This window comes from Onychostruthus taczanowskii, unplaced genomic scaffold, assembly GCF_017590055.1.
Source record: "Onychostruthus taczanowskii isolate IOZ18803 unplaced genomic scaffold, ASM1759005v1 scaffold42, whole genome shotgun sequence".
Taxonomy (NCBI): domain Eukaryota; kingdom Metazoa; phylum Chordata; class Aves; order Passeriformes; family Passeridae; genus Onychostruthus; species Onychostruthus taczanowskii.
In genome coordinates, this window is record NW_024501682.1 from 415,750 (window position 1) to 534,575 (window position 118,826).

Genomic DNA, 118,826 nt, shown 5'->3' on the forward strand with positions numbered 1-118,826 from the left:
TTTCCATGAATCCAGGCACCTGCAAGGTATCAAAGCCAAAGGCATCATGTTTTTGAAAAATTAGACTGAGGTTGTCAAGCAAGGAGCCAGCAGTATGAGCTGTTTAATTCATGCTGGTTTCCCCAGAACTGTGTCCAAGAGGATGTCACACTTTTCTGTTCTCAAGGTCAGCCTTATCTCTGAGAGCATCAGCAAGTTTCACCTCTTCTGAAAGAGCACTCTCCTGTGATTTATTTATAGTCTCCTGCTGCTTCTTGTAAGTAGAGTTTCACTCCCCTTCCTTTTCTCTGCCTCACATCATTATATTGCACTGGTACGCTGCTGCTTCACATATGAACCTTTTAGCAGCCTGTTTTCTTCCAGCTGCAAGACGTGCTAAGCTCAAAGGAGACCACTCAGAGGAATGGGAAGGAATTTAGGGACAATAATAATATTTAATATGTCGAATCAGAGAGTCTCAGCACACACCAAACATCCCTGCTAAGCTCATGTTCCTAAAATCCTTTCAAGTTCACTGAAATTGATAGATTGGTCTTTACACACATTAATACTGAGAGTTTTTCAGCTATCTCTACAAGCTCATTTCTGCCTATCATTTTTGTTGTGTCAGGGTTATTTGTGACTTGGTCAGTTTAAGAAATATATGGAATATAACATGTTTTAAAAGACTGTAAGACTGCTGCCACCTTTGTCCAAATTGCTGGGTCTGTCTGTTGTGTACCTCAGGTGCACATGTATGTTTGTCTCTGTGTAACATGAAAATACTTCAGAAATGCCTTGAAAGTCCTACTGCCCTATTCTTAAAAAGTCTTGCATCTATTTCAAAATACAGAGCATGGTGAAACAATAAATAAGGGAAAATCTTTGAAATGCCTGAGACACTTCCAAGACATGTTACCTAAGAATATAATCTCAATTTAAACAGGTAATTCCCTTGATTACCACTTTTGCCTTAAGTGTACTTAGGTGTGCTGCACAGTTCGGAATGAACACTTTGCTTTTTTGTGGAATGATATTTATTCTTATTAGTAAAGTTTTTAGGAGTTTTGCTCAAACTTAAAAATTAATAAATGGATAAATGTAATTAATAATTTTGAGTTTACCTGGACTTTTATCTGCAGTGTAAAATAAAGGCTATGGATCCACAGCCCCCAATGAGGCAAATAACCTTCCTGGGATACTCCTGATCTGGCCTGGCTACTTTGAACCAGTTATCAGTTTAATCTATAAAGTTACCCTCCAGGCAGTGAACTGCTTGGTAACTAGTTCTGTGTATCCAACACAAATGATTTTAGAATCCCTGCACAGCAGCACAGAGCAAGGCAGCACGAGGAAGTTCTCAGACACCATCTAATTCTGTCTGCCCAAACTGGCTGAAACAAGTGTTACCTTCAAGGATTTTTTTTCCATTCAAAGCTCTTGTTGTCTACAAAAGAAGGGTGAAAGCTCTAAGTTTCAGCTCTGCCTTCAGATACTCCTAATAGCTTAGGCCTGGCTTGATTCAGTTCATGTGTTTGACACTTTGTACGCCACTATCTGAGTTGTTGTAATCTTTAAAGCCTCAGGAGAAGTGGATTAAATTTTTCACAATGCAAGGGTTTAGATTCAAGTCTTTTTCAAGGCTTTATCTGCTGCCTTTGCACAGTATGGGAAAACTTTCAGCAAAGGAAGTGAAAGAAGCAAAATCTGGAAGGTAAAATATAGACCCTGGGATAGTGATTTCTTTTCCTTTTTCAGAAAGCTTTCTTTAAGTAGAGGGAAAATTAGGTCATATTTTGATTTCTCTTGGCTGGCTTGTCTCCAAGATGGCCTGCACCCAGTTTCTTCTAAACTTTTCACTTCTCAGAAGGATAATATCTCATGTCAGAATGATAAAGACTCTTGTCAAGAAGTACTGCAGAACATGGTAAGCTGAACATTCATCAACAGTACAAAATTTCTGATGGCAACAGCTACAAATAACTTACAGGAAATATTCAAAGAAATTGTTTATTCAAGAGTACTTCCTGTGGCTCTGCAGTTCATCCAGGTGCACAAGCTGTATTTTTCACAGAACATTCATCTCTGTTTCTTTTAGTTTGGATTTCTCATCAACAGATTAACCAAGCCAAGATTTAAGTGTAAGTTTTGTAAACAAGTAAATCAGGACTCATACTTTCTACTGAACAGAAAGAAAAATGCTAAACCAGAAGGTGTTATGTAAAGCCCAAGAGATGGATAAGGGTGCAAGTTTACATTGTTCTCATTGGCCATATTTGACAGAAGCAAAAATAGGAAGCACTGCTATCAGATCTGCTCTGCCAGATCTACCAGTATAAATTGTCCCAGTAGCACACTAAGATAAATTCTCATTTCCCACCTATTTTTTTCTGCATTAGGGTTATTTTGGACATGCCAAGGTCAAAATCATGCCTGTTAGAGTACTTCTAGCAGTGATGCCCACCTATCATACACCCAGGTCTTTGACACTCTGACTGACTACAGAGGGGGAAAAATCACCTTTTGATATAGCACTGAGTTTTCTACCAAAGCAGACAACTACACTGAACATTGTAATTGTCTGAACTGGGACTCACAGAGAGACCTCTGAGTGAAGTGCTACAAATTTAAAAGTTTAGTGATTTTTTGTTTGTTTCAAAGCATTCACAGACAAGTACTAGTTTGTTTGAAAACTGCCATTCTGTATACCATGTAAATAGCTTTCAGGTTATAGATTCATGTGCATTTATATGAGTATTACTTATGGGGCACAGATTTGTCATATAAATTGCATGGTTTGTCTATTTTTTCCTGTATGGAGAGGAAAACATTAGGAATAAGTGGATGATGGGTAACAAAGTGTGTGATTGTCATTGCTTACATCAGGTCTGGGATTTCAAGACATCCAGTGTTCATCTGAAAATATGCAAACACTAATCAGAGCTGCTCAGCACATCTTCCTGATGTGCAGCTGAATCCTTCTGAATGGCAGCTTTTTCACTCACTGTAGTAGGCAGATGGGGTTTTTTCACTTTTTTTTTCCTTTCAGTTCAACCAGATTTGCTAAAAAATTAGCATTGGGCTTCCTAAGTGGATCTTTCCACATCTCTTCCATTTTCTCTTGAGCAAATGCAAATTACATTGAGCCCATTTCAGATAAATATATTCATCTAAAAGGGACAGAATACATATGTGAAAGTCATCTAAACCATTTTGTCTTGTTCTACAGGTTCTTGGGATTCTTACAAGGGAAGACTACAGCAATTTAATACCTTTCCAAACTATCATTTGTTGAATGTATTACCTGATAGTGGTTTTGAAACAACAGTAAAAGGAGGTGATTTACAAACTGTTTTGAGGCTTCTTCCATTCCAAAGCACCATCCTTAAACAGATAAGCATCCTCTTTTGATTTTTACTGAAACATGGAAGTCTGGCAGGTCTGACAAGTGCAGTCTGAACTGTGATCCCACTGTGATTCCTACACTGATGTGAATTCATAGCCAGTGGTATCAGCAGACCACAGGGTCAGTAGTCTAAGCTGCAATTTTCAAAGGATCACAAGACCTTCTCTGCAGAAGAAAACTAATAAAAAACCTGATTTAAGTCAATGAAAGACTCATAGTTTGGCAAAGGGCTAAAAAAAAAAAAAAAAAAACTGGTTTGGCAAAGGGCTAAAAAAAAACCCCAAAACTGGTGTCTATATACATATTATGGTTAGAACTTCATCCTAAGGTCTTATCCTAAATTCTTGGAAAAATCTCAGCTGCTCTGTCTGCAAATTCCGAGCCCCTCCATTCCAGCAGGTGGTCTTAGTTATATTAGGATGCAATAACTAATAACATGTTCTTAGGAGGATTTCTCTTCACTGCACTCTCTACAACTACAAAAAATAAGAAGGATACTTTGATTTGCATTTCATAAACCCTTTACTGAGTTTTATTGCTTACACTTGCAGTCCTAATGCTTCAATTGTTAATAAGAGAAGTCCTTCTTGAAGCAGGGAGATAGAATTTATCCTGTCACAAATGTGTTAGGGTCAAAGTGAGGGACTATTGAAAAGAATGCCACCTGGGAAACACCAACTCAGATTATGCATCATCTAGGTAAGTGAGCCCATCCGATAATTCTTGACATTCTGAAGAGTAAACTATAATTAAATACTAAAGGAAGGCAATTCTTGGTGCAGCAATTCAGTAAAACTTCAGACTTCAATTAGCAAGATGGATGTTGGAAGCACACAGCAAAAATAATGACATTTGCAATGCTATCTGGAAGCCCCAAGCAAATTGAAAAGAAATTCTAGACTCTCCAAAGGAGGTGTGGAGTAGGAGGGCTACAACAGAGCTCTGCACAGCTTGCTTGTTTTGGATGCAATTTGTAGATCATGAGGGCACCTGTTTTACTGGAATAATACAGAGGTCAGGGAAATGCAGCTGCCTGAACAAAGCAGCCATAGCTGACAGTTCGCTTTTAAGCAAAATCAATTTCAGGCCATTGGCAAGTAAAACAACCTTAGACATAAAATAGTGTTGTTGAGTTAACACTAAAAGAAATACTGTGGTACTCTGAATGCATTTTTTTAAAAGTCAGTGAAAATGTGTTAAGGATGTGTCCACTTAAAGCCTTATTGTTGTAACACTTCTACTGAGTGGAAACCCCAAGTGAAATAGCCTAAGAAGTGACTAAATGTGAAACCTTCCATTTCCAAGTGGAAATAAAACCAAAAAGTTCTAATAAATAAATAAATAAATAAATTTTAATAATAAATAAATAAAACCAATAAAAGCTAAAATGCACTCAGTTGTGATAACCTTGTCTTTAATAACAGAAAGGAAGAACTAATGCATCTCCCTCACAGACAAGGGTGAGAGCAGGTTGAATTTGTGAGGATCTTACAATACAAGAGGGGGTTTTATATCACCATTTCCTGTTGCAACAGGAGCACTTCCTCATTGAAAAGAACCTGAAATTTAGTACAAGCAGAAGCTGAGTTACCTGCTTTGACACCAGCAAAGGTGATTTCATAGAGAGAACAGGAAAAGTAGGGAGAGAAGAGGAACACTGAGCCACTCAGTGGTGATGAGTGCAATTGAGCTACAAGGGTTTTTTTTGAAATGCAGCTGGATATCATGATGCCAGATGAAGCAAGGACTTCTACAGTAATCACAGCAGCACAACTACTGAAGCTGCCCCATCAGGAAGCATGCAAGGTAAGGAGGAGAAGGGCAAAAAAACTGGTAGGCACTGAAAAATTATTTGTGAAATGTTGACAATCAACCAACCACCATAACCACCCAACCCACATGCATTCCCACAAAGGCAACAGGTATCATCAAGGAGCAAACTCCCAGCTGCTGTTGGTCTCTAATCAAAAGGGCAGCAGTAATGGTAGTAGTAAATAGTGACACAAAATAATAATGAATAATCTGAAGCAATAGTAATTTCTTAGATGCTGATTTATTTTTTTCTACTCAGAGCACCATCCAACAGTGGGAGGGCCCATGGAGTCCCTCCTGCAAATGAGGTGGTCTAATGGTGAGAAACAAATCTAGAATAAAATCTGTAACATTGTGAAAGAATGGGCAAATACATAGAAACAGCTTTTCTAGTTATTCAACTGACAGGCAGCTGTCCCCTGCAAACTAGAAGATGGAGAATCATCTAATAAAAACTTCCCTTCCTAGAAAGTTACCAAAATGCTTAAGAAATAGAAGAACCATACAGAATCATATTTTTATTATATCTGTATTATTAATACAGAATTGGGAGCAGCTGCTTAGTCTTCCCCATATCAATCAAAATGGTGACAACCATGAGAAATAATGACACATAAATCCACATATGGGACAATTCACATTCTACTTACGTGAGTGAAAGTCAGGGGTTAGCAGCAATTTATACAGCTCAGGCTTTTACAGTCCTCTGTTGCTGCTGGAAGGCTGCCAGGGAAATGCCATCAAGGGGGTTTGCTTTCACACTGCAGGATCTGCAGTTTTGTATCAGGTTAAGAGGAAGAGGAACATGGCACTGCACACTTCATTAAAACAGCAGTGATGAAGCCAGGATAAGAACAAAGGAAAACTAAGAGACATAAAAAAATGAGAGCTGAAATTGTTAATATAAAAATACTAACAATGTTCATAGGACACTAAGCTGCTATAATAAACCTGTGCTGTAAGAGTAAGTGGCAAGCAGTGGGCTATAATTTCCTCTTTTTGTCAGAGAAAGATAGAAGGAAATCATCATAATCTAATATAGATGACAACTTTGATAATTATTTTTAATAAGTAATTATTTTAATATCCAAACCTAACGTAACAGTCTTATTTAACGTGTCACAGTAGTCCTCATGGGGGAAAAAATATTTATTTTTCTCAGTTCACAGCTGTAGGCTTTGCAGAAATACTCCACAGTAACTGCATTTGAGGAGACTGAGTGGCTTTATATCCAGTATTCTCAAACCCATCAAATATTAAACTCCATAATGCTTTTGAAAATGTAAGCCTGTATATAATGCATTGCACCTGTCTGTACTTGTGATACCTACATTCAAATGAAGCACAGAGAATTGATGTTAGCTTGTCCAAATAATTCTTTTACACTTTTCCAAGGAGTGGGAAACAACTTGGGATTTACAAAAAGAGCAGTCATATTTCAATTATTAAAATTCTTTCTTCTAAGGAATGTAATTTTACATTATACACTTCTTAACAAAGAAATCCTGGCAGAAAGAACTTGCAGGTTAAATACTTCCTGTAATTCTCAGCAAACAGCCCAGGTGTATGACACTACTACAGATCTGTTTGTTTCCTCTGTGCTATGTGTGTACACACACACACTTATTTTCTGAGCAGAGACTTATTTTCTGAGTAGTAATTGTAGTAATGAACTCCACAACACAGGGAATTAATTTAATATTCTGCTGTGCCTCTGCCCAGGTGTTCTCTGGGTACAAAAATGTTCCTCAAAACTCATCTTTAATGCTGAAATGTGGCTGATCTTCAGGTTTAAAGTCCAGATTGGGGCTGCCATCCTCATTCAGAATTCGCCGAGAAGTATAGCCAACAATTGGATATTTGGCTTTATAAACATTATTGAAGATGTCATCCAGGGACTTCAGTTCCTCCTCTGTGAGTCCTGTCTAAAGGAAACATGGAAATGAAAGTCCTGTCTCAAAGAAATAAAAATAGAGATATTTACATGACGTTTTTTTTAATGATTACTGTAAACCTTAGGCTCAGTTTTTGGGCTTACACTGCAGAGCATGATGAACAAAACTGATAGTACAGCTTGTAATTGTATTCTTTCCATTCAAATTCAGCCTTGACAAAACTTTAAGGTATTCAGGTCAAACAAGCAACAACCTACCACCAGAGCTAGCATTCACTGCCACGTCAGGATACACCAAACCAAAAGAAAGGGATTTACTGTCTTTGTGAGCATCTTTGTAACAGCGGGCAATTTCCCTTTTACGTGTTTACAGAAGTTGCATTGATTTCATAAATGAAAATCTTTCCTCTTGAAGGCTGTTAGCACCTTTCATGACCAGTAAATATACTTTATGTATCTGAAGAGAACTAATGCATTTTGATTTTAAATATGTGTCAACTTATATAAATACAAACAATTTAAAATAATCATTTATCATCTTGCATGACAATATAAATTTACAAAGTGCAATTAAACTGGTAGCCTATTTTCTTACTGTATCATGTGTAAGATCTGCGGGATCCAGAGACATCTTTGCAACTCCTCTTGTTGAGTCTTTTCCCACCAAAGCATTGTATGGAGCTCCTTTTCCATAAAATTCTGTCAGATTAAAAAAAAAATAAATCCAGTGATGATCTGACAATGTACAGGGTATGTTCAGCCTCTGCCCTTCACCAGACTGTGAACTGAATGACAGTGAACTGAAAGCAACAACTCAAGCCTAGGACTTCTTTCCAGAACTGACTTTGGATTTCCCACTTTTTGGGGTTATACAGCTGTTGAACTTCCTATACTGCATTCTTAAAATTTACCTATTATTTCCGGAGTTGTGCTTTACATTCTCATGAGATGTTTGTAGACCCCAGAATTTGCAAGCTTTGTGTCATTTAGGATTTGAAGATTGCCCAACCCAATGTGTATGCCCAGACAACGTTAGTACAAACACAGTAACAAGCCATTCATTTACTTATGATAAACGAATCATAAGGCAAGTGTCTAAAACCCTCATGGTCCCTTCAAACTTTTTATAGCAAATCTGGATTAAGTAGCAGGAGCTCCAATTAAAACATTTGTAGTTCTCAGGGAAGGCAAAACCAGCAAGGGGTGTGAACACCAGCACAGAAGGAAAAGATGCAGCTGCAGCAGTGTTGATATTGTACAGTGGGTATGTCCACATTAGGTTTGATCTGCTCAGCTCATATAACCAGGGCAGTAAAATGCTGTAGCTTCCATGTGGCTTGACCCCACGTCTGGCAAGGACTCAGGTATCTGGGATCTTCCAGTTTTCATCAGCAGTGCCCAAGCTAGCTGACAGTGCTGGCTTGTCTGTCTACATGTTGTGATCTCAGACCAGTCTAAGTTCTAGACAAAACCTTAGTAGGGGGAGCTGTCAGAGGAGGAAAATCAAATTTTTTAGAAGAGGAAAAAGTGTATATTTTTGTTGCAATTGAACTGCAGGCTTCCAATACCCTGGGAATATTTAAAACCAAATGTCTGAATAATATAATGAAAGCAAAGTAGACAGCAGAGGAGAAGCACACTAACCTTTTCCAGAGGTGACATCAAACACTACTCCCTTCACCGCCAAGTAGATGGGCTGTCCTTCCTGGAGGGAAAGCCATCAATACATCCTCAGCACTTAAGCACAGGCAAAAAGCAGTTCGTTTTAGCTGTGAAATCCACAAGCTCTTAGGACACAAATTCTTTGTTGTATGTTTACTCTTGTTATACCACCATACTACCTTCCTTCTCTTGACATTTCTTGCTTGTTCTTTAAACTGCCCCTAATATTCTTTGAGGGTTTAGCCATAAGCAATGAGAATCTTTTTAATCTAAACAGCACAACCATAGAAGACATGTCCCTTTTGCAAGTCACCTCTTGTCTGCACACTAGTCTGCTCAAAGATTGTCAACAGCATCTTTCTATTCCTAATGCAGATGGATATTGCCCAAAATAAAAGGGTGTGTGGCCAACAGCATTATTTAAGAAACAAAGATAAATACATAAACACACGTAAATCTGATCTGGTGACATCTGTTTTACTTAATAAGCCAGTGCTTCTGCTTTGTGTTTTATACCTAAGATGTAATTTTAGTCAGACATTGGTTAGTCTCTTCAAAGTATCTAGAGAAGACCCCGAGAAGGTCAGACAGCAAGTGTTTCCAAAGAGAAGCAGATGTGTATCAATACAGGACCATATCATTTTGAGTCTGGCGTTATGCTGAGGCTTCTGAATCACAGCAAGCTAAACACTCCTAAGTTAAAACTGTCTTGTTATTTTGATAATCTTGGTGGGGTTTTGTTGTTGTGTTTTTTGGGTTTTTTAAAAATTATTATTTTGTATTGTTTTTTTAAAGTCTAAGTACACGGTTTAATGAATTAGCAGTAGAAAATTAACTTTGGCTCCAACTCAGGGTAATCTGGAATTCTCTGGCAGGAGCACCTTGCGAGCAGGGAGCGAGTAAAATGGGCACATGGCACCCAATTATCAAACGGTGTGTGTGCAGCATCAGCCCGGGCAGCTGCCAGCCGGACCGCGGCGCAGAGGCTGGAGCACACGGCTGCCTGCAAGCCTCCCGCAAGCTGCTGCCCGAGAAGCGAGAGATGCCCCAAAGGGCAGGGCGCGGGGGATGGCGGGGCGGCACCGCAGCAGAGCACGAGAAACCCGAGCTTGGCGGCGACTCCAGGGCTCGGAGCGCCAGCGAAGGCGGCAGCGCCGGGCTGTGCGGGCCCGGCCCGGCCTCGGCGCAGAGCGGCGGCCCGGCCCTACCTGGTGCCCGTCGTATCTGGCCAGCTCGGGCTCGGTGAAGAGCCGCACGGGGGCCTCGGCCGGCGGCCTGAAGCGCAGCTCGGGCTCGGCGCTGGCGGCCGGCAGCGGCAGGAGCGGCAGGAGTAGCAGGCAGGGCAGCGGGAGCGGGCCGCGGGCCGCAGCGCCCGCCATGCCGCGGAGCGCGCACCGCCCCCGGCCTGCGGCACGGGCAGGGAGCGGGGCGGGACCGGAGTTAAAGGAGCGCCGTGGAGAGAGCCGCAGGAACAGCCGCGGACGCCTGCCCAGAGCTGAGGGGCACGGCAGGGCTTCGGCTGGGCAAAAGGAAGCTTGGGGAGAGCTTGCTGTGCTGCACGACCGCCTGAAGGGCGGCTGCAGCCGAGTGCGGGTCTGCCGCTTCTCGAGGGTAACAGTCGATAGGACAAAGGGAAGTAGCCTCAGGTTTAGATTGGGTACTAGGGAAAACTTCTCCACAGAAAGGGTTGTCAGGCACTACAACAGGCTGCCCCGGGCAGCGGTGGAGATGCTATGGCTGGAAGTATTAAAAAGAAACATGGATGTGGCACCTAAGGATGTGGTTTACAGACTTGGCAGCGCCAGAACAGACACCTAAAAACAAAAGATTTCTCAATTTTCCTCCTTCTTCCCCTCTTGAAGTTTCTCTGCTAGCTGCTTTCAATGTTTATTCACAAAACCAGTGCACACAGTGCAGGCTTCATCTTTGTGACAAAAAACCCAGACATTTTTAGCCTAGGAGCAGACTGAATAAATAGGAAATTTTCAGATTACAGTTTTCCCTGTGCTATAAGTACTGCACGGAGGAACATTCAGGACTGGCAGAAGAATAAGCTTGGTGTTTATAATTCTATATAGAATTAAGAAAATTAGAAACTTTTTGCAGTTCAGATACATATATCAAATCCATCTCTGCAGTGTTGACAAGTGAGGATCTGAAGGATTTAAAGCCTGAATGTTTGATCCTGCAGAATCCACTCTTCCTGAATACAGTGCTGTAATTCAAATGTATAGTAGGATTGTTACTGTCAAAGGACTTCAAATCTTGGTTATTAACTTACTAGGCATGGGCCTTAGGCACAGGGAAATGATCTACTCAGCAGGGACTCCCTTACCGTGTTGCATCTTGTGAAAAACGCCAATCACTTCTTTTAAAAATTTAAAAGTTTAATAGTAACAAAATAGTTATAAAATTAGTAATAAAAATCAGAGCAATAAGAATTTGGACAATCAGAGTTAGGACAATAAAGGACAGTAAAAAGCAAAGAATTACGGACCTTGGGCACTAAGCCCCAAAAAGCATGGCTCACTAACAAAGGATTAACCCTTAAAAGCAATAGCCTGTTGCATATTCACATATCTCATACATGATTCAAACATTCTTTTCAAAGAAAAGGTGTCTTCTGCTTAACTTGTGCTTCCCCCCTCATTTTATAAATCAATTCCTTTGGCTCCCAGGAGTCTGGAAGAAGTCTGGTTCTTCCCGATAAGGAGCCAATAATTCTTCTCTTGGGATGTTGTGTCTTGTTGCTGTTATCTCTATGCAAATAATTTCTTGATTATCTTATCCATTCCTTGAGCTGGTTACAAAAAGTATCTTACATCACATAGTGTCTATTTTAATATTATGCTGTAGCCTAAAAACTATATTTACCACACCACTTAGAAGAGATTAATACAGCATAACTTTCCAACATAACACATATAGTATTCATTTTAATATTTGCAAAGAGCCAATCATATAATACACATTTTTCACACATCTCAATGCAAAAAAAGTTGCACATGCTTTTTCTTGATGATGCAACATTAACAATTACTTCCACGCTGGGGAAGGAAAAAAAATAAATAGCTCTGTAGGTATTTGTGGCCACGTGGTTTTGATTTTATTTTCCTGCAGTGCCCCATTGCTCCGAGCAGGGTGGGTGGGTCACCCCAGGAGTCCTGCAGGAGTTCTATCTGCTGGTCAAGCACATCTGGTGTTCTGATAACAGCCTTGAGCAACAGAAAATTAAAATTTAAAAAAAAAAAAAAAAGATAGTATTTTGTGCAGCTTGGGGGGAGCCGGTTTTCCAAGCCTGGCTCATGCTTGTGTCAGCAGAGTTTGACTTGTGAAGCAGAAGAGTCTCATCTCCCCGTCAGGAGTCTCGGGAGGAGCGATGTTCCTACAGGGCTGCCCAGGAGCCCTCAGGCGTGCGCCGAGCAGCCGGCCCGCAGCGCCGTGCCCGGACTACGCCTCCCGGCAGCCCCGGCAAGGGGCGGGCACCGCCCGGGGACGGGAAGGGCCGGCCGGGCGGCTCGGGGGTCCCGGCGGCGCCTGCTGGCTGCCCCGCCCCGTGCGGTGCCGGCGGGCTCTGCCCGGCCCCGCGGCGCCGTTCCCGCCGATGCTATGCCAAAGCCAGAGGTGTCCGCATCCTACCAGGAGGTACGGGGGGCCGGCAGGGCTGCGGGCGCTCGGCGGGCAGGGACAGCGGCGTGTCGCCGTGAGCTCGGCTCGGCGCTGGCTGCCGGGGCGTGCGGCGGCAGCTGCGCCCTGCGGACAGCGCCGGGTGGCTCGGGTGCGCTCGGCTCCGCGCTTTATCTTTGAACGGGGTTACAACAGTGGGCAGCGGCGCTTTCAGGTGTGTGAGGTGCACACGGCTGGACTCTGTAGCAGGGGTTTGGTGACAAGGGGATAGTCTGTAGGGTGTGAGCAGCGACTTGGGTAGCAGAGCTCCCGCACCCGAAACTGAAGGACGCTTTATCACGCTGCCAAAAGCCCGAGGCAGCTCCTGGTTTGCATATCAATGTACAGGCTCAGCAGCCGGCTTCCTTGCTCGTTCCTATCTCTCCTAATAGACACACAATCAATTTGTGCCAAGTTCAGCAGCGGTGGAGAGTTACAGCAGAGCACTTTTGTTTGTATCTTACGGGCAGAAGGAATGTAGGTATCTTCCTTCCTCTACATGTGACGGGTAGTTTGAGGTTCAGTCTTAATACATTCTAATTTAGTGTGGTACAGTCTGTTTAGTTTCAGCTTCTGGTTTTCTTGCCAGGCTAGAAGGCATTGGAAGGTGATGAATCAGCAGATCAGCAAAAGGCCTGTATGAACAAGTTCTCCTTTTATTTAAGGGAGTTTTATCCAGTAAGAAGGTTTTAGCCTGTGACTATCAATATGGAGTTGACTTGTGTGCTTGTACCTAGGGGAGGTACTTGTGAGAGTTAATGAACCTACACTGATGCCTGAATTTTGGACATGGGTGATGCATGTCATGTTTTGACCTTAAGTATCATCCACCACTGACACTGCCCTCCATGTCTTTGGGTTCATCCCAAACAGTGGCAGGAGTCAAGATAGGGTGTGTGTGTAAGTGTAGCACCTGTGTGTCCATTCCTTCTCCAGCACCTGCAGCAGTCTTTGTTGCTTCTGCCCCTGGCAGGAATGCTCAAATGTCTGCCTTTTCTGAGCTTCTTTTTGTCTAGTGCTTTTCTGTGTACAGGACTGAAAAAGAGCTGCTGGGACATGGGCAGGTTCCTGCGGTTGTTTCTCCCTCAGCTGTATGTGCTGAACCCAGAGGAATGCTGAGTGAAGTTCTGCTTCATGCCCTTCCTGCCCTTGACATCCTGTGCTGTCTCTGCATCCTACTGCAAACTCAACCACCCTGCAATCTGTGTTCCTTCTGATTGGCACCTCACTTCATCCTTTTATCAAAAACACACCACATGGGAAGGGCTGGCCTGTGAGGGTGAACCTGGTTGGCATGCTCCAGGTTTGCTGTTGGCAGAATCCCTGAATCCAAGGGGAGTGGCAAGTGTGAACTGTCCACTACAAAGCTGTCCTGCAGTAGTGCTGTGCTGGCTTCCCAATCCCTGGGAGGCTGTAGGAGGGTGTGTGCATGTGAGGTGTTTGGTTTGTAGGTCTGTGTGCTGCTCAGAACACAGTGGCTGAGCCATGCACAGCGCTGGGATCTTGGTGACCTCAGTTCAGATGCTCAGGATCTGCAGTAAAATAGCTGTTTTTAGGGAGTGGGTCTTACACATCAGCTCAACACTGCTTACTGCATCTGAAGCAGTGTCAGTAGTCCCGCTCTTGCCTGGCTGTCCTTCTCTGGCTTTGTCTGTGAAAAGCTTGTAAAGCATTGTGAACAGAGATAAGAAAACATAGTTGCATATTGTTTGAGATTTTTTGGTTTCTGAGGAGTGCTAAAGGTTTTGTTTTTTGAGTTTACTGCAGAATCGTTTAGATTGTGAATTGCCTCTAAGATGATTTTTCTTCCACTTGTTGAAAAAAATTGCTGTAGGTCCTCTTGAGAGGATAGGAAATACTGCTTATTTTGTTCTTTTTTAAACTTACATTGAGATCTCCTTGCCATCAGGAATAGAATTCACTTACCCTCCCAGTAATCTCAGTCAATGAGGTGCCTGTAGCTGGGGAATCAGAGAGGTGTGGGAGTCAGCTGAGGAACTGCAGTGACTTTGTAACTTTGCTGGTCCTTTGTTGGACCAGCTCTGGTATCAGCAATTTGCATGAGTATGATTTGAACTGTTTTCTTAGCTGATGTAGTGTAACTAGTACAAGAGGTTCAGTGGGTCAGAGTAGCGTATTTTGGGTCAGATAAACAGAACCAGCATGTTTCTACAAAAAGGAGCAGAGTTTTAATTTTCCCTTCTTTTATGGTGGTAATTGAAAAAGGTATCTTCAGTTGGACCCCAGTAAGAGTCTTGCATGTGAGCTGAGTTTTTAGCCTACGGGTTACCTCTTCACTTCTTGCCTCATGCTATGGGAAATCATGCTTTATTTATGTATTAAGCATTTAAAAACAGCTGGGTAACTGCTTTCATCTTGCTTTTCGTGATGAATACAGAAATACAGCAGGAGGTAAAGGAGACTTTACGTCAGATTTTGAACCCATAAAGTGAGTGGACTCTTTCCTACTAGGTGCTAATGATGATCTGGTAATGGCATAATGATGATTTCAGTACTGAATTGGTGAAATAAAAGCACTCCCTGATGGATACATTCACATTTCTGTTGTGTAAGTTAGGGGTGTAGTGTTTAATAGCATTCAGTGCAGCTGCAGCATTAACTGCGCCCCTGTTTTCCTTGAAACAGGAACAAGGCTAATGTGATGTGCTGCAGGCTCATGCCTTGGATAGTGTTGTAATAATCTCTGTGTCAGTTCCCCCATGAAAGAACGCTTGGAAAACATACAAGAGATACTTTCTAGTTATAATGTATTAAATATGTAGTGCTTCACAGTGTCGTGTGATGCTTATCTGCTGTGACGAGCTTCTGACTCTGACAGAAGTGGCTGGGCAGTTTAAACCCAGAACTCTGAACAGCAAAACAAGAAAACATCTGGTCTCTGTTGGTGTTTCAGAAACACTGGAAGACTAATTCATTGCATAACCACTAATATATAATAATCTGCACAGTGAGATCAAATAAGGACCAGAAATGTAGAGATGCTTGACTGTTGTCTCATAATGACCCAGCCACCTCTGGCTGAGACTGTATTTCAGTGCCTTGCATTAACACCTGTCAAAATGTGTCTCGTGCTTTTTGTACCTCTTTATTAACAAGTGCTAATGCTCTGTTTGCTGCTATGTGCTGTGGTTTCTTTATGCCTAAAAATATATTCTTCAGTGACAGAATGAAGTTCCTGCTTGTCAGAGAATGCTGTCCTAATTGCGGGGTTAAAGTGTGTTGGAGCTGTTGGGGAAATAATTACTTTGAACTTGAATGGAAAGGTGATATTATTGTTGAAGCAGCAGGGTAGAAGTAGGTTAAATTTGTAGCATGCAAGTCACTTAATATGTGGCTCTAAGTCTACAGAGCTGTGGCTTTTGTCTTGTGAACAAATGGAACAGAGGTTGGGTGCTCTTGGACAGGGGTTGTGTTTTTGTGCGTTAGGTTAGTTGGAGCCTCTTTTATTTGTACCATAGAAATTCCAACAATTGCAAGTTGAGAACATGTTTGGAAATTGAACCACTGTTTTAACTACACAGCTGAGTGAAGATGTGGAGCGAGTATCTGAAAATCCAGCAGAGGAAAGAGAAGGAGATATGGAAGTTCATGAAGATTCCAGCTCTGTTATTTTACCAGGTGAGAATTATTGACCCCAAATGTACTGATTTTTAGGGCCTGTTAGCTACTGCAGTGCGTGGCTTTGGTTGTTTTGATTTTGCTATTTTATTACACTTCTGAAAGTAAACAAAACACTAATTTCACTACTAATTTCATTTACTTATTTTTTGTGAATCAGTACTGATGGAAAGCCAAGTGGGTTTTCCAAGGACAAGTAGGAGAATGTTTCTTTGTCAGGAGCTGTGCTCAATCAAAACAGGTTCAGCACATCTGACTCTGACATAGCTTAGGATGTCATCTTCCTTGATGTTGTGTCTCACCTGAGTGGCAGTGGGTTGCAGGCAGAGTCTGTGCCAGATTTACATGAGCAAGATGCAATATTGAATAGATGCTTTAAAATAGATTCTTAGAATAGATCCTTGTTCAGGCTGCTTTTGGAGGGCATGGAGCAGTGTTGAATGGGCTTTTTGCAGCTCAGGTGTGGGCTCTGAGGTTAGCCAGCCTGAAAGGAGCATGGCCTTGCAGCTGTTCAAGACATATTTGTTTCAGCAGTGCAATTTTATGCATATTAATGCATAATTGTGCACAATATAATGTCCTAATTGCCTTGGCTGCCATTGCCTGGCATGTAACTTGCCCGCAGACATTTGTGAGTGGTTATGTGTGCAGTAGGGTTCGCTAAAAGGCTCCTGTTTGCTGTGGGAAGGCACAAACACCAAACTGTAGAGTTGGAGAGCAGAGGGTGGCGTGGCCTGAGAGGGCCTGACTCATTACATGACACACACAGAACGGTCAGCAGGAAGCATGGCTGCTTATCTTCTTTCTTATGTTGAGTTTTGATACAAAATTTTGTGTGTTCAGCTGTATATCACTCATGGCAAAACATGATGTGTAACTCAAGAGTACAGGAACCATTTCCTTCGAAGTATTGCCAAAAGACAGGGCAAATGCAAGGGGTATGGGTAAAGCAGTGTCTGTGTGTGGGTGAGACTACTGTGAAGATCTAAAGAGAACAAGATTTGAAGGAAAGGAGACTCTGGGAGAGTTGGGTCAGTCTCTTTCTAGCTGTAATTGAAAGAATCCTTCTATGAAAGTTTTTAACATGCACAAGGAATTATGAACTAGAGGGTAACAAATATCGAGTGACTTCTACCATGGTAGAGATGCAATGCATACAGTTGGCCATGAGCATTGGAATATTGAATAACTCCACTGATGTCTATGCTGCGTGTGTAAGAATCACTTCAGACTGGAAAAGGGCGGAAATGAGTTGGGTTTTTTTTTCCAGAAGCAAAGATTAACCATCAACAGACTTTCTTGTGAACTTCAAACTTTGTTTCTCAGTTGTCCTTGAATACAAACCTTGTTTCCTGCCTGCAGTGGCCTTAAGCAGAAGTTCACAGCCAAATTCTGGCATGCGAAAAGGAGGCACAATCTTAGGTTGATTACACCTCGTACTTGAGAAGGAAGTATCTGCCTGGCTGATCATCAAAACTAGAATTAGCTGTGGTTTTTTTAATCAAGCTGAGTTTGAGGCTTACTTTCCTCTCACATGATTGATCTTTAAATGAAAATTCAGCAAAAATATCTGTATGTTGAAGTCCCAATCCATGTTCTGTTTGTTTCCAGATGGTGAGCTGGGTACCACTACCCCTTCTTTGCGTTTCAGCAAGACCTGCCTAAAGAATGTTTTTTCAGTAATACTCCTGTTTATTTATCTACTGCTCATGGCTGTAGCTGTATTCCTTGTCTACCAAACCATCAGTGACTTCAGGGAGAAGCTCAAGCACCCAGTGATGTCTGTCACTTACAAGGAAGTGTCCTTGTATGATGCACCTGGTAAGAGTGGTAACAAGTAAAATGGGTTAAATTCTTGTTCATGTTTTTCTTGGATTGTTTTAAATTTTTGGTGTTCATTCTTCAGAGCCCAGAGTGTATATAATACTTAATCCTGGTCTTTAATTTCCTCACTTTAGATTAAAAAGTTGTATTGGCTTTGCACAGAAATGTTAACATTGTACGGGAGATTTTTGGGAGCTTTCATGCCAATAAAATGAATGGCAGAAGCTGTGGAGAGTTATGCAACATTTCATAGATAAGAAGAGTTTTCAGACTCTAAAATAAGTCCTCTTTTAGGGGAGAAAGTTAATTCCTTTTGGAAACATTCCCCAAACTGTATCATTCAAACAGAGTAACACATAGGATGTGTATCAGGAGCTCAGTGCTGCGCTGGGCAATGAGATGCCATTCACAGTAAAGAAGGTGAATTTCTGAAACCAACCACAAAATAACCACAATGCCACTTTCTACTTCCACCCTGCCTTGTTTACAGCATGGCATTACGTCAGTAGGCAAGGCAATGAAAATATGATGTGACTGCAGGGAACAATGTTGGCACAAAAATGCAGCATGGCAGCAGAAACTTGCAGTTTGCAGGAGGAGTTGCTCCACAGGGGCATTTTTGAATAGTGAGTTCTGTTGTTATTTTTTTTAATTGTCCAGTAGCCATTCATAACTAGAACCATGGTAGCAAATGCAGCTCAGTCAGTGAGTTTCCAGTTTAACAATAATACTTCTATTAGAAGTGTCACCACATTTTCCAAATACCCACTTCAGTAGTTGTGGCTGAAAGGTGTTTTGAGTTGTTGCCATATTACTGTAGTTGTTTTTCTCTATGGCCAGTTAGCCCAGCTCTGGAAGTAGTGCTTTATGTTTGGACCATATGAATCTGACTTTAAGAGTAAGCAAACCCAAGCTTTTCCCCCCTTTTTTATTTTTCCTTTTTTTTTTTTTTTTTTTTTTTCCCCCCATGTAAGCTTTTCATCCAGTTTCAGGAAGAAAATAAGCAGATTTTAAATAAGCAGAGCAGCATACATATAAATCCAAAAGTATTATTGGAAATCCCTGCAGATCAGAGAACCTAAATCAATGTAGTCTTTTAGTTTATTGCTCTATTAAAATGATGAGATGGCAAGTTGCAAGCATGGAGCTCTGAAGAAAGGAATAAAGCATTTAATATATGCTGAGTGCTTTGACATCTCACATTTTGGTGGGCAGGTCATCTCAGTTGTGAGTTAATTATATCTAATCAATCATACACTTTTTTTTGTTTGTTTTTTTTGGGTTTTTTTTAAGTTGGAATAGGTTATCTTCCAGCAAACTTGTTTCCAGTAATAATTATGGCAGTAATAAATAAATAAATTTTGAGGTTTGGCTCTTGTATTTTGCTAGCTTTCCAAAGCTGAGGTGGCTGAGTTTGCTTGAATGTGCTGTTGGGCTGAAACAGGAGGTTTATGGCATGTGTGGGTTTCCATCCAGGTGGAGTAGTTGCCTGCCCTACCCAGTGCTGTAAATAATAAGAGATGGTAGCAGTTAGTGCATGTTTGATGGCTTTGATTTTTATGATGATGTCACATTCGGTTAACAGAAGATGCTGTATTCTGAAGAGCATCTTTTCACTTCTATTTGCTCAGCCAGTGATCTTTGATCTGTCATGTATGGTATGTGCATTATTTCCAATTAACACTTGGTGTGTTAAATGCTAATATCTGAAAACTAAAGCACTACGTGTCCCATTTGATGCTCCCTAACATATTTTACAGGTTATCTGGGATTGAGAGGGACTGATGGATTAGCTGCTGGCTTCTGGGAAACTCAGTAGCTTCTATGAACCTTGAACTGTTGTAACAGAATATAAGCCCTTATTTTTTTCAGTGCATTGTGGGGGTTCTGTCCTGATGCAGTTGGTCTTTTTGTCCTGCTCCAGAAAAATGTGGAAGTGCATGGTTTAATTTGATTGTTTGGTAGCATCTTAAAGATAGCTCAGTATCCTGTGGGATTACATTCCAGAATGAAATTCTATGTCCTCAGGAAGGAAATCAGTGCTCTCCAATGTTTTTTCTCCCCAAACAGGTATTGCCTTTTACCCAGGCAAGGCTCGGCTGCTTAGCTGCAAACATCATTACTACGATCACATTCCACCTCTGATAAATCCAGGTCAGCCAGGAGACATTGAATGCACCACTCAGAGGATCAACTACACAGATCCTTTTACTAATCTAACTATGGTAATAACAATATCATAGAACACAGCTTGTTCAGTGTGGGGTTTCTGGTCATAATCGCGCTGGAAAGTAAATGTATGTACTACATGCTGTAAAAAAATCCTTGCTTTTGGATGGTTTGGATTTTTTGTAAGCCATCTGTCATTTTGTTTTCAGAAATGTAAAAGATCACAGACAGTGTATATATGTGTTATGGAAGATCAGCTCTCCTGTGGGTGTGTGCAGCACAAAACCCTTAATGGCATAAAATAAGTCATTTTTCACAGTGACCCTCTCACTTCATTCTTCTCCTAAATGAACTGGGAAGCATTTACCTTGATATGGTAAACCTAGCTTTGATTGAAGGCAGTATCAGTATCCATTGAAGGAGGATAGCTAATCTCTTTTTTTATGTTTGCTGGGAATTCATACATGAGTTCCTGCTGGGAATTATATACCATGTTTGTCACACTTCGAAGAATCTTAAATGGGCACCAAGTGCTTCATTACACTGAAATGCTTTGAGCCAGCAAGATGGGTACAGTGAGGAGTGATAGTCTGTCTTAAATTGCCCTTAGAAGTGCAAGGACTCTTGCTTCTTGATAAACAAATGTCCAAAACCCACAAATTACCATATTTAATACTTAAATATTAATATTTAAACACTGAATCTTGATGTAAAGATCTCCTTTTTAAACTAAAAGGAGGGACTGAAGTGGCATTCTTGTTAGCTATTTTAATAGATGTGCACTTAGTGGCAGCCAAGAAACTCTGTGTGTGTTAGATTTCTAGAGTATTAGTGCCAGATGGCAAATTAATGAACAGGAAATGAGGATTCCTTTGCTCCTCTCACCATCTCTGTTTGCTTACAGAAGTATGCTTTGGTTGTTCAAGGCCCTCGTGATGTGAAGAAAAGGGAGCTGGTGTTTTTGCAGTTCCATTTAAATGAGACAGACCAAGATTTTAGTGCCATTGACTACCTGCTGTTTTCTTCTTTCCAAGAGTTTGTCAGCAGGTATGTAAAGGGGGGATGAGCCTGTGGCTGCATTGAACTTGCTGTCACAATACTTGTGGAAGCAGGGCTTTTTCAGTGAAAATCAGGCAGGCTTTTATGATTTTTTAAAATGTTTGTAGTATGTTGGTGTTCTTTCACGTCTTTATTTACTAATCTGACCTTTAAAGAATGTCTTGAGGGCTTTTTCAGTGACAAAAACTGTTCTTAAACCGTTTTTTGCTGCACTTTCTCAAAGCCTGGGGTTTGTGCTGGCTTCCTGCTGTCTGCTGCTGTGGGTGATCAGGAAGTGTGCTGTCCTGGGTAGTGTGTCAGGAAGTGCACCAAGAACACAAACATTTCTGTACCATTTGGGGGTTTTAAAAGCAATTGCTGTAAAGGTCAGATCCCTAGATTGCTTTGTTGTGATTTCATTGAAAGATTAACTCTGTTTCTTTGTATTGCTGGCTTTATTTAAGATTCTACAGAATTATGTAAATTCATATATGGGGTTTTCAAAATTGTATTTTTGTATTAGTTTGGCATTTCATGCTTGATGGTTTAATTTTTCTTTAATTTAAATTCAAGTTCCGTTCTTTTCTCTGAGATCCAGATTAAAAGTTAATCAAGAAATATTAGTCATAGTGACACCTGATAGAAATCCTTAATTTGATAATCGATGCTCAGTGAAAAAGGGACAGGGGATAGAGGACCTGTGCAGAAGAAAATTAGGTGAGGGAGGGAAGAGAACAGATTTTATTGTAGCAAGGCCTTCTCAGAGGCTTTGACATGGTCATACTGATGCTTTTCAGGTGGATCAAAGACTGGAAGTGTTCAGACATGATATCTCTGGGTGGCCAAAGACCAGTTAGTTGGATTTTCCTTTTGTAAAGCATTTCTGCTTCAGTGAAGACATCCTAAGTCTTTAACTGTTTTCTGTAACTGTACTGAAACACCTCATAAAATGCTAATGTTCTGGGTGTTTTAGGCATTGATATTTTAGGGTGGGAGAACACCAGTTAAGAGCAGTGGTGTAGAAGGTGCTGCTTGTTCCTTATGGTTTTTTTCCTGGTTTTATGGCTTGTGCTCTGGTTAGAAATGCTTACAGTGGGACCCCTTGCGGCAAAGTGCTCAGCTCTTTCTGCACTGCCAGGCACCAGCACTGCCTGAGACCACTGCAGTGCCCTGGTGCAGCTGGCTGGGGACAGCATGAACAGCTCAGTCTGGGCATCCTCAGGCCTTGGAAGCCACATGGGAAAGGGGGATGTTTGTTTGGGGATGCATCCTTTGTGCTTGCTTGAGGCAGGTAGTAGGAATAGGAGTTAAAACTGGTTTTGAACTAACCCAGGTGAATGGTAACATTGGCAAGGGAAAGAAGGCCTTAGTGGTAAATGATCTGCATGTCTAGATGGAATACAGGAAAAGAACCAGCTGTGGGCAAGAGGCCAGTGGTGTCTTTTCTGCAGCATCCTCCCAAACTTGATGCAAATGGTGTGGCTTGTCTTGCTCGGTGCTGTGTTTGCTGTCCTGGCCTGAACTGGCTGGGCTCAGGGCAGGTTGGAAGTTTACATTTCTCCTGACTATGAAAAGTGCATGTGAACCTGCACTGTGTATGTGGAGAGCACTCATTCTGTTCAGCTTCCAGCAGAAGAGAAAATAGATTTCTTGTTCATCAGCAGATGCTAAATTTAGCTGATGGGAAGTCTGGCTTAAGATATCTGTAGAAACTGTTATGTGTCCCTCCATACAGCCTCTGAAATCTTCCATTACTGGCCTCTGTTAACTACTTTTCCTGACAAAGTGTCTCACTGGTTATGAGAGCCCAGAATAACACTGTGCCCAGCAGTTCATGTACAGTGTTATCAGAGGTGCACAAGCAAGAAAAAAATGGCATCCAAAGACTTGTAGCTTTAAGAGATTTTTTGTGGTGTAGTAAGTGCTGAGGACTCGAGCAAGTTCCAGTTGTTTCTGTCAAGGGCTTTATTCTCTGCAGCCCTTCTGTTAAAATTGGATCAGACTCCATGAAACTGGCACTGCTCACTGGTTTTGTTCTGGTCTCCACAGAACACTGCTGCACTGTGTGCTGTTGTTGGCCTCTGAGCTGGAGGGAGATGCTGCTGGCTTCTTTTTCTTTTTCTTTTTTAAGGTAGTGTTTGCTGCTGTGTGTACCGTATTAATTGGAGGGAGGGAAATAATGAAACCCTTGCAAATTACCCAATATGTGTGGCTAAAAATGCAAGTTCCTCTCCTGAACTCTCATTAGGATAATACGTGGGGTTTAGAAGAAAATCCTGAATGTATTCCTGACAAAACTGTTAGTGTAGCATGTCAAATAACTTATGGTCCTGTGAAGTGATGGATGCCAGTATGAACAAATCAGAGATGATTTCAGGGTCTAAACAGAGCCCCATGTTCATGTCTCTAGTCTGGATTGCTGCATGCAGAGAAATACAACATAGAAGGATTGAGACTTTTGGTACCAACACCAGCCTTTATTAGATGCCATGGCTGTTTGAGTTTCCTGCTCTGGGGAAACACAAAAGCAATAAACACATTGGACTTGAACCATCAGTGGGTTTGGCTCTTGCTGTTGCATTGGAATCTGCTGGTGGGATGTCCTGAAGTTCTCTGGCTCTCATGGGGTGGTCCATAGACACTGGTGGTAAGGGATCCACTGCAGCACTACAGCCCAATCCAGAAATAGGTTAGTGACTCCCACACATAAATGAGAAAAAAAAACCCCAAACAGCAACAAAAAGAAGAGGTGTAGCCTGTGTGGGTTGTCTGTCTTTGGTGGGAAGAGGGAATTAAAAGAAACTCCGTGGAGAACTGTTTTTCAGCTTAAAATCCCTTTCCTGTCTTGTGTTCACTTGGTTGTGTGTGGTTTTAAAGCTGTGTTATTTGCCCTCTGCTATAATTTGTGCAAAGCTTGTGCCTCTCTGCTGTGCTCCTCCTGTCCACCCCCCTTTTTTTCCCCTCACTCTGTGGCAGTGGTCTGGATTATGGAGATGCCTCTCAGATCACTTCTCCACAGTTTCTCCTAAGATATTATTAATCCTTCTTTTTCCAGCCTGCAATTACTGTCGAAGGCAAAGCATACTGCTGCTGTCTGCCTACCATAGAAGTTGTGGCTGTAACGTTCAGCTCTGTCTCATAACTTCCTGCCTCATTTTTCCATGTTGGCTTGGAAAGCTTTTCTGTGTTGCTGTATTTAGCCAGCCATTAGGCATATGACTGGCTGGCAGATGCTAATTATGTATGTTCCTCTTCAGTGGCAAAGCACTCCAGGGCTCCCCTGTGCCGTCCCCTCAGCTGCTGCTCTGCCACATCCCAGGAGGGGAAGCAGTTGTTGGATTAGGTGTTCCTGTGTCGCTGGTTTGCTCTGGTGAGGGGCAGGCAGGCCATGGGCTTTGTCCTTAGGCTCTGCCCACATCTTTCCTGTGGGAGGCAGAGAGGTGCCATCCTGTTGGGGTCACTAAACAAGCACCTTATGTCAAAATAAAGATATTCCTAACTTCCTAGGACATCCTGGGAACAGCATGTCCCTTGATAGGTAGCAAAGCGTGTTAGTTTTTCTTTCCAGAAACCCCTTCTCTTTTCTATGCATGTGCACAGTGGAATTCTGAGTCCATTGCCTGAAGCCCTGACTTGAGAGAAGGGCTTTGCTGGGTTTTGCCCTCCCATGGACATGTGTGCATTCATCTATTAAGCCTGAGCAGGTGCTGTGGTACAGAGTAGCCATCAATTTGATATTTAATCAGTGCAGTCCCTGTGGTCCTTGTAGACAAGGCACCTTGGTTTGTAGAAAGAAAAGAAGCCCTGAGTTTAAAAACTAAGAAAAAAATACAGGAAAAGTGCAAATCCGGTCAGTACTGGACAAATCTTCCTGACTGGCCTGTTCTGGAACAAGAGCTTGCTTCCTCACCTCTGCTTTCCTCCTTTACTTCTTTGCATTTTTCTCCTGGAAGACAAAAGGAAAGATGAAGGAAAAGATGAAGGAAAACACCTTCATCTCCTAAAAGACCTGGTTATGCACACCCTCTGCCACAAAAGCAAAGAACACTCTTTCCCTTCTCCTATGTAGATGGATTTAATCTGCATCAAAACCCTCTCCCTTCTTTTAAGGACCAACATACCCTGGCATAGCTCTACAACCTGAAATCTGTCTTAGTAAAAATAGCCTTTAATGATTCCTGACTTCTCAGAGTGGTTTACCCCTTCTTCTCAAATGAAACCTTATTGGAGAAGCAGCTGCAGGGCTGGGCTTATTTCACAGGGATGACATGAAAATGGCTAAAATCACAGTACTGAAGAGCTCCAAGTAAATAGCATGGTTAATTCGCTATGTCCTGTGCAGCTGGTAGAGAAGAAATGGAGACCAGAAATGCCTTCAAGCTATCCCTTTACTACTTGCAGCATGAGGAGTGTTGGAAGCCTTAAAGATTTACAGTTGCAGTATTAAAAAGCAAAACCCCAACCAAAACACACAAAGCAATCCTGCTGTTCTGGGGGCTGCAGATAGCTGTGATTGCCCATTGGGATAACAGTTATTGTCCATTGGGATAATAAGAGTTATTGCATATTGGGATAACAGTTATAGCAGGTGGGAGCCTCACACCAAAGCTAAAGTTCTTCCAAAATAATAGGATTATACTGAATGTCAATTTCAAGGCATTTTAAACATGTATGCATTGTAACTGGTTTATTTGGCAACCAGAAATGAGGTGAAGTATCCTGTCCTTCCTCTTGGCTCTTCCTGCTGTCTCTTGCTTCCTAACATGGTGATGAGTTGTTTCCTGAGGTCCTGGCTCTGCTCCTTTCTGTCCCAGAGGTGGCTGGTGAGCAGAGCTAAACTCCCTGTGGGGCAGAACAATCCCTACAGGCAGGCAGAGCTCCAGGGTTGTGGGGCACCACGTAAGTCCTCTGCAGTTAAGGATGCACCAGTGAAGTGCTACTATTAATGAAAGCATCACTACACACAATGTTTTAAATATGTTGAGTTCAGCAGATGGAGAATAAAAGGAATTGTGAACATAGCTTGAAGATGAAGAGCCTAGGTCTGACCTTCTCCTGACTACAGTGCTACATTGATTTGGTCAATAAAGTAATGCTTTTTTTTTTTCCTTTAGTTCAGAAAAAGCAAAATTCATGAAGGACTGTGAAAGCTCATACTCCAGCTGGAAGTTTTCTGGAGGCTTCCGAACTTGGGTCAAGATGTCCTTGGTCAAAACAAAAGAAGAAGATGGTAGTGAGACTGTTGAATTCAAACAAGAGGTAAAAAAAAAAAAAAAAAAAAAAAAAAAAAGTAGTACTCATGTTTTGGGAGTCTGGTTTTTGTTTCATTGCATCCATGATGCCACTCTGCACTGAGCAATTTTGGCTCTAGTTGCTCCCACTGTTTCTCAAGAAGGAGGGATTCTGTAGAAGTGTAAATGTCTTGATGTGCTCAGCTGTTGGTGTGGCCTCGTGACAGAGCTCAGGAAGATATCTCCTAACAGGGAGGCCAGAAATCCAGGCCTCACTTGGGTTATGACAGCTGTAGTCTGAGGTAAGGGTTCCAAGAGACTGACATAGAAATACTAGCACAGCTACCTACAGTTCAAGGTGGAGAGCAGTTGCCAAAGGAATTGTCTAAGTAACAGCTACTGTTGGAAAGAGGTATTGTTTAGGTTGCCACTGATGTTACAATGAAGAAGTAAATGTAAGCCTTGTATCCTTTGTAGCATTCTTATGTCTGTTTTTTGTGTTTGGGTTTGGAATTTTAGCTGTTGAGTGTCTTTAGAAACATGGAGTAACTTATTGCATCACTTAAAACTAGAAAATATGCAGGTGGAAGATGCAAGCTTATCTAGAGAGGAAATGAGCCTGACTTGCATTCCTGTTCTGTTCACATTAATGCATGGGAAAATAATTATGTTTTGAGTTTGTTTTGTTTCCAGTGTTGGTTGGAAAGGAAGTGTCTCACTAGTGGTGAGAAATGAAAATTTTAAGAGCTGTCTTTTCCAGAGGGTGTCTCTTTCAGAGATTTTACTTTCTCTTGGTCCTTGGTACTCTTGGAAGGAGTGTTCTGGGGAGAGCAAAATGAAGCAGAATCTTCAGTTCTATCCTTAGTTCTAACTCTTAGGTGTTACATGGCACAGCCTTAAGGAAAGCCCCGACTGTGATGGGGGGTACACTCCTACTCCACTAGAGAAGGACAGGAGGCAAATCCCAGAGTCAGGCAAGTCCCATGTTAATACCTTGGTCTGGAGGAGAGGAAAGAATGCATCAGTCTGCTGCTGCCATGTAAGCACTGACAGGAGCTGCCTGTCTGTCCCTCAGCACCTACAGCTCTGTATCATTTGCCATTTGGTGCTTACCATTTTTGAAAGTCTTCCTTTGTGTGCCCAAGTCTAATGTGTCTCAAAGTGGAAACAAAAGGCTGGCTCAAATTCAGGGAAAAAAGAGCTTTTTGTGACCATAAACGTCTGTTTAGTTCAGCAGTTATGGACTGATCATCTGAGTAAGTGAGCACTGTTGCTGGTTTGGGTTTTCTGTTTGTTTTGTGGGTTTGTTTGTTGGTTTGTTTTTAATAAAACCTAGGAACCAGGAATCAGATCCATATTAATAATACAGCAGAAATTGAAACAGCTCAGACATAATTTGTACTTGCTTTGTTTGACAGTACAACATCTGCTCAAATTGCACCAGGAAGTCCATTAGGCTTTCAAATCCAAACCTGGGAGCTGTCATACTGGAAAGATGAACACAATTACTAGGTCAAACAGAACAGTCACTCACTCTGCTAACTAGCCCAGCAGTCATTCATTTGTATTTTCTTCCTTTCCCATTGCCTTTGTTTTGCCTTGTTTGTTTCCTGGTGTGCAGTTTTCTTGGATGAGTGTGGTTGGGGCACTGGTACTCTGCAATAAGGAAATCAGCTGTGGAAGTGTGGGGCAAGTGTTGGAATCCAAAATACAGGGAATTCTCAAAACTTTGGGCCTGTAAGCCAAAGCTTAAATTAAACACTGGATTTGATCAGAGACCTTGGAAAAGGCTTCCAAACTTAAATGCTAGAAGCAAGAATGTGGATTTATAGTTTAGAGCAGACACATGTTAAGCGAAGTAGAGGAAGGTTTAGAGTTTTAGGGTACAGTACTTTAGGTTTGTATGTCATAACATGATTGGCTAAGAAAGCTTACACTGTAGTATGAGTCCATAAGACAAAATATTTAAGGATTGGGTGTAAAACAATCCTTGTTGGCAGTGTTTTATTGGTTAATAAAGGTCTTGCAACAAGAGGTCTTGTGACCTTCTGAACCATGGGGTAAAGATGTGAGCTGAACTCACCCTTCCTGCCTGTAGAAGATAAGGAAAATAAATTGCATCATCTAAAGCAGCTCACAGGTCCTGTCTCTGGTTCATTCAAAACTCCTCACAAATCCTCACAGGCAAGTCTGCAGCAAAGGTGTTTGACCAGAAACCACAAGCTGGGGAAGCTCCCTATGCTCTGAGTAGCCATGAACAGTGTTCTGTCTCCTGTTTCGTCTTGCCTGCAGCTTAAAATCTCTTCAGGGCTGGGGCTGTGGAGAAGACTGAAAGAAACCCTGAGGTATTTGTAAAGAGACTGCACCATGGCAGATTGCAGGCTTTTGTGGCAGGTCATCCCTCATGCCATGGGAAGGGTTGTAAGGAGATGAAAAGAGTGGTCTGCTTAGAGACTTCCAACTCTGCCTGGAAAACTGGGCTCACAAAACGTAGAAAAGGCATGCTCTTCCATCATCTCTCCCATCTTCGTGTCACAACTCTGATGCAAAGTCACAGTGCTGCTGGATTCATTGCTCCCAGTACAGAATTAAACAGGACGAGCAGCAGTACTCCCCTCTGCACGCACCAAGATGTAAACACTCCTTTGAGGCTTGGAGAAGGGAGATGTCCTTCCACCACTGTGCTTCCCTGAGGTCCCTGTGTGGCTCTTGGGCAGTTTGTGTTGTGTCCTAGGAGCAGGGGGCAGTTCCAGCTGTGTTGGTTACTGCCTGTGTACAAAGCCTGTGTAGTTCCCCCCTAGGCTGGGGGCAGGTGGTACAATACGAGTGTTTTCCTGGGCCTGATGTCTTCATGTTTTCCTGGTTGTGGTTTTTGAGACTCTGGCTTCATGTGGCTGTAACACAGTCTGGTATCCTAACCCAGTTCCCTGTTGGAATTGTGTTACAGCTCTCTGCTGGGCAGCATTAGTTCCAAGTGGTGACCTAGTTAATGGGCAGTACTGGGAAGTATGGGTTTGGTTGTTAATACCTGGGCTTCTTTCCGTCCATGTTAATTCTGCACTTGCTGGAATGTTCTAGTTTATTCTACAATCCATTTTTCAAAAAGAAGGAATCTTCCTGCCACCATTATGTGGTTCTCTGGCAAATAAATTTAACATTCATTCATGAGAACTTTCCAAATGTTTTATTGCTGTAAGTAAATTAATTTTGGAAATAAATTGTCCCCTCTTGAGAGGCAATGTAGAAATGGTATTGTAGTGTGATACTGAGTGAGAAATAGGGAAATAATGAGACAGAGGGAGGACGTATTTTGGCAGCCCATTGCTCTAGGTAGAGAAAGGCTGCAGTGGAAGTCCCTAAATAGTCTGGTATTTTCACCTTCTTACAGGCCTTTTCTGTTGCACAAAAGACTCATTGTACTGCTGAAGAAAGTAACCTGCACTTTTCTCTCCCTCTCCCTAGACCAGTGTGGTTAACTACATTGACCAGAGAACTAAACCAAGGAGTGACCAGCTGTTCTTTGTGGTGTTTGAATGGAAAGATCCTTTCATACAGACTGTTCAGGACGTGAGTAACCCGCCTGTCCCCTCTTCAGTCACTGTCTGACTGTGCGTGCTCGTGCTGGGTGTGTGCGTACACTTGCCTCTGTCACCTCACCCCAAGAAGAAATGCGGAGAAGAGTGAGGATACTTCTGAAATTTCAGTGTAGACTCTTCCTTATGTCCAGTAATGCATTCTGTGTGGAGGTTCCTTGGGCTGGTGACACTCAGCATTCTGCTTGCAGCTAGAGGTACCATGAAGCTAAGAAAAGCGCCTGTCCCTCTGTTCAAGCAAAGGGTAGCTTCAGGGCAGGGCTAAAATTTGTGCTTTAGTAAGTCTGCTGCATAATTTGATTTAATGGCTTCTTTTTTTTTAGTTGACAAGAAACCTAGGCTGAAATAAGAATAATAAAAATAGCCTAGTATATTTTTTTAATCCATTATTATAATAAATTCATTAGAATAAAATCAGCAGCAAAATCTAAAGTGTTGGTGTTTTCTTGCCCAAAACCAGAGTGTGAATGCAGACTGTGTGGGACAGGAGTTGGTCCTTTGCACTCCTGCTATCCCAGCCCAGGCACCTCCTTGGCCTTTAGAGCCCAGTCCTATTCCCACAGCTCTCACTCCTCTCTACCTATGTGGAATCGGATGAGGGGACTAATATTTGTCATCTCTTTCAGATTATCACAGCAAATCCCTGGAACATGATTGCTCTTCTTTGTGGTATCTTCCTGGCCCTGTTTAAGGCAGCAGACTTTGCTAAGTTAAGCGTTAAGTGGATGATCAAAATCCGAAGAAGGCATCTGAAGAGGACTCGTCAAGTAACAAACCACATAAGCTGAGACTAAGACTGCCTTTTAACTGTTCATAGCAGGAGAGATAGAAAATAACTGGAATAAACTGCAATCAGCAATTAAAGCTGAAAACCAGGTATGCTTTCTTCCAGAGAGATGCTGGCTGGAGGAACAGCCTAGTGAACTGGCCTTGGAAGTGCAGAAAGAGCTAACTCTAGCACAGGTCTAACAAACTCACACTTTTCTAGTCCAAGTTTAACAAGTTTACCTCTGTGTATGGGGGAACCAGGGGGAAAGGTGGGAACTCGCTGATGTCCAGAAAGTCATAACTGTAGTAAATTGTGAAAAAGTGGACAGTATTTGAATGTTTCTCCAACAGATTCTTTAGTTTCTGCATCAGCTGTGAGCTGCTCCCATAGCACAGTCACTGCCTTGATGGTGCTTAGTGGAAGGTAAAGTGCTCTGAAAACACCCTGGCCTCCCTTCTCCAAAGTATATTTTAAAACAAAATACACTGGAATTCTATTACATGTCATCTTTAAATCAAAGTACAATGACTTTAATATTAAAAAATACTTCAAATAATCTATGGTGTGCCTTCATTGAAACTACCTGCTCTCAGGTTGGGAAGGAGCTTTACAGGAGACAGGAGTGCTGTGGCATGAGGATAAGGTGTAAATCACAGATCAGTCCATCTCAAAGGAAACTCAAGCAACAGGACAGCGTGGGGGGCTGAGCTGGTGGCTGATCTCAAAGTCTGTCTCAGGCTATTGTTCATCCCTCTTTCTGGCAGTCTTTCCTAAGGAAGTGAAAAATAGTCTTTCAGCAGCAGGGCATGGAACTGTGATTCTGTTCTATGGGGAATGCCTGCTCACCAGCTGTGCTGGGGTGCTGGTGTCTTTTTCTTCCTTATAAGTCCCTTGTTAGTTGAGATGCCTGACTTGGACGTGTGGAGTCTACAGGGAGCAGGGCACCACTGTGTGTTTGCTCTGAAGGCTTTGCTGCAAGGACACCAACTCAGAGTTTGCTTCTTCCTTCCTCTTCCAGCAGGGTACTCAGAGGAGTAAGTGTATCAAAAATACCCCCTCACCGTCCTTCCTTGTTTTTGGCATCTGAGGAAGCCTTTTGGGACAAAATTTCCTACTTTCAGCTGGCTTCCAGAGCAAATTAAGGCACTGCATTGACCAGACAGCCTCAAACAGGGGAGCAACAACTCATTGCATTAAGATAAATAGCAGCACTGGCTGTTTGGGGGAAAATGTTTACTCAGGGGACAAAGGGGTTTGTATGAGAGAAAGGTGGTGTCCAGTCCCCACCTTGTCTTCAGTATCTCACAAGGATGGCTCCTGAGCAGCTCAGCCTAGTGCACAGCAAGGGATTCAGATTAAACTGAACAAAACCAGCAAAGGGCAAACACTGCATGGTTGAAGCAAAGAAGGCTACTCCATCTCTGGGTGGTGGGGAACAGGACAGAAACCAGGCAGGGGGTGGAGGAAGAAACGATTGTAATAGGTTCTGATGGATCCTACTGCATTTTTTCTTTTTTATTTGCTAATAAGGTCAGAGAAGGTAAGCTGGAAGACAACGTAGCTGCAGCTGTGGGGTGAGTAGAAAGCACAGTTAAATAAAGGACAAAACTCCTTTTTGCAGTATGTACTATTTTTTCCCCTCAATAAACTCCCACAGCAGTCCACTTCAGTCACTACATCTCAGCTGTCAAGATGTTTTGTTTTATAAGGAAATGTTACAAGAGCAGACCAGCGATCCCAGCCAAGAAACCTTTCTTTTGCATACCTATTTATAGGAGCGATCCTGACAGCAAGTGTTGCACAATTTGGAAGGCTATCTTACGGCTCCTGCGTTGTTTTTTTTCTATTACTTAAGCCTGATGTCCCTATTTGTAACCTTGGGAGAAACTCGTAAACAATTACAAATGGCAGTGATTTATTCCTTGAACCCCTGCAAGGTGTTTGAGTCCCCATTTGTGTAAGTTATTTTCATTTAGGCTCTAGGACAGATGAACAAATTTTGTCGCACACTGGGAACTTTATTTTTCTAAGGGCAACAAGGCACTAAAGCACTAAACCAAGGTGAGCTGTGCTTGTGTGACTGTCCTTTCCCTTCAGGCAGTGCTAGTCCCATACCCTCTGTGAAACAACTACTTGGACACAAAAATGAAGCAACAAATTAAGTGTAATACAGTTGACTCAAACAGCATGGCAGGGACTTCCCCACTTTTGCCACTCAGTGGAAAGCCACACTGGACAGCTAAAAAGTTGTTTGTAACAGCCCTTCTAATTCTACTGGTCTTCAGAAACACAAAGATGTGAGGTACAGCACTAAATACAAACATAAAGACTTTATTGAATGCTGCTCAATTCCCCAAAGATCTTTCATTACAAAATTTTTCCACACAACTGCAATTGAAGAGATTGGAATGGTACTCTGATAAAAGATGTGAAAAAAAAAATACTTGATCAAGTAAACAGACAAGACTTCTATTGTCAACTTTCCACCTTTAGAAAACAGACTGCATTTTCTTTAAAGAAAACAAGGAATAATTTCTTGACATTCTTCCCACCTTACTAAAAAAAAAAATAGTAATGCCAATTTTGGTCTCATTCTTCAGTCCATGAAATGCTAAAACTAATGCAGAAACATCCAAGATGGGTCTCTCTTGGAGACTGCACCACTCTGGAGGGTCCTTGGGCTGATGAGGAGCATCATTGATGGGCTCTCCCGAGGAAGCTCCATCCTCAGCTGTAGCAGGAGGAAACCCCTACCTAGCCCAGGACCCAAGAGGCAGCAGAAAAGGGGTTATGGGCCCTGGCCACCCCAACCTGTTGCAGGTGATTCTTTCCCTACCCTGCCTCCTTTCTAATGTGAGCATTGTATAAATCTAAATCTGAATCCAATCAGGAATTCAAGGAAAGCTCTGTATCCGAGTTCCTTTCAATGCTGTAAGGGGCATATACTGAATATCTCAAGTTACTGGTAACGTACCTTGGTTTTATTTGAGAAAATACAGCACAACTAGAAGCCTTTTCTATCATCTTAACCAAAGTATGCAGCAATGTGAAAAGCACATATAAAACAAGGAAAAATGTGTACGTAGCAAACTATACCACCTATGTGCAACACAATCAAAAATTCAAGTCATAATTCTCACCACTCCCGTAATTATTTCACTCATTAAGGATGATAACTCAGTTCTATGAAACACTGGAAGTGACAGTATATCAATAATTAGACAAATTTACAATATGTTGTGGTAATGACATCACTTAACTGCTGTATTTAAATTCAAATCTTTACACTTGCCAGAGAAAAAATTTGGCTGTTTCTATTATACTGAGGTTTCTTTTGCAAATCCTTATATATTTCAAAAGGGTACAAAAAAAGAATGTCTGCCGAGTAGAGGTGGTCATTTCTTTTATTTGGCACTTGTATTGTGTGCATTGAGCACGTTGTGAGTGGCGTTCTGCTTTTCTGCCATCGCCTTCTTAAGCTTTAACTCCTCCAACCTTCTCCACAACTCTTCACGTTCCAATTCTTTCTTTTTCTCTCTGAAGGAAAGAGTGAAAGATCAATTTCAGATGTGTTTTAAGCATGGTCTGGAGACACAGTAACGTAACTGTGACTAGCATCTACTAATTCCACTTCAAAGTTTTTCTCCAAAGCTATTTTTAGAAGCAATTACAGTTTCCTCAATTAAAAAGAGAGCATAACAAGTCATGGTGAGTGCTGAAACTGTACCTTGCTCCAGCAAATGCAGACAATTGCTGTAGGGTGGCTTTGCACAGCTGGCTGCTGTTTTAAGGAGGCTTCTTGTCACATGTACGCAAATTAAGGGACTGAGAATCTTAGAGGGAAGAACACAGCTGCCACAAGGAGGCTTGGCAGTGGTCTCAGCTGTCCAAGGGTCCCCTGTGCCCTGCCTCCCTGACTCCAGCAGTGCTGATTAGTAGGTTATTAGGGTAAGCGCTGGTTCTGCTGGGCTATGAAGAGTTCTCCAGCTCCATTCTCTTCAGACACCTGAGGCAGCACAGCCAGCAGCAGCTGAGACCCACCCAGGAGGGAGCACATCCCCTGCCCAGGCAGGAGGGGAGCTGGGGTCCTCCTGTCCCTTCCCTGGGCTCAGCTCTCCCATGGCACTGCCAGGCACTGCCTCACTCATGGGACACCCAGCACCAAACAGCTCCACTACAGAGCCCCACAACAGCAAAGCACCAGCCAAAATTACAGCTTGGACATACTCCTCGGTGGGAACTTGGAAAAAGGCTCAGTACCTTTGCCTTTCTGCTTTGTACGAGCTTGTGAGTTCATCAAAGAGCTTGCCATTCATTTCCATCAGGGTTTTCAGCACATTGTACACCAGTGCCACAATGGTTCTGAAACAGAAGGAGCACAGCCATAAGATTTACTAAGTGACAAAACTAACTTCAGAAAACAAGCATTTTATTTCTTTTTTGGATTCCAAGCTTCTTATTCAGGTTACTACTCTAAGGCCAGGGAGTTTTCTGAAACAAAATCCTCTCCATTTTATTAATTTACAGAGGAAATTATAGTATAGTTAAACATTTTTTGAAATGGCTATTTAATCTTAAATTCCTGACTTCTGTAATTGCACAGGATATAATTATTCATGCTGTGGCTGTACTTTAAAGCCATTCAATTATGTGAACCTTTAATAAACCAAGTTTTAACAACAACTCTGTAATATTTGAGCAATGAAACATGAGAGTCTAGAAAAATAAAACTTCTGGCTTGTAGCTTCAAGAAGGCAGCAGACAAACCACAGGCTTAGTGTGGTTTAGCACAGCAAAGCTCTCCTAGCAGTGTTTCTGGGCAGCAGGAGTCTTGCTAAAGAACTAGAACCAAGAACATCAGATAATGGATTTGGGTACCTCAGTTTCCTTAAGAAACTCACCAGTTTGAGCAATGCTGGCTGTGTGTTACATGGCTGCCTGTATTCCTGCACTACCCTTCTTTATGTGAAAGTATTCATATTTCAACAAACCATCTTAAACATTGTGTTATCTCCTTTAAACCTACTCATCTTTATACAAATAAATAAAAAACCCATGAAAACAAACAATAAAATGCCTATCATTAAGCTTAATCAATAAGCAAAAAGCAGGTAAACTGTCTTTTCTGTCTTCTCCCTCGCTAGCAGCTCCCCACTGACTGCAAAGCTGTGACCTTGAAAAAGGAGTCAAAAAAAACCCTAAGGAAATAACCAAAGAACCAGTTTTGCCTTTTGAGTGCACTCTGTCCACCATGGCACTAAGGAATCTCCCAGCTGTTCCTGAGAACCTTGTGCTCATTCCATTCAAAATGCACAGCATCCTTTGCCTGTTTATACACTTATTTTTTTTAAAATTTGATTTTTTTTTTACACCCTGGCTTTCATGTGGTTTGAGGTCAAAACCTTATTTAAGGTTTTGGTTTTCAGAGAGGAAAAGTTGGATTCTGAGCAAGAAGTTGAGTCCGTATCAGACAACCAGATGGATAAAAGCATGTTTTACTGCCCTCCAAAACAGATTAGAATCAAAGGATTAGACTTTCTTCTCCAAACTTCCTTGTCCTCAAGTAGGCAATTATCCTGTGTCTTTTACTTCCTTCATAAAGAGCAACTTCTGCCTGCACAGAGGAAAGAGGGACATCCTCCAAATTTGCTGAGGTCTCAAATACAGTGATGGTCCAAGGACTATTCCCCAAAGTTTATATCCTGTCTTGGCTGCTACATTTGCAACTAGACACACCATCTACATAAACCCAGAATAATTGCAAAGCCTCCAAAGGCTTAAAACAGGACATCTCGTTTACTGCAGGGTTATGAGGCTCCTGCTCACCCTGGCTTTTGCCTGTACAAGCTTTATATTCTGCATACTAACTTGCAATTTAATTCAGAGTACTGGCACCAGCAAGCTTTGCTTTTCAGTATTTAAATACCATTACTGCTTTTTCAAACACAGGAATACCAGTATTTCACTTGTGGCACTAAATAGAAAGTGAAGTAGTCACTCATTTCTCAGTCCTACCATCCTTTATAAGGGTTGCTATTCTCTGACAGGATCTTTTCCTCTTCTTATCTCACTGATCAGCAATAAACACTTATGAAGGCACAGACAGCTGTATTCATCTCAAGTATTAAAGGACAGCAAAGCATAAACAGAACCTTGGAAATGGTTTTGGCCTAAGTAGCATTAATTTCCATTTTGAACTAACACAAAGGATCAGATGTGATTACAATACAAAGATCATCATCCAATTTCCTCACACTTTTTCAATAAATTTCAGGTCTCCATCGTAACAGTGCAGAACAGTGAAAGGACAACACAGCTGAAAGCGACACTTGATTTCCAGAATGTCATGGATTTCATCTGATTTAAGTAAAAATGAAGTCACATTTATAAGCCCCTAATCCAAGCCTGAAACAGTGGACAGTTTATTTATGGTGCTACAGATAAAGTGAAGCATTACATACGGATTCCAGTGTTCTTTGGAGATCTTGTACAAACTGCCAAACATAATTGGCAGAATTTTATCAATGTTCTCCTCAATCAGGCTAAGAATGTATTCGTTATTCCAGAAGTACAAAGCTCTTTCTGCAACCTGAAACACAAAGTTAAGGGTTTATAACATCCTTAAAATAAGTTACCACAAGGTTTGCTTGGGGTTTTTTGATACTTATTTTATTTACCTGAAAATGTGAACTTGACACACTCTTGGATATTTGCTTAAATAAAGGCTCTTCTATTTTTTTGAACTGTGTTGGTTCTATAACATCTAAGATTTCTTCAATTTCACCTAAAAACATGACCTGTTTGTTTAGAAAGGAAAAAATGAATGAGAGTGTTTCATATCACCACCGTAAACAGAAGCAAACGAAATACAGCTAATACATTAGTCATGAATCCTGCAAAGAACACTGTTTGTCATTACAAAGCATTTAGACATACACAGGGCTTTTGCAGCCTAAAAGAAGTCAATCATCACCCTCAGCTAACAGGTTACAGCTCTCCTCTTGGACTTCTTTTGTGTGAATACTGAATACTTCATCAAACTGTTTCTCCAGAAAATGGGGTTTTACAGTTAAAAAGAAAAATAGGGCATCTTATTTCAAGAATGGTTGCAGAGATTATCAGATATCACCAAAGTAGCTTTTGAAGTGATAAGTAGTTAATTCCCATATAAAATTGCAACCAGCAGAACTCTGTGCAGTGAAAAATTTATCACCACTTGCAGAAAAAGAGACAACGGTGTTAAGGGACCCACTTTTAAAGAGCTACTGGGGATGGAATCTGGTGGGATAAATCAAACTCCTGGTTTTCAAACTAATTTTTAACCACATAGAAGAAACCAGACTGCATCACATGACAAAGGTGAGTGCCTCAAGAAGCTTCAAGAACTGCAAGTTTTCTGCAAGATCTCTTTAACAGCACAGCAGAGAGAAGGTTTGTGAATCTGCCCCACGAGATTTTACATCACAGCAGACACCAGAAATGAGACACAAAACCAACCTCTTTCTGACTGCATGTTTTTGGCCAAAATTTGAGCAGTCCTCTGATTACCTGTGTGAAAAATACAAACAAGTTAAAACAAGACAAGTTTCTATTAAACACTTGATATAAAAAAAAAAAAAAAAGTAGTACTGGTTTGCTTTTCCTTATCCACTAAACACTTGATATAAAAAAAAAGTAGTACTGGTTTGCTTTTCCTTATCCAGAGGTTCAACGAAAACTGAATAAACATTCATTTAAATATTTGTCTCATTTAGGTTATCAGAGTAACTCGGACCCCTATTGCTTTGTGTGCCTGTGATTATCCATTCACACTCTGCTGATCACATCAAAGCGTCACAAAGTGAAGTTAACCCCCCTGTAGCTAAATTTCAAAGAATATTTTTTGTCTTCTACTCATCCATACTTCAGGGAGCACCTGCCTTGGCATCAAAGGTTTGAAGCCTGAGAGGAAACAATAAATGCTGACAGGGCTCTACAGAGGAGCCATGGCCTCCCACTCTTCCTTTTCTCTGCTACAATTTGACATATTAGATTGGAAACTCAAGTAAGAAAGATGTGAACTTACAGAGAAAATGTGTTCTAATATCTACATTTGAAACTAGCTTACACAAGACTGGAAAAACAAAACCTTTGGGAAAATTAATTGGAAAGTACAGCCCCCAAGAGGAATGGAGGGAATACAGCAAAGAAAGGCTGGAGGCATTTTTCCTAGAAATAAACATCTCACATGGCATCTAAATTACAAAATGAATTCTGGCTTTAAAAAAAGGACACAAAAAAACCCTGCAACTATGCTCCAGAAGCAGAAACATTCTCAGAGTGTTATAAACTTCCATTCTGAAGAAAGGACCTCTACTTTTCATGATACAACAGCACCTAACTGATCATATCTAAAGGAAAAACTTACTCAATTATTTTAATACCTTCCACATTTGCTTTTTGTCATGTTGATTTTTTTCCTTCAGCTTTCCAGCTGGCTGCTTTATTAACAACTACATGTACTATCAAAAGCATCTTTCCAGAGAAAAAAGTTAGTAAGACTAAAGTGCACTTCCTAGCACAAATTACTGCAAGAATTTTTAAATATACATTGCTAGAGAAGAGACCCATATTCTCAACTTGATAAAGAAGTAACATGTTCTGAGTATAACAGTGCACACCTCAACAAGATACGTATTCCCTGTTCCTCCTTGATGGAGTATCAGTTTCCAGCTTGACTGTGCCTTTATATTAAAAAGCTGACACCTACACATTTATGTTCATGGACTGCTGCTTTTACTACACAGATTAAGATTCTTCCCTGAGCTACAGGATTCCCATGAAGTGGGTTACAACTGTAGGCACCTACTGGAAAACTTAACTCACGTACAAGGACTGCACATTTAGCCTGATTTCTTCCATGTAAAGGCCATTGCACTCAACAGGGTTAGGTAACAAACTCCTCTTGTCAGCTCTGCAAACATCAGGACTGACCTGAGGCAGACTACCATAGCTACAAGAGCTCGGATTGAATGTCCTCCAAATTGACCCTGAGTGACAATCCCCGCCAGAAAAATAACAGTAAGGTATGTGTGAAGACAGCCTTCTGATGGAGTTCTTAAAATATTACTTGACCTAAAGCCAAGAAAAATTTCCAATGCAATCTCATCAGTTGACCCAAATTTTAACATTTACTTTTCAAGCATTTCAGAAAGTTTCTTAAAGCTTCACTTCTTATCTTAAACTTTATTTCCTTTATAAAACAACTTTTACTACACACTAGAGTAACAACCAAAGCAAACACAGGTAGTGACTCTGTACTGAGTTCCTGTGTCTTCTCCAGCCTGAACTCACCTTTAACTGATTAAGAAGCAACCCCAACTGTACAGACCACAATCCAAATGAGCCTCAGAACTGCACTGTGGCACTGCTCTAAAGCCCTGCCTTGTTCTCAGCAGTTTGGGCTTGGATCCTGCACCACACTCCTGTAAATTTGTGTCAGGAAGTTGTGACCTTGTCACTTCATTCAATCTTGCAGGTTTTTATGCAACACTACATGTTCTGCTCACATCTCAGCTTTAACTGTCAAAATGCCTGGGCTGTTTCTTCACTTGGCTTAAGGAACATGGGTTACACAAAGCTCACATCTCAGCTTTAACTGTCAAATTAACAGCCTGGGCTGTTTCTTCACTTGGCTTAAGGAACATGGGTTACACAATTCCTTTCTCCTCACCCTATCTCACAAAATAAGCTAATTGACCAGTGTGGCCAGGAACACTGCAGCACAGGGGGAAAGATGCTTCAAGCACACAGGGCAAATCCATAGACACCCTCCACCAGCTACAAAATAACTGGTCAGCTGAAATGGCTGTGCAGAAAACAAGCTTCCTGAAAGGGCACTCAGTGAAGATCAATGTTATTTTCTCAAAGCTGTTTGTCTTTTTTTTATAGAAGAAAATTTAGGTCTTGCATAAGCTCCTAATTTTTCAGTCACAAAAGGGGTGAAGTATTTAAATACCAGCATAGCCCTAATCAAGATATTCCTGATTGTCCAACTAAAACCAGTGTCTTTTATAGCTGGCCTGACATCACTCTGTGTCCTCACGAGCTGCTGCTGAGCCTCTGTTCTTCATGGGCCCTGCCAAAGCCTGTGCATAAACTCTTTCTAGCTGAGCTGTCAACATGTATCATGGGAGACTCAGTCTGGCAAAAGCCACACATGCCTGAATCACCTGAGTTTTGACTGCCAAGAGGCAGCCCAGAAACTGAAGAGGACAGACAGAAACACCACATTTGGAATTTCAGAGTTCTTTCTGTCTAAATGAGGTGTTGTTATTCTTTTCAACTTTTATTTCAGGATTGTTTATTCCCTAAAATATTTCAACTTCATGCAACGGCTAAGCACATGCAATTGTACCAAAACCACTGAAATTTTAGTTTTTATGAGGAGAGAATACAGTCATGACATGCTTTCTCATTTAGGGTAGTTTGGTTGATACCAGAAGTTCAAACTTATAGTTAAATCTGTGCTCTATCTTGGCCACAAGTTAAGAGATAAGTGCCCTTGCAAACTCAGAATTTTCTTAGCTATTCTAATTTCATTTCTACCCCCCGAAAAAATCCTACCTCTCCATCTTTAATCAGGATAATGCAGCACTGCTGCACAGTTTAACAGGTTACCCTGCAATATTTAATTGAAATTAAAAAATAGAAAGACATCCAACTGAAAAACACTTACAGGCTCTGTTAAAGTTGTATCTTTTTCCAGGAACTGTACGACACAATAGGCAAGCTGGAATGTAAGTCATATGGTTATTTAGTTTAAGCAGACAGTGTTTGGACATTGCAGCATTACTAAATATCACAACTTCTAATGGAAGCACTTCAGATCATGAAGGGGGAACCCAACCCAAGACACCCCTACACAGCCATTTCGTATTAGTCCAAACTAAACAAAACAGCAATTAAAGCAGCAAGGCCTGCTCTATCTTAAAAAAACCTTCCTGCATACAAAAAATCATCTTTTCAACCTAGAAAATTATTTTCAAGCTTGGCAGATATCTCCCTAACTCAGATCCCATATCCAGACAGATTTTTCTGAACATCAACTCCTGTATTAACAATACAAAGCTATCACTTTCAAACATCTATACTGGGGTAAAAAAGGCCATACTTCCAGTAAAAACCAAGTTGTAACACAGGTTTGACTGAGCACACATTGCACATTGCTCAGGTGACATCTACAGCACACAACATTCAGTGGTAAGATTACAAGTGAAAGAATTTGAACGTATTCCAAGGCCACAAGAGATGAGGCAGCTGCTGCCCAGCTGAGTATCCTGTTCCAATGCAGCCATGGCCAACAAGTGCCTGCGGAAAGGTGGAAGAAGTGGGGAAGCAGAATGGAACTAAGTCACCAGCCCTGCTCTCCCAGCCTCTCCTGGTTTTTGTGTAGTGCCTGCTCAGGCCAAGGATATTTAATGTTATATAATTACTTAGAGTTTAGTTACTGAGCACATCACTGATTAAGTAAACAACCATCCCATGCAGAAACCATACAATAATGCTGTTACTGAACTAGTTATACTCTTTTTTAGATTCCATTAAGACTCATTTTAAAAAGTCACAGAATATCACAATATAAAGCAAAGACAAAAATTACGTAATAGGTATTACATTTCAATACTCAGGATGCTTGAATTTAAGCACCATCTTTTTGGGTGGTTTTGTTTTTTTTGGTTTTTTTTTTGGGTTTTTTTTTTGTTTTGTTGGGGTTTTTTTGTTTGTTTGGTTTTTTTTACTGTTTTATGCCAAAGCAGATAATTACAATGCTGTAATTGCAACAGGTCTAATTTATTTATTTTGCTCTTAGGCTACTGATGCATTTGTATAGATTCAAAAAATAACAAATGTCACACATTAATCTCACAAATCCCATCATTTGCGTATATTCAGTACAGTAAAGCTTTACTGTTCAAAGACACAAAGACTCAAGCTTACTTCATCTTTAAGGCTGGCTTTAACTTTGAAGGGTAGGCTGTATTTTACTCAGCAACAAAGCAGCCAGGCCACTTGGGATTGCAAAGCAGATTTAGCACTGGCTTAGGCCTTTGGGATAAAATGAAGCACACAGTGCTGTGTGTGCACCTGGCACCAGTGTTTTATGAAGGGACAGAAGAGTGGCCTGGTCAGCAAGAAAAATGTGACTTTCAGGTACAGCTGAATTAATAGGGTCCTTTCAGTAGCCATGAACTGGATTAAATGTATCCCAGAAAAAAAGGGCAGCTTGCTGTACTGACCTGTCAGTGAGAACACCTTTGGGAGGTGACTGGGCCCTTTCATTTCACTGACTCATTTCATGAAGCAGCAAGGCAATAAACCCCAACGACAAGTGATTTGCTTAATTTAAAACTTCATATGAGAATTAGGAATTAAGTGAGCTCTTCACTTGATCCTGTTTGTAGACTATACAGTCACAACGATTTCACTTTCATTTACAAGAAATCTATTTTCTTGTATCTTCAGTCTGTATGGAGCTGTATTAGTGAGCTAAATTACAAAGCAAGTTTTAATTAGCCACAGCAGAATTACTTCCAAGTTTGCATCAACCATATTCAATACTTGTAGTGCCATATGTCTTGAAAGGACACAGATTATTCCTCAAACGAAATGCTGAATGTCTGTGGCAAGTATAAGAATCAAAGTCAGCTGAAGAACTGCAGCATTCTGACAGCATGTCATGGATCTACACAGTTCCTGGCTGATCCAGAGAGCTACTGTGCATTTCTGCTATTTATAAATGGCAACAACATTCTCCCTCCCACCCCATCACTGGTGCAGCTTTAGGAAGAAAAAAAACACTTCTGAAATAAATACCTGGCCATACCCAAGGTTCCTTTACGCACAGCATTTAAGTCACATAAAGGAAATGACAACAGCACAAGGCCCTGGGATTAAATGAAGTTTAAAGTGTGACAAGACTACAAGCAAAAAAGCTTCCAACTTCAGCTGATACGTCTTTGATTCACTGGTACATTCTTTCACTTGTAATATATGCCAAACATTATCTCAAAATTAACATTTAGGTATAAGATCTGGAAGACTTTTAGAAAAAGTGACTGAATTTGCAAATATTTTGGAATATTGATATTATAACATAGTGCTTTAAATTTCATTAGTTTCAAATGTAAATACAAAAAACCCCACCACTCTTAAAAATAGGCAAAAGCTTACCTGTGCATGAAACAAAGCTAATCCCTTTGCAGTATGCATGGGAATCAGAACTTTCATAAGGAACTGTTTGTGTTCTGCTTTCAGTGGCAGTGCAAAACCATTGATAATACTGAAAACATGAATAAGCAGGATTTATTTTTATTAAAAAAAAATTTTTCCTAGCAAGTCAAGAATTTCTGTAAGTTCAACTGAAATTCCATTTCTGATTCAGTTTTTAAACCTGATTATTTTGAAGCCATACAATAGCTCTACATGTGCACAACCTTTAAAATTAGAGTTTAGACTGTTAGTAAGGAATACCAGAGAACCACACTAGAAGCTAAATAATACCCATTAGATGAGCTGAAGTATTTTTATCATGACTTCCATTAAATAAAATCATCTACAGTAAGTCCTGTTGCCTAATTGTAAAGCTTAGACAGATATATCAGGAAGCTGATCCATTTCACCCACCATCACTAGCAACTTGCAGAGAAAAAAGTTTATACAATTTTAACAGTGCACTTTAAACACATGTTTTGAGATTGTTGAACAACCTTTCCTTTCAAAAACAAAGTTTAGAAGTTGTCTCATTGATTCAGTCCTCTTATATTTAAGAGCTGATGACCTATAGACAAGACAGAAGTCCTTCAGGAAAAGGTTAGTTTCTTTTGCCCCTTACATTTTAGGCAAGTCTGAGAAAATAATGGGATCCCTATTACTTGATTTTTCATGAAAATTTGTTCCACAATAACTTCATCATATTTGTATTTTTAGTTAGACTAATAATACAATTTCCTACTGTGAAATGTGTGACAGTTTTGGAAAGGCTTTAAAAAATACCAGAGAAAAACTTCAAAGTTCAATTTAAGTTAATGAAATAACAACCAAAAAAAAAAGAAGTAACTAAAAACCCCTAGCAATTACAAGGCTTTCCTGAATAAAACTGAAGGAAAACCAGCCTGCTGAAGATGAAAACAATTCAGCACAAGGACAAAAGCTAACATTCATTTTCTGAATCAAAGAACAAGTCATCTATCAGGGAGAAGATAACCAAGAGCAGACAGGTCTGACAAACAAGAACCCTTGAGAAACATTTTTTGCCTGTCATCTTTAAAACTTGCACTGAAAAAAGAATAATTTATTCTGTGTCCTAATTTGATATTCATGTAGTAATCCAGACAGTATTAGATTATCAGTGACTGCAGTTCATCACTTGTTACTGTAATGATTCTCTTCCCCCCTCCATTCCCAAAGCAGAAAAGCTGAAGCAAACATTCACAATAATGTTTCGTATTTTTCCTGTGTCAGATCAAACTTACCTTCCTAATATCTCAAGAAGTTCAGCAACACCATTGAAGTGCTCTGTTTCATATATAAACCTGTTACCAAAAAAGACAACCATCAAAATTTGCCACAGAGGCTCACAGATTCCAAAGAAATAACTTTTACTAAGCTTCAAATATTTGAAAGCAAGATCACAGACCAAACACAGGTCTTTTACTTCAAGAACAAACCACTGCAGAGACCCAGACTGTGAAGGCAAGATAAAATATTCCTCAACCTAGTCACACACACACACACACACACAGCATACCTGAGGAAAATGTTGTTTATCTGTTTCCTGATGAATGCTCTTAAACCGAGGAACTTTCCATAAATTCTATGAAGAACTGTCTTTAGGAAATCACGTTCTCGTGGGTCTTCACTGTCAAAGAGCTCCAACAACTTTAAAAATTAAATTGAAATGTATTACTTTTGAAAGACTGATGGTTTTGTTACTACCTGATTTGAATTTTACCTTTAATTTACAAGTTTACATTAGGAAAAAAAATAGAATCAGTTTAACTGTACATTTTGTTTAGATGTCAATAGTAGACTTTCAAAATTATTTTTAATAATGTTGATTTTTTTCTAATGAGATCATCAGCTTCATTCTTTTCCTGTGTAGAACAGACACTGAAGTCATTCCAGTAACTATTATACCATCAAAATAAAAATGCAGCTGCAAACATGAGATTATCAGACTGTAGATAAGTGGTTTACACTTGTTACTTAAGAATGAATCAAATCCATATCCTGTATTTACAAGTTTGCAACTAAAATCCTTTACTGCTTATCTCAAAACTTGTGTCTTGATGGCCAAGCAAAAGCATTCCTACACAAGAAATTTTACAGTTAAGGAGGGGGTCACAGAATAAGCAAAAGATATGCAATTACTAACCAATTCCCTATTAATACAGACTAAATGCTGCAAGAAGCTAACAAAACTTTCCACACACTTTTTTCTTGTAGAAAGACTTCCAAGGATACAGAAAAGACCATGCTCACTCGGAGACATAAAAAAAATACTCCAGTCACATAACAGACCATAATTGTTGTTGTTTTTTTAACTCTGCATGGCCAAGCAACAGCATATTCAGAAATGTTAGCTGCCTTGAGCAAGTCATTAACAGCTCAAGCAGTCACCAGAGTCTCCTGCTCAGGTCTGAGCTTAGGTATGTCTATACCAAGCAGCACAAGGGACTGGAAACAGCTGTTCAGGAACTTGGTTCAGGCTCATTTCAATTTTATATTTAGCAGGAATTTCTCAGGGTCACTACTCCACGTTTTTTCCCATATATAGATAGCTGTTGGTTGCATTGTCTCTATCTTGTACTCTAGACAAAGATCAAGTGAAATGTCAGGAACAAACTCTGCAATGCTGCTCTCAAGGACCACAGGTCAATTTGTAAAGTGGACACCCATAGCCAACAGCTCACCAGCAGCCTCAGGCTTAAATTTTGTGTGTAAGTTGAATAAAACTGAGAAGGAAACACATATACAAGAACAGCAGAACCAATTAAGTGGAAATTAAATGACAGCAGGGAGGGAAAGCATCCACCTTGTAGTTTTACTTTTCCTTGCTGTATTGTGATGGCCTGCCAGCACTCACTCTTCGGATACTGAGCAAACAAGTATTTTGACAAAATTTGGCAAACAAACATTTCAACACAGTGAAAAAATCCCCACTGAATTCACCTTGAACCAAAAATTGTTATTGCATTTCTACACTGTAATTCCCTTAGAAGTCATATCTAATATGAAATCTCACTTCATTTTCTTGCTCATAGTTGCTTTGCATGGTAAAGCATGACTTTCCTAAGTAATTTCTTACTTGATTTTCCTTCTGTGGTTAATACACAATAGTAAAGAGAATTACACTATCTAGACACAAGGAAGGAGGTGCTGAAACACATTTAATGTAAAATAAGTACATGAACTTTTTACGAGAAAAAAAGTTTGCTCTAAGTTTTTCCACTGTAAAAAAAAATTTAAAACAAACATAGGACTACAAAAATATAATTACCACATTGTTGATTTGGCTGGAATTAAATTACAAATCATGAAAAACTTTACAAATTCCAAATATCTTGCATTGCCAAGCACTGAGGTTGATATCTGAAAACAAAGTGTTCCTGAAGTTACTAAATACATATAGCCCCTGTGGTATGATGTGCTGTTTATTTAGTGTTTGGCACTAAACCACTGCTGCAACAACTGAAATTTACCCCGTGTCAGCAGGAAAGCTTTAAGAGTCCATCTGATAAATTAAGCTCAAGAGGTGATCTTTAAATCCCACTTGCAACTTTAACACTCGCCTCTTACCTGCTGCACAAATCTCTGGTCAATGTATCGCTTCGCAATGCTGGGCTGAAAATCCGGGCTCTCCAAAAACCTCAGGAAAAACTCATACACCAACTACAAACAAGGAAATGAAAATTCTGAAGCTAGTAAGTACACCATAACACAGATCTCAGCCTTGTCACCACCAACAAAGGCAGTGGGACTATTTACATGCTCAAAAAGTACAAAAGCAATCAAAGCCTAACACATCACTGCTTAACCACAGTTCCAGCTGGAATTTACTGAAATAATTACAGTAAGTACCGAGAACACTTTAATTCCCAGAAGAGTCAAAGCTTAATAAATAATCTCCTGAAAATACCACTAGTGGACAAAAAACAAGTTCTAAATGTTACATTCCTGCCACGTTAAGACATATCACGCAGAAATAGGTTACCAAACATTGAGCAGCGCTGAGAGTTAAATTAAGTGCTCTAACATTACATAATTCCTGAAAGAGATGAAGCAACATCTACTAAGTGTAGCTGAAATTAAGTTTTGACCACAAGCTCTGAAAATGAGAAGTTGTATTAAAACAGCTGAATGAATTCACAGAAACTGAAAGAGTTCAGATGAAAATTAGGCTTCTATATCACGGAAACTCAGTTATAATATCCATTATGGCTTGTAGCACATTATTTCTTCCTAGTTGAAATTCCTATTTGCTACAATCCCACAATGCCCAGAGATAAAAATCCTGACAAGAGGTAGAGCTACCAAAGGCCTGGGCCAGCAGAGTGGCATGAAGAGGCCAGAGCACAAGTCCCATATTTTGGGGTTCATCAGAAGTCCAAGACAAAACATTGCACTTGCGTAACAATGGCAGATTAATAAAGGACACAGAAGGCACCTCTTCACTAGAACAGAACTGAGAGGAAGGATGCCTTATGTTTAGATTACATTAAGAGTTGTTCATGTTCTCAATGCCTATTTCATAACTCCACATAATTAAACAGCTGATTAGTAATAACACTACAATGCAATTTAGGTACATAATACCATCACTGACTGGGCTTCTAAATAAAACCCATGCAGAGCCGTGCTCATACTCAAAGGCATGAATTTCAACTATTACCACTCTGAGTACTTAACTGAGAGCCAACACCTGAGTAATTCATAATTATAATTAGGAACCTCACTTCAGAAAAATGCATGACAGTAAGTACTTTTATGTAGAACATTTGAGCTGACAGTTACTTATCCATAGCCTCAAGGAGGGTGTTCTGTACGTGCACAGCAGAGGCTCAGAAACTCAAGCTACCCTTCGCTTTGTCCCCCTGCAACAGACTGTAAGAACAGCTTTTCATATCAGCAGTTTATGTAGAATAACAGGATTGTTAGGGCTGGGAGGTGTAGCAGGCCCAGGGCCTGCAAGGCCTCCTTGGAGGTCAGAAGCCTGAGCTAGGAAATGCCAAGTCACGATGACTCGGGCCTTAGAAGCCCCTCTCTGCCGCCTTTCGGACCCTGCTTATCTCTCTGTAAGCCTATAGGTCACTTTCCCCTGGCCCTTTCTATTGTACAGTTTCCAAAACCCCTGTAGGGTATAAAAACCCCTAATTCTGCCTGGTTCACCAGAAGAGCTGTCACTGAGACCCTTAGTCGGACACCCTAATAAAGAATCCTGCGGAACCTTACACAGCGCTTCTCCTCTCTCTCCCTGCATCTGCTGCAGCGGCACCAGCAAGCTAAAGAGCAGAAATCACAAAGAGCTGACAATCACTAAGAGCCAGAAATCACTTAAGCTTGCTTGGCTGCCTGCAGCTGGGAACTGCTTGGGAATTCGGCCGCTGTGCTGAGCCCACTGAGCTATCCTGGCCACGGCAGCCCACCTGGCATAGCCCAGCTGAAAACTGCCACGATAGGGAGGGATCTCTGGAAATCATCTAGTCCAACCCCCTGCCAAGGCAGGGTCATCTAGAGCAGGTGACAGAGGAACAGGCGGGGTTTGAATGTCTCCAGAGAAACAGACTCCGTGACCTTCCTAGGCAGCCTGAACCAGTGCTCTGCCACCCTCAGGGTCAAGTTCCTCATGTGTTTCAGCATATGGCCATTTCTCCTTGTCCTTCACTGGCACCATCCTCTTGGCACCATAACAGACAACCCAAGAGCAGAATTTTTCATGTTGCCATACTCCAGCCTCTGCCTTAGAAAGTGCACAACCATGGCTGTTTAATACCTCCACCAGTGACACAGCCAGTGGAACTGAGGGCACCCTCAGCATGTTTGCAGGTAACACCAACCTGAGCAAGTGCCTTCAGCAACCTCATCTTGTGTAAGATGTCTCTTCTCATGGCAGGGGGCTTGGACTAAGGTGATTTTCAAAGGTCTCTTCCAACCCCAACCCAAAACATTCACATTCTCCTGATCTTTTTCAAACTAGCAACTAGATAAATCTGTATAGAAATGCGCAACATATGGCCAGAGGGAGGTTATATAGCACAGCTTCATAGGGATTAATTTGGAACTTAATTCAAGATTTCTGTAATAAATTCCTAGATTAAATATTTCTGTCAGTGACAACAACAAAGAACAGCCACGTGTGATAACTGCCACAATACTAGAAGCTACCACCAGCGGGGAAAATAGAAAATAAAATATATGTCATGTTACCCACAAGAAAGGATAAGTTGACTCTGAAGCACTAGAAGAATAAACACAGGATTAAATTCAAAGATTGCAAAGTCACAGTTGGAGTTCCAAGAAAAAGCTTTGCAAAGCATTTGCAAGCCCTTAAGCTGAGAAAAGGTTAACCATAGGATGATTCAGATCCATCCTCACACTGAAGCTATGGAAGTGACAGATGAAATCCTAGGATATTCCAGGAAGATACTGACAGCACAGACAGAGATGCACAGACCTACATGTGCTTGAGGAAATTTATTAAAACCTGAAAGGATACAGAGAAAGCCACCAGAATTGTCACAGGACACTTTCTAAGAGTCAACATTAAATTGGCATACTTTGTTTTCCCAAAAGGACAGGGAAGAAAGGATAATTATGGCTTTTTTCCATAAACAGATACAGTGACTGCAATAGACATCAAACACATGAACTAAGTGAAAAGCACAATGCTGCAACATCTTGTAACAAGCTGTCTGAGATTAAATTCAGGATATCAACTGGGTATGGTATCAAATAACTTTGGAAATCCTTGTGAGCCTTGGGAGACACATGAAAGCCTCTTTATCCAGGGCATTTCAGGAATCAAATTGCAGTGGTCATTTCTCACTTCTCCTGTATGCTAATGTTTGCAAACGTAAAAGGAGAACAATAACAACCAAACCAGGGGCACCAGAACAGATCCTACCTAAAGAGACAGGCATGCTCAGCTTTCTTGAGTCTAACAGAAACATTACTTTTGGAAATACTAAATCAGGGGAAAGATGTTGCATTTAGTATTTTTTGTTCTCAATACTGGTCTGCTTGGGTCAAAAAGCAATGAAATACAACTCCTAATGCTTTAGTGATTCAGTCTTGCAGGAACCACTAGAATATTGTTGCTTTTAAGTACCAATTCCACCAACTCTGCAACTCCCTAAGCTTCAAAACGCACAGTGGCTTTAAATGCCAGCCTGTTCAACCTACTTTGGCTGTTACAAATAATCTTGAACACTGCTTTAAAGCAACATCTTTCTAGTGCCATTCGTTTTACTGAAGGTCTGGAGTCTTTCGTTGTGGCTACACACACTGGTAACTTACTAAGTAATCATGTCAACAGATTCAAGCAGAGAAGAGTAGAGGTTCAGATTTTTTTTTTCTTTCCTCTCTCAGAAAACTGGCTACCTGACTGCCAGATCAGGATAGAATTTGGAATTTGTTTATAATTGATCTGTCACAAATCACAGCCACCAAAACATCCACACCTTCCCTCCTTAAGCAGCCCTTTAGACTATGCCAGAAATAATAGTGTATTTTGCTGGGGAGGAGAATGGCTGTGTACAGATTTTATTCCACACACAAAATCTGACATTTCCAGCAGCTTTGTGCTCCTGAAGGGCAATGAGCAAATTATTAGTCTTCTATGGTCCAGTAGCACATCAGCTGTAAAAGGACAGAGTGGGAAACACAAACTGTTTCTACTGTGCTGCAAGGAGTGATCTATTCCAAGGACAGGATGAACAACAGACATGGGAGAGGGAAATCCACAACCAGTGACCAGACAGCCTGGCAAAAACTCCCTTAGAAAACAGCAAGGAAGAAACCTGAAAATACAATGTCAAATAACACCACACGCTACAAACCTCTTTCACTTCCTCTCAGGCAAGCCTAAGGCACAAGTGAACTGATCACAGAATCCACAGACCTTTTTCTGTGAACAGGACTAGAGTTTAATTATGACCTAAAGTGAACTGAGGTAACATTTACAAATTTTACCTCTGAGACACAGGTATTTAGAAGTCAGATGGTGCTGCTTACAAGAGACATTTGCTTAGCTCTTGCACCCTCCCACCCAACAAAGACAAGTCTCTTATCTAGTTCAGTTATAGCCATTTCTCCTATGAATTAGAACTGGTTATATGTAAGGCAATAATTATCACAGCCTTTAACCTGCAGAGTTATTTTTTGTGGTAACTTAATTCTTGTTTGATTTAAGTCTGAAATACTATGCTGAATAGGTACATTTTAGAGTCAGTATTAGAAGTGCAGTTTTTAAATAAGAGCATTTGTGGATGCATTAGCACTGTAATACCATAGGGGCAGAGTAGCATCTTAGCTCTTGAGAGAAGAGAGCAAATGGTATGCAGATGTGCAGCAGCTTAATCTACCCACTGCTAGGAGTTGCTACTCCACTTTGTTCAACAGATACTACTTACATAAATTCAGCAATGAACTACCTGAGATATGTGCTTGGACATTTACAGCTTCTAAGAGTTAACTGAAAATAAAATAAAATTCAGCAGCATTTCAAGTCAATCACGCGATGGATACAGCAGCACTATAAAAATCACGAGATGGCCACAGAAGTGCAACAATGGAATAACCATGCAACTGTTACCAAACAACGCTGATATTGTCAAGTTTTGGCATGAAGGGAGGCAAGAGGGTGGGGAAGAAGGAGGGGATTTCTATTTGCTCAAAGGACAAATAAAGGCTATTACTCCATTTTTTGTTATTGCCATGAGAAGACAGAACTGTTAATATTAACTTATATTTTATTGAAGCAACACTAAGAAGTTGCTCAATTGCAGAAAACAAACCTCTTAGGTGAAGAGCATAATTACCTAAAATATCGACAGTTTTAAGACATACATACACCACAATTTAACAGTCCAATCCCTCAGTTTAAAAAATAGTATTTAAGCCACTTAGAAGAGTTACATTCAGCCATATTCATACATACTAAAAAAAGCACCACTTTTTCTTCCCTCTCAAGTATAAAAACTCAATTGTATTATAAAAGCAATTTTCTTGTTCTTAACAAAGGCACAAAATAACTGAAGTACCTACATTTCTTGCCTTACAAGAAGGCTTAGAAGTAAAGGAATCACATACCTGTATGTGGGGCCATGAGGCTTCAAGAGTTGGTTCATCTTCTTCTGGATCAAAATCTGGGTTATCACTAGGTGGAAGTGTTCTGAAAATATTAGAACTAATCTGCAAGCAAAAAAAAAAAAAAGAACTTGTATCACTGTCTATGCTTTCACAGATCACACTCATTAAGGTACTGCATTTATCCTGAAATCAAATGAAACAAAACCATGTAAAAAACGTAACATAAGAAGCCACTACCTCATTTTTTCAAAACTGCAAAATACAAACAGACAGAAGTCTGTAAGATGTCAGTGAAAATAAGAAAGTAACTTTTGTCTCAACTGCTTTACAAGCCTGGAGCAAGACATGGTCCTATTCCAGAATCCTCCCTAAAACTATGGAAGTTAAAAAAAATCAGCCTCCCTATCAAAAATAATTTTTTAACTACATGATACCAAGAGCTGTTTTTATGTAAGACCACAAATACAACAAAACTAATCAATTACAATTTAAACAGAGCTCTCTCCACATAAGAGAGCATGTCTGTCATGTAAGGCAGACAATCCCAAAAATGTACCTTATTTCTACAGTTCTTTACTTGATTTCAAGATATTTCTGTTTACATTTTTCACCTTTGAATATGTTTCAAGGGTTTGGAAAGTTAGAAACACATAACCATTCTAGCGTTTCCATTTCACATAGTACCTATTTTTTCTTAAAGTTACTCTAGGTTACATTTAGTCACATCAAATCAATTTCAAAAGGACAAGTTTAATAAGGTTTCTTCAAGGATTTTTGAAGTATATTGAAGTATGGATAGAAGACCACTCAGATGTCAAAGGCAAAATGTCATCTCTTGCACCAGATAGCACGTACTGGATTTAAATCTCTAACACAAACAAAAGAGAACATGCAGTTCAGTTCATTTCTGCATTTTCCACCGTTCTTTCAGGAACAAGTTTAACCTGACTTTTCCAATCACCTTTTTAACTCTTTTAGACTTTTTGATCAAATCTGTTTCAAGTAGCTGCTTATCACCCAAGCCTACTAAGCACAAAAGAAACTGTCAGTTTGCAGAAAATCCTCCTGCACATATTCCAAGGAGTCTCCGAGGTGTTTGGAGAATCTAGCAAAAGGACTTTAGAAAGTTCCTTTAGAAGTCACCCAGCTGGCTGTGCACATAATGATCAGCTGCCTCATTAAACAAGATACACAGCTATTGCATAAACTGACTTTCCATTTCCTCCTATGCCCTTTGCTCTGTGTCGTGTCACTGTCTCCTGTTGGGACACAGCGCTGTTGTCCTGGACTGGAAGGGCAACTAAGTTCTGTGGGGATGGGTTCAGCTATCTCTGAGTTTAATGCACAGGAAAAACTACAAAAAAAAAAAAAACAAACAAAAAAAAACAAAAAAAACAAAAAAACAAAAAAAAAAACAAAACAAAACAAAACAAAAAAAAAAAAAAAAAACAAAAAAAAACCACTCAAACAAACAAACATTCCCACAAAAAACAGTTGTCCTTTAATGCTGTAAACACAAGGGACTTGGGATTCCAAAGCTCAGGAACAAAAGACTGGTGGGGGAGAGGAAGGGGAAATAGGAGTCACACAGGGGAAATAGGAGAACATTAATTTTAATCAAGCTCAAAAACCAGCATTACAGTCCTGGTTCTCTTATTTGCTTTGTTTATTCTTACCAGGTATTCAATAAAGCCCTCCAGAACACGAATCAGTCTCCTACAGAGAATGTTCTATCACTGCTTGCAAGTGTTCTGGCAACTTCTCCTAAAAACACTTCTTTTTCTTTCTAGATGCACCTTGCTGAACTGAGCCAGTCAGCCTTTAGCACAGAACCTCAGAGTAGTGAGTAAGTTTCATGTCCAAAACACAGCTACTAAATACACTTGTGCAGCAGAAACATTAGCAAGCCTCTCAGCCAGGCCTTTGGAAAACCAACTGTATGATTTTCAGAATATTCAGTACTTCCACTAGCATTATTCATATCTCAAGAATACATAAAACTTCAAATAAATGTCTACCCCCCCATAAAACAGTTAATTTACTTTATTATGCTTGCAATACTTTAGCAAATTCTTCTCTACATCCTCTCATATTATTTAAAACATTATTTTTCTTTCCTAAGTGGTGCCTTATCCCAAAACTGTGATTTCAGAAACACAAATCATAAAAGATTTTTAAAGCTGGATAGATTTCCAGAGAAATCCAGCATCAGCTTTCTAAATTAAATCTCAAAGTTTTCCAAAAATTACACCAGAAAATGTGCCGGTTAGTACTGAGATAGAGCAATTATATTTTATGAAAACAAAAAATAAAAAAAGTTATTGTCTGTACATTTGATCTAAACATTTGAAAGATACTAGGTTCAATTCCAATTTCTGAGTGGTTTTTTTTTCAGTGCAGATTGAGCATAGCTGATATCTTTTAAATTCTGAATTCACAACTCTAGCAGCCTGTTAGGACAATCTCATTACATTAGATTTTATATGCTGCTGGGGAACAAGGTAAGGCTGATGGGCACAAGGAGATGAAGAGTTATGTATACTGAAGAGACATTTCTGTCATGTTCCCAAAACTGATACAAGGTAGAACTTTCTAATTTCCCAGGATTAAAACAGTCACAATGCCAAACCCTAATTTCCTTTTAGCCTCAGAGTGCTTTTAATTGAGAATTTCCAAACAGAAAAGACACTAGTTTTGGGTGACCCAGAGCTGTGCTACAACTTCAAAGCTATTTGTAAGCAAAACTCCTCCTCAGCTGAAGGAAAATCAGGTTGCCCAAAAAAGATAACCTACAGTGTGTCCTGCCAACAACAATTTAAACAAAGACTTTTTTAAATTATGTTGTTTTATCCTCAGTGGCTTGAAATGACACTGGTCATTTCAGGATCCAAGCAGAGCAGAGACAACCACAGGAGCCTGTGTGATACTTGGCTCAGGAGATATCCTGGCAACAGAGACCAGTGAAGGAAAAAATGCCAGACACCTCCTCACCTGCACGGAACTTGCCCATGCACTGGTCAGAAAGAACATTTTATTTCCCTTCCTGCTATCTTTAAGGCATTGTTGACTTTGCCTCCCCACAGCTCAGGCGACTCCAAGGAAACCTGTTTGAAACCTGAGGTTGTTTCCCCTGTGAGCTGCAGAGAAATTGTCCCAGGCCTAGGGAAAGACAAGGGGCTTTGGAAAGAAAGTGTTTCTGGTCTGCCACTGCTGCCACTCTGGCTTTTTTCAGGGAATTTTTTAGTCTGTCCTTTACTACCAGCCAGATTATAGCTGGATTTCATTAAGGCCATTTCTACTTTTTCATCCCCAAAACACACTTCAAACTCTGCAGTAAAACTCTTTTTTTTTTCTTTTAACATAGGAACACTGAACAGCCTAAAAACTTAAAACCCAAACAAAACAGAAATGAAACAATAACTCTTCAATCTCATACAAGTTTTGCTACCAAGAAAGGCCTCGAGCCTGACACAGGTGTTATGTGGAGGGAGAGACAGACCCATGCAGATTTTTTTTCTGAAAGCTGGTACTTCGTCCTAATTCACAGCAAAGGCCCTTTCTGCTGCCAGTTGCCAGGGAGATTAGAAATACTATTCAAGCTTGGAGGGATCTTTTGTCTCAAGCTCTCAAAAAGCTCTCACTGAGCATTTAAAGCTCTCACTGAGCTTCTTCTCTTTCTGTCATTTTAGGGGAAAAAGGAGATGGAAATTTGTTATGGAAGGAAAAACAAGCATCCACAGAATCCAATCATTTGCACAACAAAACAACCTCAAAAGAACAGCTCAATACCACCTTATCTCCAAGAAAAGAAAACAACCCAAATATAAAAGAAAACCTCCCTTCAACAAGTACTATGGGCTAGTTAGTATATTCTTTCTTCTACCAAGAGGCTACAGAGGGCACACAGAATGCGAAAATACTGCAAGGATTCAGGCTTGCTGCCACCAGCAGCAAGAAAAAAAAAAAGAAGCCTAAGAAGATGTGAACATACTTTATCTTTTATTTTCTTATATAGAAAACATTTAGGACAGAAAACCAGGTCCTTTAAAAAATGAGACTATACAAAACCCCCAAGTGTCATAGATTTTTTTGTAAAACTTAGTAAGCATCTGCTGAAACAGCTGAAATGATTAAAAGGGTTCCAATAATCCTAGCCCTTCAGTATAATGGTAAAACTTCCACAATGATTTATATTAAAGATCTAATCTTCCCTATCAACTGCCCAGGAAAAAAACCCCAGCCCAACAACAAAATGAACTGTAAGAAAAAACTAGCTTGCACTGTAGAGAACTACACAAGTTGCAGGCTGTGTATTTGAACTGCTCTGCTTATGCTCCTGAGAGCTCTTTTAAAGTCAGCATTTTATCTATGTAAACTTCACCAAAGTTTAGAGAACCACTAATGTAAATACATGGGCACTAAAGCCATTGTTTTTACATTTCACATTTCTAGGGGAAAAAAAAAATTAGATTATTCTCAAGTGTCTTTCAGCTGCATTCCCTATACATGTAGTATAGGCAGATCAAACAGATTACTTAAGTAGCATTTGAAAAGGCACATAAACACCTGGGAAAGTCTGCAGGTAACCACAAATATTTTGTTCATTATTCAACAAGCCATTAGCAGCAATTGCATGGGACAAGTCATCCTATGGTTTATAACTCCAGCAAACCACTTAGGCTGCTCTAGTACAGCTCTTCAAGGCAAAAATAATAACAAACAGCCATAAAAAGTATTTACAAAGTAGAGTTGCTTTCATATACTGATAAACCTTTCTGCTATCACCAGCACCTGCAGCAGTAACTACCAGAAAACTTTAGCCTAACTCTCCATTGCCACTGGTAAATAAAGACAGGCATTACTGAAATATTGCCATTTTCTGAAAGAGAACAACTTTAAAGCTTACCCAGACTGCAAGTAGCTGCAGTGTACTAGTTCTTTAACTTTAATTAATCTGAATGCATCATGCTTCAGCCAATAATTAAAACTTGCAAGTTGTTTGTTTTTACAAGCCTGTCTGAGCCAAGTTATCATTAACAAATTATATTACATTGTATAAGCAGAATAACCAACCACAATTCTGAGTTAAATGGCATCAGAGTCATAAACTGATTAAGATATTTTATTAAAATACAAACTACAAGAAGAGCATTCTACTTACCATTTTCACTATGTCAGCATAAGCTGATTCAACAATCACTCCACGATTTGTTGAAACATATTCAACCAGTTCATTCAGTGTTGCTCTCTTGATTTCTTTACTTTTCAGGTCTGAAACAGAGTCCATGAAGTCAAAGAGCACACAACACTGTTGCAACTTCTGACAAAAAAGATCCTGCTGTTCATTGAAGGTGGCATCTGTAAAAGAAAACAAAAAAAATCAAACACCTAAGTCTGTAGAAGCAAATACAGGATTTCTAAATATTTTGTTGACAAGTATTTGCATAGCTATGACTTGGGTTTGTTTTTTTTTAAATGGGGAAGAGTTGTGCTTCATAGCCAGCAAGCTAACAGCAAATTATTAAGCAATTTTGCCAAAATGAAAATATCTGTATGTCAGAATGAAACATCCACCATCCCAAACTTTTGGTACATGAAAGAAATAACGGACAAAGACATGGCAGTAAATTTATTTACCAGCAATGGGTTACTGCATTAACTTTATTTTAAATACATAAATATTAACAAGTCTCAGCTCTCCATCACCAAAAGTCATATCCAGAAGCAGTGCATCAAACTAACCTTTCATTCATCCGATTTGTCTCATTCTGTTCCCTAATCCTTTATTATGTAACCTGCTTAAAAGCTGTAAAATCTGCTTTGAAGGAACCTTGTCTTTTTACCCCAATGCAAAATGCTTCACATACTTTTGACATCATGTGATCAACGTTTCCCTGAAGAAAGAATTCCAATATTTCAAAAGGATTAATCCTGAATTTTAATGCCTTGGTCTAAATAATTTATGACAATCTTCGTCATGTAAGGGTTTTCCAGATTTTTTGGGCTATTAAGACAATGTGTTTGGCTGTGACTTAGCATTTTCATTTTAGCATTCAGTACCTCTGTAATCTGATAAGCAGAATTCCTCCATTAGCATTTCACATTTACTCTAAAAGAGATGGATTATCAAGCACTAACTACACTCTTCAAAAATTTAACACAACCTTAAGATGTTGTAACTGTTCCAAAGCTGCATGATCTTAACAATCATAAAAAAAAGTCATGGTTTTAACTGAAAATTTGGTTTAATATGTCTTTTGTTCTTGTTTTCAATTGTTTATAGGAGTTCAAAGCCACTGGACCAATACAGCATCACCTCCTCTATCAGCCAGTTGGTATTTCACTCACTTTGGTAAAAAAATAGCACTCCCAATTTTATCTCCAAATAAAGAATGCTCTCCCCTGAAGAATTTTCAAGACTGGTTACAGCCTGACTACATCCCTTAGCACCATTCATTCACTGCAGTATTGCTATGAACACTGCTGTTTCATCACCAAGAAGATTATCAAGACAAGAAAATGCAACTGAGTACTGAAAATCTTAAATCACACTTCAAAATCTGAAAAAATCATGGAAAATCTCATGCTTCTCTTTAATGATTTAGAATTATTCTAATTCAACAAACTTCATTAAGTTTATACCTTTAATGGTATAAATAAAGTATAAATATAATTATCAGTTCACTCTGATAATGCCTGTTTCTCAGGTTTCCTACCAAAGCACCTTTCATTTAGTGGCTGGAACAACAACAGTCAACAGCAGGTTTAATATTCAGTTTAATATTATATTTAATATAAGATATTAATATCTGCTAGAATTGCTTCATTTCCATGAGCAAAAAGTAATTGCTGAAATGGACCGGCACGCCTCCACTGTAACCCATGCTGCTCGCAGCGCCCTGGAAACTCAGGCACCAGAACACTGCACTGTGTTCCCTTTCCCCACCTGACAGGTACCATCCTATTAGCTGAGCAGAACAGCTTCAGGGAGCTTTTGAACGAGCCAGCAATTGCTACTCCCTCATGAAGAACGATTCACACTTCTGCATGTCAGTTCTGCCATTTGAACCGTTTTTCTTATGAAGAAAAAACCTTGCAAGATGCTTATTTCACTCAGATAACTACAAAGACACCAATTGTTACACTCTGCAAAATAACGAACATCAGCTGTAAAAACATTTGTAAGTTACGTAACATTTCAGCTCAGATCTTCTAATATTCTACAGTGGATGGCATGAGTAAGTATTGTATCATAGCAACAAAGCAATAACAGTGACATGCTGAGGATAAAATCCAAAAAAGCCGAATTTAAGGAACCGACACAGGGAGGGCAGCTTTTTTTGTTGCTAGCCCCAAGCTGACAGCCAGACTAACACAGGAACCAAGCCTACTCTTATTTTCCCTCACTACAAACTCAACTATAGTTCGAGTTACAAAGGTCCACAAGTGAGGCCCAGATAATATAATACAGTTAGCTGATGATAAAATTTTTTTTAAAAAATTAAAAATGTAGTATCACTAAGCAAAATTTACTTAGAAGTTTCAAAAACCAGCACGTGAATACTTCTAACCATGGCTCAAACAGACTAAAGATCTCAGGTTAAAAGTCAGTAACTGGAATTCATACAAAATAATTAAATCACTTATTACCTTCCTAGGATACCAAATAAATTCCTGCATTAGCCACTTATGGTTAGACATCAGAGTAAAAGGGAATCTTTCCCCTGCCATGCATCAGCAGTCCATTTCATTAGCAACCTGATCTCTCGCAACTGCACATGTTTCCTCAAATGAAAAACCCGTCCATTAACCTATTTTGTTACTATTAAAACATCTGAAGTAAAACCAAAGGAAGTATCTTCCTCTAAGCACACATCCTTTTTTTGGACTTGCAAGGGCAAACACAATTATTTTATCAACTTATCTCTAGTCGTCTGCAAGAGAGGAAAATTATGTGCAACCATGGCAAAAATAAAGCAACAAGAAAGCCAGTTCTATTCTATCAGCACAATCGGTCTTCACATGCTCAATCCCTGCTTGACACATGGCACATTTGTCTCAGGAATGTTATGAAAGGTACCATGGGAACCACCAAGTGATTGAGTAAAATTTGTTTGTCATATAGGGCTCTTAACTTTTCAAAGCCTTGCCTTTATGCCAGCACAGTGAAAGCTAGACAACTTTATACCACAACAAAATCATATCACAATAGTTTATTCTAGTTCTAGGAATAAAACAAACTGTGCCACCATAACTGCAAAAATACTGGAGATTTTCGCTTTAGTAGTTGAACAACCCACAGCATGATTTTTAAACAAGCTTCAATCTAATGTTCTATGAAGATTTACATCGTACATGTGAAGTGTTATTCTTCAAATACCCTAAATACCATAAAGACCACAGAAGATCAGTTAGGTTCCAAATAGACAGTGGATGTCTCAATGAAACAACCCTGAATCAAGCATAATGATGGGAAATCCTGAAGACAAAAATTTAACATCCAGCACCAAAAGAATTATTGCAACTTATGATCCGCTTTAATCATGACTTGCCTCTGGTCATTTCCATCATAGATAGTAGACAGCTTGTACCTGATTAAAATACTTAATTTGATTGTTGCACTTCATAATACTTAAATTCTCCTCAGACTACTTGTACTGTTTACAAACCCCCACTCATTACAGACAGTAGGCATGATAATAAAGGACAAAAAGTAACAAGCAATTTGACTTGGAAATTCTTCCTAAGCAGAAGTTTTAAAACATTGAAATTGCGTGACTGTACAGATTTGTCTCTAAATCGAATGCTTTCAGACTCATAAGGCCATCAATGCAAATCTAAGCATGGAATATTGAGTTAAGAGACTAATCTTTCTAGGACAGGCCCAAGCAAAATATGGAAAGAAAAAGAATTCCCAAGAGCTACCTCAATGGTACATAAATGGAGACAAAAACACACTACAATGATGTTTTCCTACAATGTATTTATCTCTTACGTTTACAAGCATTCCTCCTGGAAGAAAAAGAAAGATAATTTTCCTTTCTCAACACAATTGTTTATCCAAGACCTTGAGTACAAAGCCAGAGAACCTGACATAAGCCTTGATTCATCAGCAGAAACCAGACTCCAAATCCACAACAACTCTCTCAACAACACAAATGGCAAGTTCCAAATTCATAGTTTTCCTGCCAATACAAAATAAACCCCCTCAAACATTTGCAAACTTTTTCCATTTATTTTAAAGTCTCACTAACTAAATATTTCCACTTTTTCCTGAAGCAGCTACTCCAGGAAGATGCAAAAGCCAGAGAAACAACCAAGAAGCTTCTGTCTGACAGCCTCTTAAAGCAGTCCACTACATAGCCCTTTCAGGCACTTAGAGGATAACAATATTACAGAATAAAGTAACACCTATCTCCTTAGAACTTGGTGACAATTCTACATAATTCCTTGACTAACTGAATGCATGAAGAGGATCATGTCACAATTATGCTGCATTCCACAGTGCAAAGTTTAGGATTTAGTCTCTGCTGCCTGGTTACACTTACTGCACTGTATTCAGCTCAGTGGTGGAGGGATCTGCTGGAGCAGGATGAAGCCTTAACACCGACATGGAGAGAGGAGCATGTGGACTATGAGACATCAAATCTCTGGGTTTGGTTTTGGGGCTTTTAATTTAAAGGAATTAATGTTTTTGTACAGCCTGCTCCTTTCAAAGACACCATTAGTCTGAAAAGGAGGTAGAGCGATAAACTCTGCCTCACTTACACAAACCAAGCACGGGGAGTTCCATTTGACATAATTTAATATTTGGTTTTGTCCCAGAGAGCTCTTGTGTGTATGATTGTTGTGATCTTTCCTAGCATCTGACTGTCAGTGCTGATGTTACAGGCATGGCAAAACAACGTCAGGAGATTTGGTTTTGCATCAACTGCAGTTTTGGTGCAACAGGGCACAGAGTGTTTCCAGGTTCTCAGAAACCTCCATCTGCAGCGTGACAGGCTGATAGAGATTGAGAGAGGTCTCTCTCTCTACTATCCCCTTTACCATTTACTCCTCCCTTCCCCTTCTCTGTTCCAGTCACATCCATCCATCAGCACTGGCTCTGGAACTTGTCAGGCTCTTCCTAAGCTGCTTTAACTCAATAACATGGTCATATTAGTGAGGTTAAATGGCTTCTGGAGGGGCCTGATGTGCATCAGCTCTGGCACAGGATTAGAGACAGGAGCAGCAGCTCTCTGCAGCGAGCTGCTAAGTTAGCTTACCATCTCCTCTGGAACCATACCACCCCAAGTATTGCGGCATGAGATAATGTATAGGTAAGATTTTTCAGTTAAGTTAGAGACTTTTGAGAATAATACATTTTGGATTTTGTGTTTGTTGTGAGATTTAGTTATTTTGGGGATTTTGTTTTGTTTTAAATCACTTTAAGCTCCTTCTTAAAGAAAAAATGCAGCCCCTGTATACTTGGTTGCCCAAGCCAAGTATACTTGGCTAGTAGTGTATAACATTCCCCAGTAACTCCATACACCCATAAGAGAAGCTCCCACAATTCCAGCTTTTGGCAGCTCAACAGCCCCATTGAAACTGGTGGGGCTACTCAGACGAGCTCTGTGCAGCACCACAGGCATCCAAGGAACTTTTCATCAGTATTTGCAGGTTTTCCACATTAAAAAAATATTTGTCACCCTAAAGAGCAAGCACTATTTTTTAGTAGACCAGGGCTGTAGGTTTCCCCTCTGCCCCCTCCAATCAAGATTACAAATAATGTATTTTCAAATTACCTGTTACCCCAAAATCTACAGCTGTTGCTAGAACTCCAGAAGGGGCTGAGTGAATTTTTCTCCATGTTGTCAGTAAACAGAATTCTGACTTTCCAGGACAGATAAGGGAGTCAGAACAACATTATGTATCCTAAAAGTTAAGCAGCTCCTTATTCAATAGTAAGTTTGCTCACTAGAGAAGGAGATTTGTAAGACAATGAAATAAAAATGCATTTTCAATAATAATTGAAAGGAAATTTATATTACGTATAGGAGATAAACAAAAACCAAACCAAAACGGACTTGGCACAGAATTACAAAGTTGGTCAATCCTGTCTAGGATCCAGGTGCTCACACTAACATTTAACCTCTTCATTTCAGAAATCAGGAGTGCAAAGGGGCAATCAAGATAACAAGCTGAGCTTCTCCTGTGCTTCCACTTTTAAGTAAACTACTCTGCAGATGGTCATCAGGCAAGATGTGCACACAGTGGCACCCTTCACAAGATAAATCTCCAGTCTCTTTTGAAATAGTAAGAAAAACAGAAATTTTGCTCATTGGAATAGTCTGAATTTAAAATTAATTCTGTGATACATGCCAGGGAAGGAAAAAAAAAAAAAAAGACAATCACATATTAGAAGTAAAGCTAGACAAGAATAACAATCAACAATTCCTTTTATTCACCTACAGCGCTGTGATTTAGAGAGTTAGTTACAAGAGTAGGCTACAGATAATTTTTAAGTCATTTAGTCAAAAGTACTCCTGGAAAGCTGTCTCCCACCCAGTAAGATATTGTTTGTTTAGAGTCGCATCTGCTGCTCCACGTGGCCAGCAGTTGACCTCAACAAATCAGTCCAGAAAATCTGAAAAGCCCACACTGATCTAACAACATCTGTCACAAATTCTGTGACACGGCTTCTTGCAATGATAATGAACTGCAAGTGTCTTATCTACATTGTTTCTACCTTCCATCTTCCAGGCTTTCTTATAACCTCATATAGTTAAGAGTCTCAAGCTACTACCATGTTAAATCCCTTGATTTTAATTAAGATTTGAGACAACCAAGAGACTTCAGAGAATAAGAAAGTACTAAAACATGTCACTGAAATGCTTTTGTATTAATAGCCCTATTTCTTACTGTTTAATTACAGAAGACAACAAGCTGTTAAGATGCAACAAGTAATACACATTATCCTCTTGGTCCTTAGAGTCTAGTAACTGGGCCTGCCACAATTCACCTTATTTCTACCACACTTTCTAAAAAAAGAAAAATTAAAGGCCCGTTGATTCTTTAAACGAATAAAAACTCACCAAGCATACCAATCACTGGAACAGGAACAAAAAACACCCTAAAGTCACCCTTAACAAAATGTACAAGTTTAACAATAGAAAGGTTACCTCAAGAACATGCCAGCAGTTCAGAATCTAGCTAAAATTAAGTTCCATGGAACAACAACAAGGAAAAGCAGGGGAAAAAATTGTCCAGTGGACTGACACAGTTGAATCAGTGTTGCTTCTGAAAGTACTGAGCTGTTGAGGAATTTGCACATGGCTAACCACATGAAGTTTTGTTCACAGCAAAACTATTTATTAGAAAAGGCAAAGAAGTTTCACTTCTTACACAGGTGAACTGTTATATTTTCAAAAAACAATTAACCCCCCACTGCTCTTGTACTTGCTGTCAACATTTAAAACCCATAAAGCAGTTTTAGTGACTGATCATATGGCAGGGTAAGCCTTTTTTGAATATACCCAGAGCCTCTAAAAAATGCCTCTTTAAGGAAGAGACTTCTAAATTTAAGGGTGATATATTCTACTGTGGAATCCATACACATAGCCAGGTCATTCAGCCAGGAAGAGAGAGTAATTAATTTTTTGAATGGGAAATTGTTTCTCAGAAGATGTTCATATGGGATAGATGGCACCTTTAACTTAAAATTACAGAAATTGATACACAGGCCCAAGAATTGAAACTGCTTCCCCAAACAGAAAAGACAGATCCTAAACAGCTTTTTAAATATTGAAATGCAACAAAGGATTTTGTTATAGTAAAATAGAGATGCTTTCAAGTCCTCCTAACAAGAGGGCAAATAAATACCAAGGTAAAGCCCTGTCTATGTAAACAGGTAATTTCTTTAAAATCTAAGTCAGGTTACACTGAACGAGCCACAAGGTGAAAGTATCCAGAGATGCTGCACAAGCAACTTGTTACTCCAGGTAATTCACTCTTGTGCCACGAAAATTAGCCACCAACAAAACCCAAAGGACTACAGAAATGGAAGGACACTACAGACCAAGCTTCTGAGAGTGTCAAATCAAAAAGATCAGAAAGGACAACTGGTATGATGCTCCATGTTCCCAAATTATGACCTTATTTACACTTTTCCACAAATAGAAGCACTTGCCATTACAGAAACACTATTTATCAAAGTGTAATGGTTCAGCAAAATACTGGATTTTCACATGTAATTTTGAATATGCAATAAAGCCCTTGAGGGTGTGACAAGGATGAGGGTGTGAGGGTGTCACATCTACCCTGCTAAGAATTAAAAAGAATAATCTGAGCAGCTCTGCTCCCTATTGTGCCCCCCCAACAGCTGTAGTGCTTTGCACAAATTTTACCAGGGCACACAGACAGCTGAGAAGCAGGTGACAAAGTTGTGTGCCACATAGGCTCAGTAAAAATTTCAGCTTAATACCCATTATCTAGGACTGCATTAATAACACTTTCAATTCACAAACACTTTCCCTGAATGAAACAAATTGATTTGTGCCTTATAAGTCTGAAGGGACAGCAACTGTATTTACAAGTTAAGTTCCCTTTACTTTAGGTCAGCTTCAAAACTCCTGTCTGACTGACATTATGGTAGTTTGTAAGAATGAGTGGTAATTATGAAGCATGCCTTAAGTTAATCTGTGTTCCATACTACTAACAGATTAAAAATCTATTAATTTCCCTATAATTTCCTCACCATATCTAAGTATAAAATTAATTTTGAGTAAGATTATGAAGTTGCTCCAGTTTGATACCACACAAGAACATGCAAGTCACACAAATCAAGTTTGCTCATTTTCCAGAAACTGAAGAAAGCACTAATATTGTTGTGTGAAAATCAGTCTAAGTGAAATATAAAAATATCCTTTATTGAAACTAAGGGTAGCAATTGAACACAATTTAACAGAAGTACAGAAACTTATTTTGTAATTAATTTAGCCCTTAGCTTTTAAATGTGAAGGAGATGCATAGAGGAGTAACTTAATATGAAATGTGTGCCAGAGGAAACAGCCAATCTAACTTTCCAAAACACAAGGAAAACCCAACTCTTCCTTTGAATTCCTGTGTAAATCTGTGTGGAAGTTAAAAGCACTGGATTAACTCCTTGGATGAATACATAGTTCACAAATTGGCTAAACAAGTGTTTCTTACTTTTCAAAGTCTTCTCAGATCAATAAGGAGACACTTTATGTTGCAGTAGCAAGAACTATGATTAAGTCGGACAGGGAACACAGGTGAAATCCTAGTAGTGCTGCATTCAGTGAACAACCTGAACAAGAACAGATCATCCTGAGCAGACAAATAGCAAACATTCTGGGATCTCTTCGCTAAATTTAAGTGAAGTAGACGTTTAGCCTCATAAATAAAAGGTTGAGATAATTTTTTTCATCAATTTCAAGCATACTTGAACAGTTACACTCTTTCTACCAAGAACTCTAAATATGAAGTGTTCAGTAATGAGGGAACCTGCACTTCAATCCTCTCCCATTTGGCAAAATCTCTTGGCTATTTTTAAACTCAATTTACATCATTTTGATGTATTTGGTTTATTTTGATCCTGCTTCCTACTCTTAAGGGAAAATGAACAAATATGTATTACCAAACCCTGTCCTTCCTAACTTTACCGTGGGACCAAGCCCATGTCTCTCAAGAGGGTGGCGATACAGCTTCATTATTCTTCTCAAAACAAGAACTGCTTTCCTAAAGAATCCAACTATGCTGAAATGCACAAGTTTGTTTCCCATATATAATTCAAGACCTAAGCTCAGCACTCACTATTTGTTACTTTTACATAGACAGGGAACCAAAATTTTGCTGCTTAACAAAACTTCAATCTTGTATGTATGTCATATTTCAAGCATAGAATTTGTAATGGAACATATGGTACACTTTTCAAAAGTTTTACACAATTACACTAAATCAGAACCTTTTTAAAAAAGCCCACTTTCCCACCCATACTCTCCCAGACAATTTTACTTGGGATGAAATTAATAAAATAAAAACTGTGTCTCTGTATTTTGAAGGACCTAGCATCTACAGAAATAAACCTATTAAATCACTTCTAAAAGCTCACTTGTTTATGCAGTGGTGCACTCTGCTAATCCTTTAATACAGCTACAGTAGAAATGAAGCTGTTTCCCCCTTCATATTTAGAGACACTGCTGTGACTTTTTATTCCTGATCATTTTCAGATCAGCCTTACTGCCCCATGCTATACTGTCCTCCTCTAAACTTGTTCAACCCACCTCCTCTTTCAGTTCTGACAAAATCCACAGTGCCACTTTCATTATCTGTCACCCACAGCTTGCCAACTCTCCAAGCATGTGATGGTCTCAGATACAAACTTCTAATCAGTCATTTGAAACCTGTATAGTATGTGGAAAGCTTTTCTCCTATTGTAGGGAATAACTTCATCTCTTAAATTCTTAAGTGTTTAAAAAAAATGATTTACTAGAAATAAAACATCTTCCTTTCGCAGCATTGTTCTTGAATAGACATGCACAAATATAATTTTTGCTGTTATTCTCACCTCAACGTCCCAACTCCACAGCAAAATTTGTATTTCTCTTCTGAATCCTATCATATCAACAAAGCTGACAAAACCCATCAATTCCACCACAGCTTTGCTTGCTAAGATCAAGATAAACAATGGAAAAGATATGAAACTTCAGATGAGAATGAGACAGAAATCTTTTCTCAACAGTAAAGGCAGTGCAACAGCACCATTTTTATTTTTTAATCTACAGCCCTTTTTTTTTCCACCATATCCATTGCAGCAGTACCTGCTACTCTTTTAGCAGGGTATAGGTCTGCTGAATTCTGATCAGACTACTGCTTGTTCCCATAGCCTCCATGCCCTTAAAATACTGAGGGCCTAGTATCCTGCATTTACATTTCACCAGCCTTTCCCAGCTTCACTTCCCACCCCCAAATGTACAGTTATGCACGCCTGAATTTTAAATTCTCAAGATAAAAACCTCTCATTTGATGAGCCAGCTAATCTGCAATCAATTCCTGATGTGCAGAAGAAAAACCCTAAGCCTGTGAAGTTTCAGGAAGATCACGGGAATCAGGAAGATCACGGGAATCAAAATCCACGGCTGCAATGAAAAGTTACAAAGAAATTAGAAGAGAACATGTTAAGAAATATTTCCAGAAAGCTTCACAGCCAACAGGAGTGTTGAGACTCCAAACACTGAGCTCCCTGCAGCCACGGGAGAGGAGATGGTGTCTGCCCTCTCTTCCTACTTAAGCTTTTCCATCACCTCAGCAGTTCCACACCATGTCTTCACCTGTAATGTACTCCTGGGCTCTCGCTTGTAGAAAATGACAGGTTTTGCCTACACTTGCTGTCTAACTTTGCCTACTGCTGTCCTAGCAGTACTGCAGACAAGAAGCCCAAAGAAAGCCACACAGAGCAGCCTCCCAGAGCATGAAAGATGGGAGAAGCACAGCAGATCCTGAAGGAGCTCTATGTACCAGCTTGGTAAATACCAACTCATCAGTCCTGCTACTGAGCTACAACAGCTACAATTGGACCAAACAAGAATTTGGACCACATGAGATTCATTTGCATTAAGAACCACGTGCTAAGCTCCAAAATATAGCAAACATTAAACCTCAACACAATTCATGGTTTGTTTTCTTTTTAATATTGACACTATACAATTTATCTTTTCTCTAGTGTTCAAAGTAGTTTGAATTGGTTTTGCTGAAACTAAGAAAATTAGCCTGAGGAAGTGTTGCAAATAAAACTGTCCATACTTGGCATGGAAAACTTCAGTCCAAACAGTTCAGCAATGTTGTGAGCAGCTGAGAATAAGGTCTTGTGGAAGAAAACTGAAGGCAACCTTAACTATGATGAACTCTGCTTTCAAGTCAGAAACAAGATGCCATGAAATAGGCATCTTGGAGAAAACATTATTCACTGGCCACAAATTCAGCAAAAGTTGAGAGAAACTAGTTCAGTACTTATCTGATGGAATCAATGATTCAGACTTTAAAAAGAAGCTGTCACCATCCAGTTTCTAGTAGAGCATTTTGCCAAGGGAGTCTTCTAAAACAGGTGGTATTTATTACCTATTAATCCAGTCGGGCTGCAGCTCCAACCCTCCAAATCCACGTGCTGCTAAAAGCCATAATTTTAACCTGCTAGATTAAAACAAGGGTCAGGACAACAAGGGTACAGAAGCTAAATTTTACAGCCTTCACAATGGAAGTGTCTTTTTTTCATCAGAACATAACACATATCACCTCTGTGCTTTAAAACAATATTAATCTGTCCAGAACTGTTGATATGACACCTTTTCAAAATCACTGAATGATTTTAAGATAGACAGACCCCTCAAATCTATAGATTGAAGTATTCTCTTGATCAGATAGCCTGCAGCAATAACTAATTCCATCTGTATTTCCTACAGCAACTAACATTAAATTCAGCACCTGCAAAACTACTGTCTGACTAAACCAGAAAGCAATGAATATGGAAAAAGAAATCTGATACTAAGCTGGCACACGGAAGATGTGAAAGATTGAAATAGAAAAGTTCATGTGAAGACAGTCAATAGGCTCTATATTTAGGAGTTGCTTTTGATGGGAGTATATTCTAAGACAAAAAATTCAAGTCTACGGATAAAAAGGTCAATTTATTAAGAATAAAAACCAAAATGTTCCACTCCATAAACTAGGAACAGTTCCTTAATATAGAAAAAAATTCAAACAGCTCATTTTTCATGGAACTACTACAGCTTTTTCATCTGTTGTAGCTTGTTTATTTCTCAAGACTGTAACTTCACTAAAAAGGAAGTTTTGACTACTTCATGGTACGTCCTGCTGAGATTATAGTAAGAGGTAAACATAAATTCCTCACAGAACATCCTCATTCTTCATCTGAATTAAAGATTCTCACTTTTAAGGAAAAACTCATCTAAGATGACTACAGTTGCAAGGGATGTTGAATACAAAAGGTGGAGGATGGGGGACTATAGAAGAGGAAATAACAATGAATCATGAGGGACACAAAAACACAAGTGCAAATCTGAGAGAGAAAACTGTCCTTTCACTTATAAATATTTATTAAGGCTGTACTAAAAGTAAACCATTCTAAAACTTTTGAAGCTCATTTTCCCTTGGGGAGCAAAGACAACTTAATATGACAAGAAAATTCCTCTCAGCTGTTTTTAATTCCACTTTTTTATGTCACTCTGAAGCACACACTATGTGACTCAAAAGCATTCAAAGTGTGAGGCTTGAACTGATCCTCAGATTTAATAACATTAAAATTTTACCTATCAGCAAGGTTACCAGGCCTCTCTGCAACATTCCCACAAAAACTTAGCTTGAAAACAGCAACCAGTTTTCAGCCAAAGCCAAGCTCTCTCTCAAGGGTTTAAGTAAAGAAAATAACCAGAGTTAACACCTATTTTACACCTTGTATTTGAATGCTGACACTGCACACTGGGAGATCTTCTTAATGTCTTCTCATTCCAGAACACTCCTCCTCTGCAACTCTCAGCCCCACAGAGATCCCTCCAACTATTGCTAGTCCATGCTGAAAGGTTATTGGAACACTTTCCAATTCTTCTCTTGTGAGGGTAAGAGGCATCAGGAAACGTTTATTCTTTCCAGCTGCAGTTGACATGTTTGGTACGTAGAAGAAAAAAAAAAATCTATTTGCTTTACAACCTGACAGGCCATATTAACTGTACTAAATAAAAGCAACAAGTTGTGTTTTATATTTACCACTTTCCACCTGCATTTCTACATGCTGCTTCAACTAAAAGTGACAGAGACAAGCATGCACACAACTCCTGGAGAGAGTCAGATCAGGTTCCAAGGTCAAGTTGCATCTTGTTTTCAAAAATGAAGGTAACTGCCATGTTCTATTGCAGTCTCTCAAAACAATCTCCTATTGGGACAAAATTACCACTTCTTAAGACAACAAAAATAATACTCTTTGCTAGATTTCTTTAAAAGCAACACTCTCAGAATTGTCCATGAAATTACAAAGTCCTGCTGTGTTCCAGCACATTGCTTTGTCTGAAGATTCTTCAAAGTCCTTTTATTATGCAAACTTTAGGTAACAAAATGAAAAGAAGGTTGTTTAATCACCCCCCAATCCCTTTTTCTTTTAAATATAATCAGTGTGTCCTCAGTATTTCTTATTCAGTTGCTAAATTATACAGTAAGATGGACACTGTCCTAAATAAAAATGCTTTAGGAAATCTCCTAAATTAACTGAAGAACAAATTACTAAATTATTTTGAGTATTCTGCCATCAGTCAGGTTTTGCTGAACTTTCACTTACACAAGATAGATATCATCACACCCAAAGATAAGCTGAATGTTAATCACAACACAGTCTTACCATTCCTCCTCTCCATCTCACTCCTCCAAAAACACCTCTGAAGGGAAGAGTTCCTCCTACTGGGGACTGTTACTTGCTAGTAAGAGATGTGATGTATCACTGATAGAAGAAATAAACAGCCAAAGCACAGAATTTTGGTAATTCAGAGCAGAAATACATATTTTTAAGATTATCTGTCTAAAGGCTTTGAAACAATACAACTCTGAAAGTGTGTCTCACCATGTGAGTTGGCCATTCCAGTGGAGAACAAAACAGCCCCTATAGAAAAGGAAAAATCGCACAACACTCTCTACCGAAAAAGGTACTTTCTAAAGTGATGGGTAATTTCTATTGTTCTTCTGGAACATCTCTCCTTCCAGTAAAATAGATGCAAGTGTTTTAGGCCAGTCTGGTAAACCTACTGGGGAGTTTTAAAATACTGTTTATACTTATTTTAGAATATTATCACTTAGAAGCAATGAAACAAGACAATACCTCTAAACAACATTAAATATTTCACAGCAGCATACCAAACTGCTTTTTCATCTAAAAATATTCCATTTTCCCCCAATACAGGTTTAATATACCTCAGGTTTAACATTTGAAAAGGTCTGTAAAAGTAAAAACTTATTCTAATTACTAAGTGTATGCTGAGCACCCACAGGCATCACTAAAATTACTGTATTTTCCTTTTCCAGCCCATCCCTGGGAATTTTGGCTCATGATTCTGTAGATGATACTACACTGGCAGTATCAAAACTATTGCTGAATTCCATATCATCTTTCAAGAATAAAGCAAAGATTTATCTTCCCAAGACACATGTGATTAGAACAAATAGTTGTATTAAACAATCCATTTGTAGAGAGAGCAAACTCCTTCTAGAGCCTTTTTTGGTTTCAGGGGCAAGGAAGGTTTAAGAGGAAAAGGGAAAGAGGGAGCATTATGAAAAGAAACCATCCCATGCCCACAGCTATGTTCAGGACAAATCTAACATCACAAACCTAAGGCACAAAAACAAGCAAAAGGAGTGCTGCTTGACTTTCTGCAAGCTGGCTATTTGGGACACTACAGCTCATAAAAGTATATTTTACCCACAATTTCTGTTCTCAAGTAGGTCTCCAAGGCAAGACTTCACATCTGAATTATAAGCATAAAGACTGAAGAGCTTTTCCTTTAAGAACTTAAGGCAATAAGGCGATTCAAACTACTATAAAACCCTGCATAACTGTAGAAATTCCTCTGCTGGTTTGTGGCTTCAAATTTCCAAACATCTGAGCGGCTGATGCCATGCATAATTTCTCTGTGTTACAAGTAAAAAGCTGTAAAACCACTCTCACAAAACTACGAGACTTAATAATGCAGAGTTAAAAATTTAATATTAAAGTCCCAGCTCAGCAAAGAATGTAAACTTGAACATTTTGCTGATTTAAGCTGGAATTGCTCCCTGCATAACACACGTATGTTTAACTGTTTGCTGGACCAGGACTCAAACTTTCTGAAGTCTGCCACCTATGCGCAGCATTTACACAGGGCCTTTACAAACTCTCAAGTGTGGTTTCTCAAACTCAGCTCTGATGAAAATGTATTGACTAAAGAGCATGGAAACAGCAGAAACTGAATCTTGATTTCAAATAAATTATCCAGGTTATCAATCCCTCATATCAAAGCAGTGGACCAAGACAGGAGCCAACTTTCATAGAGGAAGGAAAGCCCAAACCCCTGCTGTTGTTAAAACTAACACCAAAAACCACTGCAAAAAAACATGTTAAAAACAAACAAACAACCCTGCCCTTGTTACTCCCCTGCCTAAGCTTATTTCTAGTCAGTAACATTTCTGCTAAGAGCCAGATTTATGATTCATGTACATCTGTCACTCAAAGAGCAGGAAAACGTGACAGCCTTGAAATACTAGAGACATGATTGTAAATGCCATAAAAATCAAACTGAAAAAAACCAAAAACAACTTAGTACCTAGGAATATTTTTAAGTTTGCTATATCTTATTCAGATTTTGGATATTTGCTGCAAATCAGATTTTTTTTTTCCACCATCATATGATGCAGCTACAAAAGCCTTAAGACGTTAAAGCCAGTGGAAGCAAAATTAACATGCTAGGTCACGTTAAGGCAATCGCTCTCCCTTATTTTTCAAGTCTCTGACAAATGCTTTAATAACAAGTTTTGTATTCCCTCTCCAACATTTCCTACTCATAATTTTAAAAATACACAGAAATGTATTCTAATGTTCAACGACGTAGAAGGTTGCAATGAACTTCGTTTCTGTGACCTAATGAACTGAGCCTTCTCAAATTTTTGTGGCAACACAGGGGATAAAACCTTCACTGCCTGTTTTCTGTTTCAGCAATGCCAGCATCCAGATTTTTCATTCACTTGAGAGTGTCTCCACACAGCACTGTGCTGGAGGAAGCTCCTGGAGAGCAGCAAAACGTCGTTCCAACACCGTCCGGGAGCGGTGCGAAAGCACGGAGCAGCCGAAGGCGGACTCTCCCCGGTAACTCAGGATGCCATGCCACGGGCAGAGCTCCCCTTCGCAAAACCCTCCGTGGGAGGAGCCACTGCCCGCTCCCAGGTTCTAGCGCTCAACTACTGCCTGCACGCCTGAACTCAACTTATCGGCTACATTTTCCTCAGTAAGACCTTAAAACACATGCGAACCAACCAGAAAAGGGGGGTGGCGAGTTAGTGGAGTCAGCGCCCGGGACAGCGGCGCTGGTTTGTGAGAGCGGAGGAGGAATTCCTGCCGCGGGTCCCTACCTGGAAAGCACCGAGGGCAGGGGAGGACACGGCTAAAGGGCAGAGGGCGCGGGGCAGGGGCCGAGCCAGGGCAGGCTGTGTGGGCAGCGGCACCTGCAGCCGGAGGGGAGGGCGGGAGGGCCGGCTCGTACCTTTGAGCTGGGGCAGCGGCGAGAGCTCCACCGGGCTGCCCTGGCTGCGGAACTGCGAGGAGCCCTGCGAGCGCTTCTGCCTCTGCGCCTTGCGCACCGATTTCCGTGTGAAGCCATCCACCTTCTCCGCGGCAGAGATGGCCGCCGACATGGCTGGGCGGCGGGTCGGCTCTCCACGAGCATATATTGCACCGGAGGGAGAAGCGGGCGGGCAAAAAACAAAGGAGCTTTAAAAAAAAAAATTTAAAAAAAATTAAAAACCAAAAAAAAACACCACCAAAAACGAAGTCCTGGCTGCCCTCACACACCGCACCGACGAGGAGAGGAGCGGAGCGGGCTCTGCCGGGCGCTGGGGAGGCTCCCGGGTCGCTCCTCAGTTCCTGCTTCCCTCGCCGCTTCCTCCCCGCGCGGAGCCGGCGGGGGAGCGGAAGGGGGGAGGAGGAGGAGGAAAGGGAAAACAAACAAACAAACCCAAAGACAACTTTGCCCGGCGGGGCGGGGGCGGGCGAGCGCCAAACTTTCCCTCCTGGGGTCCCGCTGTCCTCAGGGCAGGCGCGGCGCGACCCGCCGCGGGACGGGCTCGGCGGCGCCGCTGCCCCGCTCCCGCTTCGTTCGCTCCGCGTCCCCTTCAGTCGAGCCCGCTGTCATCAGCCGGACTCGCCCCTAGGCTTCAGACGCTCGCTTCCACGCGCCCCTTGTCCGCCTTCAGCCGCTCCCGGGCGCTCCCCGCGCCTCTGCCGTCATCCCGCCTGGTCGCGCTCCGCCGGGGGCCGCCGCGCGTGGCGCCACCAGAACCCCGGAGCCGCCGGGCAGCGGCCGCGCAACTTGGCGGAGCGAGCGGAGTTGAGCACTGGGAGGGGGGAGAGGCGGGGCGGGGGCGGTGGCAGCGGCCGCGGTTGGCGGCGAGAGGTGATTGACGGCCCAGAGTGACCAATGGAGAGAGAGGAGCGCGGAACGCCCCCCGCTCCGCCCGCGGCGGCCTGGGGAGAACGCGGGAGTTGGGCCGCGCGCCGGGGAGCAGATGATTGACAGCCGGCTCTTCCAACCGGAGGCGGAGGAGGCGGAGGAGGCGGGGCGGACGGGGTTTCCCGGCGCGGGGAAGGGGAAGGGGCGGGATGGAGGGCGGGGCGCGCGCCGGCCAATCCCGCGGCGGGGAGGGAAGCGGCGCAGCGGGCACGGCGGGTCCCGCGGCCTCGGGAGCGCGCCCGGGGATTCCGCTCGCAGGGACGCCGCCGGGAGGGTGCTTGACCGGGAGCGCCGGGCGTCGCGGCAGCGCGCGGTGCGCTCCCAAGAGCATCTCCGTGCCGTCTCCCCACTGCTTCCGACTTTTTTGTTTTTTGTCTCACCCTCCCCACGCCTCAGCTTTTTATGTCTCCTTTCCGGCCTCGCTGCACTCGGCTGTTTGTCGGTCGGCGCGGCCGCGGTGTTTTTCCTCCCAGGCTGCTGTCGCGGGCTGGAGGCGCGGCGTTCCCTGAGCCGAGCGCGTGCTGGCTTCCCGGGATGGATGCGCACGGAGGAGCCGATCGCGCTGCTCTGCGCGCGGCGGGCTCGGGCTGCAGCCTGGCCGGGACAAGGAGATTGTGACAGCCGCAGCGCGCCAAAGCCACGACTGTGTGTGCGCTACGGGGCTGCACTGAAGCGCTGTCCCATTCCCATATCCAGTTCCCCCCTCCCCCGTTCGGAACTGCTAACACGTGGGATGCCTTACCTTAGAGCGGTTCACGTAGAGCTAAGTTCTAAGCACGTCAGCACATTTCTTTTTACTATATAGGTTTGAATACCAATTCAGCAAATAAGTATTTGTAGTATTTTAAGCACACACTCAAGTTTCAGTAGCTGTAGTAGGGCATAAATACAGTAAGAACGCCATAAAGGTTTGTAAAATGCCTTCATGACATGAGTTGGACTTTAATCTTTGTGTGAATAAATCATAAATCAAAAGCCAAATGATTATAGCTTTATGTGAATATAAAAGACTTAAGAGTGTGAAAGCCTGTTCGGTAGAAACTGCTCCCTCTGTTTCCTTCTGTCTCTTTTCATCTTCCTTTCCTCTGTCAACAGTCTCTAACTTGTGCACTTCTCATCTTTTTTGCTTTTGGTGAAATAATCTTTAGTAGAGAGAGGGGGTATGGGCCATTCACTTAGGAGTTGGACTCAATGATCCTTGTGGGTCTTTTCTGGCTCAGAATATTCTATCACCCCTACCTGCTGAGCTGAGCTCAGAGAATCCTTTTCTGTACACTTTAGATTCAATTCTCAGTAGAACATATCTAGAAATTATAGGTACTAGTGTAATCATTCTTGTAGGTGTTGTAGACTTTTCATTTAAATTCTTTATATTACAAAATCCATTTTACAGACAAGATAGCAGTCTTTAGGCACTTTAGGCACTTTAAACTGCCAGTTCCTGTATTGATTGCAGTAAAGGAGATCCTTGAATTCCTTACCTGGTTAATTCTCACTTCACTTCAAGGCCCACAGCTCTTCTTGAGAGATCACTGGGGCCCAGCCCCTGTATCGGTGTGTTCCTCTGTTCCTGCCTGCCCTCCAACAGCTGTCATTTTCTTCTGCACCCATTTTTAGAAACTGACACTGCCCAGCATGCCCTGGGTACTGTTTATTGGCAACTCGAGCCCTGCTGCCAGATCCTAGGGTAAAAGAGTCTACCTTAGAGGTTCATCAGTATTTCAGAGTTTGTTAAGGAAGCTTTATGCAAGTTCTCATTAATGTGAATTTTTTTTTCTGAGGTTTAAAATGTTTTCCCCAAGGTTTCTTAGACTTAGAAGTGCTTTTTGAAAATGTGCTGTAAAAAATCTGTCGGCAGTTGAAATTCATGACGCCAAGACCTCCTTGCAATGATGGGATTTTCATATTGAATACACTGAAAGATATTTTCAGACTGCATCTTCATGTATCATTTGTAAAAGAAACATTGGTGAAATCGGAGTCAGCTACACAAAACAAAACATTTATTCTTTCAAATAAATGAGGAGTACTTTTAGCCACTGAGTGTTCTTTAGCCTTTTTAATATAACTCTTCTGTTTAAAAAAAGAATGAGCAGCATCTCTGGTGACCAGCTATGGTTTCCCAAACTGAAATGGTAATGTTTGCTTTAAGTTACACTTAAAGTCAGTGGAATTACATCAATGTATGAAATCGTTGGAACATACAGGCCTGCTGGACTGGGGTATTTGGAGATAAAAAATGAAAGCAAGAGCTGTGAGTGGCAGTCTGAAATAACTGTGTTTGAGAGGGCTGGAGATTGCCCTTCCCTGCTTTCTGCTTCCTACACAGCTGTTGGAGCTGCTCTGAGTCAGCTTCTGAAGCCCCTGGTTTTCAGAGTGTATTTAAAGGCACACAGGACCATGCCAGGTTACAAGCTGCTGGCTCCAGATTCAATTCATCAAAGTCCACGGTGTCCACAGAGAATGTTGTGAATAGTAATTTTATGCCAAGTTATTCCCACTCCTAAATCAGGGCCCTCAAATATACACTGAGACCTTGATTCTGCAAAACCTCTTGCATATCTCTAGCTTGGAAGAAGGCTCATTATCATTCATGATCATTATTCAGAATGGAGAAGCAACATTCTGGAGCAGATTTTACTAACAGTTGCATCTACAGTTCTTTTCATTTAGCCACAGAGGATTATTTCCTGCACTTTCTTGTCATCTTTTTACCCAGAAGAGAAACCTTTGGAAAGGTGAACAAGAAAATGACACATCATTAACTTGCAGAATCCTGGCCAAGTTTGCTTGCAAACCTGGCACTTCAAGTACCAGGTTGCTACCAGGTTTTTGCAGCAGAGGGTTGCCTGGCTGCCAGCAGATGAGGAGTTAACTACAGCTCTGCTTTCCCATTCATCTATATGGATGCTTGGAGGCCAAGCTGCCAGAAATCTAGCTCTTCTCAGAGACTGTGGGAGGAATATTGTAAAGAGGATGTCCTAAGTGGGTGTCCTAACTCTCAGCCAAGAAAGTTTGTGGAGAAAAGGTTATTTCCCTCTCAATATGAAAATGAAAAGCCCTGTTGACTGCAACTGTGCTTATGTTTACTACTGCACAACCCCAGCAATTTTTCAGGGTATTTCACAGAATCATAGAATGTCCTGGGCTGGAAGGGACCTTAAAGATCATCTTGTTCCAAACCCCTTGACATGGGAAAGCACACCTTCCACTAGACCAGCTTGCCCAAAGCCCCATCGAACCTGGCCTTGAGCTCTTTGAGGGATGAGGCATCTAGAGCTTCTCTGGGCAACCTGTTCCAGTGCCTCACTACCCTCACAGTGATTTACTTCTTTCTAATATGTGATGTAAATCTATCCTTTTTCAGTTTAAAGCCATTGTCCCTTGTCCTGTCACTATTAAGTTCCCCATTGTCCTGTCCCTTCTAGTAAGTCCCTCTCCAGCTCTCTTGTAGACCCCCTTTAGATATAGGAAGTGCTCGAATGTCTCCCTGGAATCTTCTTTTTCCCAGGCTGAACAACTCAGCCTGTCTGCAAATAAGAGGGGCTTAGCCCTAGATTGAAATACTTCCTGAACTAATACCCCAGTAAAATCAAGTGAGATATTGCAGTATTGCATTTTATTTAAATGGTATGCTGTCTCACCCCTCTGAAATGTATGGTATATTCTAAGCCTGTGGTCCTGCCCTGAACCATCATGTACCTGTAATCCCATTGGCCCAAGTCTGATTCTGCGCCCACTTCAATCTCCCTCTTAAGCTATGCTAGTAAAATTAGTCGCTCTCTTAGCCTTTTCCCCCTCTCTTAGCCCTTCTCCTTCCCTCTTGCCCCTTCCCTCCCCTAGGCTCCCCCTCCTTCCCCCTCCCCCTTCCCCCTCAGTAGCCATGCTGTTCCCGGGGATGGGACCCCCAATAAACCCTCATCTAATCAGCACCCTCAGAAGCCGTGTGGAGTCTCCTTGCCTGCCTGCTGCTGCCAGCCAACTCACAGCCTAGGGGGCCCTCCGGGGACACCCCGGGGTGCCCCCCCCCAAAAAAAACGAACAACAACAAGGTATTCACTTAGTTCAAGATAAATTGTATATCTACATGTTCTGTAGTCTGTGTTGGGTAGTAGGAGTCTAGCATAAGTGTTCCCAAGTCTTCTGCTTGATAAATCCTTGAATAACACAGCATTAGTTATCTCAGGGCCATCTGTCACCTTCCTCCCAGAGCAGAATTTGAAATTCAGGGATTGGAATTCAAAGGTTAGTTGGCAAGGTCTTCTTTGTAAGGGTCCTGAGTTTGACTTCTTCAGTATACCTATGAGTACATTGTTACAGTTTGTGGTGTTTTTAGTGTTGGTCAAATGCCTATGTAACCCCTAGATTTACTCATTCCCTGCTGTGAGATAGCATTAGGAGGAAGGTAAAGCAGGCTCAGAACTTTAAAAGGGTATAAAGAAAACTTTATTAACAGTAACTAAAAAAAAGAATAATCATAATAAAACCTTTAGAACACTTCTTCCCCTACAACCTTTTGTTTCCCACTAACAATGCACAGAAACAATTCAGTCAGTTTATCACTTCTAGAACAGTCTTCACTTAGGGAGAGGAGTCCCTCTTCTCAATTTATGGAGACTCCTCCACAAGAAAACAGTTCTCTCATGGTTTTTAATTTCTACAAACTGCAGCCGCCCAGAAATCTGCAATTGTGAAGTCTCTCCCTTTTTTCACAGCTTTTCCCACAGCTGTGTTTATGGGCCATGTCAACTTATGGAGTACTATTTTAAGGATGAGCTGTTTGAGAACAAAGGTTCTCTTTATCTCTGAGATCTTCATCTCTGGGAACAGAGGTCTTCTTCTTTCTCTAGGGGCAAAGGGTCTTATCACTCTTCTTTCTCTGTTCAAACTTCTCACACGATCACAGCTACTTCAACATCTGGTTACTTTAGCATAAATGCCTTTGCCCTCATTCCCCATACTTTTCAATGGGTTACAGGGAAAAAGAGTCTGATGTATCAGTTACATTCTTCTCCATAGTTTTATAAGAGGATTTCAGTCCCAAGATCAAGGAATCTCCTCTTCCATCCCATCTCGGACTTGACTCTTTCTTGACTAACCTTGGTGTCTTCATGTTGTTCCTCTATATGTCCTCACTCCGCTACATGTACTCACTTGTCTCTCACTTGAGAGAGGATTGATGTCTGTGGGTCTCATCTGTGCGCTGAAAGAGTCAGTATCTCACCTGGGGCCTGCAGATAGTTATGTGATCCCTGCCGGGCAGTAATATCACTCTCAGTGATGGATTTCAGGCCATTCTGGGGGGTGTGTTAGAATCTTAGGGGGCCCAGAGTCACCTGAGGTGCCAAAACAGCCCCTTGGCAGCTATTCATAGAGGTATGTCCAACTTTCTCAGTGGTTTAACAGATTGTCAATTCTCAAAGCTAATTACTGGTTCAATTTTGTCAGACATGGAGGAAACTAGTAGCAGCTTCTCTTATAAAGTCACTTCTGCGAATGGCTGCAATGCAAAGCCAGCACACTGGAGCAGCGCGCTAAGGTCTTCCCGCACTCAGGGCACTCGCAGGGCTTCCCTTAGTGCTGCCTCTGCTGGTGTCTGGTCAAGGCTGAGATGTGCCTGAACTTTCTCCCACACTTGGGACACTCGTAGGGCCTCTCCCCGGTGTGGATGCGCTGGTGGATGATGAGGTGGGAGTTCTGCTTGAAGCTCTTCCCGCAGTCGGGGCAGCAGAAAGGCCTCTCCTGTGTGTGAATCCGCTGGTGCAGGAGGAGATTTGCCCTACTCTGAAACCTCTTCTTGCATTCATCACACTCATAGGGCCTCTCCCCAGTGTGGCTCCTCAGGTGGACAATCAGATGGGAGAGCCTCCCGAACCGCTTCTGACACTCCTCACACGTGTAGGGCCGTTCCCCGGCATGACTCCTCAGGTGGACAGTTAGGTGGGAGATCTGGCTGAAGCTCTTCCTACACTCCTCACATGTGTAGGGCCGTTCCCCAGTGTGGATTCTCCAGTGGCAGATCAGGGAAGATCTCTTGCTGAAGCTCTTCCCACATTTCGAGCAGCTGTGGGACTTCTCATTGTGAAGCTGCTCATGGACCAGCTCCAAGCTCTGGCCACATGTCTGACCACCTCCCTGGCATGGAATGGGTTGTTCCTCCTCAGATCCCCACGATCTGCAGCCATTCTTTGTGTGGGATCTCTGGGCCTTTTCCTCTCTGTTAGATTCTTGCAATGTGGAACCTCTCAAAACGGCCTCTTCCACAAGGTTCTGCCATGGGGATTTGTCCTCTCTGGTCTCCATCTTCTATTCCTTCCACAGTCAGAATCAAACCTGGCACGCTGTTGGTCAGGGTGTTGGTAGCAGTCCTGTTTCTATTCCTTCCAGAGTCAGAATCAAACCTGGGACCTGTTGGTCAGGGTGTTGGTAGCAGTCCTGTTAACTGGTGGCTGCAGACCTCCTGGAGTGACAGGTATGGTTCTGTTGAAGTAGGGATTCTGTAGAAGGGTGTAGGTTTCCTCTGAAGGTCCAGGGGTGGTGTAGATGGATCTGGTCTTCCTCTGGGAATCCTGTAGAAAAAAGGCTGCTCCTCTGGGAATCCAGTGGGAAAAGGCTGACTGAGGTGTTCCAAGTCTCAGATTATATCCAAGTAGGAATGCTTGGCTCCTCCCTCTGGGTGGAGCTTCACACAATGGGATGATGTAATTTATCAGTGAGACTCAATGGCCCATTAAGAGAAGATATCTCCCCAGGGGGAGGATGGGTTGTGGAAGAGATAAAGAAAATTGCCCAATTAACAGAAGATAACTGCCCCACCTCTAATAGATGGGAACAGAACACATACCCCCAGCTACATCTTGTAACCCCAGACACAGTCTTTCCAGGCAAAACTATGTGTATGGGTATATGCAGGCAATGGATTGTTAAAACTAGCTCTCATTCCTGTTGTGATTTTAAAAACCTTTGAATTGAGTCTTCTGTCAGACAATCCAGTGTGATTGTGTTGCAAATAAAAAATGTATTTTAAGAATTTTGTATGCACAAGCAAAATTACACTGTTTATTGTAACTGATAGTCCAATGAAAATGTATTCCAGTTTAACTCCTTAATTCTGCCTGTGTCTTGAATTGTCATTTTGGGTGTAAACAGTGCTGTCTGAGAATTCACCAGCAATCTTTCTGGCTCAGTAAGATGCAAAGCATCCCTTAGGGATATAGTTTTACAACTAAGCTTTCAAAGTCAGTTAGCATTTTTGCCATAATGATATTTCCTTTGCAAGAATCTACAGAACATGAGCTTATGTGTATTAATTAATCTGTTCTCTGTGCTGAAGATTTATTTGCATTTTATATATAAAATGCATAAGATCTTCAGCAAGAGGAGTGGTTTCATAGTATTTTAAATGTAACAAATGGTACCTGTATTTATTGAAATGCAAAAAGACACCAAGCCCCACCAACCAGCTGCCTCTGCCAGCCTCAAAAAACACTGTAGCCCTTCCACTGCCACTTCCTACATGCTTTTGTCTGTGGCAAATCAGACCCTCATAAATGGCCATGAGCACTATCTTCAGCTTTAAAGATTGTTCAACGCAGCGTTTAGGAAATAAGAGGGAACAACTTCTGGTATGAAATACTTGCATGCAAAAAAGAACACCTGGAAGCCTGAGTTCTTTCAGAAGTAATTCCCAATGCTCAGTGAAGGGAATTAAACAAACAACAGCGTTTATTCTGTCAGCTTCTTAGCAGGCTAACAAGAATTACTGCATGCTAAGAATCAGCTGCTTGGAAACTTAATGAATGTGGCAGCCAGAAAAGTACAAAACATGGCCAAGAGTTGCAAACCAGATATATATGTAGGCTGTAGTGGAGAGAAATGAAGAGGATAGGGAAAATCTCTCCCTAAATCCGAGGTGGAAAGGCTTTGTTGTACCAGGGTTTCCAAGCACCTTGATGGTGTAAGACTTTCTGTAAAGTATTGTGTCTGCATCTAGAATTGTAATTCTATTCCCTTGTAGTTCTATTCTCTGAGGAGAATAATAGCAGAAAGGTATTTATATATTTGCATGTGTCTCTGCTGTGATTCAGTAACTGGAAACAAAGCCAAATCTGCCGAGCAGCCAGCTCTCCACAATCCACTGGTGATTGGGCTGGCACCCATCACCTGCAAATCTGCCCTCAAACCAGGCTCAGGTCGCAAAAATACCTTTTCAGCAGCATTGTTTAACCTCATTTTGCAAAACCAGAATGAGTGATACTAGTCAGGAAGAGTCCTAAATATTGATTTAATTAAAATCAATCCTTCCACTCCCTTGTTAATGAATGAAATGAAGTCACATGCCCTTGTGGATACTACTGATTTGTTGTATGGGTTACAATGCTTTTGTGTGCAGTTGTTTCACGTTTTCCAGTGTTTTCAGAGCTGCAAGAGACTTAAAAGAAACAGCTGTGGCTTTTATGTAATAACATTATTTCCAGAGTTAGATCTTTGGGAAAAAAAATTAAAAAGTAAGACTTGAAATAGAATTATAAGTGTGGCTAAGCACACAGAAGAGATTGACATGAGCTTTAGACAAATATAAATAATGTTTATAGTAATTTACTCATTTGTTCTTTTGTCTGTAACATCCAAAAATATCCATTTTTGCAAGCAGATGCACTAAATTGTCTTACTGGTATTTCAGAAGGCTGTGCCTCCATGTTAGGACTTGTCTACCTCGGGGAAATACGCTGCCCTTCCTACAGCACCAGAGCCGCGGTCGCTGAGTTAAAGCAGCGCAGTAATGCCCATGATCTTTCCTTATGCAGATGTGCTCTGAGTCACGAGGGTAAAGGCAGTGGAGCTCGTTTCTGCCCCAGTGAAACGTGACATTACAGCAGAAGATTTCCCTCAAAAGTCACTGTCTGGAGTAGGATCCCAGCTTTTCCCGGCTTCTGCTGAAGGATGGAGCACCTTTGGTGACCTGACTTGCTCTCCGTACGGCGGAACTGACACCACAATCACTAAGCACACACCGTGCAGCAAGCTCACTTAATCCTCCCCAGCGAGCACATGAGCCACAGTGTGCCTTTCAGTCTGTAAATTGTTCTTTTGTTTTGCAGGCTTTACTGAGCACAGTTTTATTTCATGTGACTGTGCTATTTATGGAGGAGTAAATATTGCCGGGGGTCTGTTTAAAAAGGCCAATGACCTGGATTTTTTTTCCATTTGAATTATCTCCAAGAGTCAGACATGTTTAACAACTGATTCCCCCCCGCTTCCCACCTTGTTTCTGTAGACTGCAATCATTTCTAACATCTTAGATCAACACCAACTAAAAAGACAAAGATTTTGAGTGAAATAAAACTGCATGTAGTATGAATGTGATCAGACAGTATATGACCTTGCCATTTTTGGAGGAGCTGAATTCCATCCTGATTTACCAGTTAACACCATAGTATGTTTTAAACCTCTGAATATAAGCCTTTTTCTACTGTTGTAGTAATTTGAGGTCATAACTCTGGTTTGTTCCTTTTAGTGTTGTTTTTACAAAACCAATTATCAAGTGTGTTTTCACAAATTATTACTAAATAAATAAACAAGCCATGTTTTCAGAAATGGAAGATTTAAACAGGCAAATGTTCTTCTTGCTGTTCCTGCAATCTAAATAGCAGTATCCCTTTGTTATTTAAGAAAGAGAAAGTTGAATGTTGCAGGGGAAATAGTGCTATGTTTTCACTTTCAAGAAAGAGCTTTGAGAATGCAAACAGGTAGCTAAATATCTGGAATATTAAATAGATTTGAACATTCTTAGAAGTTGAGCCGACCATATCTTATTTTATATATATGTATTCTTAACCATATACAATGAGTTGATCACTGTAGTTAATGGGCTTCAACTTGAAATTTTGCTGTATACATACTTATTTTTACCCAGTCGTGTAAAAGTATGAAAATATAGCATTTTTGTACTGAATGCTGTTTAATATATGCTCTAAAGTCTGTGGTGTTTACCATGTGTGCTGGGTTACAATATTAAGATATATTCTATTCCCATCCTCAAGAGCTGCTGAAACCAGGAGGGACATTGTTTTTCTTCCCTTGTCTCCTGTTAATGGGCCTGTCAATGCCTTGCTACATGGCTCAGAGATAACTCCCTCAGGAGCCATTTCTGTTTATGGGTAATCAAGGACCCACTGCATGACTCAGAATGATATCAGCCCATTGTGAGATGCTCTGTCCAGGGGGGAGGATCTAAGCATCCCCACCTGGATATAGTCTGGGCTTTGGGACAGAGCAAGCTGCCCTTACCCACTGGTTTCCAGAGGACGAGAGTTACCAGATTTTTTCTACGGGATCATCACTTTAACAAGACCATTTCATCTGGACTGCTACCACCGCCCTAACTAGCAGGGTGTCTGGTTGTATTCTGACTCTGTCAGCGGTTTTTTCTTTTGTGTTATTGCATGCATTTTGTTGACTTTTTTTTTTTTTTCCTCTTTTCCTAAGAAATTGTATTTCTGACTTGGAGTCTCTCACTAGTTTTGCTTTCAAACCAGAACACCATGTCATTTAAAGGCACCCTGGCTTCAGTACAAAGCTGGCTTCAGAAGTTACAATCCACTTTTCCCCTAGAGAGGTGGAGCAGGTGGTCAGGGATGGGATTCCTTCAGGCTGGTCTTATTAACATCACACCTGATTGGATTTCTTCAAAATTTCACCTTTCCTGGGGAAGGAGCATACAGGACAATACATAATTCAGTGTTCTGACGGTGTAAACAATGAGCACATCTTCAGTATTATTCTGGCTTGAGCCACGCCACACCAGGGAGCAGCCATGCTGCACCAGCTGCCCCATACATATGCACACATTTGTATATTTATATATACATTTACATATACGAGTTCTACCAGTCCTGCCTTATCCTTTGGGAAAATGCAAAGAAGGAATGGCAAATCTTCTTGCCCTGTTGATGTCTTAGGAGTGCGTCTTAGGAGAGACATTTAGTTCAAGGTGTTGGGGAAAATATTCCACATAGATATTTGATATTTCTTCAAATGAAACAAAACTGATTTATTGGAAAAGATTATTTACAGACAAAAAAGCCTTTCTTTAAGGTTTTCCAGTTAAGCCCACCACTTATTACTTTAGCCTTCTACTTTTTAGTGTCCCTTTTCAAACACTGGAGTTTACCAGCAGGTTATTTCACATTTTAAATAGATGTTGTCTTCCTTGAGTAAAAATTGTTACTGTGAAATGGACTGCAGTCAGTGACACCTACAGCCTCCACTAAGATGGGAAGTACGAGTGCTATTTCATTCTCACTTGTAACATCTTCAGCTCTTGTCTGTATTACCTAACAAGAGTTTTCAGATTCTAACTCAAGCCATCTTTTAAAAATAAATTAGCTACAGCCTTAATTAGCCATCACTGGTCAGAACAGATCACAATGACTGCATATGCTACCCGATCTGCCTCTTTGTTAAAAAGTTGGCAACTTATAAGAAAAGAAAGAATTCAAACTATTTTCTGTCTTAATAGACCTCAGGACTCTCTGTGATGAAGCAGAATAATTATGGTACAACTGAGCACCTGGTAGTTCCTTTCTAGATTGTTAAATTATATGCGTGTTCTCCTACAGGGATATCTCAGATTCCCCTTGCATTTTTCCTTTCCTTTAAAAACTGGTGGCCTGATTATTCTCTACTCTAGTTTTTGGAGACCACAGAACCACAAAAGTCATCAAATTTACATTGACATAAAAAGTACTGGTTCACATCATTAAGGGAAAACTCCTCAAATGAGCCCAAAGGTCAGATTTTATAACTAAATCTTAAATTTCCATTTTCTTGATTAAAAAAAAAAAAAAGTTTTCCTTTAAAAATTATACTGAAGTGAGTTTCTGGAAAGTAAAGCCATGGTAGGCAGCAAAAATATGAGCTGATGTGTAAGTAAAGCTCAATGCTGTTTTAAGAGGACCAGTTCTAAATTGATTTCTACAGTGTCTTTAGTTAAAAAGGCCTTCCAGTTTTATTCAGTACAGGCACAGTCAACTGTCTTTTCTCTCTATCACTCTAACAGATAGAAAATGGGATCTCTTATTGATAACTTTTATTAATATTCACCACATATCCAAAGTACTGCAGACAAATTGGTACAGTAACTGTATATATTTGATTTCTGTGGTTCATATCTCTGAATATATGTCCTAGATAGAAAACTATTTTTTGTCTTCCACAATTTCTACCACAGAGATTTCAGGGTATATATAGTTCTTTGCCTTTTGAGATAGAAATGTCTTTCCTGTAGTCCAGTGTTGAATGTATTTTACCACAGAGATTTCAGGGTATATATATGAGTTCTTTGCCTTTTGAGATAGAAATGTCTTTCCTGTAGTCCAGTGTTGAATGTATTGCTATTTACACACATAATTACTAAACACTACAAAACTACTGTGACTGAAATGTCTTTAGTATTTGTTTTCCCTGTCCAACAGGGCAGTGGGGATTTCAAAAGCTTCTGTTTCTGCAGCTTTTTTTTTTTTTTTTTAAGGGGGAAAAAGGAAAAAATCAAAATCATCGTTACCCAAGTCTTACTAAAATATCTGTGTTAATTGTCTTGGCTGGTCAGCTGCTGTTTGTGAGGTGAAAGTAGGCTCAGTCCTGCTCCCTGTCTTAGAAAAAAAAACCATAAAATATCTCTTTTAAATAACATTTAAACTCTATTTGATCCTAGACATATGGGGCAGCCTGCATGTTCTACACATCTGAAGAATTTTGGACAATGTTGTTGTCAGTGTGGGGTTTTTAATGTGGAACAGGCCGTTTGCTGCTGGGGCTGTACCACATATTTGTCAGAGTGATGGAGAGCTATTAACTTTAATGGCTGTACCAGATAAAGTGGAAAGTCCTTAAATAGGAAGAAGGAAGAGGAATTAAAACAATACCAGTTCCAGAGGGTCTCACAGAGGGGAAAATAGGGGAAGACCTATGAGCCCTTCAAAGGTTTTGAATTGGAAAGAAAGACAATTTTTTGAAGCAGGAGAAAAGGACATTTAACCATGAGACACTACAATGACAAGGACAGGCACTCTGAATTTGAGGAGACAAGGTGAGATGCAGGAAGCTTGTGGATACGCTACAGGAGATCTGACCTATTGCTAAACAATACCATGGAAAAAACACCTACGAAGCTGGAGTTATACCAAGGGATTAATAAAAAATCCTTGTCCTGCCACAAAACCTGTATGTGCTTTGCTTCTCTTTGTCCAGCTGCTCTCCCTTTGGGAAGGGATGCTTCCCTCTTTGTTTCTAACACTTTAGAAGTGGTTGCCACAGCCCAGCCACTTTATGCTTTTCAGGATTATTATTACAGGTCTGAAGAAGCTTGGAAGTCTGCGCAGATCACAAGAAGAGACTGTCAACAGTTCTTGTGCGAGTGGGGTAATTTCCTTTATAAGTAGAATATTGGAATGTTCTATTCATCTGATTAATAATAAGCACATTATTTAAAGCTTTTTTTTATTATTATTTTGTTAGATAGTGCAAAGTGAAAATAGCTTTCATTAATTGATGTTTTCCCCCCTGTCTGGTACTTTTGTGACCATCCTAATTTCTAGTACTTGCTTTGGACAGCTGTTTTAGCTCCATTACATTAAGGAAGTTCATCACCTTCACCAATGATATACTGATTGACTTTAGTTGAGGATCTGGCAATTTCTTCAGTCTTTTCTTAAGAAGTTTCTTTTTCTTCTGCCCCCAAGCTATATTTGGTTTTTTACATTTGCTGCTTTCACTGATGACTGAACTCATTTAACTGCAAACACTCTGTTGCTGTAGGAACTGTGGTGCTGTGTGATTTACTGTTGCTTTTAGCTCTGCACACCAGAGTTGAAATTCTGTGTAGTACTTTCATAGGCCAAGTCATGCTGGGTGTCTTTAATCAAAATTGCATGCTGCTATCATTTGGCCACATATGAACATTAATTAGGCATTTTGAGGAGTAAATAGCTTTAGGTAACATTTAGGTAAATGTTAATAAACTGGTTAGAAAAGGGATCTTTTATGGACCAGGTAACCAAAACAGTAAGAGCTACTTTCCAATGTGCAAGCATATGCAGGTAAAAAAGTTTCACTGAGTTCAATTTGTTAAAGGTTGTCTTATGTTGGAAATGGGGGGTGTATTCTATTCCTATCTGATGGGGCAGTTATCTTCTGTTAATTGGGCAGTTTTCTTTATCTCTTCCACTCTTTCTTTATCTCATCCTCCCTCTGGGGAGATATCTTCTGTTAATGAGCCATGGAGTGTCACTGCATGGCTGATGAAATTCCAGCATCCCATTGTGAGATGCTCCACCCAGAGGGAGGAACCAAACATTCCTTACTGGATATAATCAGATGTGGAAGACCACAGTCAGTCTTTTCCACTGGATTCCCAGAAGGGCAGCTGTCTTCTTCACTGGATCTTCAGAGGAAGACTACAGCCTTCTACAAGATCCCTGCTCCAGCAGAACCACACCTGCTACTCCAGGACGACTGCAGCCACCATTTCAATTGGAATGCTCCCAACACCCTGACCAACAGGGTGTCAAGTTGGATTCTGACTGTCAGTGTTGTTTTGTATTACTGCATTGTTTATTTTATTTTTATTTCCTTCCCTAATAAAGAACTGTTTTCCTGCTCCCATACCTTTGCCTGAGAACCCCCTTAATTTCAAAATTATAGCAATTCGGAGGGAGGTTTACATTTTCAATTTCACAGAAACTGAGACAGGACAGTGAGAAAGGGATCATTGCAGGCACAGAAGCATCAATAGTCTGGCAGTGTTAAAAATAATTTAAAAGATAACCTTTGGCCAGATTGCTAGCTAAAAAGGGGATTAGATTTGTAAGCAAAGCCTGTCTCTTCTGCTGCTTGATTCCTTCTGCTTTCAAGGACACAGGATGTTTTTCCTCCCTTTTAAGTAAACAGAACTGAACAAAGTAGCACTAGTCCAATTTCTTCTTCTATGGAAAGTAAATCATACATTACCAATTCTAGGTAGGAAATGGTTCAAAAAAGCAGCATGTTATTCTCATGGTTGCTGTCCAAAATCAGAAGTTTCCTGTTTCCCTTCGTCCTCAGCCAGTCCATTTGGTGGTCCTGGGCTTTCCCAAGGGCACAGAGCACATCCTGCTGTGGCTGGTACCATAAGGTGGGATGCTTTCCAGGAGATTTGGGTAGGTCCCTCCAGAAAATGCTGGTGGGCATAGAGAAGGCAAGGAAATACACATTTTTATCATGCTTTCAATGTTAGAAAATGTTGTTGTCAACTGACTGCAAACTGGTGCTAGTGTGCTTATCAGATTTTCCTTACTGCCTTCCCTTTAGTGTTAGGGATTAATGATTTCCAAAGACGCATGTTCACCTCCACAAGAGAAAACACTGGAAAACTGTTGAAGTTCTTTAGTTTTCACTATTGCTTCATGTGACTTACAGGCCTAAAGGTCTAGTTCAATGTAAAATTCCAAATAATAATAAGACAGTGGAATTCTATTTTTAAAATGTGTCTCAGAATGGTAATGTCCAGATTATGTGAGCATCAGAAGTTATATTAGAATAGTGTTATGTTTCCATGCTATGTCAGTGTGATGCACTTGGAACTATCAGACATTAAAATATTGGCTTCTTGACAGCACTTTTAGCTGCAATTTTTCTTCTGTAGATTAATACAAAGACAGGACCAACAAGCTGTGCAGCAGAGCTAAAGGGGCCTGATTTCCAGTGGTAGGTGCCTGAGGTCCTGCAGCACCTCAGCGACCACAGATTATTGTGGGGAGCGAGGTGACTCCCTGTGACCTCCCTGGTGCCCCAGGGCTCCTGAGGGCCGGACACAGGCAGTGCCAGGGCTGGCTCTGGGGTCTGCTGCACTTTGGCCAGACACAAACCCCAGGGCTGGAGAGCTCTCACAGAGATCCTCTCGTGCTGGAGCAGCTGCTGTCGTGTCCCACCACAGCCCACGGGCAGATTTTCGTGGCATTCAGAAGTTGCTTTTATCTTTCAGACCCCTGAAAGATAAAATCCGGCCCTTGTGTGGTTAAACTTGGCCAACATCTTATGAATAAAAAGTTATCTATTTTTGTTTAAGGTTGCAGAGTTAAAATAGCATGTCAGTCCAGGTGGGACTGCAGGTGGCAGCCAGGGAGACCTTGGGCAGTGCCATCCTGGGGAATGGCTGGGCACCACCACCCCTTTCAGCCCCTGGCAGGAGCTGTGCCCCAGCCCAGCCGCCACGGCTGGCCGTGTGCCAGGGAATGCCACTGGGGCTGTCCCTCAGCCTGCACAGGGTCTGTCCCCATGGGTCCCTGGCAGCTCCAGGGTCACATATGAGGCAGATCTAGCTCTGCTGCTCCTGAAAACCTCCTCGTCTACTCCACAGACTCCTCCCTGGGGGCTGGGAATGGTTGTTAGTCTGTGGTTAATCCTTACTGTGTTCCCAAGAGATCATGACCATCAGCACTAATAATATCCTGAGTCTCAGATTAGTCCCAGATTGGGTCACTCCCTCTGTGGAGCACAATGACCCCCTACTCCAAGACAGGAGAGCCACATGATTTTCAAAAAGAAAGGACTTTACCAATGGTGGTCGCAATTTGTTTTGCTATAGTGCTGCTCCTGGTCTGAGAACAGGGAAAATGAGACAAAAACAATGCATGATGTAGGGGGGGAAATGTAGTATTGTTTGGAAAATAAACTTAAAAATCTTGCTTTTCTATAATAGTTAATTTAGTCTGTCAGTGAACAAATTGGTTTTTCAAATTTGCCTCTACAACTCTTTCACTTGTTACAAAGTCCTATGACACTTTATCAGGTAAAGTGTTCAACTTATAATGAACATAATTCTACCACCACCACCATGAGTTTTAAAGAAGTCTTGTCTATCATGATTTGTTTTTAATGAGCTCATAAGGTTTTTTTGTTTTCATGGACAAAAAATTTTGAAAATATAATTGTACTTATTTCTTGCTAAGATGAAGTTGCCAGCTAAATGGAATTATAGCTTTTGCACAAGTTATGAGACAGCAGTCCTCTGAGAAAACTTGTTTCACTTTCAAGGAGTATGTGCTCTTAAGTCAGACCCGCTGGCTATTTTAAAGAAATGCAACTGATTTAGGAAGATATGTATGCTGGATACTGGGGATATCCCTACTTTATGGAGTTGCTTTATTTCCACTGTCTGAATTGCCAAATGTGTTGCAAAATTAGCAGTATTTGGTGAAGTTTCTAAATGATGCAGTGACATGACTATGTGAGAATCATTACAATTTTCCATGCTTGACGTGTGGATGTAGATGCTTGAATTTGGTTTTATGCATGACAAAATCCTCAATTTTATATTGTAAGGGGTTCATCTACATGTGTTGTAGGAAATCCCTCAATCTAACAAGCTTTGACTGCATGGTATTAGACAGATGCCTAATATAGAAAACTAGATACAGCCACTTATCAGTTTATCTTTGGATGATATTTCTGTTAAATCAGACTTCCAGTGTGGGAACCTTTGTGTCTTTTAGAGAAGCCACGATACATGTGGTAATTCTGATGTTAAAATCCACCCTTTTTTATTTTATCTTGCTTTATCTCTGTGGGCAGCAAGAAGATAACATCTTTCAGTGCTTGCTACTGCCACTGCCATTCAGGACCAAACACAGGCAGTGGTAGTGTTCCCACAGTCTTACAGCAGGAGACAGAATCCAGTCTTACAAAATAGTTTTAAGGAAGGAAAATTGTAAAGTAATTAACTTCTAGATGCCTGTCATCACGTCCAGGCAATGCAGAAGTTAAGAACTGATAGCTCAGAGAGCTGTCTGCTTGAGTATCTGTGTGTGACCATGAGTCAGAGCTTGCATCACATCTCTTTTGGAAAGAGAAGGGACTGGTACCTTCACAGCAAACCATCACTGTCTGTGAACTGTTAGGATGGGCAGAAATGGGATTTTAGAAATAGGAACTAGACTGTATTTTTAGCTATTAGGTCAGTTTGTTCAAAGTCCAGTAAATTTAATTGCAGATAGATACTCACTGTGATTCATGGTGTGCAGCCAGCATTAGTTCCTCATGTTCTAACAAGGAGCTGCAATGTTTAATATTAGATCCATTTTTGTAAGAGAAGAATGAAGTAACTGGACTATAGTTCTGTTGTGTAGTTTCCACTGAATACTGCTGCACTTATTTGAGTATTTTTGTGGCTTGAAAGAGTGGTGTGAGCTCTTGTACACTTTTTTCTTGTTTTTTGTTTGCTTGTGCTACCGCTTTGCACTGTTTTTATTTGCTTTTACAGTGGCCCATTTTTCGTTGTCATTTGTTTTGTTTTATGATATATCTCTCTCTGATAATGAGCTGGCCTCACTTCTGTAATATGTCATCCGAGAGTATTGCTTCAGCAGCTGAAAAGAAGTGTGAATTTCAACACCTCGTGGCTGCAAGCAGGTTTTAAACAAACAAAACAAAATCCTTGGGCTGTGCCTGCTGTGTTACTATACAACAACTGTTCAGAAAATAAAGCAGATGTGACTCCAGGGCCCAGAAATATAGACAAAGGTAGTGCCCCTATCCATAGTGGTGAAAAGACTCCATCATGTTGAATATTGACATCCTCTCACTGTTGGTAATGGGGTGTAGGGAACAAGTGCTCTTATCAAGCGCTCACTTGTTTGCTCAGGTAGGAAAATTTAGCATCCAAAGCCACCCCTTTTAAAGACCTGGTATATTTGTTTCCCATGAAGCCTGCATCTGATGGTCTGAGATGCAGACCCCACCTAAATCTGCCAAGAACCCCTTGCCCAGGGCAGTTTTCCTACAAGGCCTTGAGATTCTGCACTTCTTCGCGAGCCATGCAACTTCTGCACACTGTTATTTTTATCTGCATTCCAGAACAGCTGCAGACCCATTCCCCTAGGTGCTGGATAAGCCCACAGAAATACAGTAATTATTAACTAACTTACATATTCCAGATGGATTCATATAAACAAATCTTGGGCACAAACTGTGCCTGAATTTGGGATCTATGCTCCCTCTACAGTCAGTGGAGATGCAGTGGACAGATGTCCTGCTGTTGCATTCTTGAAAACTCTCAGTAAGGGGATGATGAGGCATTGACGTTTAAGACGCTCAACTAACTTTTGGAGTGAAACTGAGCTAAAGTTTCCACCTCTGAAAGATGCAGTAAGAAGAGAGGGAGGAAGGTAACTGTGTCACCTTGGATGAAAGGCTAATTTCTTGCACTGTGCAGGCTATGTATGCACAGTCATGCTAGTGCAAACCAGGAATTTCACCAGATTTCTAGGAAAGAAGCAATACAGATAGGACAAATGGGCACACAACTGTATGACAGGCCTGCTAGAGTCATGGTCAGATGAAAGCAAAGAAAAAGACAATATGTCAGGGAGAGATGTGGTCTGGGTTGTTTGGCCAATGTCATGTTTAAGATAAAAATCATGGTTTTCTTGCTGATGACCTCCTTCCTAGATTTGAGAGGTGATAACTGGAAAATGGTTGAAGGCCAGCTAAGTAATGGATTGGGAATACTGTCTGTGGAAGTCTGTGGAAGGACCACTCGAGGATGACCAGTTTGGGAAAATGTTGAAAGATGAAAAGCAGATCTCAGTTCAGAAGCTGGGGTGAGGGCATAAGGATGGGAGGTCTTCCATTTCTGCTTGTGCTGGGACTCCTGGGGAAACCTCAGCCCATTTGTGAGGCTGGAGGGACAGGTGAGCAGCTCCAGAGCACAATCAGAGAGGCCAACAGGACCCTGACATGTCTTAGTTTATGCTGCAAATGCAGACAAGTACATATTGTGCCTGTTTTGAATTGCCAGAATATCTAAAATGTTTGAAAAGCCCTTGTTAATAATTGTATTAACTCAAAATAACACACTTGATAATTGCTGAAATTGTAGGTAAACCTTACATTTTGGTTACAGTTATGGTTCTGGTACAGTTTGTTCTCCTCAGATTTGAAAGGATGTTATTTTTTTCATAAACTCTTGAGAACAAGTGAGCACTATGTGAACATAAGAATGAAGGAGCTGATTCATAGATTTGGAAGCAATCTTCTGCTGCTCAGGTCTGTTATTGATTTTTTTGTATTCTTAAATATTTACTCTTTTTATCTGGGCTTCTCTGCTGTGTATGTTGAAGTCCACTGCAGCTGAGTGATTTATGGGGTCCAATGGCTTTCCAAGAGGATCATCACTGGCTGAAGTTTCTGAAAGCTCAGGTTCTTTGGGTCTTTCACTGGGTCAGCCTTTATGAATAATGTAGGCCCTCTCCATTTTTTATATTCCTTAATTTGAAACTCTGAATAATGTTCTCTGAGTCTCATTTCTGAGAAGTCATTTATTTGGGTGACTTGGGACTACAATGACATTCTGTTGGACATTCAAATTACATTCAGATGAAGTAGTTTTCTTACCTGCTTCAACATTTTATCTCTAAACTTCCCAAATGCAGACTGCAAGTTTTCAAGGTGAGGTGAATAATTTCTGTACAATGTATTTACTCTTGTAATAAATTTCTGTGGGTACAGGCAAGGTAAGGCTTCCCTCTAGAATGCCAGATTACGTTAAATATCCTAACGCATTTTTTCCTGCTTAGAGATGAACATGAACTATATATAGCACTTACATACTTCTCACCCTCAAAATTAGGGGTTTTTGCATCTTAAGGGATATACAAGATTTGCAAAGTGTATTTGATTTAGTTCCTAAATCCTTAAGACCCATTTGTGAACTGACATATTTGCAAAGAAAAGCAGGCTGGTGTCAGCAGCTGGCAGACACCAGCCACCTTCACTCATGAACATAAGCAGGGTTCTCTGACTTGGTGTTTTTTTCTAATTCAGACTCTAATTATCATTTAAAGCTCAGCTTTCTTGCAGCAAGGAAATTTGAGTTTAAGGTCCATCCTGATCCATCTGGCTGTTTCCATAAATTACAGCCCAAACCAAACTGCAGGTGACCAGCAGCTGGGACAGTAAGAAGAGCCCAGGAACAGAGAGACCCATGGTGCCAAGAGCTCAGGAAAGTGCATTGCAGACCCCTGGCCATCCACTGTGCTCTAAGGCGTGTTTTAAGCACTGTAAGGCATGGGCTTTAATATAACAAAGTGCATGTTCCTCTACAAACTGTCTTGGCAAGACACTGTCACAAGGCCCAGGCACTGCAGACTTTTGGTTTTTTTATGTACAATAAAAAGACAAGATCAAGCCCCTCAGAGATGAGGCCTTTTGCTCTGTGACTTGCTAATTTCAGTTTCCAGGCATGAGTTAGGAAATGAGTCATATGGTTATTATTTACTCATCAGCTCTGCAGTTTCTGGTGTCTTAATCATTTTGGTTGTAACTGGGAGTGTTACCTTCTTCAAAATAAAGGCTTGAAAGATGAGCAACTAATTGCAGTCTTCACTCCTTTGGTTACAAAACAGCTGCATGTACAGGGCTGGCAGCCATATTAATGCCTAGGATGAGGTACTTTCCTGCAGTGTTTAGAGGGATCTCCCAAGTAATTAGTCTGTAAGGAGATTTAGAAGAGATGCAGACAGTAATACATGGATCTCCAACTACAAAGCCATAGCCCAAGGCTTTCCAGTGCCCCTGTGCCTGGGTGGACCCCGAGCCCTGCCACCTGCTATGCTCGTGGGGCTCAGAGGTGCCAGAAGCTGTCCACAAAAGTGCTCCAAAACTGCCATCCTGTTTCCCAAGGGTTGGATGGCCCCGCTGTGATACATTGTTTTCTGTGATTTGTTTCTTCCTAAATAAAAGTGGGGAAAAAAGAATTCCACTTTTCCGGTCCTTCATGGCGTCTAATTTTGATGTGGAGTCTCCCTCACTACATGACATCCCTTGCAGTCTGGTTCCACTCACATGAAACTGGAACAGGACTTTTGCAGTGGCAGCTCTCTATGAAACATTTTCTGAGCCTGAGTGCACCTGTGGCAGCCACTGATGTGGTGTCTGAACACCTCAAGCACCATCGCCATGAGCTCCAACTGCTGCTGCTTGCTTAGACAGAGGTTTAAGAAGTGTGGTGTATTTTGGGACTATCTGCAGTTTGAAGCGACCCACAACCATGTCTGACTTGCTTGTGTCATCTTCCTTCTTTATGCAGCAGTTGGGGAGCTCAGTGTCTCGTTGGCTTTTGCTGTCAAATCCGTGTGGTAGAGGCACAGGCCTTCCTGCAGAGATCTCACATTCACCCACAGCTGCTGGTGCTGTAATTGCTCCTTTGCTAACAAGTGCTGTTAGTGCCTTATTTGCTGTCTCTGTCACTGCCACGGAGCTGTACTAGATGCCACTTATCCTTGGATTACTGCTCTTCTCAGTAATCATTAGACTTTCTCACTGCACATGCTTGTAGGGTTTTTCACTTTGCTTCTTTTATGGAAGCACCTACAAGTGCTCCATTGAAATATAAGAGTTGTGGTTTGAATCCCGTATGCAGATCCATAAAAATAAGTTGTCCCTGCCCCAGTTAAACAGCTCACAGTGTAAATAAATTAAAAAAAAAAAAACCAACAACCCGCTGATTGGACAAAGTTAAGCCATTTCAAGCCATTTCAGTACTGCATTTCTGACATTTAGCATCCCTCTCTGAATTGTTGGCAGGATCAAGACTCTGAGAGTATGAGTGGTGGTTCCAGAGAGGCTAAGAAAAAGGAGAACAAATAAATTCATCAGTTATCCAAGGAGTTCCTCTTAACTGCACACAAACCATAACCCAAGTATCACACTGTCATTAAGTCCTATCCACTTACCCACTTCATTAGTTCAGGGATTGTGTTGCTTTTAATCTTCGTGATCTGGGTCATCGCAGGATTCAGGCTGATGTTGAGTCAGTATGGAGCTTCAGTTTCCTGCTCCTGACACTGTTTTGCAGTGTCTGTTCTCACTCAACTGGAGTAAATATGAAGGAAATCAGATTTCTAACCTCGGCTTTTTTTTTTCTGTAATAGTCACATCACTTAGGTCCTTGCCTTGTTTTTTCCCCTAGGTTGTTTAAATGACAGACACAAAGTAATCAGGGATCAAGCACCCACCATACTGAGTGCTGTGCAGCCCTTTTCTTCCCCAGCTCCCAGAGATAAAAGCTTGAGAGTGTTTCAGGCAAAAGTGATTTTTCTTGTCTGGAGTTGCAGATTAGTTCCCTAAGTGTGTTTTACAGCAGCCTGGTACCTACCCCAGCTGCAAGGAGGACATTAGTGAAATGCAGGCAGCTTTCCAATGTCCTTCTCACGCTTCCCTTTTGGAAATACAACTGTTTCTGCAGCTGACACAATGGGCAGAGACATCATCTGCAAGTTTACAAGTCCAAAGAGTTGTAGGACTTCTCCCCAGACAGTCAGGCTGTGGCTAACATAAGCAGACAGTTCTCCATACTAATTTGTGATAGATGAGCCTGGGCTCTCAGACTTCTCAGCAAATGGCCAGTGCCAGCTGTGGCATGAAGACGTGCTCAGAGGTGGTGACTGTCTTTGCTTCAAATGGAAGACTATCTCCCTTTTTGCCTCCAGCTTGTGACTGCCTCAGAGAAGGACAGGTTGATGTGTGCACAGGGCTTGAGGGGATGCTGACTCCCTTCAGGAGGCACGGAGGTGTTATTCCAGTAGTGATTTCCTGTTGTCAGTGTTGTAGTGTATTTTTATACTTTGTAATGGTTTTGGTTTTGTATCCCCTTATTTTTCCCAAATGGTTTACCCCTGATTTTCCCCCCTCCCTTTATCTGTGTAGTCCCTCTCCTGTGTTGAGATCATCCCCAAATCCCCGCCCTGGCTCTCTTGTCAGTCACTCAGCATCCCATCCTCTCTATGTAGAACTTTCGGTCCAGATCATCGAGCGATTAGTCAGAGGCCAGGGGTCAGCCCCCAAGTGCTGCCCCATATGCTATCCCAAATGTCCGTTCCCTAAGGGTTCATCCCTGAAGTTTCTTTATTGGTCAGCAAATTTATCTACTTTTCGGTTCACACCTCCCTTTAAATGTAACCTTGGCTCCTCACCCAGGCACTCTGAGCAGGAGGCCTCCTGAGGTGGGGAGCTCCCAGGAGCTCTGAATAAAACTTGGATTAACCCCTGCTAAGAGTCAGCCCTTTCATCCTCTACCGATGTCTCTAGCATCTCCTCTGCTGCAAAGGTGACTAGCCTAGCTGCCTTCAGTATCCTTGGGGCACGGGAGAGTGTTCCCCCGCTGTCTGCCGAGTTGGGGCTGGCCGGGGTTCCTGGGGGGCTCCCAGAGAGATGGAGACAGTCAGGAGTAATTATGTCGCTGTTACCACAGAAGTAGGGAAGATAGATGTACACATGTAGGTACCTTACCCAGATTTGTGGGGTGGCTGTTTATTTCTGATTCAAATGTCTGATAAATCTGAATGTGCAAGAACCTCAGAGAGAACCTACATGGGGAAAAACAAGATCTGCACTTAGGGAAACCTCTTTGCAATGGAAAATAGGCTGGTGAGGCAGTCTGGTGGTAAGAAGAAAACTACCTCTCTCAAATTGTATTTGTTCCCTACCTTTCTATATGAAAATGCAGGAATAAGCAGGTAACAGTATTGCTTAACACCCACCTGTCCTGCTGGAATAACCGGGCTCATGCTGGCCTTCTGCTCCAGCTGGTTTGTTAACCCAGCTCACAGGAATAAAGAGGAAATGAATGTTGTCAGGAAAAATGGAATTTAGATGATCATACACATAGGTTTGATCTGAAAATGTTGCAAGAGGACTGGGAGGAGTCAAGCCTGGAATCAAACCTGGGAAGACGTTTGGCAGCTGCAGCAGCACACAGAAAATTGCAGCAGGGAAGGCAAAGGGGGCTCATGACAAAGAGATCTCCAAAGAAAACCCCAGGAGAACTGATAGAGAAATAAGCAAGTTCAAGTAAATGTGAATTTAGTTGGGACTTTTACCTAATTGACACAGAGGTTTTATGAACAAGCATATGATTTTTCTTTTGAGATAGATAGATAAATAGATATACATATAGCCAGTAAAATCTGCACTCTGCATACGAAGGTATAAATAAGTATGCACTCTCAATGTGTGTAACTGGACTAAACTGTACCAGTATATTGCTACTGTGTCAGAAAGGCATTATACTGCTCTGTGTTAGCATAATTAAAGTAGCAGAACTGGTAAGCATAGATGAATCCTTGAAGACCTTGGAGTGTTGTTTGGAGTCATGTGGAGCTGCTGGCCGCATTTGTATTGCATTGCTTTTTAAAAATGTTTTTCTGTTTTGGTGTTTTACCCAAAAATATTTCCTTATTGCCTTATAATCCCACTGAGAGAACTGTATGTGCTTAACAGCATATGTGGGTTTGTTTCTGAAGGGTTTCTTTTTTAATGTGCTGGGCTGCTGAAGCTTTGAAGAGAAATGCTGAATCACTTTTTTAATGAGGTGTGGAAAGTGAACTGTGGGAATAAGTGGACTTGGCTGGACTGCAACTTCCCTAAATCCCATGGGAGTTTTGAGCGTCTGACAGATGCAAGAGTCCAATGTTAAGAATATCTCAGAAACATGAAGCTCCTGAAAGAAATACTAATCATCATCACATGCATTCTAAACCCTAGCAGCTCCTGAGTTTTGAAGCATTTACCGGGTAGCTGCTGCTTCAAAGGAAGTATGCCTGAAGGGAGTAGTTAGTAGCTAGAAGGGAGTAGTACATTTATGGACAATAAAGTCCATAAATATTATAAGTCATTAAAAAATATGTTCTCAAACAATTAGTAATATTAACATTAATAACCTGTCTGAAATAGTGTAGCTTCAGCAAAATGTATGGGGGAAGATTCTGACTTCCCTCATCCTTTGCCAAAGGTAGAAGCATGATTCTAAACACCAGGGAGAGGAATAGCAGAGGATTGTCATGCCTCAGCCCTTGGGAAAGATTAAGCCACATTCAGAAGTTACGAGAGGCATTTTCTACACACGTCAGTGCAGAGCGGGGACATTTCTCTGAAGCAGCTGAAATATTTTATCTGTTTAGGAGGAGTTATAGCAACAGTAATCAATGAGATACTGGCTAAGAAACTCATGAAGTAATCTGGAGGATTTTAGATGGAGACAAAACATTCCTTGGGGGCCTGGAGAAATATGTGCAACCATTTTTCTTTGAAGAGAATGAGAAACAGCTTTTTTTTTCCTGTGGCTCAAACAGTGCTAAAAGCAAATGGGCCTTGTCTTTGCTCCAACTAAAAGGATCTTGCTTCTCTAAGCAGGAATATTTGGATTCTGCCTGGGAGGCTGGCACAGCTTTGTGTGCTCCATGTGTGCTGAGTGTGCAGCTGGATACCTGCGAAGTGCTGGGTGACCACAGACTTATTTCCATGTATACTACAGCATTCCTGGGGGAGGAGAGGCTCTTAATAAGCCTTTTCATAATGGACGTGTAAGCATGCAAGCTTTATTACCTGCCAGCTCACCAGGAAAGTATGCCATTCCTGCACCAACGGATGTGTAACCAGGGCTGTCTAATTATCCTGTGCTGTGCTGCCAGAAGCACTGGCTTGCTCTGTCCTTGGGCTTTTCACTGCTATACACAAAGCAGGAGCCTCTTTCTTGCTCCTCTGAATTACTTCTGGTGTTATTGCAGCCACTGGAGAAAGGCAAGGACATAGCAGGAAAGAGCTGGGCACGCTGCTTTATGAAGAAAATTGAGGAGACACCGATGTCAGTGTAAATCCTTGACTTAAAAAGTCTGTGCCTGCAGCGTGTATGACACTTGAGATACCCTTTAAAAAAATATTTAAAAGACTTTCTGTGAACATCGTCCATTATAGTAGTTTAAATGGCAGGATTTAGACACAGAGGGTTTTTCTCTGCCTCTTCTAATGCTTGCAAACTAATGCTTGGAGACAGACCTGCAGTGTTGCCTTTTCAGAAGCTGTGCAGAAGAAATCTGATTACAGAAACACTATTAGGAGCTTGAGGAGCAAAAATAAAATACAGCAAAAGAAAGTTGAGGGATTAAGAAGAAAAAGAGAGTATAAACTACAGCCAAACCAAAGCCACAGGAAATGGAGTCTGAATGTAAGAGCAGGATCTGGACAGAAAGGGATTTGGCAGGAGAGAAATTGTTGCAAAGAGTTGAAAGAAAAATATGAGGCCCAGTCCTGTAAAACAGTGCTCATGATGAATTCTTATCTCTGCAAATGAACCTATTTGCATGACTCTGCTATCATTTTGTAGGTCTAGGATGTCAGAAAAATATCATCTATTACAAAAAGGTAGCAATACTGGCAAGGTAACCGGGTAAGAAGAGGGCAATGTATAGGGCAGAGGGATTGCTTGCTTAAAACTCCCTTTGTCTGGGTAGCAAGGATCATATCCACGGAGACAGGTAGTGGCTGTTCTTTACCAGATGGATTGGGTGTTTGTTGGGAAAACAGTGCCTCTGGTTGTGACAAAAAGGGGTACGTTCCACATATGCTTACTTGCCAGTGCTTCTGTTTCTCTCAGGGTACTCTTTGTGATGCTGGATTCCTTCCCAGCCTCCTGTAGATTTTGGAAAGTCTCCCAATCAGCTGCCATGTAGAAGGCTTTGAACTTAAAATGAAAACCGCCAAAATGCACCCAGAGCTGGGTGGACCCTTACAATCCTTGTTCCATTTCTTTCTTCCTAATTGGGACCACCAGGAAGGTGTCAGGCATCATCCTGGGACTAGCGCTGTTGGCAGTGAGGAAGAGTGGTGATTGCAGCACAAGGTGAAAACTTTTGAAGATAGAGGCTTGGATGTTTAATTGTAGGCCAGTGCCTGATTAGTTTTTAGGATGAAATTAAATCTCTCTGTGGAAAGGGAGGCACTTGCCCACAACTGGGGTCCAGCTGTGCAGGGTCTGTTGAAATGGCACCTATTTCAGAGCCATAAGAGTGCATGTAAAGGCTGAAAAGAGATCCTTCACTTACTGTGGAAAAACAGGTATCATTAGAAAATTTTTGTAGAAAAATCAGCAAACTACCTTCCTTTCAAGGAACAGACACACTGCTGAAAAACATGCCATTTGTGCATCAACTCCCCTCTGACAATAAATGTGTCTGAGGTCAGGAGAAACAGAACTGCAAACGATCTAGCTGATAAGGACAAGCAATTAATTTAGCTGAGGTGTGCAGTAGGTAGGCCTTACACCAGTGGAAGTTGTGTGCAGCAAAAGCTGACTCATAGAACAAGCATAACTCTGGGCAGCTACTTGGTAAAGTAGCTTCATCCCCTTTGGAAGCACAGTCATGGCACTGATACGTAGCATATTTTATTTGTTGATATGTCTGATATTTGCATATAGGGTCTGAACTGGAAAGACAAAGAGGTACACTGAGATGTGATTAATACTGCCCTCCATATCCTTGATGCAACCAGAGCTTTGTTTACTTCTCAGAGTACATTTGAGATGCCACTCTCACCAGCCTGAGGAGCTCCAGAAAGTTGTTGATGTGAGTGAGAAAGCACAACAACTTTCTTTCTTCACTTCCTTCCTTCCTTCCACTCTTGCGTAATTCTGTGGTTGCCAGCACAGGAATAACAATAATGCACACTTTTTTTTTGGTCCTTCTTTTTAAAGGCTTTATCAGGCTTTTTGCCTGATGCAACAGAATTAGGCTTCAGTTCACTGAAGGGACCCTCACGGTTGCAGTAGATAGTGCCAAGTGCTGCACCTCCCAAGGGGAGGTGTAGTCAGCCCACGTGTACCTCTCTCAGATTGCCTTGGGATGGAGGCTAGAGGAGATATCAGCAGTGATATAAAAAACTCTCACACCATTTTACAGGGATTTCTTGCAGCTTCAAAAGTGGCTGGTCTGTGATAAAGGATATCTCACTTAGGAGGGGTCTGAGCCACACAGGAAATTCAGACATCACGGGGATGAGCACTCCATTGTTGTTGGGTTTGTGGAATTTAAATATCCAAGATAAGAGCTTTGTTCCTCTACAAAATACAGGGAGGGGAAGCAGGGAGGGGATTTTACACAAATACAGCTACCCACTTTTTTTTTTTTTTTCCCTCCAGTGTATTTGAAAAAAAAAATTAGTTTTGTTTAAAATGGGGTCATTTACTGATTTTTAAGAATTCATCCTTCAGAATATATTGTTTACTGATCCAAGCCTAGCTTAAGGAAATATGCTCTAATCTGTCTTTTATTTCAATACTGTTGAAAGATTTTAGATTTGTTGAGTATCAATATGTTCAATTTCAATTGAAATACTGTTGAAGGATTTTTGTTGTAGATTTTAGACTTGAAATATTCTGTTGCTTTCCTTGATTACACTTGTCCAGGTATCTGGGTGAGGGAAGTATATTGCTTGGCTTGGCCAATCCCAGTTTGTTGTCCTCCCTGTATCTCCCATCAGTTCATAGATGTTCCTAAAAAAGCACACACACTCCTGGCCAGGTGATGCAGCATTGGGGTGACAAACACAAAGCTATTCCAGAAGATCCAGTGGATTCATCTCTTACTGTGCATCTTGAGGATGCATTTCACTCCATATCCTTTAGGAAATACTAAGTGTTCTACCTCAGCCACCCAGGAGAAGCAATTTTGGCACAGTTCAGAGATGCTAAAGCAACTTGGGAAAGGAATATCACCTTCAGCAAAGTAATCAAATTCAGCAGATTACCTGGGATTTATTTTTTTCCTACTGAAGTGTCCTCTGCTTGTCACTCCAATACTGTACAGTATCCAGGAGGAGAAAAACCTCTCCACTGAAGAGATCTCTGAAATACAACAGGAGAGAAGATAATTCACTGAGAGCAGTCATGGACAGAAGCTTCAATGCAAGTACTCTGTTTTACTGGTATTTAGCTTCCTGTAATGTGTGTGGGCCAGGCCCTGGTGACTATAGGGACATCCTCTGCTGCACCAACAGGGAATTGTTTGAGTCAGCAGCATTGATTACACCTTATGTAAACACAGTAATATCACCTAATATGTCATGAGGGAGAGGATGATTTATTGATGGCAGTGATGCAACAGGAATATTTTGGTGCCACCAACCAGTGAGGAGAGCCAGACTGCTGCTGCCTCTGGACAGATGTGTCAGAAGTGCCCTTTGCTTTCCCAGCACATCTGCTCAGGAGAGAACCATCTCACTATAGGCCAGCTAATCTCACTCTCTCTCAAGGCTTTGTCTTAAAAACAAGTGTTAATCACATGAGAGATTTGCATACTTGGGTTGGAAAAAGTGCATAATTCAGGACTTTCTAAAGCATGCAGTGTATCTGTTTCAAACTACAAAGCGTTTGAAAGATCAGTGGTCAGGGATTTATGAAATTATTTATTGTGTCAATGACCATTTAGATACTTCATATCAATGGATTATTCTTCTCTGTCACAGGAGGAAGATTTGTTTTTACCCATGGCCAAAACCTGAAGTCGTTATTAATTTTATTACTTAGTCAAAATTCTTATTAAAGGCTTAAACATTTGGCTTAAGGCTCAGTATTTCAAAGGAGAGTGTATTTAGAATAGAAAACAGAAGGAAGATCTTTGTAAACATCCGGATGTCTCTTTAAATTCATTCAACTAACACATTAAATCTTTTGCAATGCAAGCAGAGAACGTTAATTCAGACGTAATTCCCACCCTTCTTCCCTGCCAAGAGATGCATCTGTTTACTCCTTGTGGAGATATCTTTGTTTATGCTCTCCCAAGATAGCCTTAGCCTCTCCCCTCACACCACCTTCATCAGATGTGAGCCCTGCTAGCCTGCTTTACAGACCTGTGTGATGCTTATCACCTTGGTACCCACATTTTCTCAAATAGCCTCTAAGAAGAGAAAACCCCAGCGACAGAGGCTCTCGATTGTGCTGTCAGTGAACAAGTGATGCGGTCACTGAGGAAGCCTAAAATGAAAATAAACAGCGTACAGATTTCAGATTGGCCCAAGGGCGCCTAGAGGAAGATTGGAGGAGCACAGTGCAAACCTATCAGCAAGCATTGCTGGTGTGTACTGGGCATGCATATTCTCTCCTAAATCAGTTAGAGTCTAAGTTGTATCTGTATACATACAGGGTACCAGCAGATTCTGCAGGCATGTTTTCAAGTCTAATTAGATACTTCTAAAATATGGAAGTGGCTTACCTGTAATAGGTTATATGTTCATCAGTCAATTAGATTTGACAATTCCTTAGGGCAGGAATTGTCTTTCGTTGTGGTACATGTATGGATGACAATTTAAAATTCAGTAATGTGTGGTAGGAGATCTAGAAATTACTGTAATTTGCCATGTTTTTTTGAAGTCTTAAAACTTCTGCAAACTAAGACTACAGTAGCTCTACATTTGTACAGTGGTGAGCTATTCGATTTGAGAGGTCAATTTTCAGTGTTTCCTCATGTAAATTACACCATCTGCCATCCTAAAAACACATTTTCCCTCTCCATCCATATATCAAAGCGTAAAAAAGACGTTTTCCTCTAAATTCTCAAAATTTAATTAATGAACAGGTATGATTTAGGAAGGAGTGACCTAAATCTCACTTAGTCCAATTTCTTGATAACAAAAACAGAGAATTGTTTTCTTCAGTATCCAAACCAGCATGAGGATGAAGCACCTTGGTGTAGTTTTAATATTTTGAATTCACACCATCCAACATGATCTATTGTCTGATTGCTCAGAATGCTATTTTATTATTCCACGGTGTATTCCCCCTATTCCAAACATCATTACCTGAACTGACACTCTTGGCTGTTCAACCAGTGATAAATGTGTATAAATACTAATTTAACCTCAACTGCAGGATGAATCTGAGCAGATCTCAAACACCAGTGCACAGCTGTGAGGCAGATCCATCATTAAATAAAATGTGTGTGTGTTAGGTAACCTCCTACTCAGGACCTTGTAAAAGCCATCAGCTGTGTTCAGATGAGAATTTTTTCCTTTCTCATATTCACCACACAGTTGTTATACATATGGACAGTTGATTTACCCATAATTTATTAACTTGGACAACACTCGCATATTTCAGGTATTCCAAAATAAGTCTTTTCTATGTGATCTGGGAAAAACAGGTAGCAGAGATTAATGGTCTTCAATACACAATTGCCATATGTAATATGCACCACACATGGAACATTTAGTGTCCTTTTACTCCCTCTTGTAAGTTGCAAGGGTGAGTGCTCAGGGCTGTTGAAGTGTCAGATATTTATTTATTTATTTGTTTATTTATTTATTTATTTATAACTGACTGTGATGCGTAATTCTGTGTCTGCATCTATTAGCACAGCCTCCCACTGCTAGTTTTTTGGCAAGTGATTGGGCATATTTTCAACATCCATCTGCCTGAAAGGGATTTTCCCACTGGAGCCAAGATGAGCCTTTTGGGAGCAGGGCATGTTCCTCTGGGGCTGCCCAGTGGCCGTGTGGAGATGCCGGGCTGGCAGCTTGGCATGCCTGGGAGAGCAGTGCCAGCGGCAAGCGGATGACCTCTGGATGCAGTAAAGGCAGCCAAGATCAGCACTCTGCCACCTCATTTGGGTCCGTGGCAGAGTCACAGGCAGAGATCCTGTATCTCCCAAGTGTGCTGTGCCTGGCCCTCTGCTGTGTCCGCAGTGGTGCCCAAAGGAGCAGCCTGTGCAGCACCCCCAGCCCTGCTGGGAGCAAACACATCCAGTGTGCTCGGTCACTGCCTCTACTGAGGGGCTTTTGCCAGCTTGGAGGACAGATTAAAAGTGAATTTGGTTTCCAGGGCAGCCTGTAGGTCACCTGTAATAGGTCACCCTTAACAAACAGCGTTGACACGGAGCTGGAACAGGGGCAAGTGAATGAAACTTAGCTCTCTCCTATTTGAGCAATGGAATTTATTTCCAGCTCTGACCTTGTGCAAACTCTGTTACCATATTTATCACATGGAAAGAATGACCACAGCCTCTGCTAGCACTGTGGGCAGGAGGTCTCCAGCCAGGTCCTGGACACTGAGGAGCCAAATGACCCATGGTGGTGCTGGGAGATGGAGGAAGGAGGGATGTCCTCTGCTCTCCCACCTGAATCTGGGGATGCTGAACCCAAATGGCACATGGGGCTGTGCAGGGCCTTAGGCATTGATGCTCCCCAGGGTTTCCCTCCCCTCTCCCTGGGTGTCTCTGGGGGCAGGAGGGCAGTGCCCCGACCTTTGCCTCCAAAAAGGGGGAGGAGAGCTGGCCCAAGGGCCTCTCTCTGCAGCTGAAGGTGGCACAGAACTGTGGTTGTGACCTTCCTTTCACCCTGACGCTTGAACTCAGCAGCTGCATCTCTGAGGCACAGGTTTGCAACAAGAGATGCTGTGCTCACCCTGCCAGCGTCTCAGGAGGCCTGAGGAGAGGGGGATTCCTGCATTGTTGGGAACTCCCCATGTGTGGAGACGCGAGGTTTGACTCCATATTCTTAGAAGGCTGGTTTATTATATTATGATATATATTATATTAAAATATTACATTAAAACTATACTAAAAGAATAGAGAGAAAAGATCATAGAAGGCTTGAAAGACCAAGAACAGAATGCAAAACAAAATCTTGTGACTCCTCACAGCCTCGGCACAGGTGGCTGTGATTGGTCATCAATGGAAAACAATCCACATGGACCAATGGAAGATGCACCTGTTGCATTCCACAGCAGCAGATAGTTATTGTTTACATTTCTTTCCTGAGGTTCCTCAGGAGAAAAATCCTGGCAAAAGGATTTTTTAGAAAATATCATAGCTACACTGCATGAAAAAAAAATTCTTCCCTTTGAATCCCCTGTGCTGTCAGGGGCTACTTAGCTACTTTTACAGAAACTGCCCATCCTGCGCTCCCTTCTCTTCTGGGAATGTAGTTTACCAGAAACAGTGACTGACTTCCCTGAGCATACAGGAAGCATCCTGCTAAAAAAAGAAGGCAGAACATGTAAACAGAGATAAACTTCCCACAAGGTGTAATTTTTGCCCATTTGTTACTTTTAAATGCAAATACATCATGGCAAAAAGATAAAGAGGAAGTATAAGAGTGCGGGGGAGAACTCTTTGAGCTCTTGGGACCTGTCTGCTTTGCATTCAGCTGTCCTGAGCCTGGAGAGACATTTGTGCTAAAGGTTATTTCAAAGTAGCTCAAAGGGGAGCCTTATTCTTACTGAGGATTTTTGTTAATCAGCTGTGACGCACCTCAAATCATTCACCTCTTGGGGCTTTATCTGAAATAAGTCCATGATTTTCCAAGTCGTTGCAGTGGAGGAGGGAAACCTGCTTTGGTCCAAGGGTAGGTTCTGGTAAATAGCACTGAGACTAAAAGCCAAGCCCAAGGTGCAGGCTCAGCAGTGCAGCCCCAGGGACTCTGCTGGAGCCAGGCAGCCTCCTGGGAACAGGACACAGGTCTTGCTGTGGACAAGGGATTCCCGGGCCCAAGATTGCTTTTTTGGTTGGCTTGTGGCAGCACTGCAACAACATGCAAAGAGTGAGGAGGGTTTTTTACCGATTAAGTACTTACTCATTTGGACCATATGACATTTTCTGGAGGCTTCAGCAAACCTGAACCAGTATAATAAAATGTCCACCATAAAGAAATCATCCTGTGAAGCAAACCCCTTTTATTGCTTTAGGATATTGATTTAAATATTATTTCACAGCCCTACTGTCGTGATCCTTTCCTGGGTTTCCCCACCCTTTTCCACAATGAGATGCCAGAAAGAAGGAGAGTTCACCATGAAGCTTTTTTTTTTTAGCTTCCCCAGCTGTGAGCTAGAAAGCCTGTAATTACATTAGCTCTGTGGATTTGGTGGGGGCAATGTGCTTTCTCCTCAATTCACCAGTTACCCTGGAGCTGTAAAGTGCATCTCCATAGATGTCCTTCCATGCAACGATTTTAAAACGCTTTGCAGTGGGAGACACCAACAGTATCAGATAAAATAGAGAGGAATAGCTTTACAAAGGAAGAGAAATAAAGAGAAAAATGTCAAACAACCTGCAGAGAGCTTGCTGCTGGCAAGATCAGGGTTCAGCTCCAGCCTCTTGTCCAGTGGGCATCCCCAGGGGTATGGCCACCCTGCTGCCCTGGCTCGTCAGGGTGTGCCTGGCATGAAACAGCACACAGAACTTGTGCTGGTGGATCTAATGACTCATCTGCAGCCTTGCTGAATAAAACCCACTATCTGTGATAATGCAGTTGATAGCTTCCTGCTATACACTATAGATACAGAAATGTAAGAGACTACCAACAAATTGCAGCCGTGGTGGAGCAAATTTTTGTTATGTGTTATGGCTTGGTGAGCGAGGCTTTCCTTTTCTGTGGCTGTTTTGGTCTTGTTTCAAGGTGCGGCTGGGTGCTACTGCAAATTTCACTTCCTTGCCATCCGCTTGCATCGTGATTGTGTCAAAACTGCCCAGAGAAAGTAGAAGTGCAGCTGAGATACAGCTGAGCAAGATTAAACTGCTCTTTTTTTTTGCTCTGCTTATCTTTTCCCTCGCCAGTGCACTTCCCTGCATTCCTCTGGTGCACTTTAGAATAAATAAGCCTTTTGAAATTATTCTTCTAGCACACAGAGAAACCACCTCAGGCAGTCATCAAAAACCCAGGCACAATTTAAGTGAGGCATACTGGCAAGAAAGAACAAAGGTGAAGCTTTTTGCCCTGAAAAAGTGTGAAGCTGGCTGTTGCAGTGTGATGCAGAGGAGATTTTGTTTAGAAACACACACAAATATGGTCATGTAAAATATCACAGAAGACATTCACAATTCTACTGGCAGCACTTTCTTGCTAATGATGGTTTGAAGCCTAAATTGGACAAGAATAACGTGTGATTATTTATCTACTGCTTTTCTGTCTATCCATTGGCTTAATAAAATATTGACTTCATCACTCTTCTTGAAATCAGTTCCCCTCTCCATAGTGTGACTCTTCCACTTGCCCCATGCCCTGGCCCTTCAAAAGATTTGTTAAGAAGTTCTGTAGGTCTCTCATATTTAAAGATTAATATTGACTGTATAAAAATACATTGGTACTTAAGAGTTGAGCTGGGAAAATATGCTTCTAAGGTATCACTATTTTGCCATGGATGGGATGCTGCATATGAGTCTTACATATGAATGTTTGATTTAGCACAGCATGACTTCAGTGTGGAAAATGAGCAATGTGCAAGCAACACAGCACAGGGCACTGAGAAAGCAGACAGTGTTTGCATGCATTGATCTGTCTGACGATTTGATAAATCGGTAGGTTCTGCCTTTAAAATAGCATAGGGGAGTTTCAGAGGCTAAAATTTGAAGATGCTAGTCTTTCCCTAAGTGAGATTTTTGTTCTCATTAACTCAAGCTTCATAGTTTCCTGTGGTGAAAAAGTTTCCAGTTTGATGACGACAATACCCAGACTGGATGCCAGGCCAGGAAGGCAGGTGACAGGGAAACCAGCTACAGTTACACCGGGAGCTGCCACCAGTGGTACCTGGGATACAAAGACCCTATGAGGAAATGATATCCCCATGTGCTGGAACCTGCTTGGAAGTAAGTGTAGGGAAAATAAACAGCTTTGGTTGTGCCAGGTTTAGTTGGGACTGCTTCCCCTTTCAACAGCTATTCAAATGCCACTCTATTTTTAACATTCAAAATATTTTTACAGCGCAGTTTTGGCATGCATTTTCATACCATAGTTTGGAAGGGCTAAGCTAAGGTTTTGCTTTTACTTTTTAGAATGAAACCAGAGGTATAATGCAGCACCCTCTTCAGCCAAGACCCTGCCAATGAATGTGATTTACATTGTAGTGGGATAGAGAGTGAGTATAAATTAGAATCTAACACCTGAAATACAGTGAGCAACGCCTTCCCTTAGTGTGAACGAGCAGAGCTGTGATGTCAGTGCAGCCTGACTGATTTATATCTGTGGGAGTCTGGCCCTTTGCCTGCATAACTCCTATTGGCCATGGCTGACAGGTCCCAAAACAGCCTCCTTTTCTGCTTCTGGACAGAGACTTTCCTCTGGCTGCCATGTGGTGCTCAGAGGATATGTCTTGCAGAATCAGAGACAGCACATCAGGGGAATGCTTTCTTCTTCTGCCTTACCCTGATCCTAGCAGGTGACCTTGGCATCAAAAATCACCCATCTCTGCAGGTGTGTGCAGGGCCAGATCCTCAGTGTGGATCCCTACACTTAACCCCTGCTCTGTTTAGTGAGTCAAGCTTTATGTCGAAATGTTCACTGTGCCAGAGGTCCTTGGAAGACCAACTCCTTCAAACATTGCTACAGATCCTGCCTGGAAGCTCAGGCAATGAAGGCTCCTCAAGGATTCAGGCACTCCTGAAGATGAGTGGGAAGGTAGAACCAAAAGCTCCGATGTCTGACTTTGTCACATCCTGCCCACATTGCAGTGGCTGATGCTCCCCTACTTTGCTCAGTGGTAGAGCTCCCATTTTGTTGTTTTATTTTTATTAGTTCACCAGGGTATAATGTGAAGCAGGCGTGATTTGGGTTGTGAGCTGCCAGCAAGCTGTCAGTCAGCTGCAATGGATGTGCTGTGCCTTGCTCTCTGTCAGCTGATCCTGAAGGAGCAACTGAGATAGTTTATTGAGGTAGTATCACTGCACCCCGACTCAGACCACAAGACTCTATTCTGGTGTTGACAAGAACAATGAACCACAGTGAATTGATGGCAAACCCTTTCACCTGGTCAGTATGAGATTGAATTAATCTTGCTGTTGGAGTGGGGGCTCACAGCACCCAAGTGTGGCTGAGCAATGGAAAAACTCAGACGTCAGAGAGAGAAGGGGCTTTTCTACCGAGGATAAATCATCAGCAGGGTTATAGCCTGTTTGGTAAATAAGCTGAGAAGCTGAAGAAAAGCTGAAATACCACTAAACAACCAGAGGTGTTCAGGAAACCACTGTGTGCTACACTTTGTAAAATCGAATAGCTGCCCTGCTTTGACCCAGATGTGGTTAATCTTCAGCTGCAGATGAGACACTTTGTTTATAGCAGGCAAAGGCAGCCTGCAAGGGGCTTCAGTTAGATGCAGAACCCCTACTGTCAACAAGAATAATCCTTGATTACTAAGAGATGAAGTCCTTGCCAGGAAGAACACATCTCCAAGTTTACACTCTTATGATCAGAATGATAATCAATAAACCATTTTTTTAAGGAAGAAGAACTGGAAAAGCTGTTTGTGAGCAGCTGAGATTGCATTTTGTTGGTTGCCCGTGCTGAAAGGATGTATTATCACAGTCCTGGGCACTTAATCATTGAGTGGAGTACACAAAAATAGCCAGGAAAGTTGCAGGCTGTGCTGAATGGGTTGAAAGGTTGTGGGAACATGTTCTGGCACACTCTTGTGCTGTGGTGAGATACATGACAAGGGGGCAGGGGAGAGAGCATTTCAGCAGGCCTGAGCAAAGGGGAATATACTCTTGTTTCCATATAAACCCTCTTCTCTCTTTCACTCAACATCATTTTGCTTCCTGGAGCAGAAATAATTTCCATTAGTCATTCAGGGTAACACGTTTCTAATGCATACAATGTGGAAATGTCTCAGCAGCAAATCTAGGGTCCAGTTCAAATGCTGGGAAAAAGCTTTAGTATATTACACAATAAAATATTTGTAAACACAGATGACTTGAGTTTAAGAGGAACTTTGGTCATCTGGAAAATAAACCAACACAAAATTACAACACGACAATAAACAAGCCAAGTAGGGAACCTGCCTGTGACTCTTAAAAAACCACCACCATTGCAAGAAAAACCCAAGGCCATTGTTGGAGCAGCAGGTACCCCAAGGAAAATAGGATTAAGAAACATTTGCTGGGTACCTGTGGTATATATTAAGAAACAGCCCATAAACCCCAGTCATCGTGCCACAGTTAATATCAAGTTAGCTGCCTTGCTGCCAGACCAGCCAAGGCATGAATACTAATGCTGCCCTCAGCTGCCACAGAAATTGTCTCTTTGCATAAGAGGAGCGAAGACCTTTTGTCCTTAAACTTGCTTGTGCCAGGACTAAGCCAGGAGCTCCAGCTGCATCTGCAATCAGACAGGCTCTGCTGAGCAGCATTGAACTCGCAGCATTGTATTTAAAACTCACTCTTCTCTGCCTCCCAGGGAGAAAATGAAAAGGAAGGCCGCACGCACGCCCTGTGGTAAGGGTGGTCCAAGGTGGTGTCCCTGCTGGGTGCACAGCAAGCCCATAAAAGCACGGCCAGAACATGGCTTTTTGAGCACTTCAGCTGCGTGAGCACAGTAGGGGACCCAGTAGGGCCCTCAGGGGCAGCAGCGGGGACAGAAGCGGGTGGCGGCTGCGGGGCAGGGCTGTGCCGCAGTGGGGGAGGCGCGGGGATGCAGGCACAGCCCCAGGGACCTCTGGGGCCAGGAGCGTGGCCACTGCGGGAATTCCCGCGGTTCCATGGGGCCGCATGCGGCAGGAAAACAGAGCAGCACGGCTTTGTACAAATCCATAGGCAGTGCAATTCTTTCTCGCTAAGCAGAGCGGTGAGGAGGGCTCTGCCGCCAGAAAGCAGGAGCAGCAGCAGGGGTCCCTTCAGCCCTTGATGGGCAGAAGCACATCGACAGCCAAACCATAGGCTGTGTGACTCAAAACCAGAGCCCTTCTCTGTGTCATGCTTTCTAATGGGTATGGCTGGGGGTGCTGAAATGAAGTTAAGAAATTAATTTCCATTGACAATTTTTTTCCTGCTGCTTTCATGCTTGAGAATATCCTTACTTTAATGTTATACCACTCCCCCAGCAGTCTTGCGTTACTTTCTTCTAGATTCACCTCCATAGTGGAGTTACTGTAGGGCTGTTTGAATAGCTGTTCTTTCAGAATAGCTGTTTCTGAGCAACCCAGTGCAAAACCTGAAACTTATTCAGGCTTATTCTGAAACAAGAAAACCTCATTTCGATTGATCTCCATACTGTGTCATCTCAAAACTGACTTATTTTCAGGAGTTGATTGGGTTAAATGAAAACAGGTGGAAGAAGAGTGTCCACAAAGAGAAGAATCAGGAACAGCCTGCAAATTCACACCCTCTCGTAAGCAGAATGAATTGGCAAGCATGGACAACTGTCCCATTGCACAGAGGGAAAAAAATAGGAGTATATAGATGTGAGTCTGATAGAAAGGTGCAGCATGGGCCTCCCAAGCCCTGCTCTTTCTTCTAAGCATGTAACAACTGGATGAGTATTAGTTTCTCCAGACACTTGCCTGTCTTATGCAATGAACTTTGTTCTTTCACACTTACAGTGATTGTTCTCCCCCTACTAACTTGTGCAAACATCAGCTTTCTCTTTATCACTCTTCCAGTCCTGCTTCTTCAAACAACTGGATGTGTACAAACAGGCAATTCCTTATGATGTAACAGTTCCAATTTTCATATTATTGCCTTGCTGTCAGGTACCAGCAGCAAATCAGTCCATTCAAGCAAACAAGAACTCATTGCAGTTATGTCAGTCACAGGTTGTTTTCAAGAATCCAAGGGATCTCTTGATCTCAGTATACAAACTATCACTTCCTCTGTCAGTGAATCTATGAAAATCAGCAGAACAAAAATAATGGTGACACTGAATAATTCACTAATACACTCTGACCGTATCTGCTAAACTCCTGTCAACACAGCCTACCTTGCTGTTGCTGGAGCTGGCTTTACAGTCACACAGACTATCAGTAGTCTGGTTTTTGGATACTTAACACCTCTGGCAAGAACAGGTATAGGAGAATAAACTGGTATTTTTTTCATAATGATATTACAACTAGAGCAATAAAACCCCAACCAAAACAGATTTGTCACAGTTATAGGCACATGGATGTAAGAATTATCAGCTCTCCTAGGTCGCCTTGTCTTTGCTGCTTGGGTTTGTGCCCATATCCTCCTCTGCCTCACTCACAATACAACAAGAGAGCACACTTATGAGGCAACCAGGGAGTTACATAATTTATGACCCAAACAAAAAATTCCAGGGATGGCACAGAAGTGGGTGGTTGAAGATGCTTTGCCAAAGGATTCAGTCATTCTTCAGACAAGAGAAGTAAACCATAAATCTGAGTGAAGTAAAGACAGAGCATGGCTTTGGTGTTAATGTAAGTGGAGCTACTACTGTGGCTCTTTAATGTGAAGGAATGAAGCGCTTCAATGGCTGATTTGGGTTTTGCATGTAGAATCTCTTTAGCTCATGAAAGAAGAGAACAAGGTGGTTGTCTTATGTTTGGGCTTTCCACAAATAGGATAGAAGATCTAATGTAGTATAAATATCTGTAACCCAGACTAAAAAAGTGAGTAACCTGAGTTAACAGGCAAAAGACAAAGCTAAACAAATTCAATGTCAGTCTTTTCACAGTATCTCAACTCTAGAACAATTTATGTACAATTGTAATGGACCTGAAATCATGCAAGGCATTTAAATCAAAACTGAACAACTTCAAAAATAAGAACTGTTGTAGACTCAGCAGAGTTAAAAAAACTATATGGAAAAATTAAGATGGGATATTCAGACTTCATTACACATAAGGCTTTCTGATCTTGAAGTCTTTGTCTAGCTGCACAAGACTTGAGTAATGTGTCTTCCTGCTGTACTTTTAGTCCCTGGAATTTTTCCATAAAGCACCAATGAAGATGGAAAGTTAGTTATTCCGATTAGAAAAATATGGGACTCAGAGTGAGGCTTAAAATTTAAAGGTTAAGTTCAATTGCAATTTTGCTTTTTTTCTTCTGGGTTCATGCTGTCCTCATATCAACAATGCATTATGCTATAAAACAACTGTCATGAAATGTTTGAGTAATTTTAGAAGAAATTACATATTGGCTCTTTCATGTTTGCTTTTCCCTCAACCCATGCTTTGCATTGTATTTGGCATTTTGTGGAGTGCAGATGAAGACCAGTTCATTATGTGTAAAGCTGTTCTTTGAAGGACAATACATGGATGCTCTATAGTAGCACAACGTATTTTATTTCTTGTAGTCCGGGTGTCGTGGTTTGACCAGGAAGTGAGTTTCTGGGAAAGTTATGGTCAAACCAATCAGTGGCCAGATTTGAAAATTGGCACCTGGTGTGGCCACTGGGGACCTGGATATGCCTCTGAGAACACACAGGGGTTAAAAGCAGAGGATTCCCAGAGGGATTTTCTCTTTTGAGTCCAGCCGGTGAGTTGATCTGACCTCTCCCCTGCCCAGCTGCATCTGGCTGGGGGAGGCCATGCGGCCTGAGGGAAGGGAGGCTGGAGCCCCTGCAAGGTGCAGGGATGGAGGAGACCTGGGATGGTTTGGGCAGCTCCCGGGAGAGAATGATAAAGAGACTGTGCTGGCTTGAAACTTAATATCTTGTGCCAGCACCATGGCCAGGAGAAGCAGGGGCAAGGTGCCCAGCCGCTGGCAGACCAGGCTGAGCTTTTAACTCTTTTAGTGTTGAAACAATGGAAGCTGTAAAAACACTGATCCTCCCCAGCTGAGAACTGAGGAGACAGAGGATGGGCAAGAAGAAGAAGGCTTGAGTAGGTGAAGGAATGCCAGCAGATGAGAAGCGCCCTAGATGGAGGAGATGATTGGAGTGGCTTTGGGCTGGACTTTTCTCTTACATGGCCACGAGATGGAACCAATTTCTTCCTGTAATATAGAGACTGCACC

General features: G+C 41.3%; 3 protein-coding genes across 4 annotated transcripts; 1 reads left to right on the forward strand and 2 right to left on the reverse strand.

Moving 5' to 3' along the window:
* Positions 1–5,419: 5,419 nt before the first annotated feature.
* Positions 5,420–10,172, reverse strand: NENF (neudesin neurotrophic factor). The gene is made up of 4 exons (XM_041413637.1): positions 9,962–10,172; positions 8,736–8,796; positions 7,687–7,790; positions 5,420–7,122 (listed from the first exon to the last, which is right to left on the reverse strand). The coding sequence occupies exons 1-4, from the start codon at positions 10,130–10,132 to the stop codon at positions 6,946–6,948; spliced, it is 513 nt and encodes a 170-aa protein (XP_041269571.1). The 5' UTR covers positions 10,133–10,172; the 3' UTR covers positions 5,420–6,945.
* Positions 10,173–12,294: 2,122 nt separating this feature from the next.
* PACC1 (proton activated chloride channel 1) lies at positions 12,295–33,128 on the forward strand. 2 transcript variants are annotated; one of them, XM_041413515.1, is made up of 8 exons: positions 12,295–12,398; positions 15,899–16,058; positions 17,670–17,879; positions 19,953–20,107; positions 20,956–21,098; positions 26,204–26,348; positions 29,783–29,887; positions 30,540–33,128. In XM_041413515.1, exons 2-8 carry the CDS (start codon positions 16,019–16,021, stop codon positions 30,699–30,701), a joined length of 960 nt encoding a protein of 319 aa, XP_041269449.1. In that variant the 5' UTR covers positions 12,295–12,398; positions 15,899–16,018; the 3' UTR covers positions 30,702–33,128. The 2 variants fall into 2 exon arrangements, with proteins under 2 accessions (XP_041269449.1, XP_041269450.1); XM_041413516.1 differs by lacking the exon at positions 12,295–12,398 and adding an exon at positions 12,576–12,594 and having other exon boundaries at positions 15,962–16,058.
* A 940-nt stretch (positions 33,129–34,068) lies between these two features.
* PPP2R5A (protein phosphatase 2 regulatory subunit B'alpha) lies at positions 34,069–76,161 on the reverse strand. The gene is made up of 14 exons (XM_041413514.1): positions 75,793–76,161; positions 75,322–75,548; positions 58,194–58,390; positions 53,033–53,134; positions 47,522–47,614; positions 45,471–45,601; positions 45,196–45,255; positions 43,895–44,003; positions 41,400–41,453; positions 38,180–38,230; positions 37,360–37,479; positions 37,144–37,271; positions 34,943–35,044; positions 34,069–34,219 (listed from the first exon to the last, which is right to left on the reverse strand). The coding sequence occupies exons 2-14, from the start codon at positions 75,470–75,472 to the stop codon at positions 34,087–34,089; spliced, it is 1,431 nt and encodes a 476-aa protein (XP_041269448.1). The 5' UTR covers positions 75,473–75,548; positions 75,793–76,161; the 3' UTR covers positions 34,069–34,086.
* Between the last annotated feature and the right edge of the window lie 42,665 nt (positions 76,162–118,826).

Excerpts from the sequence above, each read along its gene's own strand:
- PPP2R5A (XM_041413514.1), bottom strand. The coding sequence starts at position 75,472 with ATGTCGGCGGCCATCTCTGCCGCGGAGAAGGTGGATGGCTTCACACGG. Across the intron at positions 53,135-58,193 it reads ATGCTGACATAGTGAAAATG|ATTAGTTCTAATATTTTCAG; the intron begins GTAAGTAGAATG and ends TTTTGCTTGCAG. Across the intron at positions 41,454-43,894 it reads TAGCTTTGTTTCATGCACAG|CTTGCCTATTGTGTCGTACA; the intron begins GTAAGCTTTTGC and ends CTTACATTCCAG.
- NENF (XM_041413637.1), bottom strand. The coding sequence starts at position 10,132 with ATGGCGGGCGCTGCGGCCCGCGGCCCGCTCCCGCTGCCCTGCCTGCTA. Across the intron at positions 8,797-9,961 it reads CCAGATACGACGGGCACCAG|GAAGGACAGCCCATCTACTT; the intron begins GTAGGGCCGGGC and ends CTTTCCCTCCAG. Across the intron at positions 7,791-8,735 it reads TGATGTCACCTCTGGAAAAG|AATTTTATGGAAAAGGAGCT; the intron begins GTTAGTGTGCTT and ends TTAATCTGACAG.
- PACC1 (XM_041413515.1), top strand. The coding sequence starts at position 16,019 with ATGGAAGTTCATGAAGATTCCAGCTCTGTTATTTTACCAG. Across the intron at positions 16,059-17,669 it reads CAGCTCTGTTATTTTACCAG|ATGGTGAGCTGGGTACCACT; the intron begins GTGAGAATTATT and ends GTTTGTTTCCAG. Across the intron at positions 21,099-26,203 it reads TTCCAAGAGTTTGTCAGCAG|TTCAGAAAAAGCAAAATTCA; the intron begins GTATGTAAAGGG and ends TTTTTCCTTTAG.